At 47.3% G+C, this 142,425-nt stretch overlaps 6 protein-coding genes across 6 annotated transcripts in view; 4 read left to right on the top strand and 2 right to left on the bottom strand.

Moving 5' to 3' along the window:
• LOC306974711 (uncharacterized protein) overlaps positions 1-12,843 on the top strand; it is a gene marked incomplete at its 5' end in the record, with an annotated part of 13,279 nt that extends 436 nt beyond the window's left edge. Inside the window, 7 exons of the mRNA XM_079572083.1 lie at positions 429-581; positions 657-835; positions 2,935-3,545; positions 5,452-5,873; positions 7,365-7,852; positions 9,926-10,988; positions 12,395-12,843. Coding sequence (XP_079428209.1) covers positions 429-581; positions 657-835; positions 2,935-3,545; positions 5,452-5,873; positions 7,365-7,852; positions 9,926-10,988; positions 12,395-12,535 — 3,057 coding nt within the window. The 3' untranslated portion in view covers positions 12,536-12,843. The remainder of the gene's footprint in view (positions 1-428; positions 582-656; positions 836-2,934; positions 3,546-5,451; positions 5,874-7,364; positions 7,853-9,925; positions 10,989-12,394) is intronic.
• A 24,527-nt stretch (positions 12,844-37,370) lies between these two features.
• On the top strand, positions 37,371-42,159 carry LOC306974710 (NLR family CARD domain-containing protein 3-like; the record flags this gene model as incomplete). Its single annotated transcript, XM_079572082.1, has 4 exons — positions 37,371-37,638; positions 38,677-40,351; positions 41,157-41,330; positions 42,156-42,159. 4 exons carry the CDS (start codon positions 37,371-37,373, stop codon positions 42,157-42,159), a joined length of 2,121 nt encoding a protein of 706 aa, XP_079428208.1.
• Positions 42,160-62,995: 20,836 nt separating this feature from the next.
• On the top strand, positions 62,996-73,694 carry LOC306974790 (cell cycle control protein 50A-like). The gene is made up of 8 exons (XM_079572176.1): positions 62,996-63,247; positions 68,777-69,031; positions 69,097-69,216; positions 70,657-70,764; positions 70,836-70,923; positions 71,829-71,972; positions 72,102-72,308; positions 73,497-73,694. The coding sequence occupies exons 2-8, from the start codon at positions 68,789-68,791 to the stop codon at positions 73,688-73,690; spliced, it is 1,104 nt and encodes a 367-aa protein (XP_079428302.1). The 5' UTR covers positions 62,996-63,247; positions 68,777-68,788; the 3' UTR covers positions 73,691-73,694.
• Positions 73,695-75,862: 2,168 nt separating this feature from the next.
• On the top strand, positions 75,863-81,705 carry LOC306974709 (cytochrome c oxidase subunit 7A2, mitochondrial-like; the record flags this gene model as incomplete). The annotated part of the gene is made up of 4 exons (XM_079572081.1): positions 75,863-75,916; positions 78,449-78,535; positions 81,283-81,367; positions 81,541-81,705. 4 exons carry the CDS (start codon positions 75,863-75,865, stop codon positions 81,597-81,599), a joined length of 285 nt encoding a protein of 94 aa, XP_079428207.1. The 3' UTR covers positions 81,600-81,705.
• A 4,699-nt stretch (positions 81,706-86,404) lies between these two features.
• Positions 86,405-114,520, bottom strand: taf1b (TATA box binding protein (Tbp)-associated factor, RNA polymerase I, B; the record flags this gene model as incomplete). The annotated part of the gene is made up of 14 exons (XM_079572080.1): positions 114,395-114,520; positions 112,734-112,832; positions 111,347-111,431; positions 111,034-111,131; positions 110,843-110,935; positions 110,520-110,706; positions 108,432-108,597; positions 108,235-108,334; positions 96,043-96,190; positions 95,797-95,971; positions 94,627-94,655; positions 94,383-94,544; positions 91,958-92,174; positions 86,405-86,651 (listed from the first exon to the last, which is right to left on the bottom strand). Exons 1-14 carry the CDS (start codon positions 114,410-114,412, stop codon positions 86,405-86,407), a joined length of 1,824 nt encoding a protein of 607 aa, XP_079428206.1. The 5' UTR covers positions 114,413-114,520.
• A 4,914-nt stretch (positions 114,521-119,434) lies between these two features.
• Positions 119,435-132,069, bottom strand: LOC306974707 (toll-like receptor 13; the record flags this gene model as incomplete). Its single annotated transcript, XM_079572079.1, has 7 exons — positions 119,435-119,666; positions 119,905-119,965; positions 122,687-122,842; positions 124,284-124,540; positions 127,193-127,265; positions 131,887-131,915; positions 132,053-132,069. The coding sequence occupies 7 exons, from the start codon at positions 132,067-132,069 to the stop codon at positions 119,435-119,437; spliced, it is 825 nt and encodes a 274-aa protein (XP_079428205.1).
• Between the last annotated feature and the right edge of the window lie 10,356 nt (positions 132,070-142,425).

Genomic DNA, 142,425 nt, shown 5'->3' with positions numbered 1-142,425 from the left:
ATGGAGGGAGGATCATGGGGATGGAGGGAGGATCCTGGGTGAGGATCCTGGGTGAGGATCGTGGGTGAGGATCGTGGGTGAAGGACTGAGGATCCTTTACCCTGACGCCGCCCGGGACTCACTTCTCCAGGAACCACCCGGAGGCGTGGGGGGAAGAACTTCTGCTCCGTTTCCTCCAGACTCTGAGGACGACGTTCACTCTGGTTATTTAACTAAATGTTGTACCTGGTGTTTCTAAAAGAACCTATAGAACAATCACTAACCTCCCGTTTGCCCGACTCTAAAAGCGTCTGGAGCTCACAGACTGGAGGCCAGAGGAGATGGAGATCTTCAGGATGCTCCTTTTCATCCTTGTTTTCATCTCATTGTTGTGGCTGTTTTCTTTTGGATTTGGGTAAAGCCGATGTTGTTCTGTTGTTGTTGTGGAGGCTCGAGACGACGTGATCGCTCTCCTTCACCGCTCCAGTCCTGACGCTCTGGAGGCTCAGTACGGCTCTGCTGCCCCCCTCAGGCCGCTCCAGGCGCTGCAGCGAGACGGCCCTGAGCGCAGAGAGGACGTGTACGAGGCTCCCATGGCCGAGGTGAGGTCACGGTGAGGTCACGGGGAGGTCACGGTGAGGTCACGGTGAGGTCACACACCTGTGTTTCCTCCACAGCTGGACCGGCTGCAGCAGACCCACAGCGACACCTACAGGCGGATGCTGGAACAGCTGCTGCTGGCGGAGAAACTTCACCGACGAACCGTGATCGACCTGGACTCAGAGAAAGAGAAACACAGAGAGTTCATCTGTCGCAGCGACGACTTCACCGAGCTGCTGGAGCGAGACCGCGAGAGGTAACCAGCTAACTAACCCACAGAGGTCAGAGGGACCTGTTAACTAACCCGGAGAGGTCAGAGTAACCTGTTAACTAACCCGGAGAGGTCAGAGTAACATGTTAACTAACCCACAGAGGTCAGAGTAACCAGTTAACTAACCCGGAGAGGTCAGAGTAACCTGTTAACTAACCCAGAGAGGTCAGAGGGACCTGTTAACTAACCCAGAGAGGTCAGAGTAACCAGCTAACTAACCCAGAGAGGTCAGAGTAACCAGCTAACTAACCCAGAGAGGTCAGAGTAACCAGCTAACTAACCCACAGAGGTCAGAGTAACCAGTTAACTAACCCGGAGAGGTCTGAGTAACCTGTTAACTAACCCAGAGAGGTCAGAGTAACATGTTAACTAACCCGGAGAGGTCAGAGTCACCTGTTAACTAACCCGGAGAGGTCAGAGTCACCTGTTAACTAACCCAGAGAGGTCAGAGTAACCTGTTAACTAACCCAGAGAGGTCAGAGTAACCTGTTAACTAACCCGGAGAGGTCTGAGTAACCAGCTAACTAACCCGGAGAGGTCTGAGTAACCTGTTAACTAACCCAGAGAGGTCAGAGTAACCTGTTAACTAACCCAGAGAGGTCAGAGTAACCAGCTAACTAACCCACAGAGGTCAGAGTCACCTGTTAACTAACCCAGAGAGGTCAGAGTAACCAGCTAACTAACCCACAGAGGTCAGAGTAACCAGCTAACTAACCCACAGAGGTCAGAGTCACCTGTTAACTAACCCACAGAGGTCAGAGTCACCTGTTAACTAACCCACAGAGGTCAGAGTCACCTGTTAACTAACCCAGAGAGGTCAGAGTAACCAGCTAACTAACCCACAGAGGTCAGAGTCACCTGTTAACTAACCCACAGAGGTCTGAGTAACCAGCTAACTAACCCAGAGAGGTCAGAGTCACCTGTTAACTAACCCAGAGAGGTCAGAGTAACCTGTTAACTAACCCAGAGAGGTCAGAGTAACCTGTTAACTAACCCAGAGAGGTCAGAGTAACCTGTTAACTAACACGGAGAGGTCAGAGTCACCTGTTAACTAACCCAGAGAGGTCAGAGTAACCTGTTAACTAACACGGAGAGGTCAGAGTCACCTGTTAACTAACCCACAGAGGTCAGAGTCACCTGTTAACTAACCCGGAGAGGTCTGAGTAACCTGTTAACTAACCCACAGAGGTCAGAGTCACCTGTTAACTAACCCGGAGAGGTCAGAGTAACCAGCTAACTAACCCACAGAGGTCAGAGTCACCAGCTAACTAACCCGGAGAGGTCTGAGTAACCAGCTAACTAACCCATAGAGGTCAGAGTAACCTGTTAACTAACCCATAGAGGTCAGAGTAACCTGTTAACTAACCCATAGAGGTCAGAGTAACCCGTTAACTAACCCACAGAGGTCAGACTAACCTGTTAACTAACCCAGAGAGGTCAGAGTAACATGTTAACTAACCCAGAGAGGTCAGAGTAACCTGTTAACTAACCCAGGGAGGTCAGACTAACCTGTTAACTAACCCAGAGAGGTCAGAGGGACCTGTTAACTAACCCAGAGAGGTCAGAGGGACCTGTTAACTAACCCAGAGAGGTCAGAGTAACATGTTAACTAACCCGGAGAGGTCAGACTAACCTGTTAACTATAACCAGAGAGGTCAGAGTAACATGTTAACTAACCCGGAGAGGTCAGACTAACCTGTTAACTAACCCAGAGAGGTCAGAGTAACCTGTTAACTAACCCACAGAGGTCAGAGCAACCTGTTAACTAACCCGGAGAGGTCAGAGTAACCTGTTAACTAACCCAGAGAGGTCAGAGTAACCTGTTAACTAACCCAGAGAGGTCAGACTAACCTGTTAACTAACTGAAGTTCCCCTGGAGCAGGAGGAGTCTCAGCAGCTTCAGGACAGATTAATAGAGTTATACTTGTTCTTCAGGCTGAAGCGTCTCCTGGAGCAGGAGAAGTCTCAGCAGCTTCAGGACAGATTAATAGAGTTATACTTGTTCTTCAGGCTGAAGTTCTCCTGGAGCAGGAGTCGTCTCAGCAGCTTCAGGACAGATTAATAGAGTTATACTTGTTCTTCAGGCTGAAGCGTCTCCTGGAGCAGGAGAAGTCTCAGCAGCAGCGTAAGGACAGAGACCACCTCCTGCAGCTGGAGAAGCTCCGCTCTGAAGTCTCCAAACTGAAGTCCTTCGCTCTGACGCTGGTGGACGAGCGGCAGCTGCGTCTGGAGGAAACGGAGCAGCGCGAGCAGAAGATCCGAGAGCTGAGCCGGAAGCTGCGAGAGCGGGAGCAGCGCCTCGCGGCCTGCAACGAGACCAACGAGGGCGACGCCAAGAGGATCCTGGACCTGGAGGACGAGCTGGAGAAGCAGTCGCAGACGCTCTTCCACGAACGAGAAGACGCCACCGAGAAGTTACTGACGCAGGACGGGCAGATGAGGCAGCTCCGCCTCCGAGCGGCCGCGCTCTCCGGGCGCATCGAGGAGCTGGAGGAGCAGAACAAGGTCCTGCAGGAGAACCAGAGGGACCTGAAGGAGCCCAGGACGGGGACGGGCGGGAGCTCCGGGCTGGTGTCGGAGCTGGAGGCCCTGAGGAAGAAGGTGTTGGAGATGGAGGGGAACGACGAGGAGCTGAGCAAGATGGAGGCGCAGAGTAAAGAGCTGAAGGTCAAACTGCAACACCAGCAGAACCAAGGTGAGGTTCACGAGGGGAGAAGGTTCACGAGGTGAGAAGGTTCACGAGGTGAGAAGGTTCACGAGGACAGCTGGTTTAGGGCCTTTGTGACGTCCTTAGTCTGTGAATCTTCAGCCTGAATGAACTCTTTATGATCCAACCTTCCAAACAATCGATCCTGGAGCTCCTCAGAGACCACAGCGATAGAAAGTAAAGGCGCCATGCTGACCACTCATGCAGCTGTTTTTATGATGTTTATAAATTCACTTCCTTATTGGACACCGACAGGAAGTGACATAGAAGAAGGTTTAGCCGTATCTCTTTATTTTGGATTTTCTGAGGACTTTTTAGTCGCTGGGTTAGTTTTTCAGATGAATAAAACCCTGGGCATAAAATGGAGTAAGAATCAGCAGAACTGCTAGCAGCCAGTTAGCAACATTAGCATCATTAGCATCATTAGCAATATAGGCAACATTAGCAACATTAGCATCATTAGCAACATTAGTATCATTAGCATCATTAGCAACATTAGCATCATTAGCAACATTAGCATCATTAGCATCATTAGCAACATTAGCATCATTAGCAACAATAGCAACATTAGCAACATTAGCATCATTAGCAACATTAGTATCATTAGCAACATTAGCAACAATAGCAATATTACCATCATTAGCATCATTAGCAACATTAGCATCATTAGCAACATTAGTGACATTAGCGACATTAGCAACATTAGCATCATTAGCAACATTAGTAACATTAGCAACATTAGCATCATTAGCATCATTAGCAACATTAGCATCATTAGCAACATTAGCATCATTAGCATCATTAGCAACATTAGCATCATTAGCAACAATAGCAACATTAGCAACATTAGCATCATTAGCAACATTAGTATCATTAGCAACATTAGCAACAATAGCAATATTACCATCATTAGCATCATTAGCAACATTAGCATCATTAGCAACATTAGTGACATTAGCGACATTAGCAACATTAGCATCATTAGCAACATTAGTAACATTAGCAACATTAGCAACATTAGCATCATTTGCATCATGTGCATCATTAGCAACATTAGCATCATTAGCAAAATTAGCATCATTAGCAACATTAGTAACATTAGTAACATTAGTAACATTAGCATCATTAGCATCATTAGCATCATTAGCAACATTAGCAACATTAGTAACATTAGTAACATTAGCATCATTAGCAACATTAGCATCATTAGCATCATTAGCATCATTAGCAACATTAGTAACATTAGCATCATTAGCATCATTAGCAACATTAGTAACATTAGTAACATTAGCAACATTAGCATCATTAGAAACATTAGCAACATTAGTAATATTAGCAACATTAGAAACATTAGCAACATTAGCATCATTAGCATCATTAGCATCATTAGCAACAATAGCAACATTAGCAACATTAGCCTGTATGTTGTAAACCCTGCAGACGTGTAGCTCTGGTTTAGGGAGTGTGGTCTGTAATAAAGTCCGCTCGATGTGGAATATTAGATTTACACTAAACTTTTCTCCAGTTTGTTTTATTCTCGCTGCGTCCTGTAGGAGGTGGTATCGGCCTCTGGTATCGGGACCTGATGAACGCCCGATACCCGATACTGATCTTAATCAGCGTGAGAAAGACCAGGGAGCGCCGCCATGTTGGATAAATCTCTGACTTAAAGTGACGTCACAGAATAAACGTCGTAAAGAGAGAGTTTGGGCTGTTTTTGAAGAACTGATTTAACCTTTGACCCCCGGCCTTGACCTTAAAGCCAGCGTTTGGTGTTTTTATTGTGTTACTGCTGCTCTTTCTGTTGACGCTTTGTTCCAGAAGCTGTTAGATTTGGGTAAAGCCAGACTGGAGATAAGAGGTTAAAACCTTCTCGTCTGTGTTGTCCCTGGAGGCCACACGTTGAAGCTGGAGATGGAGGAGGTGCAGAAGCGCGTGGAGAAGCTGGAGAAGCTGGAGGCGATGTTCTCCAGGAGCAGAGCCGAGTGTTCGCAGCTGCGCTCGGACCTGGAGAAGGAGAGGCGCGGCGTGAAGGAGCTGTCGCTGGAGCTGGAGGCGCTGAAGGCCAAGGCCAAGGAGCTGGAGTCGGCGGAGGAGGAGTCCGACAAGGCGGAGGCGCTGCTGAAGGACGACGTGCAGAGGCTGAAGGCGCTGGCGGCCATGGTGGCGGACGAGCGGAGGAGCCTGATCGAGCGGCTGAAGAAGGACGAGGAGAAGGACCAAGAGCGAGAGCAGAAGGTCAAAGAGGAGCAGGCCAAGGTGACGGAGGTGACGGAGCGCCTCATCGAGGAGCGCAAAGCCAGGATCAGACTCGAGGTGGGGAAAAAGGGAAATATCTGGGAGGAAATGAGGGGAACGTAGATTTGTTTTTAATTGGGTGTTTTCTGTTAACCTCTTAACTCCCGCCTGAACCGAGAGGATCTTTTTCCTCACGGCAACCCATGTTTATTCCATCATTTTTTTGTTGGGTATTCAACTCATTTTTGTAGCTTTTTTGTCATTTTTTGGTCCAATTTTTGTCATTTTTTTGGTCAAATTTATGTCATTTTTTCGTAATTTTTTTGATCAATTTTTTGTAATTTTTTTGTCACATTTTTGTAATTTTTTGCCCAATTTCTGTCATTTTTTTCATCATTTTTTAAATGAAATTTTTGTCATTTTTTGTCACATTTCTGACATTTTTTCATCAAATTTTTGTCATTTTTTGTCACATTTTTATCACATTTTTGTCATTTTTTCGTACATTTTTTATAAAAAAATTGTAATTTTTTGTCACATTTTTGTAATATTTTGAAAAATTTCTGTCATTTTTTCATCATTTATTAAATCAATTTTTTTTCATTTTTTTTCACATTTTTGACATTTTTTCGTCAATTTTTTATACATTTTTTGTCATTTTTGTCACATTTTTGGTCAAATTTTTATCACATTTTTTTCATTTTTTTGTAATTTTTTCTTGCATTTTTTGTCAATTTCTTGTGACATTTTTGCCACTTTTTCATTAAGTTTTCGTCACTTTTTAATCAATGTTTTCGTCACTTTTTTGTTGCTATTTTCTCAACTTTTTTCCAGAAGCTTTTGGATTGGGGTAAAGCCAAACTGGTTCAGGCGGGAGTTAAGGGGTTAAACAATCCATCAGACGTCGTGTAGATACAAACCTTCAGTGACGGAGCTACAGGAATGATGGCTGACGGACACAGACGCCGTCACGCCATAGGAGGGGGCGTGGCCTCACTGAGCGGGAACATTTTTCACCTTTTCAGCCGTTTTCTGGTGGAATATGAACTGTTCTGCTTTTGTCAGTCCCATAGCACCAGTCTATATCTCACTACAATGATGACAAACCTTCTGTTGGTCTGTAAATGCAGTAAATTAGAATAACTGCCTTGTATAAAATGTCTCTCTCAAAATGGCTGTAGTGAATGTCTTGAAATAGGCCTCTGTCTCTTTAAGAACCTCTGAGCCTTTAGACACGCCCCCTCCACACGCTGTCTGTGGCATCAGTGGGGAGGGGGTTCTGCTGAGGAGCAGTGGTTGGTTACTCGGCTGGTGACCAAAGCTCGGAGGCGTCTCCAGGAGGTGGGGGCGTTCCTAGGAGGACTCAGGCAAACCTATCCCTAAAATGGCCGCCATCAGAGTTTTTACAGATTACTCAGAAATACGTGAATGTGCCAAGGCAACACTTCAGCCATGTTTTTAATGAGGGAGTGACAGAATAACAGGATGGGAAGCTTGAACCCCCCCCCCCCCCCCCTTTAAAGTGGCTTCACATATACTCACATGTTCACGTGTGTTTCCCGCCTGCAGCTGAAGCTCAAGTCTGACATGGAGGAGCGTCTGGCGGAGCTGCAGGTGAAGCTAACGGGACAGCAGGAGCTAAACGCTAACCTGAGCGACGCTAACGCTCGGATCCAAGCGCTGGAAACCCGAGAAAAGGACCTGATGCAAAAGCTCTGGACGACTGAGAGGGATCTGGAGCAGCAGGGGAAGGTCTCGGAGGAGCTGGGTCTGGAGAACGACAAACTGCGCAGCCGGCTGAAGCGCCTGGAGGTCGCGGAGGAGCCGGAGGAGCCGCAGGATCGCTCCCTGGAGGAGCGGCTGCGGAGGGAGCGGGAGAAGTCCAACCGCCTGACGAAGCTGACGGAGGAGCTGCGGGCGGAGAAGGCGGAGGCGGAGGCGCGGCTCAGGAGGGAGGAGGGCGGGAAGGAGGAGCTGCGAGCCGAGGTCCGGGCGCTGAAGGAGGAGGTGCACCAGCTCATGGCGGAGGAGGACGCGCTGGAGAGGCTGCGGCGGGAGTACGGGGCGCTGAAGAGGAGGAGCGACGAGCAGGAGGAGGGGCGGAGGAGGAGCGAGGAGGAGCTGCAGAGGGCGAGGCAGGAGCTGGAGGCCGTGAGGAGGTGAGGAGCTGGAGGAGGAGGAGGAGGAGGAGCTGCAGAGGGCGAGGCAGGAGATGGAGGCCGTCAGGAGGTGAGGAGGAGGAGAGGAGGAGGAGGAGGAGCTGCAGAGGGCGAGGCAGGAGATGGAGGCCGTGAGGAGGTGAGGAGGAGGAGAGGAGGAGGAGGAGGAGCTGCAGAGGGCGAGGCAGGAGATGGAGGCCGTCAGGAGGTGAGGAGGAGGAGAGGAGGAGGAGGAGGAGCTGCAGAGGGCGAGGCAGGAGCTGGAGGCCGTGAGGAGGTGAGGAGGAGGAGGGGCAGAGGAGGAGCTGCAGAGGGCGAGGCAGGAGATGGAGGCCGTGAGGAGGTGAGGAGGAGGAGGGGCAGAGGAGGAGCTGCAGAGGGCGAGGCAGGAGATGGAGGCCGTGAGGAGGTGAGGAGGAGGAGGGGCAGAGGAGGAGCTGCAGAGGGCGAGGCAGGAGATGGAGGCCGTGAGGAGGTGAGGAGGAGCTGGAGGAGGGGCGGAGGAGGAGGAGCTGCAGAGGGCGAGGCAGGAGATGGAGGCCGTGAGGAGGTGAGGAGGAGCTGCAGAGGGCGAGGCAGGAGATGGAGGCCGTGAGGAGGTGAGGAGGAGGAGGGGCAGAGGGCGAGGCAGGAGATGGAGGCCGTGAGGAGGTGAGGAGGAGGAGGGGCAGAGGGCGAGGCAGGAGCTGGAGGCCGTGAGGAGGTGAGGAGGAGGAGGGGCAGAGGGCGAGGCAGGAGCTGGAGGCCGTGAGGAGGAGAGGAGGAGGAGCTGCACAGGGCGATGCAGGAGCTGGAGGTTGGGTCGGGTCCTGAGGCCTCGGGTCAGTGAGTGGTGACCTAACCTTTACTCTGCTCCTCAAAGGTCGGGTCGGGTCTAACCTTTACTCTGCTCCTCACAGGTCGGGTCTAACCTTTACTCTGCTCCTCACAGGTCGGGTCTAACCTTTACTCTGCTCCTCACAGGTCGGGTCTAACCTTTACTCTTCTCCTCACAGGTTGGGTCTAACCTTTACTCTTCTCCTCACAGGTTGGGTCAGGTCTGACCTTTACTCTGCTCCTCACAGGTTGGGTCAGGTCTTACCTTTACTCTGCTCCTCACAGGTTGGGTCTGACCTTTACTCTGCTCCTCACAGGTTGGGTCTGACCTTTACTCTGCTCCTCACAGGTTGGGTCAGATCTAACCTTTACTCTGCTCCTCACAGGTTGGGTCGGGTCTGACCTTTACTCTGCTCCTCACAGGTCGGGTCTAACCTTTACTCTGCTCCTCACAGGTCGGGTCTAACCTTTACTCTGCTCCTCACAGGTTGGGTCAGATCTAACCTTTACTCTGCTCCTCACAGGTTGGGTCGGGTCTGACCTTTACTCTGCTCCTCACAGGTCGGGTCTAACCTTTACTCTGCTCCTCACAGGTTGGGTCTGACCTTTACTCTGCTCCTCACAGGTTGGGTCAGGTCTTACCTTTACTCTGCTCCTCACAGGTTGGGTCTGACCTTTACTCTGCTCCTCACAGGTTGGGTCAGATCTAACCTTTACTCTGCTCCTCACAGGTTGGGTCAGATCTAACCTTTACTCTGCTCCTCACAGGTTGGGTCGGGTCTGACCTTTACTCTGCTCCTCACAGGTCGGGTCTAACCTTTACTCTGCTCCTCACAGGTCGGGTCTAACCTTTACTCTGCTCCTCACAGGTTGGGTCAGATCTAACCTTTACTCTGCTCCTCACAGGTTGGGTCGGGTCTGACCTTTACTCTGCTCCTCACAGGTCGGGTCTAACCTTTACTCTGCTCCTCACAGGTCGGGTCTAACCTTTACTCTGCTCCTCACAGGTTGGGTCTAACCTTTACTCTGCTCCTCACAGGTTGGGTCTAACCTTTACTCTGCTCCTCACAGGTTGGGTCGGGTCAGGTCTAACCTTTACTCTGCTCCTCACAGGTTGGGTCGGGTCAGGTCTAACCTTTACTCTGCTCCTCACAGGTTGGGTCGGGTCCTGAGGCCTCGGGTCAGTGGCTCCTCCTCCTCCTCCTCCTCCTCCTCCTCGGTGGGCGTTCAGACCGAGTGGACGGAGGACGACTCGGCCGCCGGCTTCATCAGGAAGTCTGTGCAGGAGGAGAACACCTTCATGAGGAACCTGCGGCTCCGGGGCAGGAAGCCGGTGCTGGAGCGGTTCCCCCCGGCGTTCGCCTCGCCGTCGCCTCCCCCTCCTCCGCCTCTGCACATCCGCTTCACGCCGGACGAGCTGAGCAGCCGCGCCACGCTGGAGATCACCCGCCCCACGGCCCAGGAGCTGTTCTCCAGGACCACCCGGGGGGGGACGCCGAGGATCACCATGGTCCCGAGGCGCGGCGGCGGCGGGGGCGGGGCGGAGGGCGGGGCGGAGGGCGGGGCCGGGAGGGCGCCCGTCACCATCACGGCGCTCGCCAAAGCCAGGAGCCCCGTGTCCGTCATCACGGTCAGCACCACGAGGAGCGAGGAGAGCCCGAGGAGGAGGAGCACGGTGACCACGGAGGACAACACCATCCACATCCACCTGGGGGCGCCGCAGGAGACCGGGACTGTGCGGAGGGCGCCCAGGACGGAGGAGAGGACGGAGGGGAGGACGGAGGAGAGGACGGAGGGGAGGACGGAGGAAACTGCTCAGGCCAAAAAGAGCAGCAGCATCATGATCACGCCCACGTCTGCTGCACACAGGAGGACAGAGAGCACCGTCAGGAGCACCACCAGCACCGTCAGGGGCGCAGAGAACATCCTGAGGAGCACAGAGAGTCCCTTCAGAGGAGCAGAGAACATCCTGAGGACAGAGAGTCCCTTCAGGGGAGCAGAGAACATCCTGAGGAGCACAGAGAGTCCCTTCAGGAGCACAGAGAACATCCTGAGGAGCACAGAGAGTCCCTTCAGGAGCACAGAGAGTCCCTTCAGGAGCACAGAGAACATCCTGAGGAGCACAGAGAGTCCCTTCAGGGGAGCAGAGAACATCCTGAGGAGCACAGAGAGTCCCTTCAGAGGAGCAGAGAACATCTTGAGGAGCACAGTGATGATGGTGAGACTAAAACAGGAGTAAACTTGGACCAGACCACAGGTGGGCGACTCTGGGACTCACACTTTACACAAATAGGATAAATTTGGGGCAAAAATAGAAAAGAAAAGGGGGGAAAAAAAGGGAAAATTTGGGAAAATAGGTTACAAATTGGGAGATTTTTTTTTGTTTTAATGTTGTTGTTTTTTTTATTATTTAATTACAAAAATGTGACCAAAAAATATAAAAATGTGACAAAAAAATTACAAAAATTTGATGAAAAATTGACGAAAAAATGACAAACATGTGACTTTTTTTTTTTTTAAATGGCAAAAAAATGACAAAAATGTGAAAATAATGTGACAAAAAAATTACGAAAAATTGACAAAAGTGTGATAAAAATTTGATAAAAAATTGACGAAAAAATTACAAAAATTTGACAAAAAGGGAGCAGAGAACATCTTGAGGAGCACAGTGATGATGGTGAGACTAAAACAGGGGTAAACTTTGACCGAACCACAGGTGGGCGACTCTGGGACTCACACTTTACACAAATAGGATAAATTTGGGGCAAAAATAGAAAAGAAAAGGGGGGAAAAAAAGGGAAAATTTGGGAAAATAGGTTACAAATTGGGAGATTTTTTTTTGTTTTAATGTTGTTGTTTTTTTTATTATTTAATTACAAAAATGTGACCAAAAAATATAAAAATGTGACAAAAAAATTACAAAAATTTGATGAAAAATTGACGAAAAAATGACAAACATGTGACATTTTTTTTTTTTAAATGGCAAAAAATGACAAAAATGTGAAAATAATGTGACAAAAAAATTACGAAAAATTGACAAAAGTGTGATAAAAATTTGATAAAAAATTGACGAAAAAATTACAAAAATTTGACAAAAAGGGAGCAGAGAACATCCTGAGGAGCACAGTGATGATGGTGAGACTAAAACAGGGGTAAACTTGGACCAAACCACAGGTGGGCGACTCTGGGACTCACACTTTACACAAATAGGATAAATTTAGGGCAAAAATAGAAAAGAAAAGGGAAAATTTGGGAAAAATAGGTTAGAAATTGGGCGATTTTTGTTTGTTTTAATGTTTGTTTGTTTTTTTTAATTACAAAAATGTGACAAAAAAATAACCAAAATTTGATTAAAAAATTGACAAAAAAATGACAAACATGTGACAAAAAAATTACAAAAAATTGGCAAAAAAATTACAAAAAATTGACAAAAATATGATAAAAATTCGACTTCTTTACACTTTAAAAGTAAAGAAAAATAGGGGAAAATTTGGGAAACATAGGTTAGAAATTGGGAGATTTTTTTTATTTTTTTTAATGGTTTTGTGAATTAAAATAAAAAAAACTTGGGCGACTCGTTCCTGCACGTGTGGCGGTCGTTGACGTGTTCCTCTGTGATTCCAGGCCGGTCCCGCCTCCTCTCGGATCCCGGTCCGGCCCCTGATCCCGCCCTCGTTCCTGGGCCTGAGCTCCATCACACGCCTCCAGTCCAGAGCCGAGAGTCTGAAGATCCACCTGAGGAGCTCGGCTAAAGGTCCGCACTGAAGATCCACCCGAGGAGCCGAGAGTCTGAAGATCCACCCGAGGAGCCGAGAGTCTGAAGATCCACCCGAGGAGCCGAGAGTCTGAAGATCCACCCGAGGAGCCGAGAGTCTGAAGATCCACCCGAGGAGCAGAGAGTCTGAAGATCCACCTGAGGAGCTCGGCTAAAGGTCCGCACTGAAGATCCACCTGAGGAGCCGAGAGTCTGAAGATCCACCCGAGGAGCCGAGAGTCTGAAGATCCACCCGAGGAGCCGGGAGTCTGAAGATCCACCCTGAGGAGCTCCACCGAAGCTCCACTGCTGTGAAAGAGCTGGGTCAGACACAGATTTGTCCCGTGAAGGCGAGACGCTGTCGATGATAAATGTAGATAATATACTTTTGAATCTTCTGCTGTGGAGACGTGAACATGAGGAGACGACGGTTTGCAGGTTTTTAGGTTGTAAATAATGTTCAGAGCCAGGTTTAACCTCTTAACTCCCACCTGAACGGATCCCAGTCTATCCAGTTTGGCTTTACCCTAATCTAAGAGCTGCTTGGGGATAAAGCACCAAAACAGCCACAAAAAATTAGAGGAAAACAAGGATGTGAACGCAACAAAAAAGCAACAAAAAAGCAACAAAAAAGTGACAAAAATGTGACAAAAATGTGACAAAAATGTGACAAAAATGTGACAAAAATTCAACAAAAAATCAACAAAAATGTGACAAAAATTCAACAAAAAATCAACAAAAAATCAACAAAAAATCAACAAAAAATCAACAAAAATCAACAAAAAATCAACAAAAAATCAACAAAAAATCATCAAAAATTCAACAAAAATTCTACAAAAATTCATCAAAAATGTGACAAAAAATCAACAAAAAATCAACAAAAAATCAACAAAAAATCATCAAAAATTCAACAAAAATTCTACAAAAATTCAACAAAAATGTGACAAAAATTCATCAAAAATTCAACAAAAATTCAACAAAAATTCATCAAAAAATCTACAAAAATTCAACAAAAATGTGACAAAAATTCAATAAAAATTCAACAAAAATGTGACAAAAATTCAACAAAAATTCAACAAAAATGTGACAAAAATTCATCAAAAATGTGACAAAAAATCAACAAAAAATCAACAAAAAATCAACAAAAAATCATCAAAAATTCAACAAAAATTCTACAAAAATTCAACAAAAATGTGACAAAAATTCATCAAAAATTCAACAAAAATTCAACAAAAATTCATCAAAAAATCTACAAAAATTCAACAAAAATGTGACAAAAATTCAATAAAAATTCAACAAAAATGTGACAAAAATTCAACAAAAATTCAACAAAAATGTGACAAAAATGTGACAAAAATCAACAAAAAATCAACAAAAAATCAACAAAAAATCAACAAAAAATCAACAAAAAATCAACAAAAAATCAACAAAAAAATCAACAAAAATTCTACAAAAAATCATCAAAAATCAACAAAAAATCAACAAAAAATCATCAAAAATTCAACAAAAAATCAACAAAAATTCATCAAAAATGTGACAAAAATTCAACAAAAATTCAACAAAAATTCAACAAAAATTCAACAAAAATTCAACAAAAATGTGACAAAAATTCATCAAAAATTCAACAAAAATTCTACAAAAATCATCAAAAATTCAACAAAAATGTGACAAAAATTAATCAAAAACTCAACAAAAATGTGACCAAAATTGAAAAAAAAAAAAAGACCAGTTTTGTGGGTCTTCGCTTTCACATGAGGTGCTACACAGGCTTATATAATAACCTAAGAGGCCAGAATGCATCTGTTTAGGCGGGAGGTAAGAGGTTAAACGTGTGGTTTATTTTGTGCCTCATCAGATCTAACGGTTTCAGCGTCTCGTCTTAAACCCGCTTTTGTTCTAGTTTCTGTTTGTTTGTAATGATCTGAAGAACCTAAAGTCTGTATAAGCTGCTCCTGAACCTTCACCTGCTGTGGTTTAAACTGTCACTCGTGCTGCTTTTATCATGTTTTTATTCTCACATTGTTGGAGTGTTTCTGTCGCCTGATAAAGTGCAAAACCAAACAACTCTCTGGTCCTGATTCTGGTTTGGTCCAGGTTTTCACACACACACACACACACACACGATCTCGTACTTCTATCTTAGTGAGGACACTCATAGACATAATGTATTACCCCCACCCTAACCCTAAAACCACATCCTCAAACAGTCCTTCAAATAAGTGAGGACCACCACAATGTCCTCACTCTGTTGGTTAAAGAGCAACTCACCCTCAAATCCATAAACTGTATAAATGAATGTATAGACACAGACGGCATCTCTGAAATCGCCCATATATGGTCATTTTTTAAAACAGTTAAGGGGGAAAACAATTTTGAAAAAAACATTCTCTAATTATTCAAAAACGACTGTAACAAACGCTGAAATATGAATATAGTTTCTACTTAATAAAGATACAAAGACATGGGGAGGAGCAAAGTGGTTCAACAGCCCATAAATACATGAATAACGGAGAATGCTAACTTGATGCTACATGTTAGCATCGGGCTAATGCTAACGGTTAGCTAGCGCGAGCTACAACTGCCGTTTATTCACTTCTACAGAACAATCTGCTGTGAGAAAATATCCACATGGGCCCGATTTACACTTGACTTTATTTATGTGATAAATAAGTTCATATTTCACCAGGAAATGGCAAAAAAGAGGGAAAATTGTGTTTCTCTAAAGATTTTATTTTCCCCCTCGGCGAAGCCACGCCCCCTTCTATGACGAGATGCGTCTGTGTCTATAGTGTTGTCTACATATCCTGGTCATAATGTTGATCAACTTCATGCCTCAAACCGTCACTGAAGCGCCATCTGCAGCGAACTGTCTGTACTGCAATTGATTTTTTTGAATTCGGCGCCCAAATAGCGGAGGGGATGGAGATGAAACCAAAAAATCAGGTTAGAAATCTAGGAGTAATCATTGACTCAGACCTGAACTTAAACAGCCACATCAGAGCAACAACATCAGCAGCTTTTTACCATCGGAAAAACATTAAGATCAGAGGAATAGTGTCAAAACCAGACTGAGAGAGACTTATCCATGTGTTTGTCTCCAGCAGGTTAGATACTGTAACGGCCTCACTGTCAGAGCTGCAGAACATCCAGAACCAGGAAACACGACCATATTAGTCCAGTGCTCCGGTCTCTGCACTGGCTTCCTGTCACTCAGAGAATAGACTTTAAAACAGCTCTGCTCGTTACAAGTCTTTTCATGGTTTTCTCTGACATGTTAGAGCCGTATGAACCATCTCGAGCCCTGAGAACTTCAGGGAGGGGCCTCCTGGTGGTTCCCAGAGTCAGGACTAAACACGGTGAGGCTGCGTTTCAGTTTCATGCAGCTAAAATCTGGAACAGTCTTCATGAGGACGTGAGACAGGCCTCGACTCTGACAATGTTCAAATCCAGGCTGAAAACTGTTCTTTTTGCCCGTGTATATGACTGAAAGTATTTTATCTGCACTCTCGCCTTTTACTGTAATTGATTAATTCTATGTTGATGTTTTTATTGATTCTATTTGTTTTCTTGTATTTATGCAACTGTGAAGCACTTTGAATTGCCTTGTGTATGAATTGTGCTCTACAAATAAACTTGCCTTGCCATGATGTCACTGGCCCTGCCGCTCTGGGCTATAAGGGCTCCGTCTCGCTCACGCCCCCGTAGCGAGTTGGAGTTGGAATAGCAGAGAATATTTTCATCGATTGTCAGGTTTGCGATTAGTTATCACAGCATTTAGGTAGATTTTATCAGGATGGCTTTTTTATTATAGATAATTGCAGTTTTAGTTGTGTTAGTTGTTGAATATTGTAGTTGTCGTCACTACTTCCTTTTTCATTCATTTCATTTATTAATTAATTTGAACGGGACAGTGCATATGATGAACAGACGAGTGCTGTTAATATGCCGGGTTTAGCTCAAGGCTAATTTCCATCCGCAGTCCCATAAAAAACAAGACAAGAACAGACAAAATATAAAACACATAAGCCACAACACACAGCAGTGCATTACACACAAAACAGGCACAACAACTACACAATACATGAAGTGCATCTCTTTCATAGGCCACTCCCCTCGTCCCGCCCACTCACACACCTACTTGCTTTTATAGTTAGATTAGTTAGCTCAGTGGTTGTTTTTAGTGTTCTATGGTGTATAGTTTAGTTGTTAGTTGTTAGTTGTACTGTGTGAGGATGGGGGGGGGGGGGGGGGGTGTAGCGTAGTGGGGGCCACAGCTCTGTAGGTTTGCACAGGTTTCCGCAGAACTTGGGGGAAGACTGCGAACTCCCTGCTCAGGCTGGAGTTTGCAAACAACATTTTCCGTGCGATTCCTTCGCCAACTTCACGGAGGCTGAACTGGGCTATGCTAGTCTTCTGCGTTTGAAGAGCGAGGCTGTCCCCACCCCTGCCCCTCCCACCGACGCTGCTGCCCCGCCAACAATGTGAGGTGAGTGAGAGAAATAATGATGATGTAGCCATTTTGGATTTGGTAATAATTGCGGTGATTGTATCTGCTGTAAAAAGAGGCGCTTGGTTCACTCTGTCCCGGTCATGTCTGTCAGTCGTAGCTTGAGTCATGTACAGTATATAGAGTTTTGATGTGCACGTCAGAATAGATCGTTATTGTCGTGTCTCAAACAAATTCCCCGTTTTGGCCTCTGATAACACCAATCACATGAGTCGTGTGGATCTGTTGGAAAAATATGGCGTGTGAATAGACTCTGCAGCCTCAGCTCCAGGCGATGTGTCCCGCACTCGCTCACTGTGGAGGAACAGCAGCCACCGGTTACAAGGGTGTGTGTTAGCATGTGTGTGTTAGCATGTGTGTTAGCATGTGTGTGTTAGCTTGTGTGTGTTAGCATGTGTGTGTTAGCGTGTGTGTGTTAGCATGTGTGTTAGCATGTGTGTTAGCATGTGTGTGTTACTGTGTGTGTGTTAGCATGTGTGTTAGCATGTGTGTGTTAGCGTGTGTGTGTTACTGTGTGTGTGTTAGCATGTGTGTTAGCATGTGTGTTAGCGTGTGTGTGTTACTGTGTGTGTGTTAGCATGTGTGTTAGCATGTGTGTGTTACTGTGTGTGTGTTAGCATGTGTGTTAGCATGTGTGTGTTACTGTGTGTGTGTTAGCATGTGTGTTAGCGTGTGTGTTAGCTTGTGTATTAGCATGTGTGTGTTACTGTGTGTGTGTTAGCATGTGTGTTAGCATGTGTGTTAGCATGTGTGTTAGCATGTGTGTGTTACTGTGTGTGTGTTAGCATGTGTGTTAGCGTGTGTGCTAGCATGTGTGTTAGCGTGTGTGTTAGCGTGTGTGTTAGCTTGTGTGTTAGCGTGTGTGTGTTACTGTGTGTGTGTTAGCATGTGTGTTAGCATGTGTGTGTTAGCTTGTGTGTTAGCGTGTGTGTTAGCATATGTGTTAGCATGTGTGTTAGCGTGTGTGTTAGCATGTGTGTTAGCTTGTGTGTTAGCATGTGTGTGTTACTGTGTGTGTGTTAGCATGTGTGTTAGCATGTGTGTGTTAGCATGTGTGTGTTAGCATGTGTGTTAGCATGTGTGTGTTACTGTGTGTGTGTTAGCTTGTGTGTTAGCGTGTGTGTTAGCGTGTGTGTTAGCTTGTGTGTTAGCATGTGTGTTAGTATGTGTGTGTTAGCTTGTGTGTGTTAACTTGTGTGTTAGCTTGTGTGTTAGCTTGTGTGTTAGCATGTGTGTGTTAGCGTGTGTGTTAGCGTGTGTGTTAGCTTGTGTGTTAGCTTGTGTGTTAGCATGTGTGTTAGTATGTGTGTGTTAGCTTGTGTGTTAGCATGTGTGTTAGCATGTGTGTGTTAGCGTGTGTGTTAGCTTGTGTGTTAGCGTGTGTGTTAGCATGTGTGCTAGCATGTGTGATAGCTTGTGTGTTAGCTTTTGTGTTAGTGTGTGTGTTAGCGTGTGTGTTAGCATGTGTGTTAGCGTGTGTGTTAGCTTGTGTGTTACCATGTGTGTTAGCTTGTGTGTTAGCGTGTGTGTTAGCTTGTGTGTTAGCTTGTGTGTTAGCATGTGTGTTAGCTTGTGTGTTAGCGTGTGTGTTAGCATGTGTGTTAGCATGTGTGTTAGCATGTGTGTGTTAGCGTGTGTTAGCGTGTGTGTTAGCTTGTGTGTTAGCTTGTGTGTTAGCATGTGTGTTAGCATGTGTGTGTTAGCGTGTGTGTTAGCGTGTGTGTTAACTTGTGTGTTAGCTTGTGTGTTAGCTTGTGTGTTAGCATGTGTGTTAGCTTGTGTGTTAGCTTGTGTGTTAGCATGTGTGTTAGCATGTGTGTGTTAGCATGTGTGTGTTAGCGTGTGTGTTAGCATGTGTGTTAGCATGTGTGTGTTAGCGTGTGTGTTAGCATGTGTGTGTTACTGTGTGTGTGTTATCATGTGTGTTAGCATGTATGTGTTAGCATGTATGTGTTAGCATGTGTGTGTTAGCGTGTGTGTTAGCGTGTGTGTTAGCATGTGTGTTAGCTTGTGTGTTAGCATGTGTGTGTTACTGTGTGTGTGTTAGCATGTGTGTTAGCATGTGTGTGTTAGCATGTGTGTGTTACTGTGTGTGTGTTAGCATGTGTGTTAGCATGTGTGTGTTACTGTGTGTGTGTTAGCTTGTGTGTTAGCGTGTGTGTTAGCTTGTGTGTTAGCGTGTGTGTTAGCGTGTGTGTTAGCTTGTGTGTTAGCTTGTGTGTTAGCATGTGTGATAGCTTGTGTGTGATAGCTAGTATGTTTTTATCCCCTTAGTGACATGTTTTTGTTGCTTTTTCCAGAAGCGTTTGGGTTCAGGCGGGAACGAGATGAAACCTTAAAGGAACAGGCCACTGTTTTTACACACTGAGATATGTTCTTACCTAACCTTAGCCGAGTTCATATATCCCCGTCTGATCTTCCCCCGTGCCTTCAGTCACGTAAACACAGCGCAGACGGCGTTAGCATTTAGCCTCTCCCTCTCTCCTCTATAGCTCCAAAACAGTTTGCGTGACAGAGCGCACGGACAAAGACCAGGCGGGGATATATTAACTCGTCTAAGGTTAGGTAAGAACATATCTCAGTGTGTAAAAACGGAGGCCAATTCCTTTAAATACGAGACCATGGTTTATTTTAAGGTATATTTTAAAAGCGACACAGAGACACCGGTGAAACTAAAGTGTGACCAGACTCAGGACCTGCAGACGGACGTTTGTATCAGTTACATTATTATGTTTAAGGCTCATTCATCCTTTACACGATGCAAGAACCTGCTGTTCTTGCGCCCTGAGCGGCAGAACAAAATGAAGTCACTTTAGCTTTGGAAACGTTTTATAACTAACGTTTCCAAGACAAAAGTGACTTCATTTTGTTCTGCAGCTCAGGGCGCAAGAACAGCAGGTTCTTGCATCTTGTGAAGGATGAATGAGCCGTTAATCTAATTTTATGAGATTTTTAACTGTGTTTTTTACACTTAATAATCAAATGATGACGAAGGCTTGACATACGTGACTTATGTCATGAGTCTGAGTCACACACGAGTCTCAGATCGAGCGACAGAAACAAAAACACTTTCACCCATTCTCATTCTCTGAGTTTCACCTACATTTGAACCTCTCACCCTTAACCTTCACCGAGCGCATTTTCACCCAAATCTAAACGCTTCTGGACTGGAGAGCAACAGTGTGACGCCTCATTTGAAAGCTAAGACCTGCACATGTGTGTTTGTGTCACATGTTTGGGTGTTCGTGTGAATGAATAACTGAAGTTACTCATGTCCTAACGAGCGCAGAGGGAGGCGCAGAGGGAGGCGCAGAGGGAGGAGGAAGGCGTGGGGCGAGGTCAACACTCCCGTGATCATCTCATCTGTCTTTCTGATCTGTCCCGTGTTCAGGGCAGGCCTACACGCTCTGTCAGCCTGTAGTCCCGCCCCATCACGGACACGTCCCGCGCTTTACGAGGGACGTGTCGGTGTGAAGGTGTGTGTTAGCGTGTGTGTGTTAGCGTGTGTGTTAGCGTGTGTGTGTTAGTGTGTGTTAGCGTGTGTGTGTTAGCGTGTGTGTTAGCATGTGTGTGTTAGTGTGTGTTAGCGTGTGTGTGTTAGCTTGTGTGTTATCCTATCGTCCCGCGCTTTACGAGGGACGTGTCGGTGTGAAGGTGTGTGTTAGTGTGTGGGTGTTTGCGTGTGTGTGTTAGCTTGTGTGTTATCCTATCGTCCCGCGCTTTACGAGGGACGTGTCGGTGTGTGTTAGCTTGTGTGTTATCCTATCGTCCCGCGCTTTACGAGGGACGTGTCGGTGTGTGTTAGCTTGTGTGTTATCCTATCGTCCCGCGCTTTACGAGGGACGTGTCGGTGTGTGTTAGCTTGTGTGTTATCCTATCGTCCCGCGCTTTACGAGGGATGTGTCGGTGTGTGTTAGCTTGTGTGTTATCCTATCGTCCCGCGCTGTACGAGGGACATGTCGGTGTGTGTTAGCTTGTGTGTTATCCTATCGTCCCGCGCTTTACGAGGGACGTGTCGGTGTGAAGGTGTGTGTTAGCTTGTGTGTTATCCTATTGTCCCGCGCTTTACGAGGGACGTGTCGGTGTGAAGGTGTGTGTTAGCTTGTGTGTTATCCTATCGTCCCGCGCTTTACGAGGGATGTGTCGGTGTGTGTTAGCTTGTGTGTTATCCTATCGTCCCGCGCTTTACGAGGGACGTGTCGGTGTGAAGGTGTGTGTTAGCTTGTGTGTTATCCTATTGTCCCGCGCTTTACGAGGGACGTGTCGGTGTGAAGGTGTGTGTTAGCTTGTGTGTTATCCTATCGTCCCGCGCTTTACGAGGGATGTGTCGGTGTGTGTTAGCTTGTGTGTTATCCTATCGTCCCGCGCTTTACGAGGGATGTGTCGGTGTGTGTTAGCTTGTGTGTTATCCTATCGTCCCGCGCTTTACGAGGGACGTGTCGGTGTGTGTTAGCTTGTGTGTTATCCTATCGTCCCGCGCTTTACGAGGGATGTGTCGGTGTGTGTTAGCTTGTGTGTTATCCTATCGTCCCGCGCTTTACGAGGGATGTGTCGGTGTGTGTTAGCTTGTGTGTTATCCTATCGTCCCGCGCTTTACGAGGGATGTGTCGGTGTGTGTTAGCTTGTGTGTTATCCTATCGTCCCGCGCTTTACGAGGGATGTGTCGGTGTGTGTTAGCTTGTGTGTTATCCTATCGTCCCGCGCTTTACGAGGGATGTGTCGGTGTGTGTTAGCTTGTGTGTTATCCCATCGTCCCGCGCTTTACGAGGGATGTGTCGGTGTGAAAGTGTGTGTTAGCTTGTGTGTTATCCTATCGTCCCGCGCTTTACGAGGGATGTGTCGGTGTGTGTTAGCTTGTGTGTTATCCTATTGTCCCGCGCTTTACGAGGGACGTGTCGGTGTGAAAGTGTGTGTTAGCTTGTGTGTTATCCTATCGTCCCGCGCTTTACGAAGGACGAGTCGGTGTGAAGGTGTGTGTTAGCTTGTGTGTTATCCTATCGTCCCGCGCTTTACGAGGGACGTGTCGGTGTGTGTTAGCTTGTGTGTTATCCTATCGTCCCGCGCTTTACGAGGGATGTGTCGGTGTGAAGGTGTGTGTTAGCTTGTGTGTTATCCTATCGTCCCGCGCTTTACGAGGGACGTGTCGGTGTTCAGGTGTGTGTTAGCTTGTGTGTTATCCTATCGTCCCGCGCTTTACGAGGGACGTGTCGGTGTGAAGGTGTGTGTTAGCTTGTGTGTTATCCTATCGTCCCACGCTTTACGAAGGACGAGTCGGTGTGAAGGTGTGTGTTAGCTTGTGTGTTATCCTATCGTCCCACGCTTTACGAAGGACGAGTCGGTGTGAAGGTGTGTGTTAGCTTGTGTGTTATCCTATCGTCCCACGCTTTACGAAGGACGTGTCGGTGTGAAGGTGTGTGTTAGCTTGTGTGTTATCCTATCGTCCCACGCTTTACGAAGGACGAGTCGGTGTGAAGGTGTGTGTTAGCTTGTGTGTTATCCTATCGTCCCGCGCTTTACGTGGGACGTGTCGGTGTGAAGGTGTGTGTTAGCTTGTGTGTTATCCTATCGTCCCGCGCTTTACGAGGGATGTGTCGGTGTGTGTTAGCTTGTGTGTTATCCTATCGTCCCGCGCTTTACGAGGGACGTGTCGGTGTGAAGGTGTGTGTTAGCTTGTGTGTTATCCTATCGTCCCGCGCTTTACGAGGGATGTGTCGGTGTGTGTTAGCTTGTGTGTTATCCTATCGTCCCGCGCTTTACGAGGGATGTGTCGGTGTGTGTTAGCTTGTGTGTTATCCTATCGTCCCGCGCTTTACGAGGGACGTGTCGGTGTGTGTTAGCTTGTGTGTTATCCTATCGTCCCGCGCTTTACGAGGGATGTGTCGGTGTGTGTTAGCTTGTGTGTTATCCTATCGTCCCGCGCTTTATGAGGGACGTGTCGGTGTGAAGGTGTGTGTTAGCTTGTGTGTTATCCTATCGTCCCGCGCTTTACGAGGGATGTGTCGGTGTGTGTTAGCTTGTGTGTTATCCTATCGTCCCGCGCTTTACGAGGGACGTGTCGGTGTTCAGGGCAGGCCTACACGCTCTGTCAGCCTGTACTCCTGCCCCATCACGGACACGTCCCGCGCTTTACGAAGGACGAGTCGGTGTGAAGGTGTGTGTTAGCTTGTGTGTTATCCTATCGTCCCGCGCTTTACGAGGGACGTGTCGGTGTGAAAGTGTGTGTTAGCGTGTGTGTGTTAGCGTGTGTGTGTTAGCCTCTGTCAGCCTGTCGTCCCGCGCTTTACGAGGGACGTGTCGGTGTTCAGGGCAGGCCTACAAGCTCTGTCAGCCTGTCGTCCTGCCCCATCACAGAAACGTCCCGCGCTTTACGAGGGACGTGTCTCCTGATCTACATGTTTTTAGCGTTCGGACAAACCCGTCCCTCGCATTGTCTGCCTCTCCCACTGCCTCTGTGCTTCTGTGTGGTGTCTGTCCCCGGTGTGTCTCCTCCTCCTCCTCTTGGGCGTCTCCGGCGCCTCGGTCTCGGGCTCCTCGTCGTTCTTTGGCACCTCCCTGATTTCAGCGACAGACCTTTTGAATCTGGGATTGTGTAAGTCTTGCAGCTCCCGCTCAGAGACCTCTGTCTGCCTGAGCTTTGTGTCGTCCGTGAGTTGGTCTTTCAACAATTTACTCTTGTCCGTCTTCCCCGTTGCTTCAAACCAGTCCCTCCAGGATTGGACTTGATTCTCTTTGTCCGCCAGCTTCTCATTAGCTTTGGCGAGTTCCTCTTCTCTGTCAGTGAGCTTGGTTTTAGCCTCCCTGAGTTGGTCTTTCAACAATTTGATCTCGTCCGTCTTCAGTCCCTGGACATCGATTTTCCCAGCTGCCAGAGACTGAAACCAGAGCCTCCAGGATTCGACTTGATTGTCTTGTTCCTTGAGCTTCTCAGTAGCTTCGGCGAGAACCTCTCTAGCCTCGGCGAGCTGTCGCTTCAAAAACTTGACCTGATGGACCTTCATCCCCTCGACATCTATTTTGCCCGCCCTTAGAGACTGGTACCAGGTCTGCCAGTGTGTGACCTGGTCTTCTTTCTTTGCGAGCTGGGCTTTTACTAATTCGAGCTCTTCTTGAGTCTGGGCGTACCCCTGTCTCCAGCTCTCAACCTGCTGTTCCTTGAAGGCTAGCTTGCGGTTTGCCTCAGCTAGCTGCTCGCTCAGCCGCTCCATCTCATCAGTTTGGCTCCGTGCGTCCTCTGGCCGGCGAGAGTACCACGTTCTGAGATCAGGGCCGAAGTTGTCGTTGTCGTCCGTGTCGACCTCGGCCTGACAGTAACTCCCGGCCCACAGCTCCTTCCAGCGCGAGTTCATCATCTGCTCCATGTCTGCGTTTCTCAAAGACGTTTGCATTGTTTATCGACGGTAATCTGTGGTTCAACACCTAAAGTTCACGTCTGTGTGTAACGTCCGACAAACGATAATGTCAACATCCCACGGGCCAATCACAGAAGGCGCCTTGTTGCCGGGTTACGCGCAGCATTCCGTACCACTACCATATAAGGCACGCTCCGCCCACAGCAGGAAGGAACTTTGGAATGTGGTGTGTTCTTCTAGAGTCACATGACGATGACATCATCTCCGTGACATTTATTTAAAGACTCTTTCGTAAAGTCCACTGTCCTTAAAGTGCGCACGACACATTTGGCCCAGTTTTCTTTAGTTTCACTTCCTTATCCGACACTGACAGGAAGTGACATCGATCAAGGCAAACCATTTGAAACCGTTGCCGTGCCGACCATGCCGCGTCAATGGAAGATGGCGGGTGAATGGGGGAAATGAAATCCAGAGATATGGATTTGAAACTCCTGCTGTCGATCACTGACCTGAATATGAGGAAAACATGTATTGCAGGTTTTCTGTCATTTCATGTTTTGTCATAATAAGGTGTTATTTCACCGACAACGTCTAAATAATGTCACATTTAAATGTATGGGTTTATTTCGTCACATTTTAGTTACTCTTTCTTTCTGAGGGAGTTTTGACTTGTGTTTTTTGAATAAGCTGTTGATGTTCCTCAAGTCGCTGCCTGTGCTGTGGACCTGTTCTCTTCATAATAGTATTGAGATGTTTCTTATTGATATGACTGTGGCCTCGTTCAGCCTCACTACAACTGTGTAGTAAATATATCTCTTTACTCTGTATTTTCTGAGGAGTTTGTAGTCGCTCAGATGAATTAACCTCTTAACCCCCACCTGAACCGAGCACATTTTCTCCAGTGTGGCTTTACACAAATCTAAAAGCTTCATTTAAAAATAGAAACAAAAACACAATCATTTAAGCCACGACGCTGGAAAAGTCCAATATAATACGGCCCTAACTTTATAAACCTGAACAGTGTGGTTATATTTACAGTCTCATAAATAATGTTACAAATCCACACGAGAGTGCATTAGCAACATTAGCAACATTAGCAACATTAGCAACATTAGCAACATTAGCAACATTAGCCACATTAGCAACATTAGCAACATTAGCCACATTAGCAACATTAGCAGCATTAGCAACATTAGCAACATTAGCAACATTAGCCAGTAGCTACAGCAGTTTGATTCTTTCTTCTGCAGCTACATTTCGCTCCGTGTGGACCTGCTGTGTGTCTTTATCTTTAGACGCTGGGTTAGTTTTACACATTAATTAAGCTTTTGGGCATAAAACCGCTTCAGAATCGCCAGAGCCGTTAGCCGCTAGCTAGCCGCTCGTTAGCCGCTAGTTAGCAACATTAGCCTATGGCTTGTAAACAGTGCAGACCCAGTGCTGAGGAAAGCTTCAGTTCAGCTTCAGCATCAGTCTGCAAAGTTACGCCAACACTGTGTGAATGTGCTCCAGTCTGAGCAGCAAACGATCTGTTTGACATGACTGACATGTGCTGCGTGTCGGAGGCTAAACTGACCGGCTCCAGGTGGACCGTGTGGTCAGTGAGGAGAGGGCTGACCTCTCCAGGTGGACCGTGTGGTCAGTGAGGAGAGGGCTGACCTCTCAGGTGGACCGTGTGGTCAGAGAGGAGAGGGCTGACCTCTCAGGTGGACCGTGTGGTCAGTGAGGAGACCGTGTGGTCAGTGAGGAGAGGGCTGACCTCTCAGGTGGACCGTGTGGTCAGTGAGGAGAGGGCTGACCTCTCAGGTGGACCGTGTGGTCAGTGAGGAGAGGGCTGACCTCTCAGGTGGACCGTGTGGTCAGTGAGGACAGGGCTGCTGAACCATCTCAGGGAGGGGCCTCCAGAGTCAGGACTAAACACACTGAGGCTAAAGTGGAGGGTGTGAGACAGACCTCAGACTCTGAAACAGCTTCATAGGACACTGAAAGTATTTTATATCTTGTGTTTTACTGTAATTCATTATTTTCTATGTTGATTTGATCTGTTTTCTGGTCATTCTAAGCACCTAAATAAATACAAACTTAAAACTGCAAAGGAAGATGACATTTCCTGCCGCACTTGAACGCGCCTCGGCCCAGCCTTTTACTGTGGAGCTGAACCAACAGCAAACTTCCGCTTTCAGGCTCTCGGCGATCACTGAACCAGAGAGATTTACAGCCGCCGGTGATCCGGAGACGCCGCCGGAAACACGGTAAGAAACCGGAGCAGACGCACATGATCACACACAGTTCAGCACCACAAACACGGGTCCAGGGGCTGAGGGGAAATAATGGAGACTTTGAGGATCTTACCAGAAATAAAGTGAATTCTCAAGTTAGCGCCGCTGCAGCTGAGGCACAAACAGGAAGCAGCTTCAACCACAAAATAAGGAAGAGGAGAAAGCCTGCTCCCTTTAACTGTGTTTAAAGATACATTTAACAGTAAGAGAGAGAAATGAATGAACCCAGGAGCCTCAGGGGAAATCTGACATATAATATATTAAAGAATATCCACAGTTAAGTAGCATTTCAGAAACCTGGGATCCAACATTTACACCTGGAGCTTCATATGAACAGTAATAGTAATAAAAGTAAAGTAAGTAAAGTAATAAAAAAGGAGTTGCCTTGTCTGTGTTTACTGACAGTATGTGAAATGTAAAAACTAAAGAATATAAAGAATATAATTGTAAGTTGTGTCTATGGAGCTCCAGTATTGATGTTGTAATCTGTGGTGACTTTAATATAGATTTATTATAGACAATCTTCATAAGCTGCGATGTGAAAGCGATGCGCAGTTTGAAGCTGAATCCCAAAGTAACTAAACCAGCAGTACTTCAGTATTACACAGTATATTCATTCATTACATCACTGACAGCAGTATTTCTGTGTAACGACGTAATGACCACCTGATAAAACACAAACAATGTAATCATGAACCTTTTCAAACGAAACTGCAGCTGAAGAAGAACCTCGCTCTCACAGATAATGATGTGTGTCCATGTTCATTAACCTCTTAACTCCCGCCTGAACCGAGAGGATCTTTTTCCTCACGTATTCAGATATTTCTTTCCTTTATTTTTTTTGTTGTCTATTCAACTCATTTTTGTAACATTTTTTGTCAATTTTTTGTAATTTTTTTGTAAATTTTTTATCACATTTTTGTCTCACAGATCCTCAGTGTCCTTGAGGATGTGTGAGGCGTCTGTGGTGTCACATTTTTTCGTCACACTTTTGTCATTTTTTGGTCAATTTTTTGTCAATTTTTTATAATTTTTTTGTCAGATTTTATCAAATTTTTGTGACATTTTTGCCACTTTTTCGTCACTTTTTTGTCAATGTTTTCTCGCTTTTTTTGTCACATTTCCATCATTGTTTTCGTCTCAGTTTTGTTGCTATTTTCACAGCTTTTTTCCAGAAGCTTTTGGATTGGGGTAAAGCTGGAGAAAATGTGCTCGGTTCAGGCGGGAGTTAAGGGGTTAACCCTGAGCTCTACAGCCGGGTGTTTCCACATGTGAGATGTTCCTGATCTGAGTGTATCTGAGTGTCCTGGGTCTCTGTCTCTGACGTCTCTGATGGCCTGGGCGTTTCTCCTACAGCCTCATGTTTCTACAGCTGAGACCCGGCCTTCGGCCGGGCCTCGCTAGTTTCCACATTTGATATTGTGAGATTATGAGTGATTACAAAGAAATGTCCAACCCGTCACACAGTTCAGCTGTAGACCAGTGGTTCCCAACCCATTCCAAAAACTATGGCCACTACAAATGTTTAAAATAATGAATGCTAAAAATAATTTCAAACAATCTGCAATTGGAGTGTTTGATGCACCCGTGCTCCTTTCTTTTTAACTACAACGACAATATTTTCGCTAAACTCAGGGAATAGAATTCAAGAGACAGTGGAATAATTATGGATAAATATTAGGGGTTCAGCTCTAACGGTTCGGTTCACGGTGCAGGACCCGTGGTTTGGTCCATCACGGTAGTGCACAATAAAAAAAATAATGAGTAGGTTTTGAACTGAAATAGCCTAATGATCGTTATTAGACAGTATTTATAACCTTACAATAAAATTGGCAATGCGTTCAAAGCTGCGTTAGAATAAAATGTACCTGTGGGCTCACAATACGTGAAAGCAAAATAGAAAACAAATGGTACAGCAGCAAAAAGAAAAAAGAAAAAAACTACGCAGTGCAGGCCATGCGCTCGTTAAGTTGTAGTGTCATTTTCGCCGGCCGCGGATATAGCGCTTTTCCTGACGCTCAAAGTTGCTGAACAATTATGCGCACATCAGCCCCCACCACCAACCACGCACGCACTCACTACTGTCGCCAGGCTTCCTGGTTTTCCCAAACGGTCTCCCATCCCAGTCCTAACCAGGCCCTTCCCTGCTTAGCTTCAAAGTCGGTATGGGAAATAAACATGGCGGCGGCCATTGAGATAGCGTTTTCTATAATAGATTTGCTCCTGTGTCTCTGAGGAACACAGAGTTATTTAGATTTAGTTTCTCTCTCCTGAAGGACACTGAGCTTCACCAGACACGTCTCACACATCCTGAAGGACACTGAGCTTCACCAGAGACGCCTCACACATCCTGAAGGACACTGAGCTTCACCAGACACGTCTCACACATCCTGAAGGACACAGAGCTTCACCACAGACGCCTCACACATCCTGAAGGACACTGAGCTTCACCAGACACGTCTCACACATCCTGAAGGACACTGAGCTTCACCAGACACGTCTCACACATCCTGAAGGACACTGAGCTTCACCAGACACGTCTCACAGATCCTGAAGGACACTGAGCTTCACCACAGACGTCTCACACATCCTGAAGGACACTGAGCTTCACCAGAGACGTCTCACACATCCTGAAGGACACTGAGCTTCACCAGACACGTCTCACACATCCTGAAGGACACTGAGCTTCACCAGACACGTCTCACACATCCTGAAGGACACTGAGCTTCACCAGACACGTCTCACAGATCCTGAAGGACACTGAGCTTCACCACAGACGTCTCACACATCCTGAAGGACACTGAGCTTCACCAGACACGTCTCACACATCCTGAAGGACACTGAGCTTCACCAGAGACGTCTCACACATCCTGAAGGACACTGAGCTTCACCAGACACGTCTCACACATCCTGAAGGACACTGAGCTTCACCAGACACGTCTCACACATCCTGAAGGACACTGAGCTTCACCAGACACGTCTCACAGATCCTGAAGGACACTGAGCTTCACCACAGACGTCTCACACATCCTGAAGGACACTGAGCTTCACCAGACACGTCTCACACATCCTGAAGGACACTGAGCTTCACCAGAGACGTCTCACACATCCTGAAGGACACTGAGCTTCACCACAGACGCCTCACACATCCTGAAGGACACTGAGCTTCACCACAGACGCCTCACACATCCTGAAGGACACTGAGCTTCACCACAGACGTCTCACACATCCTGAAGGACACTGAGCTTCACCACAGACGCCTCACACATCCTGAAGGACACTGAGCTTCACCACAGACGCCTCACACATCCTGAAGGACACTGAGCTTCACCACAGACGCCTCACACATCCTGAAGGACACTGAGCTTCACCAGAGACGCCTCACACATCCTGAAGGACACTGAGCTTCACCAGAGCCTCACACATCCTGAAGGACACTGAGCTTCACCACAGACGTCTCACACATCCTGAAGGACACTGAGCTTCACCACAGACGCCTCACACATCCTGAAGGACACTGAGCTTCACCACAGACGTCTCACACATCCTGAAGGACACTGAGCTTCACCAGACACGCCTCACACATCCTGAAGGACACTGAGCTTCACCACAGACGCCTCACACATCCTGAAGGACACTGAGCTTCACCAGACACGCCTCACACATCCTGAAGGACACTGAGCTTCACCACAGACGCCTCACACATCCTGAAGGACACTGAGCTTCACCACAGACGTCTCACACATCCTGAAGGACACTGAGCTTCACCAGAGACGTCTCACACATCCTGAAGGACACTGAGCTTCACCACAGACGTCTCACACATCCTGAAGGACACTGAGCTTCACCAGACACGTCTCACACATCCTGAAGGACACTGAGCTTCACCACAGACGTCTCACACATCCTGAAGGACACTGAGCTTCACCAGAGCCTCACACATCCTGAAGGACACTGAGCTTCACCACAGACGTCTCACACATCCTGAAGGACACTGAGCTTCACCACAGACGCCTCACACATCCTGAAGGACACTGAGCTTCACCAGAGACGCCTCACACATCCTGAAGGACACTGAGCTTCACCACAGACGTCTCACACATCCTGAAGGACACTGAGCTTCACCACAGACGTCTCTCACATCCTGAAGGACACTGAGCTTCACCACAGACGTCTCACACATCCTGAAGGACACTGAGCTTCACCACAGACGTCTCTCACATCCTGAAGGACACTGAGCTTCACCAGAGACGCCTCACACATCCTGAAGGACACTGAGCTTCACCAGAGACGCCTCACACATCCTGAAGGACACTGAGCTTCACCAGAGACGACTCTCACATCCTGAAGGACACTGAGCTTCACAGAGACGCCTCACACATCCTGAAGGACACTGAGCTTCACAGAGACGACTCTCACATCCTGAAGGACACTGAGCTTCACCACAGACGTCTCTCACATCCTGAAGGACACTGAGCTTCATCACAGACGTCTCACACATCCTGAAGGACACTGAGCTTCACCAGAGACGCCTCACACATCCTGAAGGACACTGAGCTTCACCACAGACGCCTCACACATCCTGAAGGACACTGAGCTTCACCAGAGACGACTCTCACATCCTGAAGGACACTGAGCTTCACAGAGACGCCTCACACATCCTGAAGGACACTGAGCTTCACAGAGACGACTCTCACATCCTGAAGGACACTGAGCTTCACCACAGACGTCTCTCACATCCTGAAGGACACTGAGCTTCATCACAGACGTCTCACACATCCTGAAGGACACTGAGCTTCACCAGAGACGCCTCACACATCCTGAAGGACACTGAGCTTCACCAGAGACGCCTCACAGATCCTGAAGGACACTGAGCTTCACCACAGACGTCTCACACATCCTGAAGGACACTGAGCTTCACCACAGACGTCTCTCACATCCTGAAGGACACTGAGCTTCATCACAGACGTCTCACACATCCTGAAGGACACTGAGCTTCACCAGAGACGCCTCACACATCCTGAAGGACACTGAGCTTCACCAGAGACGACTCTCACATCCTGAAGGACACTGAGCTTCACAGAGACGCCTCACACATCCTGAAGGACACTGAGCTTCACAGAGACGACTCTCACATCCTGAAGGACACTGAGCTTCACCACAGACGTCTCTCACATCCTGAAGGACACTGAGCTTCATCACAGACGTCTCACACATCCTGAAGGACACTGAGCTTCACCAGAGACGCCTCACACATCCTGAAGGACACTGAGCTTCACCAGAGACGCCTCACAGATCCTGAAGGACACTGAGCTTCACCACAGACGTCTCACACATCCTGAAGGACACTGAGCTTCACCACAGACGTCTCACACATCCTGAAGGACACTGAGCTTCACCACAGACGCCTCACACATCCTGAAGGACACTGAGCTTCACCAGAGACGTCTCACACATCCTGAAGGACACTGAGCTTCACCAGACACGTCTCACAGATCCTGAAGGACACTGAGCTTCACCAGAGACGTCTCACACATCCTGAAGGACACTGAGCTTCACCACAGACGTCTCACACATCCTGAAGGACACTGAGCTTCATCACAGACGTCTCACACATCCTGAAGGACACTGAGCTTCACCAGAGACGCCTCACACATCCTGAAGGACACTGAGCTTCACCACAGACGTCTCACACATCCTGAAGGACACTGAGCTTCACCACAGACGCCTCACACATCCTGAAGGACACTGAGCTTCACCACAGACGTCTCACAGATCCTGAAGGACACTGAGCTTCACCACAGACGTCTCACACATCCTGAAGGACACTGAGCTTCACCACAGACGTCTCACACATCCTGAAGGACACTGAGCTTCACCACAGACGCCTCACACATCCTGAAGGACACTGAGCTTCACCACAGACGCCTCACAGATCCTGAAGGACACTGAGCTTCACCACAGACGTCTCACACATCCTGAAGGACACTGAGCTTCACCAGAGACGTCTCACACATCCTGAAGGACACTGAGCTTCACCACAGAAGCCTCACAGATCCAGGAAACTACTTTACATCTTCATTATCACAGTTTTCCTAATTTCCCAGTCATTTTGGATCTTTTTTCTCATGAGGCTTTTCTTTCCTGTTGTTAGACACGACACAGTTTCCTATAAAGACTCACGTGTGCCATGTATGTCATGTTTTATAGATTTGGATGAAGTTCTTTTATGGGTGGATGATCTCGGGGTTAGTGATGATGTTATGGATCTGAGCGATAAAGTTCTAGGGTAAAACCAACTGCTCGCCTTGATGACCACAGGACTAAGACAAACCTATTATAAAAATATAATGTCAAGTCTGAAGAAAAGTACAACAAAAATGCCAAAAAGAACATTATCAAACGTTGCTTGAAAGAAATAAAAACAAGGTGAAGGGAATTCCACTGTTTCGTGAGCGACTGGGCCGGAAACACTGGAGCAACAGCTGTGGAGCAAGAACGAGCTGCGGAAACTCTTCCTCAAACCACTGACGAAGTAACAAAAGTAAAAACAAACCTCCAACAGACCGTGATGGACGTTCTCTAACACTTTACATCACGGGCCGGTAAGTCCACGGTACTTACAGCGGTAAGTACGAGTAACTGTATCTCTCATTACTAAGAGATACAGGGGTGACTCTTAGTAATGAAGCTTGTACTTCTATTTAGCAGAGGTGGGAGTCAGTCACTAAAGGCAAGTCTCGAGTCAAGTCCAAGTCGTGAAGGTCCAAGTCTCAACAGCAGCTGTTAGCTCTCCGTTAGCTTTACGTTAGCTCTGTGTCAGCTTTACGTTAGCTCTCTGTTAGCTTTACATTTGCGCTCTAAAACCGCTGAGCTCTTTCTGCTCCTGTCTCCTCCTCTCCAGTCGCTCCTGTCTCCTCCTCTCCAGTCGCTCCTGTCTCCTCTCGAGCTCGTGCTTCTCTCTGACCTGCGCTCGTGAGCTCGCCGCTCGGCTGCAGCGCTACCGCCCCAAAAGGCGAACATAAAAGTGAAAATAGATACTTCTTTAGGGAATAAACTGTGGGAAAGTGCGCATTGGCAGAAAGTAATAGAAGGTTAATTCATGTTGGGACACGTGGCTTCTGTGGCTGTCTGTATTTCACCTGTCCCTCGGACAAAGGGAGAGCGGGCACTTGCCTGGACAAAACGTTTAGCGTAAACACCAGCTGACGTCTTCAATAATAGTAGAAGCTTGGGTGGTGCGTGCGTGTTTGTGCAGTGTGTGTGTGTTCTCAGATAAGTGCTCTGGAGATGCTTTATAACGTTATTTGCAGGACTCCTCATAAACCCTATTAGACTTTTTCTTTTTTTTGCTCGCACAGGTGCTACCACTTATTTTTTTTACTCGCACATTCTCTAAAAATAGTCGCATATGCCAGCATTTTGGTCGCAGTCTAGAACCCTGTCATGGATTTGGATTTAAAGTCTAATTAATATTTAATCACCAAAAAATTCAAACTATATATATTTTAAATGCTCCAGTCTATGTACAAAATGACTGGGACGGCATTTTAAGGAAGGGGGCCCGGGGGGAACGACTTAAAGAAAATGAAATATAGTCTTTTAAACATGAGCTGCTTTTCCCTGCAGTCTGAAACATCTAAAATAATATTTATTTTTTTGTTAGTTTCAGGCAGTTTTTCTGTCAGTGGTTCCCCTGTACTGACTGATCGGAAGGTCGGGGGTTCGAATCCCACCTCCTGAAAGTGCACATTGTCGTTGTGTCCTTGAGCAAGACACTTCACCCACATTGCCCCCAGTGTCTGCGTACATTGGTGTATGAATGAGAGCATGAATGGGTGAGTGGATCCTTGCTGTAAAGCGCTTTGAGTGCCTAATGTAGGTTGAAAAGCGCTGTATAAGTTGAGACCATTTACCATTTACCATTTACCATTTACTGCCCCAGCCCCTGTATACTCGGATTCGCCCCTGTAGCCTTCAGTCCCGCTGTCACTGAGCTGTGGCGGATGTGTCAAATAACCTCTAAATGCTGTAAACTTTGTGTGAACGAATTAAAACATGGAAAAACCCCAAGATTCCTGTAGATGAATCAGCTCTTACATGGTGGTTCTGGAGGCTCCGTCTACGCTGTAGGTCCAGAACATTGTTTCAAACGTTTCCTGAACGTAAATCTCCTCCTCTTCACTGTCTTTAGAAAACTTTTAATGCACCAAAGAAATATTTCCTCCTGCCTTCTCGCGCTGTATTGATTAGAAGTGCAGTGTCTGGAAACCGAACACGCGTGTGGATAATCACCATAATGTAAACAAAGATGCGCCGCTTTTACAAAATGAATCCTGATCTTTCGACAGTTTCACTCAAATAAATAAAAACTATAAAGTCACAGCGAGTCATTGAGAGTCTTTGGCCTCAAGTCCAAGTTAAGTCTCGAGTCACAAACAGCAAGTCCCAAGTCAAGTCTTTTTGGAGCTTTGGTCAAGTCAGTCTCAAGTCCCGAAAATTGCGACTCGAGTCAAGTCATGTGACTCGAGTCTCCCACCTCTGCTACTTACTTTGGTACTTACTGGTAATTCAAGGATTTTACAGAAGCAATTCATAGGTAGTAAATGAGGTACTTCTACAAACAGAAGCGATTTCTAGGATTGTGTGACTGTAAAACAGCATTAGGGAAAACAAGAAGTACAACCTTCATTACTAAGAGTCACCACTGTTTCTAGAAGTACAAACCTTGTAATTCTCACTGTAGTGTCCTTTAAGGGGAGACACTACAGGCAAAACTAAATTTGTTCAGTTTTCAGGTTTTGGGCCAAATCTGTCTCTGAACATACAAGCTTTCACCCGGAAACAGAAAATATGCCTAATCTTCACAATAACATGTTTAAATATTGCGCTGATTCAATGTTCCCCCATAGACTTATATGGGACAATGCAATTTCAAGGGCCTTTTTCTCCAAACACATGTTTCTGTCATTGTGGCGACACTATGTCCACGTCAGTCGGACCTAAAGACTTCACATTTTCCAGCCTTGGACTGAACAATATTTGGAAGATTTTTTCAGAGGGATTTTTTCTGATTTAATCCCTTAAGCCCCATTTATTGAGTTTTGAATGTCAAAAAATAAGGCGAAAATGACATTTTTACAAATTCAACACTAAAAAACAGCTTATTTTATAACTAAACAACAAATCCTAAATCCCCTCTGAAAAAGTCTTGGTAACTCATCTATCAATAAAATTAAACCATACATTTGAATGTAGCTCTGTCCATTATTCAGATTTCGTCGCTGAAAAGATGGGAAATTTGGGGCATTTTTAGGCATAAAACACCTTGTTCTTATATGAAAAGATAAAATGACAGAAAACTTGCCATGTATTTTTTCTCACATTTATGTCACTGATCGACAGCAACAGCTTCAAATTTATACATTTTTCCCCTATTCACCTGCAGTGTCTCGCCTTAAATACCACAATAAGTACCTAGAAGTACCACTATTATCACTAGTATTTACCACAGTAAGTACCACCGTAAGTATCTAGAATTACCACAGTAAGTACCAAGGACTTTCTGGCCTGTAATGTAAAGTGTTACCGAAAAAAGGTTATTCATGAAATCGTTAAACCATTTAAACACACATGAGAGGATGAAAACTGCTAAAGTTATCCCATAAACAAAGTTAATTATTATTATTATTAACTGAACAGCTTCATGGACAAATGTGAGCTTCTAAACAACAGTCAGTTTGGATCCGTCAGTGTTTCCTGTAAGTTTGAACATGACCGAGGAGAAAAGCAGTTCTAGGTGAAAAAAACAAAATGGAGTGGGAGCTGAACGCGGTGTAACCAACGCTGTTAGAAAGGCTTAAAGAGGGGGTGTTCTGCTTTTGTCAGTCCCATAGCACCAGTCTATATCACACTACAATGATGACAAACCTTCTGTTGGTCTGTAAATGCAGTAAATTAGAATAACTGCCTTGTATAAAATGTCTCTCTCAAAATGGCTGTAGTGAATGTCTTGAAATCGGCCTCTGTCTCTTTAAGAACCTCTGAGCCTTTAGACACGCCCCCTCCACACGCTGTCTGTGGCATCAGTGGGGAGGGGGTTCTGCTGAGGAGCAGTGGTTGGTTACTCGGCTGGTGACCAAAGCTCGGAGGCGTCTCCAGGAGGTGGGGGCGTTCCTAGGAGGACTCAGGCAAACCTATCCCTAAAATGGCCGCCATCAGAGTTTTTACAGATTACTCAGAAATACGTGAATGTGCCAAGGCAACACTTCAGCCATGTTTTTAATGAGGGAGTGACAGAATAACAGGATGGAAAGCTTGAACAAATCCATTTTGCAGAATACCCCCCTTTAAATCTATTAAAATCCAATCAGAGACAGGCCCACGAGGCTCCACGGTCACTCACAGACACCGGGCCTGCAGGGCTCCTCTTCATGATCCTCTGGTGCGCCTCGACCGATCCTCCGGTGCGCCTCGACCTCCTCCTGGGCAGAGTGGGAGAGCACAGCAGACTGAGCACCTGCACCACAAGACCCCGTCACCATAGTCCGACTTCAGGAGCACCACTAACATAATGAGAGTACCCGCCTCTCCCCGGTCCCCCCTTCACACTTGAACCCCCCGGCTCAAACACACAGTACTTTATATCTGACTCATGTTTGCACAGAGAGTTTAGTGAGTCTGATTCTCCTGTTGCTTTGTGCAGACAGACATGTCCACTCGGAGGGAGCAGGTGCTGGAGGTTCTGGAGGATCTGGACACAAACGACTTCAAGACTTTTAAATGGTACCTCCATGGGGAGGACAGTTCCTCTCCGATCCCACGGAGCCGTTTGGAGAACTCCGATCGCTTGGACACAGTGAAGATGATGGACGACCACTACGGCTCAGAGATCCGAGCTGTGACCGAGAGGGTTTTAAGAAAAATGGGCCAGAACGGAGTCGCACAGAAGCTGACAGAGACAAAAGAGGAACTCGTGGGTGAGTCAATCTGAAATATACATTCATAGTAGTCGTTTAGTTTAATCATACGAAAGCCGTGGCTCAGGAGCTTCCATTCGCTCTCCAGAACTTCTTTAGTCTCTCGCCAAAGGCTTCTCGTTGCTCTGGTTGGCAGTGGTCGGAGAGGCCGCAGACTGGTCGCCTCGCTTCCGTCAGTCTACCCCAGGGCAGCTGTGGCTACAACGAATAATCACTACAGTGTAGCGCTTTGAGAAACTTGGTAATACACGCTTGTAAAGCGCAATAGAAGTGTAAGACATTATTATTATCATTGATGAAGGCATTTTAAATCAGAGAGCGCCTCGGCTTTGCTTCAGCTGCAGAGGCCACAGGTGCACCTGCTGAGGAAGAGTCGTATATAAAGACCACAGTGTGGTTAATCCAGGTCATTGGCTCATAAATGCTGCATGTGACACTGATGCTAAACATTTGTGTCACGCTGGGGTTAGCGGTGCAGAACAGATTTAGTCCTTGTGTTGAGCAAACACCGGAAAAAGCCTTTCTTGTTCTGCAATGTTTTTGGGAGATTCTATTTCTTTCTTTTGCCAGTTTATACATTTGAACGGAAAAGGAGTTAGTGCTAATCTAAATATAACTTTAGCTAATGCTAACATACATTACCCACTCAGAGACGGGCCCGAACTCTGCTGAGGCTGCGAGGCCCTGCAGGCTCAGCTCAAACTGAGAAGGCTCAGGACCACTGGCCTCACAGGACCGTCTCCGTCCTCACTTCCTCTCCGTCCTCACTTCCTCTCCGTCCTCACTTCCTCTCCGTCCTCACTTCCTCTCCGTCCTCACTTCCTCTCCGTCCTCACTTCCTCTCCGTCCTCACTTCCTCTCCGTCCTCTCCGTCCTCACTTCCTCTCCGTCCTCATTTCCTCTCCGTCCTCACTTCCTCTCCGTCCTCACTTCCTCTCCGTCCTCACGTCCTCTCCGTACTCGAGGGCCAGTCAGTTCTGTTTAGATAAAGACATATTTGTTTGAAGCCCTTACAGTTTGTGGCTCCTCTTGTTCCAGATGTGGTGAGTGTTGACCGTTGTCAGGAAGGCCTCCGAGACAGACTGAAGAATGTGGCCGTCAACAGGTCTTCAATGGAGCTTTACACCGAGCTGCACATTTTAAAACTGGACACTGTCCGAGCTGAGCGGGCACAGAGCGGTCAGAGCAAGCTGATGATGAGCTGCAACGAGATCTTCAACGCCACCGCACACAAAGCTGCTCCACTGAGGGTGCTGACCAAAGGAGTGTCCGGAATCGGCAAAACGGTGGTGACGCAGAAGTTTATTCTGGACTGGGCTGAAGGCAGAGAGAACCAAGACCTCAGGTTCATCTTTCCTATTCCATTTCGAGACCTGAACTTGATCGAACCCGATCAAAGGTTCACCTTGGTGGAACTGATTCATGACTTGTTTCCTGAAGTGCGTGAGGTGGGACCGAGCACCTTCATGCGTAATAAAGTGGCCTTTGTGTTTGACGGTTTCGACGAGGGCGGAGAGAACTTGGACTTTCAGAACACAAAGAAACTCACTGACATCACCAAACGCAGCACACCAGAGGTGCTGGTGGTGAACCTCATCAGGGGACATCTGCTGCCAAACGCCAGAGTCTGGGTGACCTCTCGACCCGCTGCATCCGGCCAGATCCCAGCAGAGTGCTTCCACATGATCACAGAGATACAGGGCTTTACAGACGGACAGAGGGAAGAATATCTGAAGAAACTGTTGAAAGACGAAGAGGAGAACATCTCAGAACAGATCATCCACCACGTCAAAGAGATCCGCAGTTACGTCATGTGTGACATCCCGATGTTCGTGTGGATCGCTTTCAGGGTTTTGAAGGACATTTTGAAAGAAAAGAGGGAATTGCCTAAAACCCTGACAGAGCTTTACATCTCCTTCTTCATCCAACTCACCCAAAGACCTGGAAGCAGTGAGAACAAGGAGACGATCATGACTCTGGCAAAACTGGCTTTTGAACAACTGAAGAAATGCAACTTCACTTTCACTGTGAAGGACTTAGGAGACTGTGGGATTGACATCAAAACAACCCAAACCCACTTTGGACTTTTAACAGAAGGATCTGATCCCCAGTCCAGGATCTACTGCTTCATCCATCGGAGTGTGCAGGAGTATTTAGCTGCTCTACATGTTCACTCCACTTTAGTCAATAATGGGATCAACACACTGAAGATAAGGGGCAGGTTAACAGGGATACACTTGTACACTAGATCTGTCTCCACAAAGCTGACGAGGCTCCATCAGTCCGCGGTGTACATGGCCCTGAACTCTCCACGCGGACAGTGGGACCTGTTCCTTCGGTTCCTCATGGGTCTGTCCCAGGAGTCAAACCAGAAGCAGCTGCAGGAGCTGCTCAAAGAGACTCGCTGTGACCATAAGGAGATCGTCAGTTACATCCATGGGAAGTTGGATCTGGACCTGCCCCTGGAGCAGAGCATGAACCTGTTCCACTGCCTGACTGAGCTGAACGACCGCACTCTGGAGATACGCATTCAGGAGTCAGTGCAGTCAGGTCCTCTGTCTGCGCAGAAGCTCTCGCCCAGCCTGTGGTCTGCTCTCACCTTTCTGCTGCTCTCCAAATGCCCCCTGGACCAGTTTGACCTGAAGAAGTACTGCGCGTCAGAGACGGCTCTGCTGAGGCTGCTGCCTGTGGTCCAGGCCTCCAGACGAGCTCAGTGAGTAAACCAGCGTGAGCTTAGCGCTTCACACCTGTATAATGTTAGGCCAGTGCTAGAACCTCTTAGACATGAAGGATCTCACTGGGACCGGCACTGTGTGATCCTTGACATGAAGCAGCATCAGCATCTGTCCTCGGGCAGTTAGATCTGTGGCATGTTTGGATTAATAATCCCCACATTCATCACACCTGCTCTTTCTGTTAAAAGAGAAGGTCTGCATCAGCAGAGGACGTGAAATGAAGAACATCTAAAATTACAAATGTGCTGTGAGTTTGGCTGCTGAGATCTGGCAACCCTGTCCCAGCCTGAGTCCTTCGAAATACACTGTAAATCAGTGTTTTTCAACCTTTTTTGAGCCAAGGCACATATTTTTCAATGTCAAAATCACGAGGCACCACCAGCAGAAAATGTAAAAGAATGTAACTCTGTAGCCTATATTCAGTCGTTCTCATCAAAGTGTCTTGAATAGGAACACCGTATAGTCTCGCGAGGCACAATGCCATTGATCATCACAAATGAGCTCCCTGCGGCCACTCACTGATAAGGAAGAATGTTACATGGTTACTCTGCCGATCACTAGAGGGAGCAGACATTCGAAAACTGTTCATTATTTGCAGATAATAATGATTTTATTTATTTTTTTAAACTAGGTGAAATTGCATAATTTCCCAATGCACACCAGACAATATCTCACGGCGCACTAGTGTGCCACGGCACAGTGGTTGAAAAACACTGCTGTAAATGACACGCAGACCTTTCTGCCAGGTGAGTGCAGAGCCTGACCTACAGTTTGTCCCTGCAGACTGAACCTGTGTAACCTCTCAGAGAGAGTGTGCTCAGAGCTGGGCCGCCTCCTCAGCTCAGACTCCTGTCTGCTGATCCACCTGGACCTGAGCGACAACGACCTGACGGACTCCGGGATACAGAGTCTGCTGTCTGCACTCGAGCGCCCCAACCACACCCTGCAGGAGCTGAGGTCAGTACAACCACACCCTGCAGGAGCTGAGGTCAGTACAACCACCCCCTGCAGGAGCTGAGGTCAGTACAACCACCCCCTGCAGGAGCTGAGGTCAGTACAACCACCCCCTGCAGGAGCTGAGGTCAGTACAACCACACTCTGCAGGAGCTGAGGTCAGTACAACCACCCCCTGCAGGAGCTGAGGTCAGTACAACCACCCCCTGCAGGAGCTGAGGTCAGTACAACCACCCCCTGCAGGAGCTGAGGTCAGTACAACCACACTCTGCAGGAGCTGAGGTCAGTACAACCACACGCTGCAGGAGCTGAGGTCAGTACAACCACCCCCTGCAGGAGCTGAGGTCAGTACAACCACACCCTGCAGGAGCTCAGGTCAGTACAACCACACCCTGCAGGAGCTGAGGTCAGTACAACCACACCCTGCAGGAGCTGAGGTCAGTACAACCACCCCCTGCAGGAGCTGAGGTCAGTACAACCACACCCTGCAGGAGCTCAGGTCAGTACAACCACACCCTGCAGGAGCTCAGGTCAGTACAACCACCCCCTGCAGGAGCTCAGGTCAGTACAACCACCCCCTGCAGGAGCTGAGGTCAGTACAACCACACCCTGCAGGAGCTGAGGTCAGTACAACCACCCCCTGCAGGAGCTGAGGTCAGTACAACCACACCCTGCAGGAGCTGAGGTCAGTACAACCACCCCCTGCAGGAGCTGAGGTCAGTACAACCACCCCCTGCAGGAGCTCAGGTCAGTACAACCACCCCCTGCAGGAGCTGAGGTCAGTACAACCACACCCTGATGTGCAATCTTTCTTCTGTTGTCTACTAGCTGAGACCCGGCCCTCGCTAGTCTCACATTTGATATTCAGAGATTATGAGTTATTACAAAGAAATGTCCAGTATAGTCCCTATAACCCGTCACTCGGTATAGCTGTAGACCTGCAGTAAGTAGACCAGTGGTTCCCAACCCATTCCTAAAACTATGGCCACTACAAATGTGTAAAATAATGAATGCTAAAAATAATTTCAAACAAACTGCAATTGGAGTGTTTGATGCACCCGTACTCCTGTCTTATAAACTACAACGACAATATGTTCGATAAACTCAGGGAATAGAATTCAGTGGAACATGTAGGCCTATGGATTAATATTAGGGGTTCAGCTCTCACGGTTCGGTTCACGGTGCAGGACACGTGGTTTGGTGCATCACGGTGTAAGTGCAATCTAAAAAAGAATAAGTTGTTTTTTATTAGACAGTATTTATATCCTTATAATACAATTGGCAATGCTTTCAAAGCCGCTTTATAGAATGTAAAGAAAAAATAGAAAAGAAATGGTACAGCAGCAAAGTTAAAAAATACATAAATTAAAAAAAAACGCTACAGTGCAGGCCAGGCGCTCGTTAAGTGGTAGTCTCATTTTCGCTTTCCGCACACGGAGGCTGAAGCACTCAGAGCAGCGCGTTTCATTTGAAGCTCGTGTTTCTGCGTGTACTTTTTTTCGGAGACAAAACTTTGGAGACGGAATATGGCCAGGATTGGATCTTACGCATGTGTCTGCGCGTCTGACATTACGCTGCACTGGATCTATAATGAACCACAGCCTCGGTCACTGCAGGAGAGACTTAAACAAAGACGCGCAGATGTGTTTTGGAGGATGTAATTGTACCTGTGCGGAGCGTCTGCAGGTTAGCGGTGAGTGATGATGACACATCGCCCTGTTTGGATGCGCGCGCACACGGCAGTCAGATCTTGTGCACTCGCGTTGTTGTGACGGCGGGTTGTCCTCGGACAGCAGCACCGCGGTCCATATGGACCCGTGGCCAATGCCCGCCACGTGAGGGCCGGCCGCGGATTTTTGGGAAATGAACATGGCAAGTCTTATATAGCGCTTTTCCAGACGCTCGTCGGTGTACAATGTGTTGCAATATTCATTCAGTCCACTGCGCACATCAGCCCCCACCACCAACCACGCACACACTCACTACTGTCGCCAGGCTTCCTGGTGTTCCCAAACGGTCTCCCATCCCAGTCCTAACCAGGCCCTTCCCTGCTTAGCTTCAAAGTCGGTATGGGAAATAAACATGGCGGCGCCCATTGAGATTGCGTTTTCTATTATAGATTCATGGTTCTTTACAGACATCCCCATTTCAGCAGAGGACTGTGTTCTTCTCCACAGACTGAGGGGCTGTGTTCTTCTTCTCCACAGACTGAGGGACTGTGTTCTTCTTCACAGACTGAGGGGCTGTGTTCTTCTTCTCCACAGACTGAGGGACTGTGTTCTTCTTCTCCACAGACTGAGGGGCTGTGTTCTTCTTCTCCACAGACTGAGGGACTGTGTTCTTCTTCTCCACAGACTGAGGGGCTGTGTTCTTCTTCTCCACAGACTGAGGGACTGTGTTCTTCTTCTCCACAGACTGAGGGGCTGTGTTCTTCTTCTCCACAGACTGAGGGACTGTGTTCTTCTTCTCCACAGACTGAGGGGCTGTGTTCTTCTTCTCCACAGACTGAGGGACTGTGTTCTTCTTCTCCACAGACTGAGGGACTGTGTTCTTCTTCTCCACAGACTGAGGGACTGTGTTCTGTTTCTCCACAGACTGAGGGGCTGTGTTCTTCTTCTCCACAGACTGAGGGGCTGTGTTCTTCTTCTCCACAGACTGAGGGGCTGTGTTCTTCTTCTCCACAGACTGAGGGGCTGTGTTCTTCTTCTCCACAGACTGAGGGGCTGTCTGATCACTGCAAAGGGCTGTGCTTCTCTGGCCTCGGCTCTGAAGACCAGCCTGCCGAACCTCAGAGAACTTGACGTGAGCTACAACCATCCAGGAGAGAGCCTGAAGCTGCTGACGGCTCTACAGGAGGAGCCGCACTGCAGCCTGCAGAGTCTGAGGTTCAACATCACAGTCAGAATCATGTCACACAAACATCATTAGCCTTGTACACCAGATTATTCTGTTTATTCTAAACTGTGCTGATAGAGAAGTTTGGTTGGCCATGCTCACCGACACCAAGGTTTATCACCGGATCTGGAAATCTAAAATAAATGTGAAACAACCGCAGTTGTGTTGCTAAATTTAAATCCTCTCTTGATGAGCAATTAAGGGAGAACAGAGCAGAGTCAACTTGAACTACAAAGAAAACATGTCAGTAATTTTTGATGAGGCGAGTTGGGGGAAACCTCCAGAAGCATTAGACCCCGTTACTGTGATGAAAGTCTTGTGATATCGGTTGGTTTTGGATATCGGTGGCTCCAGTATCGGCGTCAGAAGCAGGAAATCTGTATCGATGCATCTCTATCGTGGACCACGCTCTCTTTTCTGATTCAAACAGCACTGGAGCCGAGTGGGAGTGAAGTATGAGTTGAAGTGGAAAAGGCCGTAATGTTTCCCCTCTGTCTTTAGGGTTGAGCCTCATGGAGAGAGATGGCTCCGCCCTTCTCTCAGGAAGTGTAAGTGCCTTCAGTTTTTCTAAATGTGTGTTCTTCTTTTGGAGTCCACATTAGCTTTATTATCAGGTCCTCTCTCGGCGGATATGAGATCAATAAAGTTTATTATATGGCTCTTCACGATGACAGTTAAACACTCCATGGACTTGAATGGGATTTTCCAACGTTCTACCGGTCATTGTTTTCTGACAGAGGAACCTCTGAAAAAAATACTGACGCTGCCCACGGCAACGGAGCTGGTGCTGTAATACAGGAGTTTCATGTCAGTCCAGCAGAGGGCGCTGTCTCTGTCCCCGTCTCTGAGAGAGACGTCGGGGAATCACTCGTGAAGTTAACGAGAGTCTGACTTTACACTGACCCAGAGATTCACCACCGTTCCTCCAACTGCCCCTTCAACTAAGTAGCTAGGCTAAGCTACTAGCCTTTCTGCTACTGAAGGTACTTTCTGCTACCTTCAGGGTGAAACAAGACCCCTCCGCTTCGCGTCGGGGTCCGGTTCGCCCTGTCGGTACTTATTTTCCCGATAATGACCAGCGTTCTATACATTATCCCTTACTTATTCGGCCATTTTCCAACTGAACACACACAACATTAGCTTCATACACTTTTATGAAGACCGAACGGTTTATTTAATGATTTCCGCTGCAAATAGTTCCTCAAAGTTTGTGCGTTGCTTGGCAACGTTTGGCTAGGCTAGAAGCAGCAAGGTTAGCAGCTAGCCTAGCTACTTAGTTGAAGGTGCAGTTGGAGGAATGGTGGTGAATCTTTGGGTAAATTGAAAGTCAGACTCACACTAACTTCACGAGGGATTCCCCGACTTCTCTCTCAGTGACGGGACAGATAGTGTCGCTACTACGTACGTGTGGAGTGATATGAAAGCACCAACTCCGTTGCCATTGGCAGCGGTCATTATTTTTTTCAGAGGTGCTTTATCAGAAAATAATGACCGGTAGAACGTTGGGAAATCCCATTCAAATCAACGGAGCTTCTACTGACGTTGTGAAGAGCCGTATAACAATAAGCAGATAATGTGCAGAACGCTGGTCATTATCTGGGACATAAGAACCTTCAGGGCGAAACAGGACCGCTCCCCTTCGCTGGCCAGCGTTCTATACATTATCCCGTACATAACTTAAATGGTCAGTGTGAGGGGTCAAACACAATGATTCTAACATTATAACAAACATGTCTTTGCCTCTGCAGATCACTGTGAGCTCACCTGGGAAACGGCATCGCTGCCCAAAAGCCTGACGATGTCCGAGGACCAGAAGACGCTGACAGCAGCCGTGGGAAAGGTGGAGAAAAGTAAAGCTCGCTGCGTCCCCGAGCTGAGCGAGCGCTGCTACTGGGAGGCCGAGTGTCACGGAGACGTCAAAGTCAAAGTCAAAGCCTGTGGGAGGACGGCTGCCGTTCAAAGAAAGAAGTCATGGAGCATCAAGTACAAGAACAACACGCTCACGAGAAAAAGAAACACACGCTCATTGGGGGGCACGCTGAAGCTTCCCAAACTGGAGAGAGTGGGTGTGTTTTTGGATATATGCAGTGACGGAGCAGGTGATCATGATAAAGCTCACAAGCTCAGAGGGGTCATACATTTCTACATGATGGACACAGAGAGTGCAATGACTCCAGCCTACATGCACGATGTCCACTTCTCTGGCCATGCCTGTGCTGCCTTTGTGTTTCTGTCGCCTGGAACCATCGTGAGACTGTGCTCTCCAGATTAGAGACGCTCAGAACCAGATCAGAAATGTACAGGCTCCTGCTCCTCAGAGGTCACCAGCCAAACCACAGTGTGACGTGTTGTGTAAAAGACAACTGTGATTGAATCTTATTTCTAAAGTTAAAGAGTTCAAACCTTTTCATAGAGGCTCACAGATCAGCGGTCAGTGAACATTTGAACCGAGTGCTCTGAAGAGAATCAGGCCGAGCGTCATGAACTGACACTGGGAAAAGATTACTTAGATGAAAAATGTTCGAGCCGTGTGAACCATCTCAGGGAGGGGCCTCCTGGTGGTTCCAGAGTCAGGACTAAACAGGCTTCATGAAGATGTGAGACTGGCCTCAACTCTGACAATGTCCAAATCCAGGCTGAAAACAGTTTCAAAGGGCACTGAAAGTATTTAATCTGCACTCTTGGTTTTCACTGTAAATAATTCATGTTCATGTTGTATTAATTTGATCTGTTTTCATGTCATTTTATGTATTGAATTGAATTGCCTTGTGTATGGATTGTGCCTTGCCTTTATTATAGTTTATCTTTAATCTTCTTTGTAAAGTTTCTTGTTTATTGTGTTGTGTGTTATATGTTAAAGGAGACATAAGACATTAAGAGGTAACACAGTCCAACACACGAGGACAATAGAACAGGGGAATGATGTAAACAAGGGGGATGGTAAAAGTGGAGTCTAAAAATAGTAATAGTGTAATGACGTAATAGTTCACTTGATTTCCTGTAAACAGTTTTTCCTCAGAACTTGTCGATACTAAACCGTCCACATTCTTTTATAATTAGTTTGTGACACATTCATGACGACTCCACACAGGAACAAGGAAGTGTCCAAGTTAAACTCACTGATCTGATCATTGAAGCACTTCATAAACTAGTATTCTACTTCAGGTGATCCAGTCATAGTTTCTTCTTCTTCTTCTACTTCTTCTTCTTCTTAAAGACATTTGAAGAAGTCCAACAGTGAAAATGAGACTGAACACTGACGTTTGCGACGTGAGGTGACTTTCCGGCTAAAGCAAGACTTGACTTGACCTCAGGACCAATTCGGGCGTTCTGCTCTCCCAAAATTTCACCCGAATGACTGAATTTTGCGTTGCATTATGGGCAACATTTGTCTTCTCAGCATCCGGTTCTGTCTTCTGCTTCATCTTCTTCTAAAAGAGGAACATAATTCTGTAGCTGATGTTTCATGATGCAGACGGTGACTGTTCCGACTCCCTACAGTTGGGGCTCGTACCTCCCGCCCCCCTCCGGCCTCCACGCTGCCCCGCTGTACAGTCTCCTGGGTGGGAGGGCTCACCGCTGCCCCCGGTGTCTGTGAGCTGCTCCTGGGAGACGATAGTAAAAGCACTGACGGCCTCTGATTATCTCTCTGCCCAAGACAACTTTATCTGTCTGTGTTTTCAACGTGAGAACATCAGCCATGGCAAATAAGTCTGTAGCCGAGCTGCTAACCGCTAGCCCGGAGCTAACTAGCTGCTTATCAGCACGTATAGATCCAGTGAAAACAAGTATTGTGCATTAATAATGTCAATAAAGCCGTAACTATATAAAGCAGCCTTTGAGACGATCACACACTGAGCCGGGCTTGATGCATTTGTGGTTTATTGTGGACTTTTCATCAACAATGAGCTGTAGGCGATTGTAACAAGCTAACGGAGCTAACCTGGAATAACCATTGTCCACCGGCACAAATAATAGTCCTCTATTCAGACGTATGGGCTGGATATGTGCTTAAATACTGGGGAGAGACCATGGGTATAGCTATAGTTGAAGATCCAGAGGACATGGCAGTAACAAAGAGGGACTAGTCAGAACTAAATCAGCAGTTCTTTTTCAGTCCAGAGCTCCTTCCTTCAGAACACACTCAGAATCACTCGCCCCAACGTCTAAATCAATCAGTGGTTTTGTAAAGCCCAATATCACAACAGGAGTCGCCTCACAGGGCGGCACAAACCATTAAGGCAATAAAACAGAACAGAAAAGTCTTGTTCGGAATGAATGCAGTATGACAGCAACAGGAAGTGCGCTGGTCATTTTTTATCACAGCGCCGCTCGGTGGATGAAAGTTTGGGAAAACACGGCTCTTCTTTTTGTGCCATAGAAGACAGTGGTCAGTCAGAAAGAGGTCATTTTCACACCTTCAGGGATCCTAAAGGGGCCGACCAGCTCTCTCCCCATTATTCTGACTCCGCCCCCTCCTTAATGACATCACAGCCTTGTTGGGACATTGTGGCCGTTCACCTCCATCCACTACTCCATCCATCTGACCATCCAGGGTCACACGGCCTCATCAGTGAACGAGACTGTTTTAAAATGAGTCCTCATGTGTTTCTGAGCCACTGCAGCCGTTTCTGCTTCAGCTTCAATGAACAGTTTAGGGGAGGCCGGAGAGAAGGTTTATGCACAACTGCAGCCTCTGGAGGGTCGGCTTTGTAGCATCTGTTCTCTTAATCTGATGTGATTGTCTGGCAGAAACCGTCCTCATTGTGCTTTTATCTGCACAAACCCGAGTGTGTCTGAATCATCCACAAATCTCTGATCAGTTCGATGATTACGCTTCATCTTTCATGAAATATCGAAGGTTTTCATTCCTAGACCAAGACATTCAACTATTTCACTCTTTTCATCAGCAGAGAGATCCTTTTTCTTTCCCATATTGCTTGAAAATGATGATCTGCTTAATAAAGTGGAACATCCTTTTTCAGTAGTTTTTCCCTTAACTGGGCTTAACCTGAAACTGATCATCCCAGGTCTCTGAGATTAATGTCAGTGATTCAAAGAGCCTGAGACACGACACCATCCATGAGTTTCATTAAAAAAAATTGTTTTAACCTTTTTGACACAAAAATACAATTTGCATAATCATTTGGAACGCAGTGTAGTAGCAGTCTGGAGGTCTCCGAGTTTACCACTTTGAGCGGCTTTTTTCCAAGTGGGAGGTGGGAAATTAAGCAGTTACCAGTTTCCTGGAACGCACCATTAGTGTCCGCTAGCACTAGCATGCTGTTACTAGCAGCCTGCATCTTGGATTAGCGGGGGTTTTAAATGAATTCCCCAGGTTCTGTATCGGATCGGTGCATCCCTAGCTGGGACCATCTTCCGGTGAGGCAGAACATGCATCTCCAAGTTCAGACGTTCAGGTCTCATAGCTCGACATCCTTCATGACGTCCCACGGTGATGAAGCTGCAGCTCATTAGACTGAGCTACGCCTCCTCTGTGCCGCAGGTGTGGGGGCTCTTGGTGCCTCTTCAGTGTTTCAGAAGAAGAAAAAGCTCCCACAGCAAAAACAAATCCACTGAACCTTCCAAAAACACAGCAAAGATGAACAAACAAAGTGGAGCACAGAAACTGAAAATGCAGTTTGTAGAAAAAGGCTAAAATGCTGCTGTGCCAAAGGAGAGGGAAACTGTATCATTTTGGTGAAAGAGCTTTTACATATCGGTTGGTGAACTATAAAACCAGGAACATGAAATTATTTTGGTAATGACCTGTACGCTGAGCAGAAAACATCCAGCTGCAGACGAGAGCGACAGCCTGAGGGGAATGTTTTCAGGCAGGTGTGACAGATCGGAACTGGTTGGTTAAGTTTTAGAAAAGTGCGTGGTTGAATCATTTTAACAGAAGACGGAGACATTGGCAGCTCTGATCCGGACGCGGTGAACTCCAAACAATATTCACCACAACGTCGTGTAATGTAAGGTAAGAAACTCTGGCTCTGAGATCAGAGACACATTTAGCTCTGGATACAAGAGAAGTGTCAGATTCTGCCCAGTGTCTGTGCGACTGTGAGGAGTTGTGAGGTCACACTTCCAGGTTAACATTGTAAACAAGAACGAGTCTTACGACTTATGAAAGTTTAGCTGTTTCGTTTTACTTTTTACCTTTGGACGATTGATATTTTGAATGAACATCGTTGATATTTGATTCATATTTGAACGACACACCGCAGAGAGAGTTTAGTGAGTCGTGTCTCTCTTTCATCCAGAGACAAACGTAGCCTGATTCTCCTGTTGGTTTGTGCAGACCGACATGTCCACTCGGAGGGACCAGGTGCTGGAGGTTCTGGAGGATCTGGACACAAATGACTTCAAGACTTTTAAATGGTACCTCCATGGGGAGGACAGTTCCTCTCCGATCCCATGGAGCCGTTTGGAGAACTCCGATCGCTTGGACACAGTGAAGATGATGGACGACCATTATGGCTCAGAGATCCGAGCTGTGACCGAGAGGGTTTTAAGAAGAATGGGCCAAAACGGAGTCGCACAGAAGCTGACGGAGACAAAAGCCAAACTCGTGGGTGAGTCTGAATATTTTCTCACAATATTCGTGGCTGAAATGTTTTACTTGTGAAAACCCAGACCAGTCAGTTCTGTTTAGATAAAGACACATTTGTTTGAAGCCCTTACAGTTTGTGGCTCCTCTTGTTCCAGATGTGGTGAGTGTCGACCGTTGTCAGGAAGGCCTCCGAGACAGACTGAAGAATGTGGCCGTCAACAGGTCTTCAATGGAGCTTTACACCGAGCTGCACATTTTAAAACTGGACACTGTCCGAGCTGAGCGGGCACAGAGCGGTCAGAGCAAGCTGATGATGAGCTGCAACGAGATCTTCAACGCCACCGCACACAAAGCTGCTCCACTGAGGGTGCTGACCAAAGGAGTGTCCGGAATCGGCAAAACGGTGGTGACGCAGAAGTTTATTCTGGACTGGGCTGAAGGCAGAGAGAACCAAGACCTCAGGTTCATCTTTCCTATTCCATTTCGAGACCTAAAGTTCATCGAACCCGATCAAAGTTTCACCTTGGTGGAACTGATTCATGACTTGTTTCCTGAAGTGCGTGAGGTGGGACCGAGCACCTTCATGCGTGACACAGTGGCCTTTGTGTTTGACGGTTTCGACGAGGGCGGAGAGAACTTGGACTTTCAGAACACAAAGAAACTCACTGACATCACCAAACGCAGCACACCAGAGGTGCTGGTGGTGAACCTCATCAGGGGACATCTGCTGCCAAACGCCAGAGTCTGGGTGACCTCTCGACCCGCTGCATCCGGCCAGATCCCAGCAGAGTGCTTCCACATGATCACAGAGATACAGGGCTTTACAGACGGACAGAGGGAAGAATATCTGAAGAAACTGTTGAAAGACGAAGAGGAGAACATCTCAGAACAGATCATCCACCACGTCAAAGAGATCCGCAGTTACGTCATGTGTGACATCCCGATGTTCGTGTGGATCGCTTTCCTTCGAAATACACTGTAAATCAGTGTTTTTCAACCTTTTTTGAGCCAAGGCACATATTTTTCAATGTAAAAATCACGAGGCACCACCAGCAGAAAATGTAAAAGAATGTAACTCTGTAGCCTATATTCAGTCGTTCTCATCAAAGTGTCTTGAATAGGAACACCGTATAGTCTCGCGAGCCACAATGCCATTGATCATCACAAATGAGCTCCCTGCGGCCACTCACTGAAGAATATTACATGGTTACTCTGCCGATCACTAGAGGGAACAGACATTCGAAAACTGTTCATTATTTGCAGATAATAATGATTTTTTTTTTTTTTTTTAAACTAGGTGAAATTGCATAATTTCCCAATGCACACCAGACAATATCTCACGGCGCACTAGTGTGCCACGGCACAGTGGTTGAAAAACACTGCTGTAAATGACACGCTGACCTTTCTGCCAGGTGAGTGCAGAGCCTGACCTATAGTTTGTCCCTGCAGACTGAACCTGTGTAACCTCTCAGAGAGAGTGTGCTCAGAGCTGGGCCGCCTCCTCAGCTCAGACTCCTGTCTGCTGATCCACCTGGACCTGAGCGACAACGACCTGACGGACTCCGGGATACAGAGTCTGCTGTCTGCACTCGAGCGCCCCAACCACACCCTGCAGGAGCTGAGGTCAGTACAACCACCCCCTGCAGGAGCTGAGGTCAGTACAACCACACCCTGCAGGAGCTCAGGTCAGTACAACCACCCCCTGCAGGAGCTGAGGTCAGTACAACCACACCCTGCAGGAGCTGAGGTCAGTACAACCACACTCTGCAGGAGCTGAGGTCAGTACAACCACACCCTGCAGGAGCTGAGGTCAGTACAACCACCCCCTGCAGGAGCTGAGGTCAGTACAACCACACCCTGCAGGAGCTGAGGTCAGTACAACCACACCCTGCAGGAGCTGAGGTCAGTACAACCACCCCCTGCAGGAGCTGAGGTCAGTACAACCACACCCTGCAGGAGCTGAGGTCAGTACAACCACACCCTGCAGGAGCTGAGGTCAGTACAACCACCCCCTGCAGGAGCTGAGGTCAGTACAACCACACGCTGCAGGAGCTGAGGTCAGTACAACCACCCCCTGCAGGAGCTCAGGTCAGTACAACCACCCCCTGCAGGAGCTGAGGTCAGTACAACCACACGCTGCAGGAGCTGAGGTCAGTGCAACCACCCCCTGCAGGAGCTGAGGTCAGTACAACCACACGCTGCAGGAGCTGAGGTCAGTACAACCACACGCTGCAGGAGCTGAGGTCAGTACAACCACACCCTGCAGGAGCTCAGGTCAGTACAACCACACCCTGCAGGGGCTGAGGTCAGTACAACCACCCCCTGCAGGAGCTGAGGTCAGTACAACCACACGCTGCAGGAGCTGAGGTCAGTACAACCACACGCTGCAGGAGCTGAGGTCAGTACAACCACCCCCTGCAGGAGCTGAGGTCAGTACAACCACACCCTGCAGGAGCTGAGGTCAGTACAACCACCCCCTGCAGGAGCTGAGGTCAGTACAACCACACGCTGCAGGAGCTGAGGTCAGTACAACCACACGCTGCAGGAGCTGAGGTCAGTACAACCACCCCCTGCAGGAGCTGAGGTCAGTACAACCACACCCTGATGTGCCATCTTTCTTCTGTTGTCTACTAGCTGACACCCGGCCTTCGGCCGGCCCTCGCTAGTCTCCACATTTGATATTCAGAGATTATGAGTTATTACACAGAAATGTCCAGTATAGTCCCTATAACCCGTCACTCGGTGTAGCTGTAGACCTGCAGTAAGTAGACCAGTGGTTCCCAACCCATTCCTAAAACTATGGCCACTACAAATGTGTAAAATAATGAATGCTAAAAATAATTTCAAACAAACTGCAATTGGAGTGTTTGATGCACCCGTACTCCTTTCTTATAAACTACAACGACAATATGTTCGATAAACTCAGGGAATAGAATTCAGTGGAACATGTAGGCCTATGGATTAATATTAGGGGTTCAGCTCTCACGGTTCGGTTCACGGTGCAGGACACGTGGTTTGGTGCATCACGGTGTAAGTGCAATCTAAAAAAGAATAAGTTGTTTTTTATTAGACAGTATTTATATCCTTATAATACAATTGGCAATGCTTTCAAAGCCGCTTTATAGAATGTAAAGAAAAAATAGAAAAGAAATGGTACAGCAGCAAAGTTAAAAAATACATAAATTAAAAAAAAACGCTACAGTGCAGGCCAGGCGCTCGTTAAGTGGTAGTCTCATTTTCGCTTTCCGCACACGGAGGCTGAAGCACTCGGAGCAGCGCGTTTCATTTGAAGCTCGTGTTTCTGCGTGTACTTTTTTTCGGAGACAAAACTTTGGAGACGGAATATGGCCAGGATTGGATCTTACGCATGTGTCTGCGCGTCTGACATTACGCTGCACTGGATCTATAATGAACCACAGCCTCGGTCACTGCAGGAGAGACTTAAACAAAGACGCGCAGATGTGTTTTGGAGGATGTAATTGTACCTGTGCGGAGCGTCTGCAGGTTAGCGGTGAGTGATGATGACACATCGCCCTGTTTGGATGCGCGCGCACACGGCAGTCAGATCTTGTGCACTCGCGTTGTTGTGACGGCGGGTTGTCCTCGGACAGCAGCACCGCGGTCCATATGGACCCGTGGCCAATGCCCGCCACGTGAGGGCCGGCCGCGGATTTTTGGGAAATGAACATGGCAAGTCTTATATAGCGCTTTTCCAGACGCTCGTCGGTGTACAATGTGTTGCAATATTCATTCAGTCCACTGCGCACATCAGCCCCCACCACCAACCACGCACACACTCACTACTGTCGCCAGGCTTCCTGGTGTTCCCAAACGGTCTCCCATCCCAGTCCTAACCAGGCCCTTCCCTGCTTAGCTTCAAAGTCGGTATGGGAAATAAACATGGCGGCGCCCATTGAGATTGCGTTTTCTATTATAGATTCATGGTTCTTTACAGACATCCCCATTTCAGCAGAGGACTGTGTTCTTCTCCACAGACTGAGGGGCTGTGTTCTTCTTCTCCACAGACTGAGGGGCTGTGTTCTTCTTCTCCACAGACTGAGGGACTGTGTTCTTCTTCTCCACAAACTGAGGGGCTGTGTTCTTCTTCTCCACAGACTGAGGGGCTGTGTTCTTCTTCTCCACAGACTGAGGGACTGTGTTCTTCTTCTCCACAGACTGAGGGGCTGTGTTCTTCTTCTCCACAGACTGAGGGACTGTGTTCTTCTTCTCCACAGACTGAGGGACTGTGTTCTTCTTCTCCACAGACTGAGGGGCTGTGTTCTTCTTCTCCACAGACTGAGGGGCTGTGTTCTTCTTCTCCACAGACTGAGGGGCTGTGTTCTTCTCCACAGACTGAGGGGCTGTGTTCTTCTTCTCCACAGACTGAGGGGCTGTGTTCTTCTTCTCCACAGACTGAGGGGCTGTGTTCTTCTTCTCCACAGACTGAGGGACTGTGTTCTTCTTCTCCACAGACTGAGGGGCTGTGTTCTTCTTCTCCACAGACTGAGGGACTGTGTTCTTCTTCTCCACAGACTGAGGGGCTGTGTTCTTCTTCTCCACAGACTGAGGGACTGTGTTCTTCTTCTCCACAGACTGAGGGACTGTGTTCTTCTTCTTCACAGACTGAGGGGCTGTGTTCTTCTTCTCCACAGACTGAGGGGCTGTGTTCTTCTTCTCCACAGACTGAGGGACTGTGTTCTTCTTCTCCACAGACTGAGGGGCTGTGTTCTTCTTCTCCACAGACTGAGCGACTGTGTTCTTCTTCTCCACAGACTGAGGGGCTGTCTGATCACTGCAAAGGGCTGTGCTTCTCTGGCCTCGGCTCTGAAGACCAGCCTGCCGAACCTCAGAGAACTTGACGTGAGCTACAACCATCCAGGAGAGAGCCTGAAGCTGCTGACGGCTCTACAGGAGGAGCCGCACTGCAGCCTGCAGAGTCTGAGGTTCAACATCACAGTCAGAATCATGTCACACAAACATCATTAGCCTTGTACACCAGATTATTCTGTTTATTCTAAACTGTGCTGATAAAGAAGTTTGGTTGGCCATGCTCACCGACACCAAGGTTTATCACCGGATCTGGAAATCTAAAATAACAAATAACAAGTGAAAAAAACGCAGTTTTGTTGCTAAATTTAAATCCTCTCTTGATGAGCAATTAAGGGAGAACAGAGCAGAGTCAACTTGAACTACAAAGAAAACATGTCAGTAATTTTTGATGAGGCGAGTTGGGGGAAACCTCCAGAAGCATTAGACCCCGTTACTGTTATGAAAGCCTTGTGATATCGGTTGGTTTTGGATATCGGTGGCTCCAGTATCGGCGTCAGAAGCAGGAAATCTGTATCGATGCATCTCTATCGTGGACCACGCTCTCTTTTCTGATACAAACAGCACTGGAGCCGAGTCGAGTGGGAGTGAAGTATGAGTTGAAGTGGAAAAGGCCGTAATGTTTCCCCTCTGTCTTTAGGGTTGAGCCTCATGGAGAGAGATGGCTCCGCCCTTCTCTCAGGAAGTGTAAGTGCCTTCAGTTTTTCTAAATGTGTCTTCTTCTTTTGGAGTCCACATTAGCTTTATTATCAGGTCCTCTCTCGGTGGATATGAGATAAATAAAGTTTATTATATGGCTCTTCACGATGACAGTTAAACACTCCATTGACTTGAATGGGATTTTCCAACGTTCTACCGGTCATTGTTTTCTGACAGAGGAACCTCTGAAAAAAATGCTGACGCTGCCCACGGCAACGGAGCTGGTGCTTTAATACAGGTGTTTCATGTCAGTCCAGTAGAGGGCGCTGTCTCTGTCCTCGTCAGTGTTAATGTCGTCGACTAAAATATTTAGTCTTCATTTTAGTCAAAGTGATATTTTTGTGACTAAAATTGGACTAAAACAAAATTAAAAGTTTCTCATGAGACTAAAACTGTGACTAAAATGTCCAGATATTTGAGTCGACTAAAATCAGACTAAATAAAAATGAAAAGGAGAGACTAAAATCATCCAAACTTGTATTGAGCGTCTGAAAGAGCCTCAGATCATGTTTAAAGGATCAGCTCTGAGCTTTGTTCATGTGGAGCAGAAACATGAAGCAGAGGAACAACATTAAACATGATTAGAATCTATATTATCAATGCAAAGTCCACTACATTAGTCTTAAATTTAGTCGACTAAATTGACATGCAATTTTAGTCGACTAAAACTAGACTGAAATTGAAAAGATTTTTTCAAATCTCGACTAAAATTACACTACATTCTAGTTAAAAGACTATTATTATTATTATCATTATTTATTGAAACAGGGACAATGTACAGAACCATTAGTCTTTACAAGAGGAGATGTTTGTAGCAGATTTAGCTCAGCAGATGTTTTCCATCCGCAGTCCCTGGACAGGTGTGAACATAAAGCATTGCAATTACAATCTATAAATCCAATCTACAATAAAATCACTGTATAAAATACGTTCTATGCTTTTCCTAAAAGTGCACACACACAAAAAAACTAAACAATCTCTATAGTTTAGAATACATTCATTAATGCTGACACGACTGATGATCTAAAATGTACATTTTGAAATTTCGAGTAAAACTATTAAAATGCAGTTTTAGACTGTCTGGAAGTTCGTTCCACTGTTTCATGGAGCGAAACGAGAAGGCACATTGTGCAAGTGTCATTGTGTGACTAAGACTAAAACTAAAATAAAATATGTTGTCAAAATTAACACTGGTTCCCGTCTCTGAGAGAGAAGTCGGGGAATCACTCGTGAAGTTAACGGGAGTCCGACTTCAAATCAAATCAAAAATCAAAACAACTTTATTCATCCCAATGGGCACTTCTGTTCACTGCTCTCTGGTCAACTGGTGACTTTACACTCACCCAGAGATTCAGCACCAACTGCACCTTCAACTCACTTTCTTTCTGCGGAAATCATTAAATAAACCGTTCGGTCTTCATAAAAGTATATGAAGCTAATGTGTGTGTGTTCAGTTGGAAAATGGCCGAATAATAAGCGGATAATGTGCAGACGCTGGTCATTATCTGGGACATAAGAACCTTCAGGGCGAAACAGGACCGCTCCCCTTCGCTGGCCAGCGTTCTATACATTATCCCGTACATAACTTAAATGGTTAGTGTGAGGGGTCAAACACAATGATTCTAACATTATAACAAACATGTCTTTGCCTCTGCAGATTACTGCGAGCTCACCTGGGAAACGGCATCGCTGCCCAAAAGCCTGACGATGTCCGAGGACCAGAAGACGCTGACAGCAGCCGTGGGAAAGGTGGAGAAAAGTAAAGCTCGCTGCGTCCCCGAGCTGAGCGAGCGCTGCTACTGGGAGGCCGAGTGTCACGGAGACGTCAAAGTCAAAGTCAAAGCCTGTGGGAGGACGGCTGCCGTTCAAAGAAAGAAGTCATGGAGCATCAAGTACAAGAACAACACGCTCACGAGAAAAAGAAACACACGCTCATTGGGGGGCACGCTGAAGCTTCCCAAGCTGGAGAGAGTGGGTGTGTTTTTGGATGTATGCAGTGACGGAGCAGGTGATCATGATAAAGCTCACAAGCTCAGAGGGGTCATACATTTCTACATGATGGACACAGAGAGTGCAATGACTCCAGCCTACATGCACGATGTCCACTTCTCTGGCCATGCCTGTGCTGCCTTTGTGTTTCTGTCGCCTGGAACCATCGTGAGACTGTGCTCTCCAGATTAGAGACGCTCAGAACCAGATCAGAAATGTACAGGCTCCTGCTCCTCAGAGGTCACCAGCCAAACCACAGTGTCACTCTGCCTTTAGTTATGAAAACGTGTTGTGGAAAAGACGCACAACTGCTAAACCAGGGGTGTTCAAACGTTTTCCTTGAGGGCCACAGATTCATGTGTTTATGGACCTAGAGGGCCACAGATCAGCAGTGCTCTGACCTGCTCCTGGGAAAGATTACTTAGAGGTTTTGTACCAGGGTTTGAGCCCAGGACAGAATATCTCACCAGTGTCAAGACAATACTGTATATAAAAACATCTGTGTGCTTGGAATGCTTGTGAACGACTGCTGCACTACTTAATAAATCTGGTTGTGGGCCGATCCACTGCTGCCTCCTGGGTTCTGATTTACAACTTCAACAATACCAGTAAGATGTTAATGACAAAGACGGCACAGACAAACTCTCAGTATTGTGCCTGTCTTCCTGGAGATAGAATGATAGAATTTAAAACGGCGAACATAATGTGTGCATTTGTAGGAACGGGCTCGGAGCTAAAAGCATTTCTGTGATTTCTATGGGCGAGACGAACTTTGCTCCCGCTCGGGGTGTGCGAACAGGGGCTCGCCTAGACTGCAAACGCTAGAGGACTCACGGGAGGAGCCTGAGGAGATGTTGTTCTGGGAGTGATCACGGACTCAGACCTGAACCAGCCACATCAAAGTAAGAACATCGGCAGCTATTTACCATCTGAAGAACATTCAAATCAGAGGAAAAGTGTCAAAACCAGACTTAGAGAGACTTATCCACGCGTTAGACGACTGTAACGGCTGCAGAACATCCAGAACCAGGAGACACCGCCATATTAGTCCAGTGCTCCGGGCTCTGCACTGACTTCCTGTTAAAGTCTGGAACAGTTTCATGAGGATGTGAGACTGGCCTCAACTCTGACAATGTTCAATTCCAGGCTGAAAACAGTTTAAACAGGGCACTGAAAGTATTTTATCTACACTCTTGACAGGGCTGGACTGGCAGAAAAAATCGGCCCGGGACTTTTGGGTCAAGACCGGCCCTCTAAAAAAAAAAAAAACCTGTCAGATTCAATGCAATAGTCGAGGTGATGAGCAAAACAATGAACCCTTGGCTTGAACTAAAACAGTATAAGCTACGAATCGAGGACAACAGCTGCATTTTGTTTCTGCTGAATTCAAGCTCACGCCTCAGATACTCAACACTTTAATCTTTTCATTTATAGCTTGACGGAACTTTTGTAAAACTTCTAAACAATCTTAAAATGTGTGTTCCGTTAATGAAGTTCCACTCGCGACTGCAACACAAATAAACTTCTCAAAATCAACCAAATGATCGACTGTAGATGAAGATGAAACGGTAAAACTCACCACAGAGTTACAGAGGTGAGGAGTGAGAACAGAAATCCCCAAAAGGCCAAACATTGTAAATCCTTTCAATGGAAACTATTTCCAAACTGCACTGACCACGAGGGGCAAGACGGAGGGGGTCTGGCTCCCGGCCCCTGTCAGAGACCCGGCCCCTGTCGGAGACCCGGCCCCTGTCGGAGACCCGGCCCCTGTCGGAGACCCGGCCCCTGTCAGAGACCCGGCCCCTGTCAGAGACCCGGCCCCTGTCAGAGACCCGGCCCCTGTCGGAGACCCGGCCCCTGTCGGAGACCCGGCCCCTGTCGGAGACCCGGCCCCTGTCGGAGACCCGGCCCCTGTCGGAGACCCGGCCCCTGTCGGAGACCCGGCCCCTGTCGGAGACCCGGCCCCTGTTAGACCCGGCCTCTGTCAGAGACCCGGCCCCTGTCAGAGACCCGGCCCCTGTTAGACCCGGCCCCTGTTAGACCCGGCCTCTGTCAGAGACCCGGCCCCTGTCGGAGACCCGGCCCCTGTTAGACCCGGCCTCTGTCAGAGACCCGGCCCCTGTCAGAGACCCGGCCCCTGTTAGACCCGGCCTCTGTCGGAGACCCGGCCCCTGTCGGAGACCCGGCCCCTGTCAGAGACCCGGCCGCTAATGGAATACAGGCCAGTATTAGAGAATTAACGGTAGTTACGATAAAACACAAGCACAACAAATGAAAGTCCCCAATGTTTCCCCTGTGTCTCTAGGGCTGAACCCTCTGGACAGAAATGGCTCCGCCCTGGTCTGAAGAAGTGTAAGTGCTTTTAGTCTTTCTAAACCAGCTGAAGATTTGATCAAAAATGGAAGTACGAGTCAGAGAGTATTAATGGAGGAGTAATGAAACTAGACTTTACTTTGAGAACCTTCTCCAACACTATATGATGTTCATCATTATTATAACATAAACATGTCTTTGACTCTTCAGATGATTGTGAGCTCACCTGAGACGTGGCATCGCTGCCCAAAGGCCTGGAGGTCTCCGAGGACCAGAAGACTCTGACAGCAGTGAGTGGAAAGCTGGAGAAAAGCGTCGCTCTCTGCGTCCCTGAGCTGAGCGGCCGCCGTTACTGGGAGGCCGAGTGTCACGGAGACGTGGAAGTGAAAGTCACCTCTGGGAGAACAAAACTGCCATCAGCTCCTCAAAGAAACAAATCATGGAGCGTCAAGTACAGAAACAACAGCATCACTCGGAAAAGAAACACTCGCTCGATAGGGCGAAAAATTCAGTCTCCAAAACTGAAAAAAGTGGGTGTGTTTTTGGATATATCCAGTGACGGAGCAGGTGATGTGCCTCATGATGAATCTAAAAGGCTCAGAGGAGTCCTACATTTCTACATGATGCACACAGACAGTGCACTGACTCCCACCTTCACAGATAACGTCCATTTCTCTGGTCATCCCTCTGCTGCCTTTGAGTTTCTGTCGCCTGGAACCATCGTGAGACTGTGTTCTCCAGAAGAATTCAGTGTGCTTGTATGAAAACTCTGTAGTGTCGTCACATTTCTTTTAATGTGTTATTGTATAAAGAAATCAAGGTCATACCAATCAGAGATAAACAGGCAATCACCCAAAATATAATCGAAATATCACCTTTAGTCAGTTTCATTTGTGCTCATGCACGCTGGAGGTTCTGCCGTGTTAGATGAATTTATTTATTTGGTCGGGACAGAGCGTGTTGCATAGAGTCTAGTGACTCAGAGCATCCTTTGTCTGATGAGCTTAGTCTCATGTCTCTGGGCGACGCTACAGAGCGCCTTTAGCTACAAAGAAGGGCTCATGTGTGCCTAATGCAATACACCTGCTGAATAAGCACTAGTGGAAAACACAGCACTGTTTTTAATTGTTCTGATTATTAAGTTGTTGTCTTTGATACTGTGTGTCATGTCTGTTGTGACAATTGTGTGGTGGTGAACCACAGACACATTTCCACCATGGTGGACAATAAAGTTAAATCTAATCTAATCTAATCTAATCTAATCTAATCTAATCTAATCTAATCTGATACATGGGACTCATGCATGTAAACACATCACGCTGGATTGTAACCTTAGACTAATCTGCATCTGTTGCCCCACACTCGCACTCACAAACACACTCTCATTCATCCTGGCCTATTGTACATGTTTTAGTGGTAGTGGAAACCGGAGTACCCGGAGGAAACCTGCGCAGACACAGGGAGAACATGCAAACTCTCCACAGAAAGGCCCCGTCCAGGTGGGAAACGAACCCGGGACCTTCTTGCCGTGAAGCACAAGCGCTAACTGCTGCGCCACCGTGCAGATAGATCATTTTTCCAATATCAAACTAATAACAATAATAAACTGGGGCAAATAATAAACTGGGGCATCTTCTCCAGTGATGGAAAATGGAGGCTGGTCACTGTTTGATTTGGTCAGCCGAAAATGACAAACTAATATTAAAAGATTATTGTTCACATCAAAACTCTTGGACACAGCGTGTTAGACAGTTTAAGCTTTTTCCCCACTTTTTATTCAGTTTTTAGCTAATGTTAGTCTATGGGAAAAATGCGGCATGCTAGCACCCGCAAACATGGCGGATCTCCATGGTAACGGAGAATTTTCCAGAACGTTATCAAAACTGTCAAAAATCTGAGTAAAATATGTAATTCTCTGAGTCATGAAACAAAAATCTGGCACGTTGGCCCCATGTATGGTCGAATTACTTTCTTATAATGAGTCCAAAAGTGAAAAAAAAATGCAGCTAACAAGTTTGAGTGGACCAAATAACGTACTGGGAAAATAATTGGAGATTTTCTGTTGGAGGTTTCTTCCAAAAACTCTCCCCCAAAGACGTAAACCGTCCTTGTCTCATCTGAAACTGTCATTTTATCTGCAAATGCAAGAACATGAACACAAACTAACGTTAACTGTCACCGTTAACAGTTATAAATCACTCGTTAGCTTCGGACTTTTTTTTTTTTCATCTTCATAAAATCAGCAGTGGTTAACACTTACCGCTGCCCGAATCTTTAAGACTTAAGTAGCTGTTTTCGTGGTCAAAGTGTGTTAGAAAATAAAGATTCCCCGCGGTTGAGTCTGTCCTCCTCGTCCTCCAGGCCTGCGGGTGTCGCCATTTCGCTCTCCGCTAGCTGTGGCTAACGCTAGCTGCTCTTCGACTCGGGATGTTTACGCGATAAAAAACAATAAAACCCAACATTCAAGCGCTGCCGAGACAGTATTAGATATTCCAGACCGCGGACATCGATCTCCGTCAGATGTCATCAGTATTTTGACGTTTTTATCCAGTGACAGCGGGACTTTCTCTGTCGTTAGCATCAGTTAGCTCCGTGTGCTAACCGTGCTAGCCAAACAAGGGCTGACTCTCGGAGGAGGGGAGTAAGTGACTTTTTGGTTTATTTTGACATTGACAGTTCACTTCCGACCTCATACAGATGATTATATTATAGATTATAGATTTATTCAGTGCACATTTGGTCAGTGTAGGTTTTATTTTGACATATGAGGTGATGCTAAAACCTTCTGATGGGGAAATGGAATAAGATACAAACTCTGGCCAACGTCACTATTAATATATGTGATACAGTTTTGTTTTTAATGGTCATGATTTATTCTAAAGGGTCATGTTAATTCATTCAACATAATTAACTAATTCATTGTGAAAGGCCCTATAGAGTTCGGGAATGTCCACAGTTACCATGGAGATCCGCCATCTTTGCAGCTGTCAGCATACATTTCCATAGACTAACATTAGCTAAAAACAGTATAACAAGTTAGGGCTGCTCGATTATTGAAAAAATAATAATCACGATTATTTTTGTCATAATTGAAATCACGATTATTCAAACGATTATTTGTTGCCTTTAAAAAAAATCCAGCAAAAAAGTGACAAAAATCCAGCAAAAAAAAAGACAAAAATCCATTAAAAAATGACAAAAATCCAGCAAAAAAAGACAAAAATCCATCAAAAAAATTACAAAAATCCATCAAAAAAATTACAAAAATCCATCAAAAAAATTACAAAAATCCATCAAAAAAAGACAAAAATCCATCAAAAAAAAGACAAAAATTCATCAAAAAAAGACAAAAATCCATCAAAAAAGTGTCAAAAATCCATCAAAAAAGTGACAAAAATCTAGCAGATAAAAGACAAAAATCCAGCAAAAAAGTGACAAAAAAATCCCAAAATTAAAAACTAGAAAAAAAAAAATGAAAAAAAAAATATATATATATTATAATCGATTTTTTGCGATTATGCTAATCTTGTAATCGTTTACTGTTGTAATCGAAATCGTAATCGAATTTCGATTAATTGCACAGCCCTATAAAAAGTGGAGAGAAAAACCAGTGGAACGACTCGGTTAGCTGCTGAGATACTGCTGGTAAATACATCTAACACACTGTGGTCTCCAAGTGTTTTAATGTGAACAATAACTCCAGTGTTTTAACTTTTAAAAAATCCATTAGTTTACAAAGGCTGCTAATCCCATAATGCTTAGCGATATGACGTCACATTCCCGAACTCTATTTCAGCCCAAAGCAAAGCACCGTCTTCTACAAATGCCCGTGTTGCATGTACATGATTTGCGCTGGGTATTAAACGAAACCAGTTTAGAGTTTACCTCGTTAGGATCTGGTTCTTTTTTATCATGCGAGAACTGAGAGAGAGAAGAATTTGGAAATAGCCAAAGCAGACACTGGAGATAGAAGTCGTCTCAAAGATAAGGCCTTTATTGCGGTTGTTCCAGTTACAAAGTTGTATAACCAGCTGGTGACTTCAGAGAAAGAGAAGTCCAGTCCCCTTTTATCCTAGTCTTGCACTGATCTGCACAGAGAGGGTGAGGCCTCAGTGAGTCAGCTGTTTGTGTCTATGTGTTTGTATATTATCTGTACTTCTCGTTATGTTCAGAATGATAGTGTGGACCATTGTCAGCTCATCTCAGTGACATGGTCTTCTTGTTCTGTAGCGTGTGAGCAAAGCATGAGTAAAAGCTTGTTCAGATTTCGTTATAATCCTTACAACCTGTTTAAAAAAAATGAAGCAGGTACAGGAAAGAAAGAAAAATGACACTGTAGGTCCAGGGACAGCATCAAAGGAAGCGACTTGATTGTTTCAGCTCAAAAGAAATATTTTTTTCCCCCCTACTTCTTTTTATTTTTATTGTTTGCCACAATTTATTCCCTGTTTTGCCCTCCAGTTCCCCACACATTTTGCACACGTATTGTATTTGCAGATTGTTGTTCTGTTTTCTGGCTCTAGATGACAAATATTATCATCATTATATATATCATTCAGGTATTGGTATATTAAAAAAATGGTACCCAGCCCTATACATGACCTAATTGGGTGTTCTGTTTGGGCATTTTGTAAGAATTGACTGTATTTCACACATTTTTAGGCATTTGATTTCTCATTTGTGCAATAATAGCATCTTCAAAATCATTCAAAACATCCTGAGGGCCAGAGGTTCTATGCTGGAGGGCCGGATGTGGCCCTCGGGCCTGACGTTGCCTACCCCTGCCCTAGACTATACTATATTTTGTCAAGTGACATAATTGTGGAAAGAATACTGTGCATCTTTTTCTGTGATCCAGTTTTTATTGAGTTGTGCATGTTGTCAGGTTTACATATCAATTCCATATGCAGCACAAATGTTTTATGTTTTTTTCCCCCTCACCCTTTGTGATGATGGGTCTTTTTGTATGAGCAGTTATGCACAATAGAGCTCCACAGTCCCGCCCCTTGCAGCAAATCCCCGTCTACACGACCTTCAAAAGCTGATCAGCGATGTAGCAGTTCATGACCATAAAATGTTTGATTTCAATTCAAAAAGAACATTTTTTTGATTGTCATCTGTCATTTTTCTTACTCTCAGTGTTAGATATGGATAAAACATCAACTATCTGCCTGCATTATGTTTTAATTAGGGATGTCCCGGTCCGATCACGTGATCGGAAATCGGGTCCGATCACGTGGTTACAGACTCGATCGGAATCGGACGACACCTCCCGATCAGCCCAAACAGACACAGTAGAGTTACTCTCTATATCCAAAACCATGAATGAAAACAAGTGGAATAATACAGTTTTTCTTAATTTTTAAAATCATGTATTAGGTATCGGATCGGGACTCGGTATCGGGCAATTCTCAAAATCAAATGACTCGGACTCGGACTTGTTTATAATATGTTTTCTACATTACAATAATTAAACAGGTGTGGGAACGTGAAGCTCCACCAATCAAAAGCCTCGTAGTAGATCATGGGACTCCTGAGCATCCTGGGTAATGCAGTTCTAGGACGAAGGCTCGCAGTTAAACTAGAACGATCTCAGACGTGCTTTTTTCACCTGCGTCTGACTCTGCGCTCGCTTTAGAACCACAGAGCTGGATTCAGCCCGAGAGTTAAAGACTTTATTCCAAATCCATACGGACTCAAAGCAACGGGGGGTTTTACTTCCGGACCGGAGAGGAGGCGGGACTGTGGAGAGGAGGCGGGACTGTGGAGAGGAGGCGGGACTGTGGAGAGGAGGCGGGACTGTGGAGAAGAGGCGGGACTGTGGAGAGGAGGCGGGACTGTGGAGAGGAGGCGGGACTGTGGAGAGGAGGCGGGACTGTGGAGAGGAGGCGGGACTGTGGAGAGGAGGCGGGACTGTGGAGCTCTATACATTTCATGTACAATTGGAATGTGCAACAATTGAATGAGCTCGCATGCTAGTTTTTCAGCATTTCTGTGACAGTGACCCTGAAAAGTGCCCTGCAAGTCGTGGAATGTGCCCAGACACATTGGTCACATTTGCATAATGTCACAACACCCTGTCAGACCGGTCATCATCGTTAATGTGTCATGATTTCCCCAAAGAATGGCCTTTATTCAGTGTTTCCGTCTTTCGTTTACCGTGACATTTGAGAATAATGGGTCATCAGTGTCTGGTAAGTGCCTGACAGGCGTTTCATGACTGTCAGATCTGGAGGTGGCAAGAAATCCCCTCGAGAAACAGTAAAGCCCTGTCCACACGAAGTCAAGCTGAGGACCAAACGCAAAGATATTTGACCAGTCCAGTGTGTCGTCCAGACGAGCCGGCGTTTTGAGGGTCTGTAAGCGAACATTTTCCAAACCAAGTCCCTGAGTGGAAGGATCTCAAAACGCCGTTTACGTGGCTCCTTTGACATCACAGCTCCAGAGTCTGTGATCCATAATCTACTGACCTTATACTGAGTTTTCCTCATGGATCTGTGATGGTTTGACTCCGCCCCTCTTTGCTCCACAAGCCACAGGTAGAAAAACACGAGTCAGTCTGTGTGTTTGGACTGACAGGAAAAGTCACTGAAGAATAAACTCTCCTCCTCGTCTCTTCTGTCGATCCTAAATCCTTCAGTCAGTTTCATCTTCACTGTTTACATTCTGCACATGCGCCTCTACATCTTGTTCTATTATGAATTATGAATCACACCGTTTTCACAGACCTGAGTCAACCCATGCAGTGTTCATTTTAACATATTTTAATTTAGTCTTAGTCTTTTGACAAAAATGTAATTTGATTTTAGTCTAGTTTTAGTCGACTAAAAATGCAAGTAAATTAAAGACGAATTTAGTCGACTTTGCATTGATAATATTCACTATAATAATAATAATAATAATAATAATAATAATACATCAGACTTATATAGCGCTTTTTTGGACACTCAAAGACGCTTTACATGGGGGATAAAACAAAACAAAAAGGGGGGTTTAGGAAAAAGCTAGTTTGAACAGGTGGGTTTTGATACTGATTTGAAGGTTGGTGGTGAGTCAGAGTTTCTAATGGGCTGTGGGGGTGAGTTCCAGAGAGTGGGGGCGGCGATGGCGAAGGCACGGTCCCCCCAAGGTCCGGCGGTTAGTGCGGGTGATGGGAGTGAGGCGGTTGGAGTCAGCTGAGCGGAGTCGGCGGGGGGGTTGGTGTTGTTGCAGGAGCTCGGTGAGGTCGGGCGGGGCCAGGTTATGGAGGGGTTTGTAGGTGAGGAGGAGGAGCTTGTACTGAATGCGATATTGAACGGGGAGCCAGTGTTGGAGGATGGGGGTGATGTGTTCTCTGGACCGGGTGTGGGTGAGGCGGCGGGCAGCAGAGTTCTGGATGTATTGCAGTTTTTGGAGGTGATGGTGGGAAGTCCGTAGAGGCTGTTGCAGTAATCGAGTCTGGAAGTGATGAATGCGTGGATGAGGATTTCAGCTGTAGACTGGGTAAGGGAGGGGCGGAGGCGGGCGATGTTGCGGAGGTGGAAGAAGGATGTTTTAGTGATGTTATTGATGTGTGTTTGATAATTAGGTTTAATCTTGTTCCTCTGCTTCACGGAGCTGCTCCACATGAACAAATCTCAGAGCTGATCCTTTAACAGAGAATTTACATGATCTGAGGCTCTTTCAGACGCTCAATAGAAGTGTGGATGATTTTAGTCTCTCCTTTTCAGTTTTATTTAGTCTGATTTTAGTCGACGAAAATATCTGGACATTTTAGTCACAGTTTTAGTCTCATGAGAAACTTTTAATTTAGTTTTAGTCCAATTTTAGTCACAAAAATATCACTTTGACTAAAATGAAGACTAAATATTTTAGTCGAGGAAATTAACAGACCCCATGTGGACGCACACGTTTACTGAGCTGCTTCAGGCTCACAGAGAAAGTGTTTTGTCCTGGTGAGGATGTAGCCTAACTTTGCCACAACCTTCACAGCGCAGACTCTTTAAAATCCTGATGGGAGACGCCCGGTACTGATCCAGACCTTTCAGCCTTCCCTGTCAGTGTGGTCATTTCAGAACATCGTAGCCATCTTGGATTTGCTCAAACTTGTTCTTTGTGAACGATCAGATCCCGGACGGTTTAGTGATGATGATTTCACCTGGAGTAACTCTGGAATTATTACTTTTTTCAGCGCTCCGGAACCATGATGGCGTCCGGCTACAACGCCAAAGACGAGGACGGGCACATCGCGGTGGCGGGCCTGGGCGGGGGCGCTCTCCGCAGCAGGAAGCCCGAGAACACGGCGTTTAAGCAGCAGCGGCTCCCGGCGTGGCAGCCCGTGCTCACCGCCGGCTCCGTGCTGCCCGCCTTCTTCATCATCGGCCTCGTCTTCATCCCCATCGGCATCGGCCTCTACGTGACGTCCAGCAACATCCGCGAGTTCGAGGTCCGTGCTTTGCTTTTCTTCCTGGTTTGTGGGTTTTGCATGAATATTTCCGTATTTTCCCACAGATCGACTACACGGGCGTCGACGTGTCCAGCCCCTGCTTTAACTGCTCCCAGAACTTTAACTGGAACAGCACCAAGCCCTGCACCTGCTCCATCCCCTTCTACCTGGACCAGTCCTACGAGGTAAAGGACTCACCTGACTGTAGATAACTGACTCTGGATCAGTCCTACGAGGTAAAGGACTCACCTGACTGTAGATAACTGACTCTGGATCAGCCCTACGAGGTAAAGGACTCACCTGACTGTAGATAACTGACTCTGGATCAGCCCTACGAGGTAAAGGACTCACCTGACTGTAGATAACTGACCCTGGATCAGCCCTACGAGGTAAAGAACTCACCTGACTGTAGATAACTGACCCTGGATCAGCCCTACGAGGTAAAGGACTCACCTGACTGTAGATAACTGACTCTGGATCAGCCCTACGAGGTAAAGGACTCACCTGACTGTAGATAACTGACCCTGGATCAGCCCTACGAGGTAAAGGACTCACCTGACTGTAGATAACTGACCCTGGATCAGTCCTACGAGGTAAAGGACTCACCTGACTGTAGATAACTGACCCTGGATCAGCCCTACGAGGTAAAGGACTCACCTGACTGTAGATAACTGACTCTGGATCAGCCCTACGAGGTAAAGGACTCACCTGACTGTACATAACTGACTCTGGATCAGCCCTACGAGGTAAAGGACTCACCTGACTGTAGATAACTGACCCTGGATCAGCCCTACGAGGTAAAGGACTCACCTGACTGTAGATAACTGACTCTGGATCAGCCCTACGAGGTAAAGGACTCACCTGACTGTAGATAACTGACCCTGGATCAGCCCTACGAGGTAAAGAACTCACCTGACTGTAGATAACTGACCCTGGATCAGCCCTATGAGGTAAAGAACTCACCTGACTGTAGATAACTGACCCTGGATCAGCCCTACGAGGTAAAGGACTCACCTGACTGTAGATAACTGACCCTGGATCAGCCCTACGAGGTAAAGGACTCACCTGACTGTAGATAACTGACCCTGGATCAGCCCTACGAGGTAAAGGACACCTGACTGTAGATAACTGACCCTGGATCAGTCCTACGAGGTAAAGAACTCACCTGACTGTAGATAACTGACCCTGGATCAGCCCTACGAGGTAAAGGACTAACCTGACTGTAGATAACTGACCCTGGATCAGCCCTACGAGGTAAAGGGCTCACCTGACTGTAGATAACTGACCCTGGATCAGCCCTACGAGGTAAAGGACACCTGACTGTAGATAACTGACCCTGGATCAGTCCTACGAGGTAAAGGACTCACCTGACTGTAGATAACTGACCCTGGATCAGTCCTACGAGGTAAAGAACTCACCTGACTGTAGATAACTGGCCCTGGATCAGCCCTACGAGGTAAAGGACTAACCTGACTGTAGATAACTGACCCTGGATCAGTCCTACGAGGTAAAGGACTCACCTGACTGTAGATAACTGACCCTGGATCAGCCCTACGAGGTAAAGAACTCACCTGACTGTCGATAACTGACCCTGGATCAGCTCTGCTTCACATTTCTGTTTCCAGAGCAACGTCTTCATGTATTACGGACTCTCCAACTTCTACCAGAACCACCGGCGCTACGTGAAGTCCCGGGACGACAGCCAGCTGAACGGAGACCCGACCTCGCTCACGGTGACGCTCGGCGCACACGCTGCGCTTCAGTAACGCGGCGCTCGGTTTGTAACGGCCTCTGTGTCCCACAGAAACCCAGCAAAGAGTGCGAGCCGTACGCTTTCCACGAGCGCGAGCCCATCGCGCCCTGCGGAGCCATCGCCAACAGCATGTTCAACGGTGCGTCCGGGAGGCCAAGTTCTACAATTCTACCTTTATTTGGTTTATCAGATACAATTAGTTTAGTCTTTAACCTCTTAAAGGATATTTCAGGATTTCTGACATACGGCCTCATTTCCTCATTTCCTGAAAAAGTCTTAGTTACTAATATACAAACAAAATAATACAATACATTTAACCTCTTAACTCCCGCCTGAACCGAGAGGATCTTTTTCCTCACGTCATCACATTTTTTTTCCATCATTTTTTTGTGGGTATTCAACTCATTTATGCAACTTTTTTGTCAATTTTTCGTTTATTTTTTTGTCAGATTTTTGTCATTTTTTGTCAATTTTTCGTCAATTTTTTGTCAGATTTTGGTTATTTTTTTGTCACATTTTTGTCTTTTTTTATCACATTTTTGTTATTTTTTGTCAGATTTTGGTTATTTTTTTGTCACATTTTTGTCTTTTTTTATCATATTTTTGTTATTTTTTTGTCACATTTTTGTTATTTTTTTGTCACATTTTTGTTATTTTTTCATTATTTTTTTGTCAATTTCTTGTGACATTTTTGCCACTTTTTCATCAATGTTTTCTCACTTTTTTGTCACATTTCCATCATTGTTTTCGTCTCAGTTTTGTTGCTATTTTCTCACCTTTTTTCCAGAAGCTTTTGGATTGGGGTAAAGCCAAACTGGAGAAAACGTGCTCGGTTCAGGTGGGAGTTAAGGGGTTAAACCTGGGTCTATTGACAATAGAATAGTAGCCGAAAGTGTCAGGTATGAAATCAACATAAATGTCCAGCTATAAGAAGAAAAACAGCTTAACTAATGAACCTAATGAACCTAATGAACCTAATGAACCATGAAGCCCGGTGTTTCCCGACGGTCTCTCCTGAACCTGAAGCTGACTCTGTTTCCGCAGATTCTCTGGAGCTGTTTTACATCGACCCGAACGGCACCAAAGTCCCGGTGACCCTGAGCTCGACCGGGATCGCCTGGTGGACCGACAAACACGTGAAGTTCAGGAACCCGGGAGGAAACCCCAACCTCACGGCCGCTTTCCAAGGTCTGAGCACGAGTCCCAGTCCCGTTAAGAAAACCCTGAACAATACGATGCTGAAATGTGACAGATTTGTTTCCGGTGCCTGTTTCCTGGTGCCCTGCCGGTCTCATGCCCCTCCTGGTTTCTCTGTAGGGACGGTGAAGCCGGTGAACTGGCGCCTCCCGGTGTACGAGCTGGACTCTGACCCGGAGAACAACGGCTTCATCAACGAGGACTTCATCGTGTGGATGCGCACGGCGGCGCTGCCCACCTTCAGGAAGCTGTACCGGGTCATCCAGAAGAGGAACGGCCTGATGCCCACGCTGCCCCGCGGGAACTACTCCCTGGACGTGCACTACAGTATCCTTCACCCACACTGGTTTAACCTCTTAACTCCCACCTGAACCGAGCACGTTTACTCCAGCTTTACCCCAATCCTAAAGCTTCTGGAGAAAAGGTGAAAATAGCAGCAAAACTGAGACAAAAACAATGATGGAAATGTGACAAAAAAGTGAGAAAACTTGGACAAAAATTGATGAAAAAATTACAAAAATGTGACAAAAATGAGACAAAAATGAGACAAAAATGTGACAAAAAAATAATAAAAAATGTGACAAAAATGTGCCAAAAAAAATAAAAAAAATAACAAAAAAATTACAAAAATGTGACAAAAAATGACAAAAATGTGACAAAAAATGACAAGAATTTGATAAAAAAAAATGGATGAAAAAATGACAAAAATGTGACAAAATGTGACAAAAAAAATTGAAAAAAATGTGACAATTTTTTTTAAAAAATGTGACAAAAATGTGACAAAAAATAATAAAAAATGTGACAAAAATGTGCCAAAAAAAATTACAAAAAAATTACAAAAAAATAACAAAAATGTGACAAAAATGTGACAAAAATGTGCCAAAAATGTGCCAAAAATGTGCCAAAAATGTGCCAAAAATGTGCCAAAAAAATATACAAAAAAATTACAAAAATGTGACAAAAAATGACAAGAATTTGATAAAAAAAAATTGATGAAAAAATGACAAAAATGTGACAAAATGTGACAAAAAAAATTAAAAAATGTGACAAAAAAAATTAAAAAATGTGACAAAAAATTACAAAAAATCTACAAAAATCTACAAAAAAATTGACACAAAATTATGAAAAAATTTGAACAAAAAATGACAAAAAAGGATTAAAAAAATGATGAAAAATATACAGACAAATGTACGAAAAAGTGATGAAAAAGTGGCAAAAATGTCACAAAAAATTTACAAAAAAAGGACAAAAGAATTTACAAAAAAGTTACAAAAATTAGTTTAAAACCCCCCAAAAAAGATGGAAATAGATCTGATGACAGGAGGAAAAAGATCCATTTAAATGAGATTTGTAGATCTTAGCTTTCAAATGAGGCGTTACACTGGCCTACAGGATTTGGGTAAAGCTGAACTGTAGAAAATGCTCTGGGTTCAGGCGGGAGTTAAGCGGTTAAACAGTGGAATGTGTACTTCTGTGTCGGCCATGTCTGGAGCTCCCCTTGACTCCGCCCCTCAGACTACCCGGTGCGGAGCTTCGAGGGCCGGAAGAGGGTGATCCTCAGCAGCATCTCCTGGATGGGCGGGAAGAACCCGTTCCTGGGCATCGCCTACGTCTCCGTGGGCTCCGTCTGCTTCTTCCTCGGCGTCGTCCTGCTCTTCATCCACCACAAGTACGGGAACCGCAGCAGCAGCGCCGACATGTCGCACTGAGACTGAGGAGACTGAGGAGGAGGAGGAGGAGGAGGAGGAGACTGAGGAGGAGGAGGAGGAGGAGCATACGTGAAGGTGAACACGTCGCACTGAGACTGAGACTGAGGAGGATGAGGAGGATACGTGAAGGTGAACACGTCGCACTGAGGAGGAAACATCTCTCCTGAAGATAAACTGAGGAGGGAAAGAAAGAATAAAGTGTTTTTTATGGATTGTGCCAAAGCTGAGGCCGTAAATGACATTGAGAAACTGTTACTGTTCGACACTGACACATGTTAGAGTTTAGAAGCTTCACACGCAGGATTATAGTTCACGCATGGATAAAAATCGGCCATAAGTATCGGTATCGGCCTTAGAAAAACCCATCGGTCGATCTCTAACTCGAGGTGATCTGTTTTCCTGCAGCTTCCCATGTTATCGTCTAAACACTGTAAATGTTTTACTTTACCACTTTTAAAACGGGGTCCAGTTCCATGACCGTCCAGCAGGGGGAGCTCCCTTCTTAAACTAATAACTAACCGTACACCTGACCCTGACCCTAAGGATGGTGGAGTTTAATCAGGGAGTCCATATGCAGGGGGAAAATAATATTTTTTTTTCTAAAATCGCCCAGTTTTTATCAGTTTTTATCAGATTTTATCAGTTTTTATCAGTTTTTTTATCAGTTTTTTATCAGTTTTTTTTATCAGGTTTTTTTATCAGTTTTTGTCAGATTTTATCAGTTTTTTATCAGTTTTTTGTCAGTTTTTTATCAGTTTTTTATCAGTTTTTTGTCAGTTTTTTATCAGTTTTTGTCAGATTTTATCAGTTTTTTATCAGTTTTTTTATCAGGTTTTTATCAGTTTTTTGTCAGTTTTTTATCAGTTTTTGTCAGTTTTTATCAGTTTTTATCCGTGTACATGACCTGAAGGGAGCTCTGCGTCCTGTGTGCAGAACACAGACCTCTGTGTCTTTAGTTTATTTGAACTGTTTACGTTTATTTCTTACAGAAGTCACATCATTACACAGTAATCGGCGCTTGAGAGGAGTCGCCTGAGGCTGAGCCTGAGGCTGAGGCTGAGGCTGAGGCTGAGGTTGAGGCTGAGGCTGAAGCTGAGGCTGAGGCTGAGGCTGAGGCTGAGGTTGAGGCTGAGGCTGAAGCTGAGGCTGAGGCTGAGGTTGAGGCTGAGGTTGAGGCTGAGGCTGAGGCTGAGTCTGAGGCTGAGGCTGAGGCTGAGGGTGAGGCTGAGGGTCGCCTGCTCCTGTGTTCAATCAGTACATTTGTTTTTCCTTTGGGAACTCAATAACATCCACATCTCACAGTTTACATCACATTGATAGAGGGACATTTTCCACCACCCGGTCAGTAACATAGACCTGCAGCTTTTCACACAGGCTCATAAAGATACTGCATATTATATTACTGAGCACAAACCCCCCGGGGGAAGTAAATAAAGTGTATATACATGCAGCAAACTCAGACTTTATTAAACACAGGAGGTTTCATCATCAAAAAGCATCTCTGACCTCTGACCTCCATATATCATTATAAACTCATGCTCTGACCTCCCTCTGACTTTAAGCATAAAAAACAGAAACATGTTACAAACTGAGGAGTTGTTCTGGTCTGAGGCTGGAGGAGCCAGTGCGATACGAGGGAGAAGCTTCGATGTTAAAGTATTATATCCGTGTATAAATGCGTGTTTGTGTCTCTGCATGAGGATGACCTGGAGCTGCTCTTCGTGCCCGGTTTGCCTCGTCTTCACAGTGAAAGGATCGTCCCGTCCGTCCTGCTGAACATTTACTGCTTTGTGTCAAAGTGTTTCTGGTGTTTCTCCAGTGTTTGCACGCTCGTCCTCAGGGTTGTGTTTTTTATTTAAACTCGTGGTGTAAACTGAGCATGGACGGAAACGCTTCAGGAGCCGCAGCCTGTGGAAAAGACGGCCGAGCTTTTACCTTTGACGCACCGTGTCTGTGGTTTTCGTACCAAATGTTCTGTGGAAATAAAAGAGGAAAAAGAGTCACGTGTTCAGTGTTTGAATATTTGATCATTTCCCCAGAGAAATACAGTAAAAAGTAACATTTATGAGACGCTTCTGACCCATAGAACTATACACAGCTTTCAAATGAGCATCATTGTTTATCAACGGATTAGAAATTGAAAGGGCTCATGAGATTAAGTTTCTCGGCATCATGATTGATGAACACCTGACATGGAAATCGCACATTGATAATGTCAAAGTAAAGGTATCCCAAATAATAGCTGTGCTGTATAAAGTCAAAGATTCTCTCAATAAGAATGCATTGTTTTTGTTGTATAACTCATTGATTGTTCCATATCTGACCTATTGCATTGAAGTTTGGGGAAGTGCCTGCAGAACATACATTAATCACATGTTTCTGTTACAGAAAAGAGCGATTAGAGTCGCCAGTGGAAGTGGATACAGAGACCAGACCAATCCTTTATTTATACAACTAAAAACACTGAAATTTTGTGAATTAGTTGAGTTTAACCTTTTAAAAACCATGTATAAATCTCACCTGGAAAGTTTACCAAATAATTTACAAAGCAGATTCAATAAGAGAAAAAGCAGATATGAACTAAAAGGTACTGAGGTTTTTACAAAACCCAGGTTTCCATCGGCAACAAAGGAAACATGTTTCTCTGTGGAACAGTCTCGATTGTAAAGTTAAAACTTCTAAGTCCATTGATGTGTTTAAGAAGTTTGTAAAATTATCAATGTTACAAAAATATGACACTGCGGAGGAGCAGATCAACTTTATTTATTTATTTGTATTTTGTGTTTGTGTGTCTTGGACAAGAAAAACAAAACAAAAAAAAAGACGGCTGCATGAGACAGTTTAACATTTAAATGAACTGGAACTGTAAATGAGTTTGTGTTGATTAGGGGCAGACATTATAAGTTTTTTACTTCTTTCTGCTCCTTTTCATTCATGCTAAATGCTGCTGTTGCATTTTTAAATGAATGAAATAAATAAAAAAATGAAGAAAAAAAATGAATGAGGCGTCAAGGGGTGAAAAATGTGTTTGAAAATGTTTAAAAACTAGTATTGGCCGCACATTTCTGTAAATATCTTTGCTAAAGCCTTCTCCAGCAGGTGGCGTCAGTCCCATATAAACCCCGCGCGCTTTTCCTCAAACCGCCGAAGAAGAACAAACGCGGAAGTGTAGTTTTCCGGTGTCCTTGTGCTAAAAGTCCTCCGAGGAAAGTCCGCGATGTTCAAGCAAATGCAGGCGAGTTTTGACCTTTTTTCTACACCTTTTCTCCGTGACATTGTGTCTAACCGTGAGCTGCGGTGTCGCCTCAGCCTCGTGAGGGAGTTTAAACGGCAGAAAGGGTTAAAAAAGTGCGAAAAACGAAGCCGGGGTCAAAGGAAGCCACGACTTAGCATTAGCGTTAGCACCCGTTAGCTCCTCATTTCCTCCGGTTTTTTAACGGGATTTCTCTTCTTTCGGCGCAGTTTGTGTGGTTTAATGTGTTTGTAGAGGGGGGTGGCGGGGGGGTCGGGGTTGTGGGAGGATTGTGTTGAGAATTTGCCCGTTAGTTTCCAGGCGCGGTTGTGTTTTTAACCTCTTAACCCCCGCAGGAACCGAGCGCGGGTTCTCCAGTGGTTAGTGCGAGATGTTCTGCTCCGGAGGGACAGTCTGCTGTGAAAACGGGAGATATCATGACAAATGAAGGTCAGGGCCAGGGAAATGGTTTAACCTCTTAACTCCCGCCTGAACCGAGAGGATCTGTTTCCTCACGTCATCACATTTTTTTTCCAACATTTTTTTGTTGGGTTTTCAACTCATTTTTGTAACTTTTTTTGTAATTTTTTATCACATTTTTTCGTCCATTTTTAATACATTTTTGTCACATTTTTGACATTTTTTAAATCTTTTTTTTATTTATTTTTTGTCACATTTTTGTCACATTTTTGTCATTTTTTCGTCAATTTTTGATACATTTTTTGTCACATTTTTGACATTTTTTAAATCTTTTTTTTATTTATTTTTTGTCACATTTTTGTCATTTTTTCGTCCATTTTTAATCAATTTTTTGTCACTTTTTTTGTCACATTTTTGTATTTTTTTGTCACAAATTGTTACACTTTTTACATTTTTTGGTCAATTTTTAATCAATTTTTAATCATTTTTTGTCACATTTTTTACATTTTTTGGTCCATTTTTTATCCATTTTTTGTTACATTTTTGCCACTTTTTCATAAATTTTTCGTCACTTTTTTGTCAATGTTTTCTCACTTTTTTTTGTCACATTTCCATCATTGTTTTGTTGCTATTTTCTCACCTTTTTTCCAGAAGCTTTTGGATTGGGGTAAAGCCAAACAGGAGAAAATGTGCTCGGTTCAGGTGGGAGTTAAGGGGTCGACCTTACGGATTAGGATTATTTGTATTTTTAGACAAACCAACTCATAGATCTGTACAAACAGACCTGTCCCTCCGGAGCAGACGATCTAGCGCTAACCTTCTCCAGTTTGGCTTTACGTAAAAACTGTCTTTTTTTTTTTTTTTTTTTTTTTGGCCAAAAAGCCGCAACAACGTGAATAAATAAATAAATGAAAAAGCCACAAAACCAGTACAAACAATCTATGAAAAAGTCGACCTTATGTGAACTGTTGTGGCACATACGGTAGATGTTTGGGTCAAAGCTGCCTCAACAGAAAAGGTCCTTCACTGGATTAATGAAGTTTTCTGATTTAAAAACCTTGCTCTTGTGTTAATTGTGTGTCTCGTTTCTTGTGTGTCGTCTCCAGGTGCTGCAGGTGTTGGCCCGGCGGAGCATCAGCTGCACCGCGAGCCGCCAAACCAACAAGGTCCCGCAGAAACAGAAGCTCTTCCAGGTACAAAGATGATCTCCTGTAAAAGCTGTGGAATCGCACCATAAAACCTCTGAGGAACAAACTGCTCGTGTGCTCGGGAAACTGCAGGTCATGACGAGGGGACAAAGTGAAGACCTCACATGAAACCTGTCCTGTAAATAACCGTGGGGCCGGTGGGAAACGCAGACGTGTTATAGAGATGTTAATGGTTCTACTGCGGGTCAAAACATCGCTCACAAACGGCATCTGTGAAGAGATCGGTGCTGTTTTGTGATTTGTCCTTTATTTATCCAGGATTAAACTCTTTTTCAGGAGTGTCCTGGTCAAGATGGGGGAACAGGTTTACACACAAGTTACAATGAGCTGTAAAAGAGCTGTGATTTAAATAAACTGCTCTTCAAGCTGTTTGCCACCAGTCACCAAAACGCCTGGTGAAAATCACAGAAATAAACAGGATATTTGATACTGAACGTGACAAAACCTTCCAAATGTTGGAGCGACTGAGGCGGCAACTCACGATTATTTAAGTAGTCGCGTGGCTGTGAACGGTGTAGGACAACTTTGTTTTTAATCGCATATAGCTTAAGTGGCGCTGCTTGCAGATGTGATGGAGGAAACTAAAGGGAAATGTTTGTTGGAGGCTTTATTCATGACATTTACCATGAACAAAATGTACACAGACCTTTACTATATAAACAAAGTAGGATTTCATCAAAAATACTACATGTTTATGCTTCATTTGAGTCTGTGTGAACCAGAAAACGATTAATCGATTACTAGAGTTGTCGACTATTTCAATAATGGATTAGTTGTTTCAGCTGTACGAGCGACTGCAGCCGTGTTTAAACAGATCTTTGTAAATGTTTGTTTCCAGGTGAAGCTTTAATGTTTCTGAACTGCTGATCATAAACACGACCTGTAAGACTGGAGGCTCGTGCAGACGCTATAATTAGACAAGGACTTTAACGTAACAGGTCTGTGGCCTCGAACTCGTCCAGCCCGACTCCTGATGTGGCTGCGGGACACGTGTCTCTGATGGTTTAGTGTCAGGAACTCGTCTTCCACAGACGGCGTGGCCGTGTGACTCAGGGTGAAACCTGATGAACCCGGTCCAGTCGTCAGCAGAGTCTTCGTGGCTCTGGTTTCTCTGGCTTCAGTTTGGTCTGGACTTCCTCTTTTCAGTTTCAGAAGCTGCTGACTGTCAGCACGAGGGGGACGTTTAAGACGGAACCACTTGAGAACAGAATGAGTCAGTCGCGTTTCCGTGGTTACGGCAAACATTTCTCCATTTTGTTGTTGAATCTCAGGGTGAAAGAACTTGGAGCCTTCAGAGGCAGAGCAGCGTCGACCCTGTGTTGTAGATGTGAGAGCAGATGTTTCCTCAGAGGCAGAGCAGCATCGACCCTGTGTTGTAGATGTGAGAGCAGATGTTTCCTCAGAGGCAGAGCAGCATCGACCCTGTGTTGTAGATGTGAGAGCAGATGTTTCCTCAGAGGCAGAGCAGCGTCGACCCTGTGTTGTAGATGTGAGAGCAGATGTTTCCTCAGAGGCTTTTCGCTCCACTCTTGACCAGGGCCGTAGCACCAAACCCTGGGCCCTGGGAACAAACTATCTTATGAAATTCACATTTCATAACCTATGTTCTTTGACCACAGAGCAGTTCATTTATTTTTGTATTAGAACTTTATTATTCATACCTTAACTGTTTGTTTCAAGTCAATGTTTGCCTTGAAATTGCCTCTGATTTGGCTTCAGTTACAGAAACTGAATAACCTTTAACCCTGTGGTGACATATTTAGATCAGGGTGGAATATTCTGCTTTCATTGGGCCAATTGAAATGGCTGGTTTTAGGTGGAGCATAATGATTATTAGCATCACATTAAACAGGACGACTCACCAGGACATGGGATATTTGTGCTGAGAAAAACACATGTGTGACTTTAAAATAGGCTTTAAAATGCTATTTTACAAAAATGATGATACTACGATGTCTCTGTGACCACAGGCCAAAAACTCAGGGCTTCATTCTGATTCAGTCTCACATATTTGAAGCCTTTACCTTTAAGTTTGTTGTCAGTAAATTGTTGTTGTAAAAAGTTACGTTGGAATCGACTAAAGCTCGAGCTCCACCTTTCACTAGAACCAGGCTGACTCGTCTCCAAAGCTGCACATTTATAATGTACACGCGGCTAATTAGCATCATTAATTCGTTGAAAACGGCGTGCGCGACCTGTGGCTTTGTCCCTGTATTGGTCTGAGGCTCAATTATAATAAACATGAGGAAAGAGAAACTTTAAGGTTAAAACGAGGAGAGAAGCAGCTCTGACTCTGACTCTGACTCATGTTTAAGTGTCGTTTATGACAGAACGTTTCCTCTCAGCTCCGCTAGAACAGACTGGTGTTAAATAAAAGCCCATGAGAGCGAGGCCAGACTAATATGTGTCATTACATCACAGAGTTCACCTCATCAAGTCACTGCTGAGCTGAAGCTGGTGCTGAACACGTGTGTGGCTGAACACGTGTGTGGCTGAACACGTGTGTGGCTGAACACGTGTGTGGCTGAACCATTGGCACATGTTTAAAGGGGTGTCGGGGCCTGAGATAATATCATCATCATTATTGTTTGTGCAAAATTCTGTTTAGCAGCCGCTGTATTTCAGCCCGGTTGTTCTGTACTTATAGAATCAATTATGAGGAAACTTAGAAAGTACAAAACAGAACGTGATCTGAAGGTCCTGATGCTCCTCCTGATGCTCCTCTGCTTCAGGAGGATAACGGGATGCCGATCCACCTGAAGGGCGGCAGTGCAGACGCTCTGCTCTACAGAGGGACCATGGTCCTCACGGTGATGGGTGAGTCAGAGCTTCACCTCCTCCTGTCCTTCACCTCCTCCTGTCCTTCACCTCCTCCTGTCCTTCACCTGCTCCTGTCCTTCACCTGCTCCTGTCCTTCACCTCCTCCTGTCCTCCTCCTCCTGTCCTCCTCCTCCTCCACCTCCTCCTTCACCTCCTCCTCTTCTCTGCAGGCGCGGGCTACGTGGTGTACGAGCTCTTCAAGGCGGCGTGTCCTCAGAAGAAAGCCTAGACCAGCGTCGCTTCCTCCGGCTGTAAATGATTCAGATTCAGATTCTCCTCCTCGTCGTTTGTGTTCATGGGATCAATATTTATTTACTCAGAGCAACATTAAACCGTCTCTTCTGATACAAACGCTTCGTCTGTGTTTGTGAAGCTGCAGCAGAGGAGGCTTTACCCCAATCACAGGCCATCCTTTAACACCACAACGTCAACCACACATTCTGTTTGTGACAAATATGAGAAAAGTCAACAGTGGGAAAAGGAATCGACTAAAATGTGAGGAAAAAGCATGTGAAAAAAAAAGGGAAAAATATTAGTAATAAATCATGGCAAAAAAAAGGGCAAAATGTTTTAATAATGTGGGAAAATGGGATAAAATGTCTTAAAGCTGAAACAACCAAGTTTGTTTGTGTAGTTTATTTGAGCAAATAACATTTTCTCTTCCTCCATAGTTTCACAATCGTACAGTTAATGGAAGCTCAAAGGGAGTCGACCCCTTGTTCATGTGCATCACATTTGCAGTTCCTGATGCTACAGTTATACATTACTTTTACATTTACATTAAATAAACAAAGTACAATCCTTTCTGAGTGTTCTATACTAGTTTCAGAACACAAATATATACCTGTATGTATTTGTGAGTTAAGTTTTATCTACTGTTGCTACAATTGTCTACATACAATCAACAGACACTGGCAAACAAGGAGGTTTTACCGTTTCATATCATTAACACGGCTAATAAAAAATAGTAATAATGTAATTGGTAGTTATTATTTATCATAACAATTGTCATTCTTGTCATTATCAGTGAATGTCCGATTTCATATCGTCATATTGGACTTTATAATCTGCCATCTTGCCACTTCCTTATTGTCATTACTATCCACTATTTGTTATCGATATTAGATCAAAGACATGTCACATTTGTATATTTGTATATATGTCAAGTGACTTCCTGTAGAACCAGGTTTTGACGCGGTTAGTCCAGGATTAAAGATGATTTTCAGATCTGAACAAAACTTCATACCTCGATATTAATAAGATGTAACTGTGGGGGAAACATCAAAACAAAGAGTCGTTTTGTTGATGCAAATCCACAGTGTTTATATCTGGTTTAGATTTGAATGTTTTAACTCCGGGGCCCTCAGACTGTTTCCTCTGGGGGCCACATGTTCCTGACTGTGATGGGCTGGGCCGGGTCGGCTCTAACATAGACCTGTGTCTCAGACCAAAACGCCTCATAGTGAAGCAGAGCTGACTCGCCTGCTCTTATCCTCCGCCTTAACCGAGCTTTACCTAAATCTAAAAGCTTTAAAGAAAAGAATCAAAATAGCAACGAAAATGAGGATGGAAACGGAACAAAAATGTGCCGGGAAAGCAACAAAAACATGACGAACACAACAAAGCAATGGAAAAAAGCCAAGAAAACACAATACGAAAGTGACACAAACACAACAAAAACATAACAAAAATGTGGCAACAAAAAGTTTCAATCACTTTTGTAAGTCTTAGCTTTCAAATCAGGCATGACACTGTTGCTGTTCAGTCAAGAAGCTTTTAAGGTGCGTACACACCAAAAGCGTCCACGCCTCCAACTTCCATGTTAACCCTATGTAGAGGCGCTTCAACGCGCTTCGAAATGCAAGCAAAGCTGTCCGCGCGTATTGAGCGTAGCAAACGCGAGCGGATGAGGAAGGACGCGCGTGAAAGCCAGGGAGAACAGCGCGGTGAGCGAACAGGGAGGCCACGCCCACTGCTTCATGCACTCAAGTAATCCAATCTACACGTGCGCTCATTTATGCCTTGTTAACCAATCAGGGATACTGACTGGGCTCAGGCGTCACCTGTTACCTGCAACAAACCATGCCCGAGTCGGACTCGGTTCCGGACTTTGGCCCCTTGGAGGAGGTGGGCGGAGCGCGGCTCGGTTGCTCGTGTATGCGCACACGCACAGATACAAGCGGCTGTTGTATGGGCGGGTGCATTTGTCACGTAAAACAGTGAGAAAAGGCTGTATTTATCAAACAAAGCAGCGGCTGCCTCGCTCTCGTCTCCCCGGCCCCCGACCGCTTCGCTCCCGGGCGGCTCCCCGGACCCCGGGCCACAAACCGCTCGTCTCCCCGACCGCTCACCCCGACGCCCTGGCCGCTTCACGCACGTCTCGGGCTGACTATACGGGGAGCGGCTGCGCTTCTCCCGCCCTCTCTGCTACTGTACCCGGTTTGGCCACAGGCTTTAGTGGGACAGATAAAACCTGCGGGTGCATTTAGATCACTTGTGATTTTGGTGCGTTCGTGTTAAGTGCTTTGTTGTAACGTAAAGCGTAAACTTCCAAGGGTTCGCCAACATAAAGCTGTTTAACCAGTGGCCGAAGCAGCAATGAATGACATAAACTGAGAGTCAGATCTTCTGTTCAGGCTGTATATGACTCCAAAGAAAGGCTCAGAGCGGCAGGTGCTGCTCCCCCCCCCCACCCCCCGCCTCAGCTGAGCGGGACAGAGGGACGCGCACTTCTCTATTTCTCTGCTTTATTAAAATCGACTGTTATATTCACCACAGCCCTTTTTGTTAAACTGTAGTAAAATGCAAAGAAAAGTGGAGTGAAGAGATTTGACAGGGCTCATAGTAGACATTATTTCACGCAGCTTAGGTTCTTTTTTCTTCCGCATTATTTTGCGCTGCTGCTGCTCACGTGCACTTGTAAACAACTCCTCGTGTTCGGCCACGGCTCGGTTCGTTTGTGTAAGTGTGAGCGCGGGCCGTTCGGGGCATCCAGGCCTTTCCTCAAACAGCTGGAGAGCGGCAGGTTCAGATGTCAAGTGTGAGTGCGCCCTCAACAACCGGTGGCCAGAGACGCCTCCCATGTATGACGCTTGCCAACCTTCACGCGCCAGCAAACAGGCGTTTGTCGCGTGTGTGAAGCGGCGTTGTTTGGCGTCCAACGAGAGGCAGATGGGGCGTGGACGCACGTTTGGTGTGTACGCACCTTAAGATTTGGGTAAAGCCGAACTGGAGAAAATGCACTCGGTTGTGGGTTAAATATGTGTTTGTGGAAGTGTTGCACTTACGCTAGTTTGGGCCAGGCTGGTCCAGAGTCCAGGGCCGTGTTCCAGAGTCCAGGGCCGTGTTCCAGAGTCCAGGGCCGTGTTCCAGAGTCCAGGGCCGTGTTCCAGAGTCCAGGGCCGTGTTTCAGAGTCCAGGGCCGTGTTCCAGAGTCCAGGGCCGTGTTCCAGAGTCCAGGGCCGTGTTCCAGAGTCCAGGGCCGTGTTCCAGAGTCCAGGGCCGTGTTCCAGAGTCCAGGGCCGTGTTTCAGAGTCCAGGGCCGTGTTCCAGAGTCCAGGGCCGTGTTCCAGAGTCCAGGGCCGTGTTCCAGAGTCCAGGGCCGTGTTCCAGAGTCCAGGGCCGTGTTTCAGAGTCCAGGGCCGTGTTTCAGAGTCCAGGGCCGTGTTTCAGAGTCCAGGGCCGTGTTTCAGAGTCCAGGGCCGTGTTTCAGAGTCCAGGGCCGTGTTCCAGAGTCCAGGGCCGTGTTCCAGAGTCCAGGGCCGTGTTCCAGAGTCCAGGGCCGTGTTCCAGAGTCCAGGGCCGTGTTTCAGAGTCCAGGGCCGTGTTTCAGAGTCCAGGGCCGTGTTTCAGAGTCCAGGGCCGTGTTCCAGAGTCCAGGGCCGTGTTTCAGAGTCCAGGGCCGTGTTCCAGAGTCCAGGGCCGTGTTTCAGAGTCCAGGGCCGTGTTCCAGAGTCCAGGGCCGTGTTTCAGAGTCCAGGGCCGTGTTCCAGAGTCCAGGGCCGTGTTTCAGAGTCCAGGGCCGTGTTTCAGAGTCCAGGGCCGTGTTCCAGAGTCCAGGGCCGTGTTTCAGAGTCCAGGGCCGTGTTCCAGAGTCCAGGGCCGTGTTTCAGAGTCCAGGGCCGTGTTTCAGAGTCCAGGGCCGTGTTTCAGAGTCCAGGGCCGTGTTCCAGAGTCCAGGGCCGTGTTTCAGAGTCCAGGGCCGTGTTCCAGAGTCCAGGGCCGTGTTTCAGAGTCCAGGGCCGTGTTTCAGAGTCCAGGGCCGTGTTTCAGAGTCCAGGGCCGTGTTTCAGAGTCCAGGGCCGTGTTCCAGAGTCCAGGGCCGTGTTCCAGAGTCCAGGGCCGTGTTCCAGAGTCCAGGGCCGTGTTTCAGAGTCCAGGGCCGTGTTTCAGAGTCCAGGGCCGTGTTTCAGAGTCCAGGGCCGTGTTTCAGAGTCCAGGGCCGTGTTTCAGAGTCCAGGGCCGTGGTCCAGTCCCAGTCCGGCCCGACTACATCCACAAGATCAACACTTGATTCAGGCTCATATTTGTTTCACTGTCGTGGTTTGCAAACACAGTCATCAAGTCTTCACACTTTGTTTTAATTTCCATTTATTTTCATTTTCAAATAAAACCTCATTATGTGACCAAAGTAATAACTTCTTACACTTGTGCTTTACAAGCCTGTTCACAAGTTTCTCAAAGCACTGTGGTCATTATTCATTCTCTCCACACTCTGGTGCCCCCTAGTGGCTGAAATGAGTAACTGGTTATTTAGTTCAAATATCCTAATACAGGAATGGGCTGAAACTTACTTTTTTTTTACATACTCAGGGATTTGTGCTGTATAAGTGATCCTTTATCTAAATCCTGTGGTTTTGTAAGAAAGAAAAACACATTTTCATCTTAACCTTTGCTTTACCCGAGCACGTTTTCCACAAATCAAATCTGAAATGTTTAAACGTAAAGGTTTATTTTGTAACTTTGACAGAAACATTTAGAAAAAATAATAAACCAGTTATTACTCGTTAAAAAAAAAAATAAGTCTTTCCTGTTTCACTTGCTGCGTTTGGCCGTTGTTCCCGTGGTGGATTTCCTGCGTTTCCTCCTCGTGGTGGTGGTGGCGTTTCCATGGCGATGGCGGCGGCGATGGCGGCGGCGATGACTCGTGTCCCTCAGAAGTCTCCTCTCCAGAAGCTGCACGGCCTCGAACAGGAGCTCCGTCTGAAGCCCCAGGACGAAGGAGACGAGCTTCAGGAGCCACAGGAAGGAGCGCGGGAGGGACGAGGAGTGGGAGGAGCACCTGAGGCACATTTCAAACCTCTGCTTTAACACGATACTTCTGCTTTAACACGACTTCAAACTGCTGCTTTAAAACCATTTCAAACCTCTGCTTTAAGGCGAGACACTGCAGGTGAATAAGGGAAAACAAATAAATATAGAGACGTCAGTTTGAAGCTTTTGCTGAACATCACAGATATAAATATGAGACAAAAATGTGTTGCATTTTTTCCGTCATTTTAAGTTTTCACATAAAAATAAGGCATTTTGAGCATTAAAATGGCACAAATTGCCTATATTTTGGGCAACGAAATCAAAATAATGAATTGTTCCAGATTAAATGGTTTTATTTTATTGACATATTAGTGACTAAGGTTTTTTCAGAGGGGATTTTGGATATTTTGTTTAGTTTTTCAATAAACTAATCATCAGTGAAAAAATCTGTAAAAACTCGCCTGTTTTTTTGGTTTCAAAGTTGAATAAATCAGGCTAGGAATTAGATATTAAAAAATCCCTCTGAAAAAACCTTCAGAATGTTGTTGTGTCTCAGCCTGTAAAGTTTGGAGTCTGTGGGAGCTTCTATAAGGGCTCAGGCTCTGCCCGAGTGCGGCTTCTCTCATTCAGAGAAAACCAGCCCTGAAGTTTTGTAGCGAGTGCGCATGCTCGGCCCGTTCTTCCACTTTTCCGCTCCAGCGTCTCGTAGGAGGAAAAACACCATATTTGGGTGAAAGCGTCATCACGGGGCCCCTTAGCAGGACACGTGGATGTCACTCATTTTTGTAACTTTTCTGTCATTTTTTTGGTCATTTTTTGTCAATATTTTGTCATTTTTTTGTCACATTTTTGTTATTTTTTTGTCATTTTTTTGTCAATATTTTGTCACATTTTTGTCACATTTTTGTCATTTTTGTCATTTTTTGTCACATTTTTGTTTGTTTTTTGTCATTTTTTTGTCACATTTTTGTCATTTTTTTGGTCATTTTTTTGTCACATTTTTGTCATTTTTTTGTCATTTTTTGTCAAATTTTTGTCACATTTTTGTCATTTTTTGTCACATTTTTGTTTGTTTTTTGTCAATATTTTGTCAATATTTTGTCATTTTTTGTCATTTTTTGGTCATTTTTTGTCAAATTTTTCTCACATTTTTGTCATTTTTTTGTCACTTTTTTGTCAATATTTTGTCATTTTTTGTCATTTTTTTGTCAATTTTTGTCAAATTTTTGTCAAATTTTTTGTCATTTTTTTGTCACATTTTTGTCATTTTTTGTCATTTTTTTGTCAATATTTTGTCATTTTTTGTCACATTTTTGTCACATTTTTGTCATTTTTTGTCATTTTTTTGTCATTTTTTATCAAATTTTTCTCACATTTTTGTCACATTTTTGTCACATTTTTGTCACATTTTTGTCATTTTTTTGTCACATTTTTGTCATTTTTTTGTCACATTTTTGTAATTTTTTTGTCACATTTTTGTCATTTTTTTGTCATTTTTTGTCACATTTTTGTCACATTTTTGTCATTTTTTTGTCACATTTTTGTCATTTTTTTGTCACATTTTTGTCATTTTTTTGTCATTTTTTTGTCACATTTTTGTTATTTTTTGTCATTTTTTTGTCACATTTTTGTCACATTTTTGTCATTTTTTTGTCAACATTTTTCAAATTTGTGTCCTTTTTTCGTCAATTTTTTGTCATTTTTTTAATCAAATGTTTGTAATTTTTCTGTCATGCTCGGCCCGTTCTTCCACTTTTCCGCTCCGGCGTCTCGTTGGAGGAAAAACACCATATTTGGGTGAAAGCGTCATCACGGGGCCCCTTAGCAGGACACGTGGATGTCAAATCTGTCAATATTTAGGAATGAAAACCCGCGGGAAAGACGGCCTTTCTACTTCCGGGTCGCCCCCACCTCGCAGACAAAACATCATCAAATAAACATCATCATTTTTATATCTGACATGAAAACTAAGATGTAAAGGGAGGAAAACAGATACAAATCTCCACTTCCACCACTGCGGGAAACATCAATACTTTCACCTAAAGTGTCTCGCCTTAAACCATTTCAAACTTCTGCTTTAAAACATTTCAAACTTCTGCTTTAACACCATTTCAATCTTCTGCTTTACCACCAGCCCAGGTCAGTGCTCCCCAGGCTTCTTCTGGAACATGCTTCATGCCTCTTCAGAGAAACGTCCTTATTGGCTTTGTTTGAGTCGGTCGTACTGACACACGGCCACTAGATGTCGCTGTGGACAGACTTTGGAACTCACTCCTTCAGACTGTTGTGAAAAAGAATCACGATTCTTTTCCCCGATATCGATCGATCTCACAAAGTCAAGCAAACTCGGTGCAACTAAAGAGTTTCTGATCCGTTAAATCCATTTTACTTTTTTATATTTGTGCTCAGGACGTCTCTGTGGGTTTAAATCAGGCTGAAGCGAGAGCCGCTGTTTCTGATCCTACTCTCTCCGAGTTTTGTTATTTATTTGTTCTGTAATCAGGGCCGGATTTCAGTAAAATGGGCCCTGGGGCTAAAGTTTTTTCAGGGCCCCCATATACTCAATAGCGCCTAAACAACATCTGTAAATAAACTGTGTCGGATTTCTCACTCTCTACAATTAATAGATAAATTAAAGAATTTTAAAATTTGTGAAAAAATTGAGCTCTGTGGCCCTCGCGGAAGAACCGTTGCTACTGCCAGACTCGAGGGGGGTCTGGGGGTCCTTTTATTTTAATGGTGCATTTTAACAAACAAATAGGTACATGTTTTTTCCCAGTGTCAACTCAATGAAAATGGCTCAGACCTGGTTTAGACCTGGTTTAGTCCTGTTTAGTCCTGGTTTAGTCCTGGTTTAGATAGAAGGAACTAGTTAACAGCCCGCACTGAGCTCGTTTTTCTCCATATGCCCAGGGGCCCTTCAACCTGCCGGGCCCCTGGGTTTGGCCCCCGTCAGCCCCTTCATAAATCTGGCCTTTCCCGCAATTTAAAATGATTTGTTATCTTTTTTTTTAAATAAATACAGATTGGGGGAAATCCTACTCATCCTACTTAAAAGTAATCTTACTCATGACTTTATTGTTATTTTTTTGAACATGTGGAGCATCTGTCCCGGGACACACGGGGAGATTTCAGGATGTTTGACACAGAGCCTCATTTCCTCGTTATCCAGAGTGTTGCTGATTTCTGGAGATATTTTGTTTGTAATTCATGCAGTTCTTATATTTGATTAGTTTCGTGGTGCTAGGCTAGTGCTAGGCTAATGCTAGGCTAGTGCATGTCTATGGTATCAGCTAGCCTGCATTAAACACAATGGCTGTATCCGAATGTCCACACTATCACTATATAGTCACTATATAGTGACTATATAGTCACTATATAGTCACTATATTGACTATATAGTTAGTTAGTTAGTTAGTTAGTTAATTTATTTTCTTCGGTCATTATGAACATTTAAATCACATGTCACATGTTTTCCAAAGATCTAAGACATTATACAATAAGAAAAACACATACATTAAGAATTAAATCTAAATGATGCCTGACCGAAGGGGTTTAGGCTGAAGCCAAGACTTATTCTGCCTCTGACCCCTTTTACAAACTGTGACTCTGTGTCCAAAGATGACACATTATACACTTTCTCTAATACCAACGATGGAAACACTTAAGCACAAAACTTAAACTTCAACAAACAAAAATTATGCTATGTTTCCTCGATCGAATTCTCTTCTAATGGTTTTCATTCAAGTGTTGTATACGTCTCTATCATGTTTGATTTATACATTTTCTTAAATGCTTTAGAAAGTTTTGGAGCCTTAAGCTGAATAAACCGTTCCATAGATCAACGCCTTTAACTGATAAACTCCTCCTCTTAGTATTACTTAGTATTACGCCAGAGGTTTTTGTAGCAGATCAGTTCCTCTAAGGTTGTTTATAGATTCTCTAGTTTGAAACATCTCCTGTAAACTCTGAGGGAGCCTGAGACTGTGAGCTTTGTACATCACCACTGTTGTGTAAACATCAACAAGATCAAGCAATTTTAGGATATTTAGTCTGATAAAAAGTGGATTTGTTGGAGCCAAGTATTCTGCACGGCTGATCACTCTAATCTGCTTTCTTTTGCAATAAAAAGAGAGGTTGTATGTTAGTTTTATAGGTATTCCCCCATATTTCCACACAATAGCTAAGGTATGGAAGGATGAGGGAATTGTACAGTATATATAATGCATTTTGATTCACAGAGGTTTTAATTTTACATAGTATGGCAATAATTTTAGAAATTTTAGTCTTTAGTGTATTTATGTGCGCTTTCCAATTTAACTTATCATCAATATTGATTCCCAAAAACTTTGTTACAAACACCCTTTCGATTTCTACCTCCCCAATTTTGAGTTGACACGGTTTATTTACTTCCTTGTTTCCAGATACAATATATTTAGTTTTATGCAGATTTATGGAAAGTTTATTTATATCAAACCATTTTTTTAGTATCTTAAGCTCAGTTCCCACTGTATTCAAAAGCAGCTCGAGATCTTTTCCTGAACAGAACAGACTGGTATCATCAGCAAATAGGATACATTGTAATTTGTTGAGGACTTCAGCGATTTCATTAATGTACATGATAAATAATTTAGGTCCCAAAACGGAGCCCTGAGGAACACCGTGGGTTATTTTTTCCTCCTTTGAGTTGATGTTATTAATATGTACATACTGATTTCGATCACTTAGATAACTTTTTAGCCAAGTGTGAGCTAGGCCCCTGACACCATACCCTTCAAGTTTATTTAAAAGCAATGAATGGTCTATTGTGTCAAAGGCCTTGCTGAGGTCAATAAATACTCCAACAGCATACTCCCTGTTCTCAATAGATGTTGATATCTTTTCTACTAGTTCGGTGACTGCCATTGAAGTGGACCTATTGGATCTAAAACCGTACTGATGTTCACTTAACAGGTTATGCTTGTCTACAAAGCTATCAAGTCGTCTGACAAATAGCTTTTCTAATATACAAATAGCTTTTCTAATATACAAATAGCTTTTCTAATATATAGTCTATATATAGTCTATATAGTCACTATATAGTGACTATATTGACTATATAGTGCGGGCCTGTGTAGTGAATGAGGGGTTAGGGACATCCGGACACAGCCAGTGTGACCCGCTCCACAGAGCACCTGAGGCAAATCACTTATACCGACTTCAACATTTTCCCTCCAAGCTAAAAATATTCCATAATTATTGATGAATGTGACGTTTCCTTGTGATGGAAACCTGCAGTATTTGTATTTACAGTACTCGTCCATTACTGCAGTATTTGTAGTATTTGTTCCTCACTTGCAGTGCTGGAGCGGTGGGTGCCAGTAGTTCTCATCTGAAAGGAAGTCCTTCGTCCTGGCCCCGCCCTCCAGGGTCATGTGATGCAGGCTGGGCCCGTCAGCGCTCGGGCTCCGCCCCCACAGGAACCGAAAGCTGGAGGGCCCGCCCCCCTGCATGTCGCCATGGCGATCAGGCGTCAGGCGTTTGAAACAGGAAGTCAGCTGCTCCGCCACGCCTGGAACACAGATGTTAGCCCCGTGTTAGCGTTAGCCTCATGTTAGCATTAGCCTCTGGAACACAGATGTTAGCCCCGTGTTAGCGTTAGCCTCATGTTAGCATTAGCCTCGTGTTAGCGTTAGCCTCGTGTTAGCGTTAGCCCCGTGTTAGCGTTAGCCCCGTGTTAGCGTTAGCCCCGTGTTAGCGTCAGCCCCGTGTTAGCGTCAGCCTCGTGTTAGCGTCAGCCCCGTGTTAGCGTTAGCCCCGTGTTAGCGTTAGCCTCGTGTTAGCGTTAGCCTCGTGTTAGCGTTAGCCTCGTGTTAGCGTTAGCCTCGTGTTAGCGTTAGCCTCGTGTTAGCGTTAGCCTCGTGTTAGCGTTAGCCTCGTGTTAGCGTTAGCCTCGTGTTAGCGTTAGCCTCGTGTTAGCGTTAGCCCCGTGTTAGCGTTAGCCTCGTGTTAGCGTTAGCCTCGTGTTAGCGTTTGCCTCGTGTTAGCGTTAGCCTCGTGTTAGCGTTGGCCTCGTGTTAGCGTTGGCCTCGTGTTAGCGTCGGCCTCGTGTTAGCGTCGGCCTCGTGTTAGCGTCGGCCTCGTGTTAGCGTTGGCCTCGTGTTAGCGTTAGCCTCGTGTTAGCGTTAGCCTCGTGTTAGCGTCGGCCCCGTGTTAGCGTTGGCCTCGTGTTAGCGTTGGCCTCGTGTTAGCGTTAGCCTCGTGTTAGCGTTGGCCTCGTGTTAGCGTTAGCCTCGTGTTAGCGTTAGCCTCGTGTTAGCGTCGGCCCCGTGTTAGCGTTGGCCTCGTGTTAGCGTTGGCCTCGTGTTAGCGTTGGCCTCGTGTTAGCGTTGGCCTCGTGTTAGCGTTAGCCTCGTGTTAGCGTTGGCCTCGTGTTAGCGTTGGCCTCGTGTTAGCGTTAGCCTCGTGTTAGCGTTAGCCTCGTGTTAGCGTTGGCCTCGTGTTAGCGTCGGCCTCGTGTTAGCGTCGGCCTCGTGTTAGCGTTAGCCTCGTGTTAGCGTTAGCCTCGTGTTAGCGTCGGCCCCGTGTTAGCGTCGGCCTCGTGTTAGCGTTGGCCTCGTGTTAGCGTTAGCCTCGTGTTAGCGTTGGCCTCGTGTTAGCGTTAGCCTCGTGTTAGCGTTAGCCTCGTGTTAGCGTCGGCCCCGTGTTAGCGTTGGCCTCGTGTTAGCGTTGGCCTCGTGTTAGCGTCGGCCTCGTGTTAGCGTCAGCCCCGTGTTAGCGTCAGCCCCGTGTTAGCGTTGGCCTCGTGTTAGCGTTGGCCTCGTGTTAGCGTTAGCCTCGTGTTAGCGTTAGCCTCGTGTTAGCGTTAGCCTCGTGTTAGCGTTGGCCTCGTGTTAGCGTTAGCCTCGTGTTAGCGTTGGCCTCGTGTTAGCGTTAGCCTCGTGTTAGCGTTAGCCTCGTGTTAGCGTTAGCCTCGTGTTAGCGTTAGCCTCGTGTTAGCGTTGGCCTCGTGTTAGCGTTAGCCTCGTGTTAGCGTTGGCCTCGTGTTAGCGTTAGCCTCGTGTTAGCGTTAGCCTCGTGTTAGCGTTAGCCTCGTGTTAGCGTTGGCCTCGTGTTAGCGTTAGCCTCGTGTTAGCGTTAGCCTCGTGTTAGCGTTAGCCTCGTGTTAGCGTTGGCCTCGTGTTAGCGTCAGCCCCGTGTTAGCGTCAGCCCCGTGTTAGCGTTGGCCTCGTGTTAGCGTTGGCCTCGTGTTAGCGTTAGCCCCGTGTTAGCGTTGGCCTCGTGTTAGCGTTAGCCCCGTGTTAGCGTCAGCCCCGTGTTAGCGTCAGCCTCGTGTTAGCGTCAGCCCCGTGTTAGCGTTAGCCTCGCGTTAGCGTTAGCCCCGTGTTAGCGTCAGCCCCGTGTTAGCGTTGGCCTCGTGTTAGCGTTGGCCTCGTGTTAGCGTTAGCCCCGTGTTAGCGTTGGCCTCGTGTTAGCGTTAGCCCCGTGTTAGCGTCAGCCCCGTGTTAGCGTCAGCCTCGTGTTAGCGTCAGCCCCGTGTTAGCGTTAGCCTCGCGTTAGCGTTAGCCCCGTGTTAGCGTTAGCCCCGTGTTAGCGTCAGCCTCGTGTTAGCGTCAGCCCCGTGTTAGCGTTAGCCTCGCGTTAGCGTTAGCCCCGTGTTAGCGTTAGCCTCGTGTTAGCGTTAGCCTCGTGTTAGCGTTAGCCTCACGTTAGCGTTAGCCTCGTGTTAGCGTTAGCCTCCATACTGCACTAAAGGGCCAGACCAGCAGGGGGCACTCACGTCTGCGTTTCATGGCCACGATCTTCTCTTTGTTGGTGAAGTAGAACGGCTTCTTCGGGACCCACTGCCTCCTGGCTCGGAGCTGCAGCGCCCCCCTCTGGCCACGGAGCAGAGCGCGCTGGAGCAGGCGGTACCACCTCCTCAGGCTGAACACGGCCACGCCTACAAACAACATGGCGTCAAAGGAGGAGACGAGGAGGAGACGAGGAGGAGACGGGGGGTATCAGAGTCAAACCTGAGTCACTGCAGGAGGAGGCCCCGGACGACAGCTCCCTGTTAGCGTGGGAGGAACAGGAGAAAAAGTGGAGAAAAACGGGTTAATTTTGAATTATTTTGGGCAAACATCTACATTTACATTGTCCTGAAAAAGGCCGGTTAAAGAAACTTCCTATTTCTTTTCCCCAAATTACTTCATTTAAATTTGTACCGTAACGTTTTAAAATGTTTCCTCCAGTGGGTGAAGAACCTGCTTCTGTGTGGTCCTCATGGTCCTCATGGAGCTGACACTGCTGTAGTACCGCCCCCTGGTGGCCAGGGGCGGCTCTTGGGAGCATTGATTCTAATGAGACTTAAAATGTCCCAAGAACGGCTTAAAAGTCTGGCTCTAAAGGCTTTTTCTGTTTCTAAAAATCGATGTGACCCCTGTGACCCCTGTGACCCCTGTGACCCCTGTGACCCATGTGACCCATGTGACCCCTGTGACCCCTGTGACCCATGTGACCCCTGTGACCCATGTGACCCATGTGACCCCTGTGACCCCTGTGACCCATGTGACCCATGTGACCCATGTGACCCCTGTGACCCATGTGACCCATGTGACCACGCTGGGGGAGGGGAAAGATTTTTAACCACTAGTTTTTTGTTTATCAGCCCGAATTTTGGAAGCATTTCCAGTACATTGATTGGCTCCAGAGCCTGTGGAGGCTCCGCCCCCTGAGTGCAGGACTTCCCGCCTTTTTAAAGGAACAGGCCAGTGTTTTTCCATACTGAGATATGTTCTTACCTGAGCTGTGACGAGTTCTTTAGGACCTGTCTGATCTTCAGTCACATAGACACAGCACAGACGGCGTTAGCATTTAGCCTCTCCCTCTCTCCTCTATAGCTCCAAAACAGGTCAAGATAGAAGCTACCAAGCTCTTCCACGTTTTCCCTATTTAAATATGGTTACGTGAAGTGTTCCACTACAAAGTATAATTACACACAATTAAACAATGTGGATTTTCTAAGTGGATAAAAGGGGGGACTATATTGTAAGGCGTAATAATACCAGGAGTAATTTGGCATCCGCACAGTAAAGTGAAGATTTACCAGACAGGTCCTAAAGAACTCGTCACAGCTCAGGTAAGAACATATCTCAGTGTGGAAAAACGGAGGAGGAGGAGCCAGAGCGGCCATGACGGTTCGGGACTCGTACCACTCGGTGCGGTCGTCGAGGCCGAACAGCAGCTTCAGGGCGAGGACCACGGCGGCGCCCGACAGCAGCTCGTAGTGAGGGAGAGAGCGCTGAGCTGAGGGGTCAAAGGTCAGGCGAGCGGGCCTCAGGAGGTCGGCCCGGTCCAGGACAGACTCCACCCACTCGGCCGTTTCATCTGCGACAGAGGGAGGGGGGGGTTCAAACGGCAGGAGGAGGAGGAGGAGGAGGAGGTGAGGGTGGGAGTACCTGGCAGGTTGAGGTCCGTGAGGAGGCGCAGGCTGAGGTTCAGGGGGTGCAGCGGACTCTCCGAGCTGATTGGTGGAAAGGCAGGAAGTCGCAGGAACTTGATGAGGCTCTGGGACTCTCGGTGGACGGAGCGATACGACGGGACGGACTGCGGACAGAGGAGAGGTCAGACCACGAGGAGAGACCGAGGAGAGACCGAGGAGAGACCGAGGAGAGACCGAGGAGAGACCGAGGAGAGACCGAGGAGAGACCGAGGAGACACTGAGGAGAGACTGAGGAGAGACAGAGGAGAGACCGAGGAGAGACCAAGGAGAGACCGAGGAGAGACCGAGGAGAGACTGAGGAGAGACCGAGGAGAGACCGAGGAGAGACCAAGGAGAGACCGAGGAGAGACCGAGGAGAGACTGAGGAGAGACCGAGGAGAGACTGAGGAGAGACTGAGGAGAGACTGAGGAGAGACAGAGGAGAGACCGAGGAGAGACCGAGGAGAGACAGAGGAGAGACCCGGGAGAGACTGAGGAGAGACCGAGGAGAGACCCAGGAGAGACTGAGGAGAGACCGAGGAGAGACCGAGGAGAGACTGAGGAGAGACCGAGGAGAGACTGAGGAGAGACCGAGGAGAGACCGAGGAGAGACAGAGGAGAGACCGAGGAGAGACTGAGGAGAGACTGAGGAGAGACAGAGGAGAGACTGAGGAGAGACCGAGGAGAGACCGAGGAGAGACTGAGGAGAGACTGAGGAGAGACCGAGGAGAGACAGAGGAGAGACCGAGGAGAGACAGAGGAGAGACAGAGGAGAGACCGAGGAGAGACTGAGGAGAGACTGAGGAGAGACCGAGGAGAGACCGAGGAGAGACAGAGGAGAGACAGAGGAGAGACCGAGGAGAGACTGAGGAGAGACTGAGGAGAGACCGAGGAGAGACTGAGGAGAGACTGAGGAGAGACCCAGGAGAGACAGAGGAGAGACTGAGGAGAGACCGAGGAGAGACCGAGGAGAGACAGAGGAGAGACTGAGGAGAGACCGAGGAGAGACCCAGGAGAGACCGAGGAGAGACCGAGGAGAGACTGAGGAGAGACAGAGGAGAGACAGAGGAGAGACTGAGGAGAGACAGAGGAGAGACCGAGGAGAGACCGAGGAGAGACTGAGGAGAGACTGAGGAGAGACTGAGGAGAGACCGAGGAGAGACTGAGGAGAGACTGAGGAGAGACCCAGGAGAGACAGAGGAGAGACTGAGGAGAGACCGAGGAGAGACCGAGGAGAGACAGAGGAGAGACTGAGGAGAGACCGAGGAGAGACAGAGGAGAGACTGAGGAGAGACCGAGGAGAGACCGAGGAGAGACAGAGGAGAGACTGAGGAGAGACCGAGGAGAGACCGAGGAGAGACCGAGGAGAGACTGAGGAGAGACAGAGGAGAGACCGAGGAGAGACTGAGGAGAGACCGAGGAGAGACAGAGGAGAGACTGAGGAGAGACCGAGGAGAGACCGAGGAGAGACAGAGGAGAGACTGAGGAGAGACCGAGGAGAGACCGAGGAGAGACCGAGGAGAGACCGAGGAGAGACAGAGGAGAGACTGAGGAGAGACCGAGGAGAGACCGAGGAGAGACAGAGGAGAGACTGAGGAGAGACCGAGGAGAGACCGAGGAGAGACCGAGGAGAGACCGAGGAGAGACCGAGGAGAGACAGAGGAGAGACCGAGGAGAGACAGAGGAGAGACTGAGGAGAGACAGAGGAGAGACTGAGGAGAGACCGAGGAGAGACCGAGGAGAGACTGAGGAGAGACTGAGGAGAGACCGAGGAGAGACCGAGGAGAGACTGAGGAGAGACAGAGGAGAGACTGAGGAGAGACTGAGGAGAGACTGAGGAGAGACAGAGGAGAGACCGAGGAGAGACCGAGGAGAGACCGAGGAGAGACAGAGGAGAGACCGAGGAGAGACCGAGGAGAGACAGAGGAGAGACCGAGGAGAGACCGAGGAGAGACCGAGGAGAGACCGAGGAGAGACCGAGGAGAGACAGAGGAGAGACTGAGGAGAGACAGAGGAGAGACAGAGGAGAGACTGAGGAGAGACAGAGGAGAGACAGAGGAGAGACAGAGGAGAGACTGAGGAGAGACTGAGGAGAGACAGAGGAGAGACTGAGGAGAGACAGAGGAGAGACAGAGGAGAGACTGAGGAGAGACTGAGGAGAGACAGAGGAGAGACTGAGGAGAGACAGAGGAGAGACCGAGGAGAGACAGAGGAGAGACAGAGGAGAGACCGAGGAGAGACTGAGGAGAGACTGAGGAGAGACAGAGGAGAGACAGAGGAGAGACTGAGGAGAGACCGAGGAGAGACTGAGGAGAGACTGAGGAGAGACAGAGGAGAGACTGAGGAGAGACAGAGGAGAGACAGAGGAGAGACCGAGGAGAGACAGAGGAGAGACAGAGGAGAGACCGAGGAGAGACAGAGGAGAGACTGAGGAGAGACAGAGGAGAGACTGAGGAGAGACAGAGGAGAGACTGAGGAGAGACAGAGGAGAGACAGAGGAGAGACCGAGGAGAGACAGAGGAGAGACTGAGGAGAGACAGAGGAGAGACCGAGGAGAGACCGAGGAGACACTGAGGAGAGACAGAGGAGAGACAGAGGAGAGACAGAGGAGAGACGGAGGAGAGACCGAGGAGAGACAGAGGAGAGACAGAGGAGAGACCGAGGAGAGACAGAGGAGAGACTGAGGAGAGACAGAGGAGAGACTGAGGAGAGACAGAGGAGAGACTGAGGAGAGACAGAGGAGAGACAGAGGAGAGACCGAGGAGAGACCGAGGAGAGACAGAGGAGAGACTGAGGAGAGACAGAGGAGAGACAGAGGAGAGACCCAGGAGAGACCGAGGAGAGACCGAGGAGAGACGGAGGAGAGACCGAGGAGAGACAGAGGAGAGACTGAGGAGAGACAGAGGAGAGACTGAGGAGAGACAGAGGAGAGACAGAGGAGAGACCGAGGAGAGACAGAGGAGAGACAGAGGAGAGACCGAGGAGAGACAGAGGAGAGACTGAGGAGAGACAGAGGAGAGACCGAGGAGAGACCGAGGAGACACTGAGGAGAGACAGAGGAGAGACAGAGGAGAGACAGAGGAGAGACAGAGGAGAGACAGAGGAGAGACCGAGGAGAGACAGAGGAGAGACAGAGGAGAGACTGAGGAGAGACTGAGGAGAGACTGAGGAGAGACCGAGGAGACACTGAGGAGAGACAGAGGAGAGACAGAGGAGAGACCGAGGAGAGACTGAGGAGAGACTGAGGAGAGACAGAGGAGAGACCGAGGAGAGACCGAGGAGACACTGAGGAGAGACTGAGGAGAGACTGAGGAGAGACCGAGGAGACACTGAGGAGAGACAGAGGAGAGACTGAGGAGAGACTGAGGAGAGACTGAGGAGAGACCGAGGAGAGACTGAGGAGAGACAGAGGAGAGACTGAGGAGAGACTGAGGAGAGACTGAGGAGAGACCGAGGAAAGACTGAGGAGAGACCGAGGAGAGACTGAGGAGAGACAGAGGAGAGACTGAGGAGAGACCGAGGAGACACTGAGGAGAGACAGAGGAGACACTGAGGAGAGACTGAGGAGAGACTGAGGAGAGACCGAGGAGAGACTGAGGAGAGACCGAGGAGAGACCGAGGAGAGACCGAGGAGAGACTGAGGAGAGACCGAGGAGAGACTGAGGAGAGACAGAGGAGAGACCGAGGAGAGACCGAGGAGACACTGAGGAGAGACAGAGGAGACACTGAGGAGAGACTGAGGAGAGACTGAGGAGAGACTGAGGAGAGACTGAGGAGAGACTGAGGAGAGACTGAGGAGACACTGAGGAGAGACTGAGGAGAGACTGAGGAGAGACTGAGGAGAGACTGAGGAGAGACTGAGGAGAGACTGAGGAGAGACTGAGGAGAGACAGAGGAGACACTGAGGAGAGACTGAGGAGAGACTGAGGAGAGACTGAGGAGAGACTGAGGAGAGACAGAGGAGAGACTGAGGAGAGACCGAGGAGAGACTGAGGAGAGACTGAGGAGAGACCGAGGAGAGACAGAGGAGAGACAGAGGAGAGACCGAGGAGAGACAGAGGAGAGACCCAGGAGAGACAGAGGAGAGACTGAGGAGAGACCGAGGAGAGACCGAGGAGAGACCGAGGAGAGACCGAGGAGACACTGAGGAGAGACTGAGGAGAGACTGAGGAGAGACTGAGGAGAGACTGAGGAGAGACAGAGGAGAGACTGAGGAGAGACTGAGGAGAGACCGAGGAGAGACCGAGGAGAGACCGAGGAGAGACAGAGGAGAGACCGAGGAGAGACTGAGGAGAGACTGAGGAGAGACAGAGGAGAGACTGAGGAGAGACAGAGGAGAGACCGAGGAGAGACAGAGGAGAGACCGAGGAGAGACTGAGGAGAGACTGAGGAGAGACAGAGGAGAGACTGAGGAGAGACTGAGGAGAGACAGAGGAGAGACAGAGGAGAGACTGAGGAGAGACAGAGGAGAGACTGAGGAGAGACTGAGGAGAGACCGAGGAGAGACCGAGGAGAGACCGAGGAGAGACAGAGGAGAGACCGAGGAGAGACTGAGGAGAGACTGAGGAGAGACAGAGGAGAGACCGAGGAGAGACAGAGGAGAGACCGAGGAGAGACTGAGGAGAGACTGAGGAGAGACAGAGGAGAGACTGAGGAGAGACTGAGGAGAGACAGAGGAGAGACCGAGGAGAGACTGAGGAGAGACTGAGGAGAGACTGAGGAGAGACTGAGGAGAGACTGAGGAGAGACAGAGGAGAGACTGAGGAGAGACAGAGGAGAGACTGAGGAGAGACAGAGGAGAGACTGAGGAGAGACAGAGGAGAGACAGAGGAGAGACTGAGGAGAGACAGAGGAGAGACTGAGGAGAGACAGAGGAGAGACTGAGGAGAGACAGAGGAGAGACTGAGGAGAGACAGAGGAGAGACTGAGGAGAGACAGAGGAGAGACTGAGGAGAGACTGAGGAGAGACTGAGGAGAGACAGAGGAGAGACCGAGGAGAGACTGAGGAGAGACAGAGGAGAGACTGAGGAGAGACAGAGGAGAGACCGAGGAGAGACAGAGGAGAGACCGAGGAGAGACCGAGGAGAGACTGAGGAGAGACAGAGGAGAGACTGAGGAGAGACTGAGGAGAGACAGAGGAGAGACCGAGGAGAGACTGAGGAGAGACTGAGGAGAGACAGAGGAGAGACTGAGGAGAGACAGAGGAGAGACCGAGGAGAGACTGAGGAGAGACCGAGGAGAGACCGAGGAGAGACCGAGGAGAGACTGAGGAGAGACCGAGGAGAGACCGAGGAGAGACCGAGGAGAGACTGAGGAGAGACCGAGGAGAGACTGAGGAGAGACCCAGGAGAGACCCAGGAGAGACTGAGGAGAGACCGAGGAGAGACTGAGGAGAGACCCAGGAGAGACCGAGGAGAGACTGAGGAGAGACTGAGGAGAGACAGAGGAGAGACTGAGGAGAGACTGAGGAGAGACAGAGGAGAGACTGAGGAGAGACCGAGGAGAGACCGAGGAGAGACCGAGGAGAGACCGAGGAGAGACCGAGGAGAGACCCAGGAGAGACCGAGGAGAGACCGAGGAGAGACTGAGGAGAGACTGAGGAGAGACCGAGGAGAGACCGAGGAGAGACCGAGGAGAGACCGAGGAGAGACCGAGGAGAGACCGAGGAGAGACTGAGGAGAGACAGAGGAGAGACTGAGGAGAGACCGAGGAGAGACCGAGGAGAGACCGAGGAGAGACCGAGGAGAGACCGAGGAGAGACCGAGGAGAGACAGAGGAGAGACTGAGGAGAGACAGAGGAGAGACTGAGGAGAGACAGAGGAGAGACTGAGGAGAGACAGAGGAGAGACTGAGGAGAGACAGAGGAGAGACTGAGGAGAGACCGAGGAGAGACTGAGGAGAGACTGAGGAGAGACTGAGGAGAGACCGAGGAGAGACAGAGGAGAGACCGAGGAGAGACTGAGGAGAGACTGAGGAGAGACAGAGGAGAGACTGAGGAGAGACCGAGGAGAGACCGAGGAGAGACTGAGGAGAGACTGAGGAGAGACAGAGGAGAGACTGAGGAGAGACCGAGGAGAGACCGAGGAGAGACTGAGGAGAGACCGAGGAGAGACCGAGGAGAGACTGAGGAGAGACTGAGGAGAGACAGAGGAGAGACAGAGGAGAGACCGAGGAGAGACCGAGGAGAGACTGAGGAGAGACTGAGGAGAGACCGAGGAGAGACCGAGGAGAGACTGAGGAGAGACCGAGGAGAGACTGAGGAGAGACCCAGGAGAGACCGAGGAGAGACTGAGGAGAGACAGAGGAGAGACTGAGGAGAGACAGAGGAGAGACAGAGGAGAGACCGAGGAGAGACAGAGGAGAGACAGAGGAGAGACCGAGGAGAGACAGAGGAGAGACTGAGGAGAGACAGAGGAGAGACTGAGGAGAGACAGAGGAGAGACTGAGGAGAGACAGAGGAGAGACAGAGGAGAGACCGAGGAGAGACAGAGGAGAGACTGAGGAGAGACAGAGGAGAGACCGAGGAGAGACCGAGGAGACACTGAGGAGAGACAGAGGAGAGACAGAGGAGAGACAGAGGAGAGACGGAGGAGAGACCGAGGAGAGACAGAGGAGAGACAGAGGAGAGACCGAGGAGAGACAGAGGAGAGACTGAGGAGAGACAGAGGAGAGACTGAGGAGAGAGGAGAGAGAGACCGAGGAGAGACTGAGGAGAGACCGAGGAGAGACTGAGGAGAGACCGAGGAGAGACCGAGGAGAGACCGAGGAGAGAGGAGAGAGAGACCGAGGAGAGACCGAGGAGAGACCGAGGAGAGACCGAGGAGAGACCGAGGAGAGACCGAGGAGAGAGGAGAGAGAGACCGAGGAGAGACTGAGGAGAGACCGAGGAGAGACTGAGGAGAGACCCAGGAGAGACTGAGGAGAGACCGAGGAGAGACCGAGGAGAGACCGAGGAGAGACTGAGGAGAGACTGAGGAGAGACTGAGGAGAGACCGAGGAGAGACCGAGGAGAGACCGAGGAGAGACCGAGGAGAGACCCAGGAGAGACCGAGGAGAGACCGAGGAGAGACCGAGGAGAGACCGAGGAGAGACCGAGGAGAGACTGAGGAGAGACCCAGGAGAGACCGAGGAGAGACCGAGGAGAGACCGAGGAGAGACCCGGGAGAGACCGAGGAGAGACCGAGGAGAGACAGAGGAGAGACTGAGGAGAGACCGAGGAGAGACCGAGGAGAGACCCAGGAGAGACTGAGGAGAGACCGAGGAGAGACCGAGGAGAGACCGAGGAGAGACTGAGGAGAGACCCAGGAGAGACCGAGGAGAGACCGAGGAGAGACCGAGGAGAGACCGAGGAGAGACCGAGGAGAGACCCAGGAGAGACCGAGGAGAGACCCAGGAGAGACCGAGGAGAGACCGAGGAGAGACCGAGGAGAGACTGAGGAGAGACCGAGGAGAGACCGAGGAGAGACCGAGGAGAGACCGAGGAGAGACTGAGGAGAGACCGAGGAGAGACTGAGGAGAGACCGAGGAGAGACCGAGGAGAGACTGAGGAGAGACTGAGGAGAGACAGAGGAGAGACTGAGGAGAGACCGAGGAGAGACTGAGGAGAGACCGAGGAGAGACCGAGGAGAGACCGAGGAGAGACTGAGGAGAGACCGAGGAGAGACCGAGGAGAGACCGAGGAGAGACCGAGGAGAGACTGAGGAGAGACTGAGGAGAGACAGAGGAGAGACTGAGGAGAGACCGAGGAGAGACTGAGGAGAGACCGAGGAGAGACTGAGGAGAGACTGAGGAGAGACCGAGGAGAGACCGAGGAGAGACTGAGGAGAGACAGAGGAGAGACTGAGGAGAGACCGAGGAGAGACCGAGGAGAGACTGAGGAGAGACTGAGGAGAGACAGAGGAGAGACTGAGGAGAGACCGAGGAGAGACCGAGGAGAGACTGAGGAGAGACCGAGGAGAGACTGAGGAGAGACCGAGGAGAGACCGAGGAGAGACTGAGGAGAGACCGAGGAGAGACTGAGGAGAGACAGAGGAGAGACTGAGGAGAGACCGAGGAGAGACCGAGGAGAGACCGAGGAGAGACCGAGGAGAGACTGAGGAGAGACTGAGGAGAGACCGAGGAGAGACTGAGGAGAGACCGAGGAAAGACCGAGGAGAGACCGAGGAAAGACCGAGGAAAGACCGAGGAGAGACTGAGGAGAGACCCAGGAGAGACCCGGGACAGAGGGAGGAGTAACTGAGGAGAGACCCAGGAGAGACCCGGGACAGAGGGAGGAGTAACTGAGGAGAGACCCGGGACAGAGGGAGGAGTGACTGAGGAGAGACCCGGGTCAGAGGGAGGAGTAACTGAGGAGTGACCCGGGTCAGAGGGAGGAGTAACTGAGGAGAGACTCAGGACAGAGGGAGGAGTAACTGAGGAGTGACCCGGGTCAGAGGGAGGAGTAACTGAGGAGAGACCCGGGTCAGAGGGAGGAGTAACTGAGGAGAGACCCGGGTCAGAGGGAGGAGTAACTGAGGAGAGACTCAGGTCAGAGGGAGGAGTAACTGAGGAGAGACTCAGGACAGAGGGAGGAGTAACTGAGGAGAGACTCAGGTCAGAGGGAGGAGTAACTGAGGAGAGACCCGGGTCAGAGGGAGGAGTAACTGAGGAGAGACCCGGGACAGAGGGAGGAGTGACTGAGGAGAGACCCGGGACAGAGGGAGGAGTGACTGAGGAGAGACTCAGGTCAGAGGGAGGAGTGACTGAGGAGAGACTCAGGTCAGAGGGAGGAGTAACTGAGGAGAGACCCGGGACAGAGGGAGGAGTGACTGAGGAGAGACTCAGGTCAGAGGGAGGAGTGACTGAGGAGAGACCCGGGACAGAGGGAGGAGTGACTGAGGAGAGACTCAGGTCAGAGGGAGGAGTAACTGAGGAGAGACTCAGGTCAGAGGGAGGAGTAACTGAGGAGAGACTCAGGACAGAGGGAGGAGTAACTGAGGAGAGACTCAGGTCAGAGGGAGGAGTAACTGAGGAGAGACTCAGGACAGAGGGAGGAGTAACTGAGGAGAGACTCAGGTCAGAGGGAGGAGTAACTGAGGAGAGACTCAGGTCAGAGGGAGGAGTAACTGAGGAGAGACTCAGGTCAGAGGGAGGAGTAACTGAGGAGAGACCCGGGACAGAGGGAGGAGTAACTGAGGAGTGACTCAGGTCAGAGGGAGGAGTAACTGAGGAGAGACCCGGGACAGAGGGAGGAGTAACTGAGGAGAGACTCAGGTCAGAGGGAGGAGTGACTGAGGAGAGACCCGGGTCAGAGGGAGGAGTAACTGAGGAGAGACTCAGGTCAGAGGGAGGAGAGACTGAGGAGAGACCCGGGACAGAGGGAGGAGAGACCCGGGTCAGAGGGAGGAGTAACTGAGGAGAGACTCAGGTCAGAGGGAGGAGTAACTGAGGAGAGACTCAGGTCAGAGGGAGGAGTGACTGAGGAGAGACCCGGGACAGAGGGAGGAGTAACTGAGGAGAGACTCAGGTCAGAGGGAGGAGTAACTGAGGAGAGACTCAGGACAGAGGGAGGAGTAACTGAGGAGAGACTCAGGTCAGAGGGAGGAGTAACTGAGGAGAGACTCAGGACAGAGGGAGGAGTGACTGAGGAGAGACTCAGGTCAGAGGGAGGAGTGACTGAGGAGAGACCCGGGACAGAGGGAGGAGTAACTGAGGAGAGACTCGGGACAGAGGGAGGAGTAACTGAGGAGAGACTCGGGACAGAGGGAGGAGTAACTGAGGAGAGACTCAGGTCAGAGGGAGGAGTCACTGAGGAGAGACTCAGGTCAGAGGGAGGAGTCACTGAGGAGAGACTCAGGTCAGAGGGAGGAGTGACTGAGGAGTGACTCAGGACAGAGGGAGGAGTAACTGAGGAGTGACCCGGGACAGAGGGAGGAGTAACTGAGGAGAGACCCGGGACAGAGGGAGGAGTAACTGAGGAGAGACCCGGGACAGAGGGAGGAGTGACTGAGGAGAGACTCAGGTCAGAGGGAGGAGTCACTGAGGAGAGACTCAGGTCAGAGGGAGGAGTGACTGAGGAGTGACTCAGGACAGAGGGAGGAGTAACTGAGGAGTGACCCGGGACAGAGGGAGGAGTAACTGAGGAGAGACTCGGGACAGAGAGAGGAGTAACTGAGGAGAGACTCAGGTCAGAGGGAGGAGTAACTGAGCAGTGACCCGGGACAGAGGGAGGAGTAACTGAGGAGAGACTCAGGTCAGAGGGAGGAGTAACTGAGGAGAGACTCAGGTCAGAGGGAGGAGTAACTGAGGAGAGACCCGGGACAGAGGGAGGAGTAACTGAGGAGTGACCCGGGACAGAGGGAGGAGTGACTGAGGAGTGACCCGGGACAGAGGGAGGAGTGACTGAGGAGTGACTCAGGTCAGAGGGAGGAGTAACTGAGGAGAGACTCAGGTCAGAGGGAGGAGTAACTGAGGAGAGACTCAGGTCAGAGGGAGGAGTAACTGAGGAGAGACCCGGGTCAGAGGGAGGAGTAACTGAGGAGAGACCCGGGACAGAGGGAGGAGTAACTGAGGAGAGACCCGGGACAGAGGGAGGAGTAACTGAGGAGAGACTCAGGTCAGAGGGAGGAGTAACTGAGGAGAGACTCAGGTCAGAGGGAGGAGTAACTGAGGAGAGACCCGGGTCAGAGGGAGGAGTAACTGAGGAGAGACTCAGGTCAGAGGGAGGAGTAACTGAGGAGTGACTCAGGTCAGAGGGAGGAGTAACTGAGGAGTGACTCAGGTCAGAGGGAGGAGTGACTCAGGTCAGAGGGAGGAGTAACTGAGGAGAGACTCAGGTCAGAGGGAGGAGTAACTGAGGAGTGACTCAGGTCAGAGGGAGGAGTAACTGAGGAGTGACCCGGGACAGAGGGAGGAGAGACTGAGGAGTGACTCAGGTCAGAGGGAGGAGTAACTGAGGAGTGACCCGGGACAGAGGGAGGAGAGACTCAGGTCAGAGGGAGGAGTAACTGAGGAGAGACTCAGGTCAGAGGGAGGAGAGACTCAGGTCAGAGGGAGGAGTAACTGAGGAGAGACCCGGGACAGAGGGAGGAGTAACTGAGGAGAGACTCAGGTCAGAGGGAGGAGTAACTGAGGAGTGACTCAGGTCAGAGGGAGGAGTAACTGAGGAGTGACTCAGGTCAGAGGGAGGAGTAACTGAGGAGTGACTCAGGTCAGAGGGAGGAGTAACTGAGGAGAGACCCGGGTCAGAGGGAGGAGTAACTGAGGAGAGACTCAGGTCAGAGGGAGGAGTAACTGAGGAGAGACTCAGGTCAGAGGGAGGAGTAACTGAGGAGTGACTCAGGTCAGAGGGAGGAGTAACTGAGGAGTGACTCAGGTCAGAGGGAGGAGTAACTGAGGAGTGACCCGGGACAGAGGGAGGAGAGACTCAGGTCAGAGGGAGGAGTAACTGAGGAGAGACTCAGGTCAGAGGGAGGAGAGACTCAGGTCAGAGGGAGGAGTAACTGAGGAGAGACCCGGGTCAGAGGGAGGAGTAACTGAGGAGTGACTCAGGTCAGAGGGAGGAGTAACTGAGGAGTGACCCGGGACAGAGGGAGGAGAGACTCAGGTCAGAGGGAGGAGTAACTGAGGAGAGACCCGGGACAGAGGGAGGAGTGACCCGGGACAGAGGGAGGAGTAACTGAGGAGAGACTCAGGTCAGAGGGAGGAGTAACTGAGGATGAGGAGAGACTCAGGTCAGAGGGAGGAGTGACCCGGGACAGAGGGAGGAGTAACTGAGGAGAGACTCAGGTCAGAGGGAGGAGTAACTGAGGAGAGACCCGGGTCAGAGGGAGGAGTGACTGAGGAGTGACCCGGGACAGAGGGAGGAGTGACTGAGGAGAGACCCGGGTCAGAGGGAGGAGTGACTGAGGAGAGACTCAGGTCAGAGGGAGGAGTAACTGAGGAGAGACCCGGGTCAGAGGGAGGAGTAACTGAGGAGAGACTCAGGTCAGAGGGAGGAGTAACTGAGGAGTGACCCGGGACAGAGGGAGGAGTAACTGAGGAGAGACTCAGGTCAGAGGGAGGAGTAACTGAGGAGAGACCCGGGACAGAGGGAGGAGTAACTGAGGAGAGACTCAGGTCAGAGGGAGGAGTGACTGAGGAGAGACCCGGGACAGAGGGAGGAGTGACTGAGGAGTGACCCGGGTCAGACCTGGACTCTGAAGATCAGCGCGTCTCTGTTGCTCAGCTTCATCTCTTCGGGGAAACTCTCGTATGAATTGACGTACGGCACACGGCCCTGCTCCACCAGCCTGCACACACAAAACATGTACAACAGGAGCCTCCACAACATGTACGACAGGAGCCTCCACAACATGTACGACAGGAGCCGCCGAGCGCGTGACTGACCGCAGCAGCTCTGACAGAGTGAGCGACTGGCGGCTCCAGGTCAGGGCCACGTGAAGAAGAGCCAGAGTCTTCCTCATGGACATAAGCCCCGCCCCCTTCCTCCTCTTCATCGACCGGGAGAGGTACGAGTCGCTGTCCAGGGAGCCCAGCGACCAATCAGAGAGGCCTGGAAGCAAACGGACCAATCAGAGAGGCCTGGAGACAAACGGACCAATCAGAGAGGCCTTTAATACAAACGGACCAATCAGAGAGGCCTAAACACAAACGGACCAATCAGAGAGGCCTGGAGACAAACGGACCAATCAGAGAGGCCTGGAAGCAAACGGACCAATCAGAGAGGCCTTTAATACAAACGGACCAATCAGAGAGGCCTGGAAGCAAACGGACCAATCAGAGAGGCCTGGACGCAAACGGACCAATCAGAGAGGCCTGGAAGCAAACGGACCAATCAGAGAGGCCTGGACACAAACGGACCAATCAGAGAGGCCTGGACACAAACGGACCAATCAGAGAGGCCTGGAGACAAACGGACCAATCAGAGAGGCCTGGAGACAAACGGACCAATCAGAGAGGCCTAAACACAAACGGACCAATCAGAGAGGCCTAAACACAAACGGACCAATCAGAGAGGCCTGGAGACAAACGGACCAATCAGAGAGGCCTGGAGACAAACGGACCAATCAGAGAGGCCTGGAGACAAACGGACCAATCAGAGAGGCCTGGAGACAAACGGACCAATCAGAGAGGCCTGGAGACAAACGGACCAATCAGAGAGGCCTGGAAGCAAACGGACCAATCAGAGAGGCCTGGACACAAACGGACCAATCAGAGAGGCCTGGAGACAAACGGACCAATCAGAGAGGCCTGGAGACAAACGGACCAATCAGAGAGGCCTAAACACAAACGGACCAATCAGAGAGGCCTAAACACAAACGGACCAATCAGAGAGGCCTGGAGACAAACGGACCAATCAGAGAGGCCTGGAGACAAACGGACCAATCAGAGAGGCCTGGAGACAAACGGACCAATCAGAGAGGCCTGGAGACAAACGGACCAATCAGAGAGGCCTGGAGACAAACGGACCAATCAGAGAGGCCTGGAAGCAAACGGACCAATCAGAGAGGCCTGGAGACAAACGGACCAATCAGAGAGGCCTGGAAGAAAACGGACCAATCAGAGAGGCCTGGAAGCAAACGGACCAATCAGAGAGGCCTGGACGCAAACGGACCAATCAGAGAGGCCTGGAAGCAAACGGACCAATCAGAGAGGCCTGGAAGCAAACGGACCAATCAGAGAGGCCTGGAGACAAACGGACCAATCAGAGAGGCCTGGAGACAAACGGACCAATCAGAGAGGCCTGGAAGCAAACGGACCAATCAGAGAGGCCTGGAAGCAAACGGACCAATCAGAGAGGCCTGGAGACAAACGGACCAATCAGAGAGGCCTGGAAGCAAACGGACCAATCAGAGAGGCCTGGAAGCAAACGGACCAATCAGAGAGGCCTGGACGCAAACGGACCAATCAGAGAGGCCTTTAATACAAACGGACCAATCAGAGAGGCCTGGACGCAAACGGACCAATCAGTGAGGCCTGGAAGCAAACGGACCAATCAGAGAGGCCTTTAATACAAACGGACCAATCAGAGAGGCCTGGAGACAAACGGACCAATCAGAGAGGCCTGGAAGCAAACGGACCAATCAGAGAGGCCTGGAAGCAAACGGACCAATCAGAGAGGCCTGGACACAAACGGACCAATCAGAGAGGCCTGGAAGCAAACGGACCAATCAGAGAGGCCTGGAAGCAAACGGACCAATCAGAGAGGCCTAAACACAAACGGACCAATCAGAGAGGCCTGGAAGCAAACGGACCAATCAGAGAGGCCTGGAGACAAACGGACCAATCAGAGAGGCCTTTAATACAAACGGACCAATCAGAGAGGCCTTTAATACAAACGGACCAATCAGAGAGGTGAATGGGGTGATTGACATGGGGGTTCCTCAGGGATCAGTGCTGGGGCCAGGGTTGTTTACATGTATATGAATGAGACAGGAATCCATCTGTATCTTTGAAAATGTTGTCCTCACTCACCTCCAACAGACCCGGTGGAGTAGGCGGAGCCGGTGGAGTAGGCGGAGCCGGTGGAGTAGGCGGAGCCGGCGGTGCTGGGCAGGCGTCCGTCAGAGTCACAGCTGGACAACTGAGAGTCCAGACCCGACTCCGAGTCCAGGCCGGAGCCCGAGGTCAGAGCGGCGTCCGAGTCCGAGCCGGGAGCTCTCTGAGGAAACACCTCCTGTTACAAACCAGAGGAGGAGGGGAGAGGAGAAGGAGGAGGAGAGAGGAGGGGGAGGACGAGGAGGAAGAGGAGGAGGAGGAGCAGGAGGAGGAGGAGCAGGAGGAGGAGGAGCACGTACCAGCCTGAAGGTGGCGCTGCGCACAGGCGTGTGTGTGTAGGCCTGGTCTGTTTTCTGCAGGTACAGCCTCCACAGGTGAACCAGAACCTCGTCCTGAAAACACAAGGTTCATCACTAAAGAACACGCAGAGGTTCCACATGAACATCTGGAATACGCAGAGGTTCCACATCTGGATCAGGTTTAAAGTGACCTTGAAGCTGGGGTGAACTCCGAGCTGCAGCAACGCGTCGGCCTGACTCCGGAGGATGACCTGGAAGCCCTCGCAGACGCTCCACTGCCGCCCGCCCTCTGCAGGACAACACCTCCATTAACCTCTTAACCCCCACCTGAACCCACAGCACCACCGCCACTTTGGCTTTACCCAAATCCAAAAAGAAAAAATAATGAAAATGCAACAAAAAAAAGAGTAACAGAAAAGTGACAAAGCAGCGATAAAAACGTGACGACAAAGGGACGACATTTAGATTTGGGTAAAGCGGAGTTGTGGGGGTTCAGACACTGACCCGCCCTCTTCACCCTCGGGCCGCTGCGGACGGAGGAGATCCGGTCGGTCGCCGCGGCGCCGGCGTCCACCACCTCCGTCGTCCTCTGCACAGACGGAAAACACACACCTGAGTTTTAAATTCTTTTTTCACCCAGTTCACCCTCCAGTCTTTCCACATGTTAAAAAATAGATGATAATTTTGCCTTTTTTTAATGTTTTCATTTTACCCAGTCCACCCTGCATTTCCCCTCCATTTTTTTTCCTGTTTAGCCATTTTTTTTCCCACAAAATGTTCCCTTTTTTTGTGGAGATAAACTCTATGTGTTAAAGAGGGGGTGTTCTGCTTTAAAGAGGGCGTGTTCTGCTTTAAAGAGGGGGTGTTCTGCTTTAAAGAGGGGGTGTTCTGCTTTTGTCAGTCCCATAGCACCAGTCTATATCTCACTACAATGATGACAAACCTTCTGCTGGTCTGTAAATGCAGTAAATTAGAATAACTGCCTTGTATAAAATGTCTCTCTCAAAATGGCTGTAGTGAATGTCTTGAAATAGGCCTCTGTCTCTTTAAGAACCTCTGAGCCTTTAGACACGCCCCCTCCACACGCTGTCTGTGGCATCAGTGGGGAGGGGGTTCTGCTGAGGAGCAGTGGTCGGTTACTCGGCTGGTGACCAAAGCTCGGAGGCGTCTCCAGGAGGTGGGGGCGTTCCTAGGAGGACTCAGGCAAACCTGTCCCTAAAATGGCCGCCATCAGAGTTTTTACAGATTACTCAGAAATACGTGAATGTGCCAAGGCAACACTTCAGCCATGTTTTTAATGAGGGAGTGACAGAATAACAGGATGGAAAGCTGGAAAAAGTCCATTTTGCAGAATACCCCCCCCTTTAAATCTGCAGATCTTCCAAACTGCAGTTTTGACAGTATCTTGTAACCGATATTTTAAAGCAGTACAAAGTAACTCCTGCCCCGAGAGGCCGTAAGCGCCACTGCTGGTGTCGTACATGTCGTGTTTTTTAATTGTCCGTGAGAGTAAATCCTACGCTGACAGAAAAGACAAAGTTGTTTAAGTGGTGCTAGCCCACAGTTAGCTTCGCCCGTTAGCCTGTTAGCTTCTTCTTCATGATTCCATTAGTGTGTATTGGGGAAAGTTGCAATTGTGGTTTTCTGTCCAGAGACACCAGTGGGCGATGAAGACCCCCCGATCATCCCTTTAACACCTGTGTTACCCCCAGAGGGACGACGGGAGGACTTATTAAGGTAAACAAGTTACTGAGTTCTGCTTTAAATGTAAAGGAACAGACCGGGATGAAACTCGACGACATTAGTTTCTTCATCAGAGTCTCAGCTCGGTGTTTCTTCTGGTCAGAGTCTCAGCTCGGTGTTTCTTCTGGTCGGAGCGTCTTGAACTCACCTCGATGACCATGTGGCAGTTCCTGCAGAAGAAGTGTCCCTCGTCGGTGACGCCCCACTGCAGCTCAGCACAGCGGGCGCACGGCTCCGAGTACCCGGCCTGGACACAGGTTTAAGATTTCATTTATTTATTAGAGACTGGGCACTGGTACACGGGACCAGGCGCTGGTACACGGGACCAGCCACTGGTACACGGGACCAGCCACTGATACACGGGACCAGCCGCTGGTACACGGGACCAGCCGCTGGTACACGGGACGGTACACGGGACCAGCCGCTGGTACACGGGACCAGGCGCTGGTACACGGGACCAGCCGCTGGTACACGGGACCAGCCGCTGGTACACGGGACCAGCCGCTGGTACACGGGACCAGCCGCTGGTACACGGGACCAGCCTGGGACCGGAACACAGGTTTAGGTTTCACACAATTATTCCCCATAATTTTCTAATTTTTATGAGTAATATTTTCCCTCTTTTTTATTTTGTAAAATTGTCTTTATTTTGTCCCCAAAGTTATTGACAGCGTTGTTCTCTTTAACCTCTTGACTCCCACCTGAACATGTTTTCTCCAAATTCTCCAAATCTAAAAGCTCCTACAAAACAGCGATAAAAACAAGAAAATTACGATGTAAACCCGACAAAAAAACACTTAAAAGTGACCAAAGAAAGCGACAAAAGTGACAAAAATCCAGCAAAAAAAAGACAAAAATCCAGCAAAAAAAAGGACAAAAATCCAGCAAAAAAGTGAAAAAAATCCAGCAAAAAAAAGACAAAAATCCAGCAAAAAAAAGACAAAAATCCAGCAAAAAAAAAGACAAAAATCCAGCAAAAAAGTGACAAAAATCCAGCAAAAAAATGACAAAAATCCAGCAAAAAAGTGACAAAAATCCAGCAAAAAAGTGACAAAAATCCAGCAAAAAAGTGACAAAAATCCAGCAAAAAAGTGATAAAAATCCAGCAAAAAAATGACAAAAATCCAGCAAAAAAGTGACAAAAATCCAGCAAAAAAATGACAAAAATCCAGCAAAAAAGTGACAAAAATCCAGCAAAAAAGTGTCAAAAATCCAGCAAAAAAGTGACAAAAATCCAGCAAAAAAGTGACAAAAATCCAGCAAAAAAGTGACAAAAATCCAGCAAAAAAGTGACAAAAAAGCAGCAAAAAAATGACAAAAATCCAGCAAAAAAGGACAAAATTTCAGCAAAAAAGTGACCAAAAAGCAGCAAAAAAATAATAAAGTGACAAGAACACTTAAGGGAAATAATTAGTGACGACAATGGCAAAGAGGAGAGAATACATTTGGTTTTGGCGGGTGTTGGCATTAACAAAGGAGGCCCCAGTTTTATATAAATTAATTTAATATGACTTGGCGGTTGAGTGGAGTTAATCACTAACACTCACTGGTAAAAACCCTACATTTATCAAACAAACTCCACGTTTTGACGTAAAGCATCTGCCGAAGGTCGAGCCGCCCCTGGATAACCATCACAGACTAAACAAGTTCACATTCATCACCATTCTGACTTAAAAACACTCTAATCAAAATAAAAGTGTGAAGAATTACAGCGGAGTCCGGGACAACGCCGCCAGCGTCACTTAAACGTCACATTTTCATAAACATGTCGCAGTTTTTATTAATTATAATGAAATAACTCAGTCTCACCGCGAGTTGTTCGTCCATGTCCGCGGCAAAAGTGACGCTTTATGACGTAAATGTAGAGATTTAGCGGAGTTTGTTCATGTCGCACGAGGGGAGAGTTGTTTTGGTGAAGCTGGTTCTTCTTCTCCTGTTTCCGCTGAGACCAGGGGAGAACAGCGCCCCGCAGGCTCAGCGCGGTACTGCAGCTCCATCACAGGGAGAAGTGAAGGGTTTTGTGTTGCATTTTGTTCTGTCTTTTGTCAAAGCAATAAATAAACATAAAATAACTTCCGGGTTTCTTTCCCTGACCACACACCTGGACCTGGACCTGGGACCTGGACCTGGTAGAAGGTCGGAGTCTGGGAGAAAGACAGCAGAGTCCAGCTGCTCCTCACCAGTGGGTTACAGGACAGTGGCTCCTCTGCTGGTCTCTGGACAACATCAGCTCTGCTCTCCACACTTTCAGCACCGACACAGCACCTTCAGAAACATGAAGCAGATCCCGCGGGCCAACTACAAGAACGTGCCCTCACATCTGCTCAACCACGAGGAGGGAACCTTCATGAGGAGAGGAACCATCGGGGACTGGAGGAACCACTTCAGGTGTTGCGCAGAACCAACGCTTCGATGAAGGCTGCGTCCGAAACGAGCAGATTGGTAAGAGCTCTTACGGCAAACCGGATGTGCGTCAGCGTCCGCCATGACAAGATGCTTCCGAATTGGTAAGTCAGTTAGGAAGTAGTCAGGAAAAGAAGCCTTGATGCTAACTATCATAGCCACTTTAGCATAGGGACCTCTGATGCTAACTATCATAGCCACTTTAGCATAGGGACCTCTGATGCTAACTATCATAGCCACTTTAGCATAGGGACCTCTGATGCTAACTATCATAGCCACTTTAGCATAGGGACCTCTGATGCTAACTATCATAGCCACTTTAGCATAGGGACCTCTGATGCTAACTATCATAGCCACTTTAGCATAGGGACCTCTGATGCTAACTATCATAGCCACTTTAGCATAGGGACCTCTGATGCTAACTATCATAGCCACTTTAGCATAGGGACCTCTGATGCTAACTGTCATAGCCACTTTAGCATAGGGACCTCTGATGCTAACTATCATAGCCACTTTAGCATAGGGACCTCTGATGCTAACTATCATAGCCACTTTAGCATAGGGACCTCTGGTGCTAACTATCATAGCCACTTTAGCATAGGGACCTCTGATGCTAACTATCATAGCCACTTTAGCATAGGGACCTCTGATGCTAACTATCATAGCCACTTTAGCATAGGGACCTCTGATGCTAACTATCATAGCCACTTTAGCATAGGGACCTCTGATGCTAACTATCATAGCCACTTTAGCATAGGGACCTCTGGTGCTAACTATCATAGCCACTTTAGCATAGGGACCTCTGATGCTAACTATCATAGCCACTTTAGCATAGGGACCTCTGATGCTAACTAACCAGTGATTAGGAGCTATGTGCCGTCCCATAAGCCACTGCGCCAAATCCCCCCCCTCTGCCCCACCCTCAGTGATTTATGCAGGAGCACATTTAATAATAAAAATAATAATAAAAAATTAAGATTCTGCACAAGCCAAACTTTATAAAGTGATAAATCCATGTTGTCGTCCCCACAGCTCAGTCACATGTCAGTGTTAAAGAGGAAACTCAGGAAACAGATTAAATGCTTTTGTTTTCATTCAGTAGAAACTTAAGCCACACGGATCATTTGCTGCTGTAGCTTTAAGAAACAGCTGCTGAAATAAAATAACACTAAAGGGAAATGTTTGGATCATTTGGATTTATTTTTCTCCTTATATGGACATGGATATATGACTTTGGTTCCTTTGGTTCTGATCGGCTCGTGCTCGTGCAAGCGTGCGTGTAGTCCAGGAGCGTGCACAACTCTGAGTGCAGTTACGCTTTTCGCCAAAGGGGGCATAGTTCTGCCAAAACTCAGAGACTTGCGTTTTGCACCTTTAAGGGTTAATATCATAGAAATATACAGCATTGCTCTTAGCCAATGAGCTGCTGCAAAACAGCGCATTGTCCCGCCCCCCATCTCCGTCTGGGAGAGCAGGCCCCTCCCGTCTCTCTTTCGCGCGCGACAGCAAACAAATGGAAAACGGGACAGGAATATTCACAGAAAAAGGTACAAAAATGACATAAATCAAAGAGTTAGCTAACATTTGCTGATGCTAAACATGAGTGTGGACATGTGTGCTGCTAAAACCATGCACTAAGTTCAAAAGTTTCATTCAGATTTGGTCTTCTCTGCACTTTTAGCTGTTGAAAGTCCGGGTTTTGAGGCAGCGCCATATTGAGCCCCCGCGCTGTCCTTTTTTTGAGATTGGTGAGAAAATTATTTTACTCATTCTTGGTTTAAAGCTAATCTTCGCTGTGTTTGGTTTAACTGTGAGAGTCCAGTATAAAAATATTCATTGGTTTATTTGTTTTTGGTCATAGAAATACAGTATTCAGGGCTCCGAGGTGGCGCCATCTTGTGCTCCGCCTTGTAATCGAGGCGGCGCCATCTTGTGCTCCGCCTTGTGCCCGTGAGAGATCGGTGAGCAAAGCATTCGTCATGTTCATGGTTAAGATCATATTTGTTTTATTGATTTCACTGTGAGAGATGAGAAAATCAGTAAGGAAATAGTTTCTTTGAAGGTTATGTCTTATTTTGATAAAAACTTCTGTTTTATTTTTGACAAGAATGTACATTTTATGTTACTAGAAATATTGAAAAGGAAAATAAGCATTTGACAGCAATGCGCATATTGTTACATTTTCACTTTTGTGTTTAATTGTAAACATGGTTAATGTTACAATAAGTGCTTTTTCGAGCTAACAGATGGTCAAATGTAATTATTTAGAAACTCATTGTATTTTATGACGCTGTTGTTGACAGGTCAGGCTTTAAGATGACGTTGGTGAACTTTGATGGCGAGCCAATCCCCTTGAAGAGCCAGTCGACTTCTACCACGTGGTCCAGTGTGGTAAGCCAGCCGCCACAGAGGCCCCTTACCGTGCCCTTCCACCCTCGCTGCCCCCTTTTCACACACACACACTCCCCCTGGACTCTTGTGGACGTGTTAGTTGGAACTCAGGACTTTTGGACTCTACTTCTACACATGCAAGGACTGGACTTGGTGCGGGTCGCGGAAACCAAACTCCACTCCAAGGTTTTTGTTAAACAAATGTTGAATGTTCATGCAATGGCCCTCATTTATCAACATTTCGTACAAAAACGGTGTACGTGTCGGTGTATCTGCGATATACGCCAGAGTGCGCGACTGCGCGTGGCATTTATGAACCCGTGCTTTACGCTCAGATCTTTCCGTACGCAGAAGGAGCTGATGGTAAATGCCACGGAGAAATCCCAGCGTCATTTGAATGAAACGCCCAAAATATTCATCATCAGGAGGCCTCACCCACGGGTTTTACAGCTCGCACGAAACACGGCAAAAAAGGAACATTTCTCCAAACAGGAAATGATAAAGAATTGTTTTTAACAAATATGATATTTTTGCGCATGAGAAAATTAAAGAATCTGTTAGAAACTCACAATAATCTTATAGCCAATCCAAGATCACATTCACTAAAAACAAATAGGTTAATAATAATAAAAAACGTTTATTAAAAACGCTGCTATAGCCCATACGCTGCTAGCCTTTATAAAAAGGGTATAAAATTTAACCACTTAAAAAAAATAAAGTGTTATAAAAAGAAGAGAGCGTGGCTGTAACGCTGCAGTCCGAGCAGACTCTGGACCATGATCTGAACCAGTGAAAAGCTGCGTCAGCTCCGCGGACTCAGCGCTGGAGCCGGGGCAGAACTACACGTCTTTAGGCCTGAGCAGAGCTTTCCTCCGGGAGGGAACAGGTGCGTAGAGCTCACAGCCAACCGGAACCTAACGAACCCGTCCGGACAGAAGACAGCCCGACGACGGGACGATCCTCCCCCTGAGGAGAGCGCGCGGTCAGCAGACCCTGCGCACGCCACTCCCGGACCTTACGAACCCGTCCGGACCCAAGAAAGCTGTGGAGCTGTTGGAGGATTTATTTAACACCCGGGTTTCTCGCGCCACGGAATCCGGTCCACAGACTTGACGCTCAAAGCAGCCAGAGCACGGAGCAGGGCCTCGCGAAGACCCAGGTGAGTCCCGGTGTCCCGACGGCAGCGGCATGTGAGGCGGGGCAGCCATCCACACAAAGCGGCGGCGGCGGTGGCGGCGGTGTCCATAAACATTAACGCTGTTGCCTTGTTTCATGTTTAAATCATCAGTGTGGATTATATGCGGTGCAGCAATGCAATTCATGCTGTTCAAACTGTTTTTAGTGTTTAGTTAAAACTGGTGTATCATGTGCACCACGTCCTGACCTGGTGTAGGATCTGAGCGTACGCCAGGTGTACGGTGCTCAGATTTCACCGTACGCAAGTTTGATAAATGAGGGCCAATGTATGAGATTTACTGTGAGACCTGATGAGTGTAAAAAGGCTGCACCCAGGTAAGAATTAGTAACAATTGACACACACACTTTAGTCGTGTTTTCCCTCCAGAGGCTGCAGTTGTGCAAAAACCTTCTGTCCGGCCCCCCCTAAACGGCTGCAGTGGCTCAGAAATACAGCATGAGGCGGGGCCGAGCCTCATCTACAAGACCTATGTCATTAGTCTGTATTATGTCTTTTACATTAAACAGCAAAAGGACTAAATGATATGGAAAGGTTTCCCAAAACAAATCAAACACACTCCAAGCCTGTCCCAGCTCTGGAAAGTCTTTATTTTATTTCTTTATTTCAGCCGTTTCCAAGCACTGGGTTACAAATGATTGAGGAAAAAAAGGAAAAGAAAAAACACAATAATGTCCAAAAGGAGAAGGTTTATTATGTAAGACATTTAAGCTGTGAGTGAAGACAACTGTATACAGCGGGTCGTCTGCAGCGGGTCAGTTGTCAGCGGGTCAGTTGTCAGCGGGTCAGTTGTCAGCGGGTCAGTTGTCAGCGGGTCACTTGTCAGTGGGTCAGTTGTCAGTGGGTCAGTTGTCAGCGGGTCACTTGTCAGTGGGCAGTGGGTCGTCGGCGGGCAGCTGGGCCCCAGACTGCAGTGCGTGGCGGACCCTCTCCCAGAACAGCCCCCTGTGGCCCCGGGCCCCGCTCCAGCTCAGGTACGTGCGGCTCCTCATCAGCTTCCTCATCCTGAAGAACGGGCTCAGCTGATTGGACGAGAGCTCCTCCAGGAACACCAAGATCAACACGTCCTTCTGCTCGTCCAACAGACGGAAACTGCACCAGAGACGAGGACCAGGTCAGAGAAACCACATCTTCATCCTTTTATGTTCATACGGTGGGTCTAACGTGTAAATAAACTATGCACTGGCTGAGGCTTGTAAAATGTTCACTGGTGCTGTTACGCCAAATATGCCGTTTCCCCGTGGCTTCAGCCAGAGGAGCCTCCAGCTCCAGGCTGAGTGAGCCCCGCTGCCCCCCCCCCCGCGCTCGCTCTCTCGCTCCCTAACTTCACCTGGCATCCACCGGCGGACTGTAGGCTCGTCTCCTCGCTGACCCCGCCCCAACACGCACCACTGAGGGCGATGACCCGCATGAGACATCGCGCTGACGCTGAGGTGCAAGTTATACGGCTTTATATTACGACAAGTGAACTTTTACTGCTTTTACTTCGTAGCTGCAGCGCTAATGCATCAGCACAACAAAGATACACTGACACAGCGCGCAACTGTGCACGGGACTGAGCACAACACTAATCTAAGTTTTGTGATGCCTGTAGCTTTATATTTGACAATAGCCGCGTGAAACATGAGAGCATCTATAAGCTAACCTTTAAAGCTAACGGAGCTACATTTACTGTGAGGCTAAATTGACCGGGCAGGTGCCCGTGGCTCTGCGCTCGTTTGATGCGCGGTTGCGGTCAGTGAGGAGAGGGCTGACCTCTCCAGGTGGACCGTGTGGTCAGTGAGGAGAGGGCTGACCTCTCCAGGTGGACCGTGTGGTCAGTGAGGAGAGGGCTGACCTCTCAGGTGGACCGTGTGGTCAGTGAGGAGAGGGCTGACCTCTCAGGTGGACCGTGTGGTCAGAGAGGAGAGGGCTGACCTCTCAGGTGGACCGTGTGGTCAGTGAGGAGAGGGCTGACCTCTCCAGGTGGACCGTGTGGTCAGTGAGGAGAGGGCTGACCTCTCAGGTGGACCGTGTGGTCAGTGAGGAGAGGGCTGACCTCTCCAGGTGGTCAGTGAGGAGAGGGCTGACCTCTCAGGTGGACCGTGTGGTCAGTGAGGAGAGGGCTGACCTCTCAGGTGGACTGTGTGGTCAGTGAGGAGAGGGCTGACCTCTCAGGTGGACTGTGTGGTCAGTGAGGATAGGGCTGACCTCTCAGGTGGACCGTGTGGTCAGTGAGGAGAGGGCTGACCTCTCCAGGTGGACCGTGTGGTCAGTGAGGAGAGGGCTGACCTCTCAGGTGGACTGTGTGGTCAGTGAGGAGAGGGCTGACCTCTCAGGTGGACTGTGTGGTCAGTGAGGATAGGGCTGACCTCTCAGGTGGACCGTGTGGTCAGAGAGGAGAGGGCTGACCTCTCAGGTGGACCGTGTGGTCAGTGAGGAGAGGGCTGACCTCTCCAGGTGGACCGTGTGGTCAGTGAGGAGAGGGCTGACCTCTCCAGGTGGACCGTGTGGTCAGTGAGGAGAGGGCTGACCTCTCAGGTGGACCGTGTGGTCAGTGAGGAGAGGGCTGACCTCTTAGGTGGACCGTGTGGTCAGTGAGGAGAGGGCTGACCTCTCAGGTGGACCGTGTGGTCAGTGAGGAGAGGGCTGACCTCTCAGGTGGTCAGTGAGGAGAGGGCTGACCTCTCAGGTGGACCGTGTGGTCAGAGAGGAGAGGGCTGACCTCTCAGGTGGACCGTGTGGTCAGTGAGGAGAGGGCTGACCTCTCCAGGTGGACCGTGTGGTCAGTGAGGAGAGGGCTGACCTCTTAGGTGGACCGTGTGGTCAGTGAGGAGAGGGCTGACCTCTCAGGTGGACCGTGTGGTCAGTGAGGAGAGGGCTGACCTCTCAGGTGGACCGTGTGGTCAGTGAGGAGAGGGCTGACCTCTCAGGTGGACCGTGTGGTCAGTGAGGAGAGGGCTGACCTCTCAGGTGGACCGTGTGGTCAGAGAGGAGAGGGCTGACCTCTCAGGTGGACCGTGTGGTCAGTGAGGAGAGGGCTGACCTCTCAGGTGGACCGTGTGGTCAGAGAGGAGAGGGCTGACCTCTCAGGTGGACCGTGTGGTCAGTGAGGAGAGGGCTGACCTCTCAGGTGGTCAGTGAGGAGAGGGCTGACCTCTCAGGTGGACCGTGTGGTCAGTGAGGAGAGGGCTGACCTCTCAGGTGGACCGTGTGGTCAGTGAGGAGAGGGCTGACCTCTCAGGTGGACCGTGTGGTCAGTGAGGAGAGGGCTGACCTCTCCAGGTGGACCGTGTGGTCAGTGAGGAGAGGGCTGACCTCTCAGGTGGACCGTGTGGTCAGTGAGGAGAGGGCTGACCTCTCCAGGTGGACTGTGGTCAGTGAGGAGAGGGCTGACCTCTCCAGGTGGACCGTGTGGTCAGTGAGGAGAGGGCTGACCTCTCCAGGTGGACGTGTGGTCAGTGAGGAGAGGGCTGACCTCTCCAGGTGGACCGTGTGGTCAGTGAGGAGAGGGCTGACCTCTCAGGTGGACCGTGTGGTCAGTGAGGAGAGGGCTGACCTCTCAGGTGGACCGTGTGGTCATTGGGTGGTTCTGACGTGGTTTCTGCTGATCAGAGATGTGAACGTTGGCAAGTTTACTAAAACTGAACGTGTCCAAAGAGACTTAACTATTCAATTAAGCCAAAGCATTTGTAAGCCTTTAGTCGCTACTGTAGCCAGAAAAAACATGATGCCATTTTCGTTTGTATGGTATAGGGCGGCATATTCTGCAGTGTATGTTATATTTCTATAAATAGTCAATACAAGTTAAAAAACTTTATTTAAAAATCGAAAATGTAACAATATTTGATCCTTTTTAAATATAATTAAAAAAGACAGTATCTTCTGATGAACAGACCCTGATTTGGAATTCCACATTATGTACAAATCCTTTACTTCTATGTCCACTGTGTGATCAATATAGTTGTCCATCATATGAACTACAAAAAAGTGGATTGTTTGAGTTAATTAATCATAGAATTTGTTTTCTGTTAAAAAATGGCCGCAAACCGCGCGTTCTGCCGCAGCCCCGTGAACTGTCACCTTTTTCACTCTATATGTGTTTGCATGTCTGTATGTGACATGAACTTCACCCATAACCAGAGGAACCGTGTGTGAAGAGGAGCAGCACCTGGCCATCTGGATCTCACGGGAGCACCACTCACTGAGCAGGTACTGGTGGCTGATCACACACAGAGTCTTCCTGCTGCTGTAGATGGCCTCCACTATGTTCTCCATGATGGCTTTCCCTGAAGAACATCACACATGCAGACACAGGGGTTAGACACACAGCACACATGCAGACACAGGGGTTAGACACACAGCACACATGCAGACACAGGGGTTAGACACACAGCACACATGCAGACACAGGGGTTAGACACACAGCACACATGCAGACACAGGGGTTAGACACACAGCACACATGCAGACACAGGGGTTAGACACACAGCACACATGCAGACACAGGGGTTAGACACACAGCACACACGCAGACACAGGGGTTAGACACACAGCACACATGCAGACACAGGGGTTAGACACACAGCACACATGCAGACACAGGGGTTAGACACACAGCACACATGCAGACACAGGGGTTAGACACACAGCACACACGCAGACACAGGGGTTAGACACACAGCACACATGCAGACACAGGGGTTAGACACACAGCACACATGCAGACACAGGGGTTAGACACACAGCACACATGCAGACACAGGGGTTAGACACACAGCACACATGCAGACACAGGGGTTAGACACACAGCACACATGCCGACACAGGGGTTAGACACACAGCACACATGCAGACACAGGGGTTAGACACACAGCACACATGCAGACACAGGGGTTAGACCCAGACCAAGTCCAGACCAGGTTTCCATAGTTACCGGAGCCAAATCGTTTCAGCGGTGAGGGGGATTTCAAGAGTTTCAAGGACACTTTTAATTAATTCAGTAGATTCAGGGTGTAACAGCAGTTGAAGTTACCTGTAGTTCATACATCGACCACTAGGCGGAGCTGTTGCTATGCTAATGACATTTAGAACGTTTACATTGCGCATTTATTTTGTATATTATTATTTTCCCAACATTTAAGTACAATTTATCGGGCCATGTCATCAGTAATACTCGATTTATAATTATTTTATGTTTAGTAATGTTGGTAAGTCTAGTTTAAGGGCACGAAAAGGTCACTTCCTGTCTGTGGCAAAGCTAAAGAAAACAGCACAAGTGGCACGGACCTGACATCGACAAAAACTAAGAAACATGAACCAAATGAAGCACCGGTTTGTCCACAAGCCAAAGGCCAAAGTGGTGTGTTTACTTTGCAATCTGTGTTTTGTATCATTTTATGTTTAATTAGTGAGCTAATTTTATTTGACATCATTCTTCAGCAGTTCTACGGTGTGTACCTGTGGTGTAAGGTGTACAAGACAAAGAAATGTCCACAGTAAAACATCAGTGAAGAAAAGAACGCTCGTGTCTCTTAATTGTGAGCGACCCGGCATACAGGGATTTCAACTGTTTCAAGAATTTAACCAGTTTCAAGGATATCAGGACTTTAAGGATTTCAGGAGTTTCAAGGTTTCAACAGTTTCAAGGATTTCAGGAGTTAAGAATATTTTTCAAGTATTTTAACAGTTTCAAGGCATTTTCAAGTATTTTCCTGTAACTGGAGTCACCTGGCTCGAAGTCGCGGTGGTGCAGACACAGCTTCCAGCCCTGCCGTCCCTCCAGCTCGGGCAGCAGCTGTCTGTAAACCCACTTCTCGTCGTGGACGTTGTAGGACACAAAAGCGTCGTAGATCTCGGCACAGCCCCGCCCTCTCTGCTGCCGGTGGTACAGAAAGGCCCGCAGCAGGTAGTAGCCGTACAGCAGATGGAAGCGCAGGAAGTGATGGATGAAGGTGGGGAGGAGCGTGAGAAGCACCAGAGCAGAGCTGCAGATGAAGCAGAAGAACCTCACAGACTCCCAGCACCAGCGGTAATCAAACTCTAACAGGAGCCCCCCCTGTTCAGACGGGAGGGACGCACATCTGTACTGATACGCTCCGTTCACAAACACCTGTTTTTTCCAGATGACCCACTCAATGAAGTCAGCGTTAGAGCAGTTACAGACAAGCGGGTTCTCAGAGAGGTCCAGGTGTCTCAGTGAAGGGAGCGCCTCAAACACTCTCACATTTATAACAGACACATCATTGTTCTTTAAGATCAGCGTCTGCAGCTGAGTCAGATTAACCTCAGAGAGAAAGTCCACAGATCTGAGATGGTTTTCAGACAGATCCAGAGTCTGTAAGACTGTGAGCGGCTGAAACAACTCTGGAACTGGACGCCATTGATCTGTGTTTCTTATTTCCAGATGTAATAACCGCGGCGTGTGGAGGAACATTTTGGAATCAGGAGATGTAAAAAGTCTATCGTTCACAGACAGCACTTTTAAATCATCCAACCCTTGGAAAAGATCTTTTGTCCAATATGTCACACAACGATCAGAAACAGTGATTCTTAGCGTCTGCAGTGACGGTAGATTAAAGACCTGCTGCAGCTGTGAGCGCCCCCTGGAGCTGGACTGAGGTTCTACACCTGCGCGTAAGAGGCAAACCGGAGACACACTCAAGGTTCTCAGGTCTGTGAGTCCATCAAACGTCCTCTCATGCAATGACATCTCTATGATTGAATAAGAATCTAATTCCAATTCTGTCAGACGCGACATGTTTCTAAAGACTCCTGTTTGAAGTTTCTTAATGTTGTTTCTAGATGCATTTAAAACCAGCAGGTTTGGAAAAGTGATCCCAAAACTATCATCAAGATGGATAATTGTGTTTCCTTCTATGTTAAGTTCCTGAAGGTTCTGGAGAGGCTGAAACGCACAGCTGTCCAGTTCAGTTAGTTTATTATCACTGAGGTGGAGAACCTTTAACAGGTGCAGACCAGAGAAGTCCAAACAGCCGAGTTTACTGATCCTGTTTGAATAAAGTAACAGAGACGTGAGAGACGACATGTTCCTGATGGTCAGAGGGACTTTGGTCAGTTTGTTAGAGCCAAGGTTCAGCCTCAACAGACGGGTCAACATCTGCAGAGAGGAGGGGCCTAAGTCTGTCAGGTCATTCCAAGAAAGATGCAGCTCAGTGAGGTTAGAACATGGCAGAAAACAATAATTTAAAACTGTAATAGAGTTGAAAGATAAATCTAATGTTTGTAAAGTCTGGATCCCACAGGCCCCGTCCAACACAGCTCTGTCCAAATGTTGAAGACGGGGAGACAGTTTCTCCAGTGACTCCAGGCTCTGGAAGATTAACTGATATGTTTCATCAGTAAAATTAGTCCAACTCAGATCCAGAGTCCTCAGACTTTTGAGAAAAGCTTTATCTGAAACGTCCCATTGAAGACCAGTGTTGGTGTCTGATAAATCAAGTGTCTGTAAATGTGGAAGCACGTCAGAGTGAAGTGAGAACCTTCTCAGAGGAGTCGAGCTCAGGACCAGGTCAGTGATGTTCAAAGGAAATGGAAACAGCTCTGACTCAAATGAAGTGAGAAGGTTTTCTGACACGTCTAAGGACTTTAACAATGGACACAATGAAACTATGTTCACAATGTCACTGATGTTGAGCAGATGATTACCTCTCAGACTTAACTCCTGCAGCTTTTTCAGAGGAGCAAAGGCCGACTCTGAAATATGATGGATTTTGTTAAATCCTAATCCGAGGACAGTGAGGTTGGACAGGCCTGAGAACGTGTGGTCTGTGAGGTTTGTGAGTCTGTTAAAATCCAAACGGAGCTCAGTTAAAGACGATAAATGTGAAAACGCTGCGTCCTCGATGTGAGAGATCTGGTTCTGAGTCAGGTCTAACATCTGGAGTTCAGAGAGACCAGAGAAATCACTCTGTTTGATTGACTCAATGTTATTGCCACGAACGTTGAGATACTTGACAGATTTGGGAATGTCTGAGGGAATTCTATCTAATTCGAGGTTTTTGCAGTTAATGTTCCCTGGATCAGTGGAGTCTATGGAGCAGTTGTGCAGAGAGTAGAGCCATGAAGGACGAGGCAGAAGCAGCAGAAAGAGGAGAGAGAACAGAGGCTCCATCTGAGACAGATCCTGTCAACACACAAACACACAACAGCCGTTTACAGGAAGTGAGAGGACAGTCAGTGACCTTCAGGAAACTGTCTCCGACCGACCAACCACAACCAACCAGCCAACCGACCAATCAATCAATCAATGGTTTTGTATAAACCAACATCACAGGAGTTTCCCCCCCAGTTCCCCCCCCCCAAACCCTAACCCCCCCCCAGACCAGGACCAGACCAGGTTAGGTCATAGTTACTAAGTTATTTCAGTTGTGCTGGGAATTTCAAAAAATATTTATTTTTACAAAAATTGCAGCATAATAAAACTAAATGGGGATTTTCACAATAAAAGCACTATATTACAATTCAAGGGGGATTTTGAAGACGTTTTTCGATTTGGGTAAAGCCAAACTGGAGGACATGTTAATGTGGGGGTCAGGAGGTTGAACTTCCTGATCAGGGCTGTATTTGTGTCCAGTGCCGTCATGGTAACGATGAGTTGAGTTGGAGGCGTCACTCACCGCTGCTGCTGCAGAACTGAAACTCTGGAAACAGGAACTAACAGCAACAGCCGAGTCCAAACCAGGCCGGGTTCTACGGGGTCAAAGGGCACATTGTCTATTTGCAGCACTTTGAAAGTCAAACGCAGCCTCCCAAACTCTGCTGTCGTTTATCATTTATTTCATGTTTTTATCCACACATAAATCCTGGATCTAAAAGTGTCCTGATGTGAAACGTGACACTTTAAAGTCCTTCACTCTGAGACACTCACAGTCACATTGTTCTGGAGTTTGCTCTTCTGGTGCTCAGGGGTCTCCAACCCTACGGCCGCGGCCCCGGGCCCTTCACACTTTTATCATTAACAGAACACATTAGTTTCAAAATACACTTATTTGTGTCTCAGGCTCAGGATTTGTTGAAAACATGAATTTGTCCTAAAATATGTTCAATATTCTACTGTTAAACACTTTGTCTTTAAGTCTGTGGTTCAGTCCTGGTTTAGTCCTGGTTTAGTCCTGGTTTAGTCCTGGTTTAGACCTGGTTTAGTCCTGGTTTAGTCCTGGTTTAGACCTGTTTTAGTCCTGGTTTAGTCCTGTTTTAGTCCTGGTTTAGTCCTGGTTCAGTCCTGGTGCAGTCCTGGTTTAGTCCTGGTTTAGTCCTGGTTTAGTCCTGGTTTAGTCCTGGTTTAGTCCTGGTTCAGTCCTGGTTTAGTCCTGGTTCAGTCCTGGTTTAGTCCTGGTTTAGTCCTGGTTCAGTCCTGGTTTAGTCCTGGTTTAGTCCTGGTTTAGTCCTGGTTTAGTCCTGCTTAGTCCTGGTTTAGTCCTGCTTTAGTCCTGCTTTAGTCCTGGTTTAGTCCTGCTTTAGTCCTGGTTTAGTCCTGGTTTAGTCCTGGTTTAGTCCTGGTTTAGTCCTGCTTTAGTCCTGCTTTAGTCCTGGTTTAGTCCTGCTTTAGTCCTGGTTTAGTTCTGGTTCAGTCCTGGTTTAGTCCTGGTTTAGTCCTGGTTTAGTCCTGGTTTAGTCCTGCTTAGTCCTGGTTTAGTCCTGGTTTAGTCCTGGTTTAGACCTGGTTTAGACCTGGTTTAGTCCTGGTTTAGTCCTGGTTTAGTCCTGGTTTAGACCTGTTTTAGTCCTGGTTTAGTCCTGGTTCAGTCCTGGTGCAGTCCTGGTTTAGTCCTGGTTTAGTCCTGGTTCAGTCCTGGTTTAGTCCTGGTTTAGTCCTGGTTTAGTCCTGGTTTAGTCCTGGTTTAGACCTGGTTTAGTCCTGGTTTAGTCCTGGTTTAGTCCTGCTTTAGTCCTGCTTTAGTCCTGGTTTAGTCCTGGTTTAGTCCTGGTTTAGTCCTGTTTAGTCCTGCTTAGTCCTGCTTAGTCCTGGTTTAGTCCTGGTTTAGTCCTGGTTTAGTCCTGGTTTAGTCCTGGTTTAGTCCTGCTTAGTCCTGGTTTAGTCCTGGTTTAGTCCTGGTTTAGACCTGCTTTAGTCCTGGTTTAGTCCTGCTTAGTCCTGGTTTAGTCCTGGTTTAGTCCTGGTTTAGTCCTGGTTCAGTCCTGGTTCAGTCCTGGTTCAGTCCTGGTTTAGTCCTGGTTTAGTCCTGGTTTAGTCCTGGTTCAGTCCTGGTTTAGTCCTGGTTTAGTCCTGGTTTAGTCCTGGTTCAGTCCTGGTTTAGACCTGGTTTAGTCCTGGTTTAGTCCTGGTTTAGTCCTGGTTTAGACCTGGTTTAGTCCTGGTTTAGTCCTGCTTAGTCCTGGTTTAGTCCTGGTTTAGTCCTGGTGCAGTCCTGGTTCAGTCCTGGTTTAGACCTGGTTTAGTCCTGGTTTAGTCCTGCTTAGTCCTGGTTTAGTCCTGGTTTAGTCCTGGTGCAGTCCTGGTTCAGTCCTGGTTCAGTCCTGGTTTAGACCTGGTTTAGACCTGGTTTAGTCCTGGTTTAGTCCTGCTTAGTCCTGGTTTAGTCCTGGTTTAGTCCTGGTTTAGTCCTGGTTCAGTCCTGGTTCAGTCCTGGTTCAGTCCTGGTTCAGACCTGGTTCAGTCCTGGTTTAGTCCTGGTTTAGTCCTGGTTTAGTCCTGGTTCAGTCCTGGTTTAGTCCTGGTTTAGTCCTGGTTTAGTCCTGGTTCAGTCCTGCTTAGTCCTGCTTTAGTCCTGCTTTAGTCCTGCTTTAGTCCTGCTTTAGTCCTGCTTTAGTCCTGCTTTAGTCCTGGTTTAGTCCTGGTTTAGTCCTGGTTTAGACCTGGTTTAGTCCTGGTTTAGTCCTGGTTTAGTCCTGCTTTAGTCCTGCTTTAGTCCTGGTTTAGTCCTGGTTTAGTCCTGGTTTAGTCCTGCTTTAGTCCTGGTTTAGACCTGGTTTAGACCTGGTTTAGTCCTGGTTTAGTCCTGGTTTAGTCCTGGTTTAGACCTGGTTTAGACCTGGTTTAGTCCTGGTTTAGTCCTGGTTTAGTCCTGGTTTAGACCTGGTTTAGTCCTGGTTTAGTCCTGGTTTAGTCCTGCTTTAGTCCTGCTTTAGTCCTGGTTTAGACCTGGTTTAGTCCTGGTTTAGTCCTGTTTAGTCCTGCTTAGTCCTGGTTTAGTCCTGGTTTAGTCCTGGTTTAGACCTGGTTTAGACCTGGTTTAGTCCTGGTTTAGTCCTGGTTTAGTCCTGGTTTAGTCCTGGTTTAGTCCTGTTTAGTCCTGCTTTAGTCCTGGTTTAGTCCTGGTTTAGTCCTGGTTTAGTCCTGGTTTAGTCCTGGTTTAGTCCTGGTTTAGTCCTGCTTAGTCCTGGTTTAGTCCTGGTTTAGTCCTGGTTTAGACCTGCTTTAGTCCTGGTTTAGTCCTGCTTAGTCCTGGTTTAGTCCTGGTTTAGTCCTGGTTTAGTCCTGGTTCAGTCCTGGTTCAGTCCTGGTTCAGACCTGGTTTAGTCCTGGTTTAGTCCTGGTTTAGTCCTGGTTTAGTCCTGGTTCAGTCCTGGTTTAGTCCTGGTTTAGTCCTGGTTTAGTCCTGGTTCAGTCCTGGTTTAGACCTGGTTTAGTCCTGGTTTAGTCCTGCTTAGTCCTGGTTTAGTCCTGGTTTAGTCCTGGTTTAGTCCTGGTTCAGTCCTGGTTTAGTCCTGGTTTAGTCCTGGTTTAGTCCTGGTTCAGTCCTGGTTTAGACCTGGTTTAGTCCTGGTTTAGTCCTGGTTCAGTCCTGGTTTAGTCCTGGTTCAGTCCTGGTTTAGTCCTGGTTTAGTCCTGGTTTAGTCCTGGTTCAGTCCTGGTTCAGTCATGGTTCAGTCCTGGTTTAATCCTGGTTTAGTCCTGGTTTAGTCCTGGTTTAGTCCTGGTTTAGTCCTGGTTTAGTCCTGGTTTAGTCCTGGTTCAGTCCTGGTTCAGTCCTGCTTTAGTCCTGGTTCAGTCCTGGTTCAGTCCTGGTTTAGTCCTGGTTTAGTCCTGGTTTAGTCCTGGTTTAGACCTGCTTTAGTCCTGGTTTAGTCCTGGTTCAGTCCTGGTTCAGTCCTGGTTCAGTCCTGGTTTAGACCTGGTTTAGTCCTGGTTTAGACCTGCTTTAGTCCTTGTTTAGTCCTGGTTTAGTCCTGGTTTAGACCTGCTTTAGTCCTGGTTTAGTCCTGGTTCAGTCCTGGTTCAGTCCTGGTTCAGTCCTGGTTTAGACCTGGTTTAGTCCTGGTTTAGTCCTGCTTTAGTCCTTGTTTAGTCCTGGTTTAGTCCTGCTTTAGTCCTGGTTTAGTCCTGGTTTAGTCCTGGTTTAGCCCTGGTTTAGTCCTGGTTTAGTCCTGCTTTAGTCCTGGTTTAGTCCTGGTTCAGTCCTGGTTCAGTCCTGGTTTAGTCCTTGTTTAGTCCTGGTTTAGTCCTGGTTTAGTCCTGGTTTAGACCTGCTTTAGTCCTGGTTCAGTCCTGGTTCAGTCCTGGTTCAGTCCTGGTTTAGACCTGGTTTAGTCCTGGTTTAGACCTGCTTTAGTCCTTGTTTAGTCCTGGTTTAGTCCTGGTTTAGTCCTGGTTTAGTCCTGCTTTAGTCTTGCTTTAGTCCTGCTTTAGTCCTGGTTTAGTCCTGGTTTAGACCTGCTTTAGTCCTGGTTTAGTCCTGGTTTAGTCCTGGTTTAGTCCTGCTTTAGACCTGCTTTAGTCCTGGTTTAGTCCTGGTTTAGTCCTGGTTTAGTCCTGGTTTAGACCTGCTTTAGTCCTGGTTTAGTCCTGGTTTAGACCTGCTTTAGTCCTTGTTTAGTCCTGGTTTAGTCCTTGTTTAGTCCTGGTTTAGTCCTGGTTTAGACCTGCTTTAGTCCTGGTTTAGTCCTTGTTTAGTCCTGGTTTAGTCCTGGTTCAGTCCTGGTTTAGTCCTGGTTTAGTCCTGGTTTAGTCCTGGTTTAGTCCTGGTTTAGTCCTGCTTTAGTCCTGGTTTAGTCCTGGTTTAGTCCTGGTTTAGTCCTGGTTTAGTCCTGGTTTAGTCCTGGTTTAGACCTGGTTTAGTCCTGTTTAGTCCTGCTTTAGACCTGGTTTAGTCCTGGTTTAGTCCTGGTTTAGTCCTGGTTTAGACCTGGTTTAGTCCTGGTTTAGTCCTGGTTTAGTCCTGGTTTAGTCCTGCTTTAGTCCTGCTTTAGTCCTGGTTTAGACCTGGTTTAGTCCTGTTTAGTCCTGCTTTAGACCTGGTTTAGTCCTGGTTTAGTCCTGGTTTAGTCCTGGTTTAGTCCTGGTTTAGTCCTGCTTTAGTCCTGCTTTAGTCCTGCTTTAGTCCTGGTTTAGTCCTGGTTCTGGACTCACCTCTGCTCGTGTCTTGTGTCTCTGATCCACTGAAGGGTGTGAGTGCAGATGCTCAGAAACGGGAAACAAGGCTCTTCAGAAACTTCCTTTTTCAAGTTTATTCACACTTTAAGTTTATTCACACTTTAGTCGTGTTTGTCTCCAGAGGCTGCAGTTGTGCAGAAACCTTCTGTCCGGCGCCATCTAAACTGGCGTGTAACCCTGGATGGTCAGACGGTTGGTGAATGGCCAACATGTCCCAACAAGGCTGTGACATCAGTAAGGAGGGGGCGGAGTCAGAATTATGGGGAGAGAGCTGATCGCCCCTGTAGGATCCCTGAAGGAGAGAAAATGACCTCTGACATCTCAGTCCGACGTCTCATTAGTCCGACGTCTCATTAATGCGACGTCTCATTAATCCGACGTCTCATTAATGCGACGTCTCATTAATCCGACGTCTCATTAATCCGACGTCTCATTAATGCGACGTCTCATTAATCCGACGTCTCATTAATGCGACGTCTCATCAGTCCGACGTCTCATTAGTCCGACGTCTCATTAGTCCGACGTCTCATCAGTCCGACGTCTCATTAGTCCGACGTCTCATTAATCCGACGTCTCGTTAGTCCGACGTCTCATTAGTCCGACGTCTCATCAGTCCGACGTCTCATTAATCCGACGTCTCATTAATCCGACGTCTCATTAATCCGACGTCTCATCAGTCCGACGTCTCATTAGTCCGACGTCTCATTAATCCGACGTCTCGTTAGTCCGACGTCTCATCAGTCCGACGTCTCATCAGTCCGACGTCTCATTAGTCCGACGTCTCGTTAGTCCGACGTCTCATTAGTCCGACGTCTCATTAATCCGACGTCTCATTAGTCTGACGTCTCATTAATCCGACGTCTCAGTCCGACGTCTCGTTAATCCGACGTCTCATTAGTCCGACGTCTCATTAGTCCGACGTCTCATTAGTCCGACGTCTCATTAGTCCGACGTCTCATTAGTCCGACGTCTCATTAATCTGACGTCTCATTAATCTGACGTCTCATTAGTCCGACGTCTCATCAGTCTGACGTCTCATTAGTCCGACGTCTCATTAGTCCGACGTCTCATTAGTCCGACGTCTCATTAGTCCGACGTCTCATTAGTCCGACGTCTCATTAATCCGACGTCTCATTAATCCGACGTCTCATTAGTCCGACGTCTCATTAGTCCGACGTCTCATTAATCTGACGTCTCATCAGTCCGACGTCTCATTAGTCTGACGTCTCATTATTCCGACGTCTCATTAATCTGACGTCTCATTAGTCCGACGTCTCATTGATCTGACGTCTCATTAATCCGACGTCTCATTAATTTGACGTCTCATTAATCTGACGACTCATTAGTCGGACGTCTCATTAGTCGGACGTCTCATTAATCTGACGTCTCATTAGTCCGACGTCTCATTAATCTGACGTCTCATTAATCCGACGTCTCATTAGTCGGACGTCTCATTAGTCGGACGTCTCATTAATCCGACGTCTCATTAGTCCGACGTCTCATTAATCCGACGTCTCATTAGTCTGACGTCTCATTAGTCCGACGTCTCATTAATCTGACGTCTCATTAGTCCGACGTCTCATTAATCCGACGTCTCATTAATCCGACGTCTCATTAATCCGACGTGTCATTAATCCGACGTGTCATTAATCTGACGTCTCATTAATCCGACGTCTCATTAGTCCGACGTCTCATTAATCCGACGTCTCATTTATCCGACGTCTCTTTAATCCGACGTCTCATTAATCCGACGTGTCATTAATCCGACGTCTCATTAATCCGACGTCTCATCAAGGGCAAGCATAAAGAATATCAAATAAAATGTTTAAATAAAAAGTAAAATATGATGAATGCTTTTCGTTCTTGTTTTTGCTCTTTTTTTGATTTGGGTAAAGCCGAACAGGAGACAATGAGCTCAGGTCAGGCGTGGATTAAGAGGTTAATCATGAATAGTACCACAGTAGTAGTAGTAGAACCACAGTAGTAGTAGTAGTACCACAGTAGTAGTAGTAGTAGTCGTTCCACAGTAGTAGTAGTAGTAGTAGTAGTACTACAGTAGTAGTAGTAGCAGTAGTCGTACCACAGTAGTAGTAGCAGCCAACATGTCCCAACAAGGCTGTGACATCAGTAAGGAGGGGGCGGAGTCAGAATTATGGGGAGAGAGCTGATCGCCCCTGTAGGATCCCTGAAGGAGAGAAAATGACCTCTGACATCTCAGTCCAACGTCTCATTAATCCGACGTCTCATTAATGCGACGTCTCATTAATCCGACGTCTCATTAATGCGACGTCTCATCAGTCCGACGTCTCATTAGTCCGACGTCTCATTAGTCCGACGTCTCATCAGTCCGACGTCTCATTAGTCCGACGTCTCATTAATCCGACGTCTCGTTAGTCCGACGTCTCATTAGTCCGACGTCTCATCAGTCCGACGTCTCATTAATCCGACGTCTCATTAATCCGACGTCTCATTAATCCGACGTCTCATCAGTCCGACGTCTCATTAGTCCGACGTCTCATTAATCCGACGTCTCGTTAGTCCGACGTCTCATCAGTCCGACGTCTCATCAGTCCGACGTCTCATTAGTCCGACGTCTCGTTAGTCCGACGTCTCATTAGTCCGACGTCTCATTAATCCGACGTCTCATTAGTCTGACGTCTCATTAATCCGACGTCTCAGTCCGACGTCTCGTTAATCCGACGTCTCATTAGTCCGACGTCTCATTAGTCCGACGTCTCATTAGTCCGACGTCTCATTAGTCCGACGTCTCATTAATCTGACGTCTCATTAATCTGACGTCTCATTAGTCCGACGTCTCATCAGTCTGACGTCTCATTAGTCCGACGTCTCATTAGTCCGACGTCTCATTAGTCCGACGTCTCATTAGTCCGACGTCTCATTAGTCCGACGTCTCATTAATCCGACGTCTCATTAATCTGACGTCTCATCAGTCCGACGTCTCATTAGTCTGACGTCTCATTATTCCGACGTCTCATTAATCTGACGTCTCATTAGTCCGACGTCTCATTGATCTGACGTCTCATTAATCCGACGTCTCATTAATTTGACGTCTCATTAATCTGACGACTCATTAGTCGGACGTCTCATTAGTCGGACGTCTCATTAATCTGACGTCTCATTAGTCCGACGTCTCATTAATCTGACGTCTCATTAATCCGACGTCTCATTAGTCGGACGTCTCATTAGTCGGACGTCTCATTAATCCGACGTCTCATTAGTCGGACGTCTCATTAATCCGACGTCTCATTAGTCTGACGTCTCATTAGTCCGACGTCTCATTAATCTGACGTCTCATTAGTCGGACGTCTCATTAATCCGACGTCTCATTAGTCGGACGTCTCATTAATCCGACGTCTCATTAGTCTGACGTCTCATTAGTCCGACGTCTCATTAGTCCGACGTCTCATTAGTCCGACGTCTCATTAATCTGACGTCTCATTAATCCGACGTCTCATTAATCCGACGTCTCATTAGTCCGACGTCTCATTAATCCGACGTCTCATTAATCCGACGTCTCATTAATCCGACGTCTCATTAATCCGACGTGTCATTAATCCGACGTCTCATTAATCCGACGTCTCATCAAGGGCAAGCATAAAGAATATCAAATAAAATGTTTAAATAAAAAGTAAAATATGATGAATGCTTTTCGTTCTTGTTTTTGCTCTTTTTTTGATTTGGGTAAAGCCGAACAGGAGACAATGAGCTCAGGTCAGGCGTGGATTAAGAGGTTAATCATGAATAGTACCACAGTAGTAGTAGTAGAACCACAGTAGTAGTAGTAGTACCACAGTAGTAGTAGTAGTAGTCGTTCCACAGTAGCAGTAGTAGTAGTAGTAGTACTACAGTAGTAGTAGTAGTAGTAGTCGTACCACAGTAGTAGTAGTAGTAGTCGTTCCACAGTAGTAGTAGTAGTAGTAGTAGTACTACAGTAGTAGTAGTAGCAGTAGTCGTACCACAGTAGTAGTAGCAGTAGTCGTACCACAGTAGTAGTAGTAGTAGTAGTAGTAGTAGTAGTAGTAGTAGTACCACAGTAGTAGTAGTAGTAGTAGTAGTACCACAGTAGTAGTAGTAGTAGTAGTACCACAGTAGTAGTAGCAGTAGTCGTACCACAGTAGTAGTAGCAGTAGTTAGTACCACAGTGGTAGTAGTAGTAGTAGTACCACAGTAGTAGTAGCAGTAGTCGTACCACAGTAGTAGTAGCAGTAGTCGTACCACAGTAGTAGTAGTAGTAGTAGTAGTAGTCGTACCACAGTAGTAGTAGTAGTAGTAGTAGTAGTAGTAGTAGTAGTAGTAGTAGTAGTAGTAGTCGTACCACAGTAGTAGTAGCAGTAGTCGTACCACAGTAGTAGTAGCAGTAGTTAGTACCACAGTAGTAGTAGTAGTAGTAGTACCACAGTAGTAGTAGCAGTAGTCGTACCACAGTAGTAGTAGCAGTAGTCGTACCACAGTAGTAGTAGTAGTAGTAGTAGTAGTCGTACCACAGTAGTAGTAGTAGTAGTAGTAGTAGTAGTAGTAGTAGTAGTAGTAGTAGTAGTAGTAGTCGTACCACAGTAGTAGTAGCAGTAGTCGTACCGCAGTAGTAGTAGCAGTAGTAGTAGTAGTAGTAGTAGTAGCAGCAGTAGTAGTAGTAGTAGTAGTACCACAGTAGTAGTAGTAGTAGTAGTAGTAGTAGTAGTAGTAGTAGTAGTAGTAGTAGTAGTAGCAGTAGTAGTAGTAGCAGTAGTCGTAGTAGTAGTAGTAGTACCACAGTAGTAGTAGTAGTAGTAGTAGTACCACAGTAGTAGTAGTAGTAGTAGTACCACAGTAGTAGTAGTAGTAGTAGTACCACAGTAGTAGTAGTAGTTGTAGTACCACAGTAGTAGTAGTAGTAGTAGTAGTAGCAATAGTCGTACCGCAGTAGTAGTACCGTAGTAGTAGTAGTAGTAGTAGTAGTACCACAGTAGTAGTAGTAGTAGTAGTACCACAGTAGTAGTAGCAGTAGTCGTACCACAGTAGTAGTAGTAGTAGTAGTAGTAGTAGTAGTAGTACCACAGTAGTAGTAGTAGTAGTAGTAGTAGTAGTAGTAGTAGTAGTAGTAGCAGTAGCAGTAGCAGCAGCAGTCGTTCCACAGTAGTAGTAGTAGTAGTAGTAGTAGTCGTACCACAGTAGTAGTAGTAGTAGTAGCAATAGTCGTACCGCAGTAGTAGTAGTAGCAATAGTAGTAGTAGTAGTAGTAGCAGTAGTCGTACCGCAGTAGTAGTAGTAGTAGTAGTAGTAGTAGTAGTAGTAGTAGTAGTAGCAATAGTCGTACCGCAGTAGTAGTAGTAGTAGTAGTAGTAGTAGTAGTAGTAGCAGTAGCAGTAGTCGTACCACAGTAGTAGTAGCAGTAGTAGTACCACAGTAGTAGTAGTAGTAGTAGTCGTACCACAGTAGTAGTAGTAGTAGTAGTAGTAGTAGTAGTAGTAGTAGTAGTAGTAGTAGTAGTAGTAGTCGTACCACAGTAGTAGTAGTAGTAGTAGTAGCAGTAGTCGTACCACAGTAGTAGTAGTAGTCGTACCACAGTAGTAGTAGTAGTCGTACCACAGTAGTAGTAGTAGTCGTACCACAGTAGTAGTAGTAGTAGTAGTAGCAGTAGTCGTACCACAGTAGTAGTAGTAGTCGTACCACAGTAGTAGTAGTAGTCGTACCACAGTAGTAGTAGTAGTCGTACCGCAGTAGTAGTAGTAGTAGTAGTAGTAGCAGTAGTCGTACCGCAGTAGTAGTAGTATTAGCAGTAGTAGTAGTAGTAGTAGTAGTAGTAGTAGTAGTAGTAGTAGTAGTAGTAGTAGTAGTAGTAGTAGTAGTAGTACCACAGTGGTATGTGTGTGTGTCTCTTTAAGGGCGTGCCGCGGTGAGTCCTGTCCCGGAAGTCCCTCCCCCTCTCTCTCCCCCTCCGCTCGCCTCTCTCTCCGGTCCCTCCGGTCCTCGCGCGCAGACGGACGGTACGGACGCACGCGGCTCTCGGTTCTCCTATTTCTCTGCTGTTTGTGTACGAGCCTCTGACACGCGCACCGGCCGCGCGTGCACCGGGGTCACGCGCTCCAGCAGCCTCGTGCGCGATGCGGACGACGCGACGCGACAAGACGGATCCGTGACGCTCCTCCAGGTGCGGTTTACCTGCGCTCACTTCCGCCTGGGTCAGAGCCGCTTTGACCCGGGGCTAGTCCGGGTTTAGTCCCGGTTTAGGCCAAGTTTAGTCCCGCTCTAGTCCGGGTTTAGGCTGAGTTCAGGCTCTGTTGTTTTTAGGGAAGTTTTTGCGTCTTTCCTCACGCTCAGTGCGTGTTATCGCGTGATCTCGTTCCCATATTAGGTCAAACCGGGACTAAACCAGGACTGAACCAGGACTTAACCAGGACTAAAGCAGGACTGAACCAGGACTTAACCAGGACTAAAGCAGGACTGAACCAGGACTAAACCAGGACTAGACCAGGACTTAACCAGGACTAAACCAGGACTGAACCAGGACTAAACCAGGACTTAACCAGGTCTAAAGCAGGACTAAACCAGGACTAAACCAGGACTAAACCAGGACTAAACCAGGACTGAACCAGGACTGAACCAGGACTGAACCAGGACTTAACCAGGACTGAACCAGGACTTAACCAGGACTAAACCCGGACTAAACCAGGGCTAAAGCAGGACTGAACCAGGACTTAACCAGGACTAAACCAGGACTTAACCAGGACTAAACCAGGACTTAACCAGGACTGAACCAGGACTAAACCAGGACTAAACCAGGACTAAACCAGGGCTAAAGCAGGACTAAACCAGGGCTAAAGCAGGACTAAACCAGGACTAAACCAGGGCTAAAGCAGGACTAAACCAGGGCTAAAGCAGGACTAAACCAGGACTAAACCAGGGCAAAAGCAGGACTGAACCAGGACTAAACCAGGACTAAACCAGGGCTAAACCAGGACTAAACCAGGACTAAACCAGGACTAAACCAGGACTGAACCAGGACTGAACCAGGACTAAACCAGGACTAAAGCAGGACTAAACCAGGACTAAACCAGGACTAAAGCAGGACTGAACCAGGACTGAACCAGGGCTAAAGCAGGACTAAACCAGGTCTAAAGCAGGACTAAAGCAGGACTAAACCAGGACTAAACCAGGACTAAAGCAGGACTGAACCAGGACTAAACCAGGACTAAACCAGGACTGAACCAGGGCTAAAGCAGGACTGAACCAGGACTAAACCAGGACTAAACCAGGGCTAAACCAGGACTAAACCAGGACTAAACCAGGACTAAAGCAGGACTAAACCAGGACTAAAGCAGGACTGAACCAGGACTAAACCAGGTCTAAAGCAGGACTAAAGCAGGACTAAACCAGGACTAAACCAGGACTAAAGCAGGACTAAAGCAGGACTAAAGCAGGACTAAACCAGGTCTAAAGCAGGACTAAAGCAGGACTGAACCAGGACTAAACCAGGACTAAACCAGGACTAAACCAGGACTGAACCAGGGCTAAAGCAGGACTGAACCAGGACTAAACCAGGTCTAAAGCAGGACTAAAGCAGGACTAAACCAGGACTAAACCAGGACTAAAGCAGGACTAAACCAGGACTAAACCAGGACTAAAGCAGGACTAAACCAGGACTAAACCAGGACTAAACCAGGACTAAACCAGGACTGAACCAGGACTGAACCAGGACTAAACCAGGACTAAAGCAGGACTAAACCAGGACTAAACCAGGACTAAAGCAGGACTGAACCAGGACTGAACCAGGGCTAAAGCAGGACTAAACCAGGTCTAAAGCAGGACTAAAGCAGGACTAAACCAGGACTAAACCAGGACTAAAGCAGGACTGAACCAGGACTAAACCAGGACTAAACCAGGACTGAACCAGGGCTAAAGCAGGACTGAACCAGGACTAAACCAGGACTAAACCAGGGCTAAACCAGGACTAAACCAGGACTAAACCAGGACTAAAGCAGGACTAAACCAGGACTAAAGCAGGACTGAACCAGGACTAAACCAGGTCTAAAGCAGGACTAAAGCAGGACTAAACCAGGACTAAACCAGGACTAAAGCAGGACTAAAGCAGGACTAAAGCAGGACTAAACCAGGTCTAAAGCAGGACTAAAGCAGGACTGAACCAGGACTAAACCAGGACTAAACCAGGACTAAACCAGGACTGAACCAGGGCTAAAGCAGGACTGAACCAGGACTAAACCAGGTCTAAAGCAGGACTAAAGCAGGACTAAACCAGGACTAAACCAGGACTAAAGCAGGACTAAACCAGGACTAAACCAGGACTAAAGCAGGACTAAACCAGGACTAAACCAGGACTAAAGCAGGACTAAACCAGGTCTAAAGCAGGACTAAACCAGGACTAAACCAGGACTGAACCAGGTCTAAACCAGGACTGAACCAGGACTGAACCAGGACTAAACCAGGACTAAACCAGGACTAAACCAGGACTGTGTTAGTTTTCCACATGTATTATAATGTAGTTGTGTGTGTACATGTTACTTTAGGGGTTTTCAAACACACAACCCCGCCACAGTGTCCGGTGACCCCCCCCCAGAGGTCCCGGCCCCCCCCAGAGGTCCCGACCCCCCCTTGAGGTCCCGACCCCCCCTTGAGGTCCCGGCCCCCACTTTGGAACCACTGCTTCAGTAAAGTGTCTCTGTGAGGACATGTTCAAAAGAGCGTTTTTACTGTTGTCTTTACTTTGTTTACGTTTCCTCTTCATGTAGTTTTAGTATTTTCTCTGGATATTATGATGTTACTGAAACATATATAAGGCTCGTTTATTCACTTCCTCCGAGTACTTTTCACTCTTACTTCGTAAAGTTACTCTGAAGTAGTGGTACTTACTGTGAGTAAATATTGTTGCTAAAGTCACAGGTCACAATACTGCAGTTATTTGAAGTGATTTTAAACTTTCCCATCTCTCCCATTCATTCTCAATGGTACATATGGATGCAGTACACGTTTTGGACACCAGCGTCAAACTGGGGGCGCTGTTTCACTCCTTTCACAAAGTTAAGGAAGTTTTGGTGTTTTCCAAAAGGTTGTTGACATAAACAATGACTTATAAAAGAATTTATGCTGAACTGACACTTTCCGAAAGATCTAATGTGGCTTTTTATTTGAGTTAACGAGGCACTGTAGGTGTTTTGCTACAATTGTTGATTTTGTTTGACTAAAACGAGGCGTTTGCCATCGTTGACAGTGGTTTTAACCTCTTACCTCCCGCCTGAACCGAGAGGATCTTTTTCCTCACGTCATCAGATTTTTTTTCCATCATTTTTTCGTTGGGTATTCAACTCATTTTTGAAACTTTTTGGTCATTTTTTGTCACATTTTTGTAATTTTTTTGTCATTTTTTATCATATTTTTGTATTTTTCTTCGTCAATTTTTCATCAATTTTTTGTCATTTTTTGTCACATTTTTTGTCAATTTCTTGTGACATTTTTGCCACTTTTTCATCAATTTTTTGTCATTTTTCATCATTGTTTTCATCTCAGTTTTGTCACTATTTTCTCACCTTTTTTTCAGAAGGTTTTGAATTGGGGTAAAGCCAAACTGGAGAAAATGTGCTCGGTTCAGGTGGGAGTTAAGGGGTTAAGGCCCCCAATATGATTTTGCAAAATATTATTATGCAAATAAGGGATCAAATACTTGTACTCTAAAAATGTGAGAAATAGTGTCTTTTTATAGTGTGTTTTTGAAAAGTCTTTGCAGATCGTCCCACTTGGTCATATATAATGTGAAGCAGTGATTCTCAACTGGTGGGTCGGGGCTCAAAAGTGGGTCGGGAGCCTGTAGGGAACTGTAGAGTCTGCTAGAGTTCATATTATTGGGTTGTTTTGGTCATAATTTCAGTCTTAAAGCAGAACTAAGTAACTTGTTTACCTTAACCTCTTAACTCCCGCCTGAACCGAGAGGATCTTCTTCCTCACGTCATCACATTTTTATTCCATCATTTGTTGGGTATTCAACTCATTTTTGTGAGTTTTTTGTCATTTTTCGTATTTTTTTTCGTCATTTTTTTCATCACATTTTTTCACTTTTTTGGTAATTTTTTGTAAAATCTTTGTAATTTTTTTGTCAAATTTTTTTCATTTTTTTTCACATTTTTTTTTTTTTTCCACATTTTTTATACATTTTTGGTCATTTTTTCATCATTTTTTTATCGCATTTTTGTCACATTTTTGTAATTGTTTGTAAAATCTTTGTAATTTTTTTGTCAAATTTGTATCACATTTTTGTCATTTTATGTCACTTTTTTTTTTTTTTTGTCCATTTTTTTGTCAATTTCTTGTGACATTTTTGTAACATTTTTGCTACTTTTTCATCAATTTTTCCTCATTTTTTGTCACATTTCCATCATTGTTTTCGTCTCAGTTTTGTTGCTATTTTCTCACCTTTTTTCCAGAAGCTTTTGGATTGGGGTAAAGCCAAACTGGAGGAAATGTGCTCGGTTCAGGCGGGAGTTAAGGGGTTAATAAATCCTCCCGTCG

This window comes from Gobius niger, assembly GCF_951799975.1.
Source record: "Gobius niger genome assembly, chromosome: 15".
Taxonomy (NCBI): domain Eukaryota; kingdom Metazoa; phylum Chordata; class Actinopteri; order Gobiiformes; family Gobiidae; genus Gobius; species Gobius niger.
This window is presented reverse-complemented; position numbering and strand designations above follow the sequence as displayed.

Bases quoted from the DNA above. Each gene is read 5' to 3' on its own strand.
- LOC306974790 (XM_079572176.1), top strand. From the start codon at position 68,789: ATGATGGCGTCCGGCTACAACGCCAAAGACGAGGACGGGCACATCGCG. The intron at 70,924-71,828 runs GTGCGTCCGGGA...CTGTTTCCGCAG, and splicing joins CGCCAACAGCATGTTCAACG to ATTCTCTGGAGCTGTTTTAC. The intron at 72,309-73,496 runs GTATCCTTCACC...TCCGCCCCTCAG, and splicing joins CTCCCTGGACGTGCACTACA to ACTACCCGGTGCGGAGCTTC.